Consider the following 144,179-nt stretch of genomic DNA (forward strand, 5'->3'; position numbering starts at 1 on the left):
ATGTTCAGGAGAAGACAGTGTTAATTTCTGTCCATCTTCCCCAGACCCAGTAGGAATATGCAGTTGGGCTCTGATACCTCATCTGTCCCTGTCCTTTGGGAATGCCCTGCAATGTGTGACCTTGAAGACATAATCTGGGTATTTCTGTTGTGTCCAAGAAGAGGTATTCCAACAGATATGTTTCTCTTTGATAGTAGTCTGAAGCCCAGGTCCATTGGCTCAAGGGTCTTCATCTCACTTCCTCCTTATCTGAGACACTGTGAGGAATGAAAGCTGCCCCCACAGCCATGATCTGTAGCCCAGTGAGAGTCAGTCTCATCCTCATGATTCAGCCCAGAGATGAGCAGAAGCCCTGCATGGGCCAAGGTATCCTTGGATCCAGAGAAGTGGCTGAAGATCCCAGAGACCTGTTGAGTCTGAGTAGCACCTCAGCAGAAGCTCAGGAGGGCTTCCGGGCAGCTACTGGAACAAGGATAAGGCAGAAGTCCCCACACTGAAGACACTTCTCGGGGTGCATGTGAGTCCTGCTGATCAACCCAGAGATGCAGAGAGTGAAGGTAGCTGACTCAGCATTGGCTTGGACAACGAATTGACAAACACATTTATGGGTGTTGGAACAGGGGCCAGATTAAATGTCCACAAACCACCAAGGTAGAGTGGCTGACATAGTCTGACAGGTTGCTCTGTGTCCCTGGAGCTAGTCCTTCCTTGTGCAATGAGAGAGTGTGACAAAGATTTAAAAATCCAGGCCATGGTAACATAGCCTCGAATCCCCCAAAGGAGTTAGGCTGCTTGAGGCTTCCTTTTCTCACCCACCCTCTGTCACAGGAGGGGCTGTCCATACACCTGGGGTCCATCCAGTGACTGTCCAGCCCCTCCTAGACCCCTGGTGCTGGAGCTCAACTCGGGACACAGAGGATTATACAAGTTGGCTCCAGCCCTTGGGAGAACCCTGAGAGAAAACACCTGTTGAGACCACACACAGGTCCCTACTCAGAGGAGTCTGCCAGATCTGAGAGGACACAGATGCTGAGTCCCCATCAGGGAGTCTAGAACCCATCCTCCAATCCCAGGCTCCTTTGCTTGAATTGTCCTACTGAGCAGCTTGGTAAAGACTTCAGAACCATTCCACAGCGTCCCCTTCTGGACATGGGAAAACACTTCATCATGGCCTAAAGCCCTGAGAGCTCCAGTGGAATTCTGTCTGCTTCATGTGTGGGAGGAAGCCTTGATCTCCATGCTCTCAGACCCTCCTAAACCAAATCCCCACTGCCTCATACCCCTCCTATGCAAACTCTGGGCTCATGTCATGTTCTTCAGTGGGTCCCAGTAACTTCCCAGAGCCATAGATGGCCTTATCTGGGCTTTGTATTAGCCAAGATGGGGAGGATTTTTACCTGGGTCCAATTCACCAGAAAATGAAGGGTCACAACATGCCCACCTCTTATGGAAGCTGCACGCCCTCACAAGCCTTCATGTGCTCTGCGGCTTCCAGTCAGTGAACGGGAGAAGAATTAGACACAAACAAGTCAGCTGGAAGAGAAAGGGATCAGGGGACAACAGTCGAAAAGACTGCTGCCCCAAGCAACTCCTCAGTCTCGCTTTTATTAGATAGAAACAGTAACCCACAGAAGAGTCCATGAAGGTCAAATATTAGTCATATGCCTTGTAGATAAACAAGGAGGACAAAATATGTCTGTACAAGCAGTATAAAGTTTATAGTTGAACAAGCACATTCAAAGGACTTATCAAGTAGCCACAGGTGCTCTTCAGAGGGGAAAGGGGAGATAACAGAAAAATGAAGCAGGCAGTGTTCCGCCCTGAGCGAGCTGGGCATTCCCAGCTGCTCAGCTTCAAGGCCACATACCTTCCTCTCCCCCAGAGGCCTGTTGCAGTATCTGTTTTTCTTAAGACTGTATCTAAATGTGCTTGGTAACTAGTAAAATTTCCCGGGGGTTATATTTTAAGTAATACATTGTTCTGAGGGGCAGTTGCAGTGCTCAGGTGTCTTACATGTTCATATGGATGAGAAGCCCACCTTGGAATAATGCTGGTCAAGCAGGCAGAAGAGACTAAATGGCATATTATGGGCTCTGACTTCTTGTCAGAAAGCAGTATGTGCTTCCTCTGAGGAGATTTTGTGGTCAGAGAAAGACAATGGGTGATGGACAAGAGTTTGAAATCTGTCAGAAAAAGCAAGGTCATCATGAGAAAGATCTATGCTGTCTCCACACACTGCTGGCACAGACCTTATCTGTGTCATGGACTTTGTCCATGCCAACATAGGACAGAAATGAGTGCATTTATTAACAATAACTAATTGATCAACATCCCCATGATTGATAACAAGCCTAATTTTCAGAGTCAGGTTTGTGGGTAATTCAGGACACCCCTACAAAACAAATGCTTGTTGAGGACAGTATTCTATACCTGAGGATGCTCTCCGGGACAGGATTTAAGGCACCTCCATGTGGCTCTCACCCATGGGCCATAGAGGCCCAGGGCAAACACCACTGTCTCCCCTATATTTGGTGGCCAAGGAGTGTGACCTCTCGACATCACCAGTTTTCTCTTCTAGCTGACCAGCTCAAGCTCATGGACCATCTGCCTTCAGGTTTTCCATGATCCTAACCATTGATCTCCTGACATTCTTAACCTCTGTAAGTGTCCCTGGAGCTCACTGTGTGACTTTCAGAATGAGAGGTGCCACCTCACAGGGAATGAGACAATCAGAGAATTTTGTCAGTGTACTAAAAGGTTCATAATGTCTTAACTATAGCAGACTTGACCTTTTGTCCCAGAGTGACGTCCCCAGTTAGGACCCAATCTGAGTGCTCCATATTTCCATTGCAGTCCTCCTGAGTAGGCATTGGTGTCACTCAGGGAGACAGAAGATTTACCACATGTGTCCACAACCCTGCTGAGGACTCAGCTGACAAGAGGGGCTGTGTCATGACGAGAACTGGCCAGGCCATGGAGCTGCCACCACCACTGTCCCCAGCATGGTTCTTGGATTCAGGATCGTTGCATTCATATTAGGTATAGAAGGAGGTATGAAGAGGAACCCAGGAGGCTGAGCGCTGGTAGATCAGGGACATGGCATGTGCATGTGTCTGCTTCAGATATATCCCATGAGGAGATACCTTAGCATATGAGGAGAGAGAAGGTTAGTCTCCTGCTGCATGATGGCTTTCTCCTGTGCAGAATCTGGGCAGCATGGGGAAGGGACAGGTCCAGGCCAAGATGCAATCAACTCTAAGCTATTCACTCTGAGATCTACAGATCTGCTGGGACCTATCTCAGTCTCTCTGATTGGCACCCCCATCCCTGAGCAGTGTCTCCTCATGCACATCCAGCCCCCCAAACCTGGAGTAGCCCAAAAGCTCAAAGGCCATCAGAAGGGGCTTGCAGGTGGACCTGTCTGAGGGTTACTCTCCTCCTGCCCTCCACAGAGTGGGGAATGGCTAGGGAAAAGGATGCAGAGGAAGAAGCACATGAACATGTTAGGATTAACATAGAATCTAATCTTAGCCCAGTTCTGAGTCTGCAAAGACCCTTGGGTGTCCCTAAAGAAGGGCTCACTTCCAGAGGAACTCCGTCTCAGACCTTGATTGTCTGCATGAAGTGCCAGTGGGTCTGGAGCCTGGGGACGAGACCCATGCACAGCACCTGCAAATGTCCTCAGATGTGTGCAGACGTGCATATACAGACACCTAGGCTGACAGACCTGGTAAATGGATGGCAGAGACACCTCTTGTTACATGTGAAGCACACAACTCAATGCCTTTCACAAGGGGCTCAGGGCACAAACTAAGAAGGGAAAATAATTATTCTGGAACATGATGGCTGCAGGTCCAGAAAACAGGTGTCATTGACATACCTGGCTCCTGCTGATGACATTCTTCATGGTAGGAGCCTGCTGGTCAACCACAGTACATTTTGAAATGCATAACAGGCAGGTGGAGAATAATAAAGTATTTAATTACTTTGACTGTGATAAGAAAGATTATGTGTACTTCACTCTTTTCTGAAATATTTGCTAGAATATAGCATAAAGACATGTTGAAAGTCCAATTTTAGATTGCATAAATGACTATTTTAGATCTATTATCCATTAAAATCTTATTTCATTGATGAGCATTATTTTGTTCCACACATACAAGTTTAACATTTCATTTTAATTACTTCTTCAGGAATCAGGATGATTAATTATCTAAAATAATTTACTTTTTTTAAGAAAAAACAATATGGGGGTCCCTGGGTGGCTCAGGGAGTTAAAGCCTCTGTCTTCAGCTCAGGTCATGATCCCAGGACACTGGGATCCAGCCCCACATTAGGATTTCTGCTCAGCAGGGAGCCTGCTTCTCTTCCTCTCTTTCTCTGCCCACCTCTCTGCCTACTTACAATCTCTGTCAAATAAATAAATAAATAAAATCTTTAAAAAAAACGTGAAAATAATATATGGAGTTTAAATTGCCTAGGCACTGAATCACCTGATGATACAAATGGACCAATTACATGAAAAACTGCTAAAGTCATTGTCCAATTGTGTGGGCTTCTAGATGTAATGAAATAAGTACTAGTTGAACTTTACAGATTTAGAAAGAATGTGTTGTCTCCATAATGGCCTCGTAAATCTAAGAGAATGTACCTTGTGAGCACCATCACCACCATAAAATATAAAAATAAAACATATCTACATTCTCACAAATCATTGTCTATTGATAGCTTGGCTTTACTCTAAAATTCAGCGGCTATGGAGGAGGCTTGAAATATCATTTTAAATTCTCTACCTCCTTTAAATGAAACAGGCCTGTGGGATAGCAGACATAGTCCTTCACATGAAAAGAGTACCATGTGACAGTGGCCCCGAGGGTCTTTGGGGTGCAGAGGACCATGGGGAAGACCCCTTAGCAAATCATTATCCATGGGGCAGTGGAGATACGATAAGGGAAATGAGATGCATTATACTGTGTGTATGACCAGACATCTTATGAATACATAGAAGCACATCAGACAAGAGGAGAATAGGTGCGCATGAGAAATCCATGGCAGGACAATAAATGGGAAAATAAAGAAAGAACATATCAGACATGCTTAGGAGGGGATCCAACAGGACTCATGTCCTCCTGTATCTTCCAGTAGAAGGAAAGAGGGACTAAAATGAGTCTTAACTGTGAGGTTTAGAGACTGTGAGGAAGAAGGGGGCACACTTGTGTGAGGATGGGATGACATAAACAGCAGGTAGAGGTGATAATCAGTGAAATGTGTGTGGATGACATCGGGCAGTGCCATTATGCCAGGGAATCCCTGTGGTCACAGCTGAGAATCCAGCTCCTCCCAGGAAGTAAGGCTTCCATAAATGCTCATCCTCTGCAGGGTCCTTAGAAGAGATTTCCTTGTACCCAGAAAAATCCCAGGAGACCCTGATATGTGCACAAGATCCCTGTGGCTGGATCCTCTACAGAGAGGGAAAATGGAAAGGAGAGGTCCGACAGGGTGCTCTGGGACCCACACAGAGATGAACTGTTGTAGCATTTATTCTCGCCAGTTCTGTGGATCCAGGAGTTCTGACCCAACACACCCACCTGACAGCTCCTCCCCTCCCCTTCTTTCCTCCAGGCTTGGAGATCTGATAGTGGCAGTCAAGGTCAGCCCAGGGGTCATGGGGCACAGAAGCAGGGACTTCATGGTGGTCTTGGGAAAGAACGGCATAGGGCCCCTGGAGAGGTATCTCCAAGTCAGGAATGTAACCTCAATGAACAGAATCTGGAAAGACAGATGATATTGTGTGAGTTGTTGATTAGGGAAATTCTTTCTTTCTTTCCTCCCTCCCTCCCTTCCTCCCTCTCTCCCTTCAACCCTTTGTTCCTCCCTTCCTTCCTTCCCTCCAGTTTCCTTCTGTTGCCTGCAAGAACTGGGCAATGCATGTCCCCTTGCATATTTCCTTCTTCTTAATGAGAATTTCATTCTCCAGTTTCATGGATTGATATCTGAGTCCTAAGGCATGGTAATTTCCCAGTGATTATTTCTTGTCTTAAGTCCAAGCTTTAATTTCCCTTTAATTAAAAATCAACAGGACAAGGGTGTCTTTGCACCAACATGAATTTTGGCAACACTGGTTCTCTTCTATCATATGACTGTGAACAATTGGAGTAGCAGATAGAAGGAATATTACTTTAATTCTCTCTCTTTTTTTTAATTTAATCTCAATAGGAACACAGAATATATAAAGGACTCTAAAATGTTAAAAATCAGAACAAAAACAATCTACTTCTCTTTTTCAATCCAAGCAATATTACTAAAGAAGATTCATGGGTTATACAGAGTTGCATGAAAGATGTTAAGTAGAGAATGAAACATTCCTATATGTATATTAAAATGGAAACAAAAATGACCAAAAAATATAAAGACTGCCAGCAATTTTCCCATGATGGAATGGACATAGAACATAAACATGAAATCCATCTGTCCACTGGAAATACACAAAAATATGATTTTTTTAATTTTATGTATTTATTTATTTATTTGATATTATTCACCCTACAGTACTTCATTCGCTTTTGAAGTAGTGTTCCATGACTCATTGTTTGGGTATAACACCCAGTGTTCATTGCAATATGTACACTTCTTTTTTTAATTAATTTTTTATTTATTTTCAGCATAAAAGTATTCATTATTTTTGCACCACACCGATTGCTCCATGCAATCCATGCCCTCTATAATACCCAATATTTGGTACCACGACCTCCCACCCCCAGCCCCTTCAAACCCTTTCAGATTGTTTTTCAGAGTCCATAGTGTCTCATGGTTCACTTCCCCTTCCAATTTCCCCCAATTCCCTTTTCATCTCTATCTCCCCATGTCATCCATGCTATTACAATTCTTAACACTCCTCACTAAAGTGTTGTTTTTTGTTTGTTTGTTTTTTCAGCATAACAGTATTAATTATTTTTCACCACACCCAGTGCTCCATGCAATCTGTGCCCTCTTTAATACCCACCAACTAGCACACCAACCTCCCACCCCCCCAAAACTTCAAACCCCTCAGATTGTTTTTCAGAGTCCATAGTCTCTCATGGTTCACCTCCCTTTCTAATTTCCCTCAACTCCCTTCTCCTCTTTAACTCCCCTTGTCCTCCATGCTATTTGTTATGCTCCACAAATAAATGAAACCATATGATACTTGACTCTCTCTGCTTGACTTATTTCACTCAGCATAATCTCTTCCAGTCCCGTCCATGTTGCTACAAAAGTTGGGTATTCATCCTTTCTGATGGAGGCATAATACTCCATAGTATATATGCACCACAATTTCTTTATCCATTCGTCCATTGAAGGGCATCTTGGTTCATTCCACAGTTTAGCGACCATGGCCAATGCTACTATAAACATTGGGGTACAGATGGCCCTTCTTTTCAAAACATCCGTATCTTTGGGGTAAATACCCAGGAGTGCAATGGCAGGGTCATAGGGAAGTTCTATTTTTAATTTTATGAGGAATCTCCACACTGTTCTCCAAAGAGACTGCACCAACTTGCATTCCCACCAGCAGTGGGAGAGAGTTCCCCTTTTTCCACATTCCCTCCAACACATGTTGTTTCCTGTCTTGTTAATTTTGGCCATTCTAACTTGTGTAAGGTGATATCTCAATGTGGTTTTAATTTGAATCTCCCTGATGGCTACTGATGATGAACATTTTTTCATGTGTCTCATAGCCATTTGTATATCTTCTTTGGAGAAGTGTCTCTGCCCATTTTATGATAGGATTGTCTGTTTTGTGTGTGTTGAGTTTGAGGAGTTCATTATAAATCCTAGATATCAACCTTTTGTCTGTACTGTCATTTGCAAATATCTTCTCCCATTCCATGGGTTGCCTCTTTATTTTTGTTTGTTTGCTTGTTTGACTGTTTCCTTTGCTGTCCAGAAGCTTTTTATCTTGATGAAGTCCCAAAGTTTATTTTCGCTTTTGTTTCCTTTGCCTTTGGAGACATATCTTGAAAGAAGTTGCTGTGGCTGATATGGAGGAGATTACAGCCTATGTTCTCCTCTAGGATTCTGATGGATTCCTGTCTCACGTTGAGGTCCTTTATCCATTTTGAGTTTATCTTTGTGTACGGTGTAAGAGAATGGTCGAGTTTCATTCTTCTACATATAGCTGCCAGTTTTCCCAGCACCATTTATTGAAGAGACTGTCTTTTTTCCACTATATATTTTTTCATGTTTTGTCCAAGATTTTTAGCCCATAGAGTTGAAGGTCCATATCTGGGCTCTCTAATCTGTTCTAGTGGTCTATGTGTCCGTTTTTATGCCAGTACCATGCAGTCTTGGTGACCACAGCTTTGTAATAAAACTTGAAATCAGGTAACGTGATGCCCTTCGTTTTATTTTGTTTTTCAAAATTTCCTTAGCAATTCGGCGTCTCTTGTGATTCCATACAAATTTTAAGATTATTTGCTCCAGCTTTTTGAAAAATACCGGTGGAATTTTGGTCGGAATAGCTTTAAAAGTATAAATTGCTATAGTCAGTATAGATATTTTAACAATGTTTATTCTTCTGATCCAAGAGCATGGAATGGTCTTCCATCTTTTTGTGTCTTCTTTAATTTCTTTCATGAATGTTCTGTAGTTCCTTGAGTAGAGATCCTTTACCTCTTTGGTTAGGTTTCTTCCCAGGTATCTTATGATAGTTCTTGGTGTTATAGTAAATGGAATTGATTCTCTAATTTCCCTTTCTGTATTTTCATTGTTAGTGCATAAGAAAGCCACTGATTTTTGTACATTGACTTTTTATCCTGCCATGTTGCTGAATTGCTGTATGAGTTCTAGTAGTTTGGGGGTGGAGTCTTTTGGGTTTTCCATACAAAGAATCATGTCATCTGCGAAGAGAGAGAGTTTGACTTCTTCATTGCCAATTTGGACACCTTTTATTTCTCTTTGTTGTCTGATTGCTGTTGCTAGGACTTCTAATACTATGTTGAACAAGAGTGGTGAAAGTGGGCATCCTTGTCTTGTTCCTGATCTCAATGGGAAGGCTGCAAGCTTTTTCCCATTGAGGATGATATTTGCTATGTGTCTTTCATAGATAGATTTGATGAAGTTCAGGAATGTTCCCTCTATCCCTATACTTTGAAGCGTTTCAATCAGGAACGGATGCTGGATTTTATCAAATAATTTTTCTGCATCAATTGAGAGGACCATGTGGTCCATCTCTTTTCCTATATTAATTTGTTGTATCACATTGATTGATTTGCGAATGTTGAACCATTCTTGTAGCCCAGGGATGAATCCCACCTGGTCATGGTGGATAATCTTTTTAATGTGCCGTTGGATCTGTTTTCTAGGAATTTTTTGAGAATCTTAGCATCCATATTCATCAGTGATATTGGTCAGAAATTCTTCTTTTTGGTACGGTCTTTGTCACGTTTGGGAATCAAGGTAATGCTGGCTTCATAGAAAGAGTATAGAAGATTTCCTTCTGCTTCAATTTTTTGAAATAGCTTCAGAAGAATAGTTTTTTTGTTTGTTGTTTTGTTTGTTTGTTTGTTTGTTTTTTCTGTCTTTGAAAGTTTAGTAGAATTCCCCAGGAAATCCGTCAGGTCTTGGGCTCTTGTTTTTGGGAGGTTTTTTATCACTGCTTCAATCTCGTTACTAGATATAGGTCTATTCAGGTTGCCGACTTCTTCCTGGTTCAATTTTGTGAGTTTATAGTTTTCCAGGAATGCATCCATTTCATCTAGGTTGCTAAGCTTATTGGCATATAACTGTTGATAATAACTTCTGATGATGGTTTCTACTTCCTTCGTGTTAGTTGTGATCTCTCCCTTTTCATTCCTAATTTTATGAATTTGGGCTTTCTCTCTTTTCTTTTGGATTAGTGTGGCCATTGGCTTATCGATCTTACTGATTCTTTCAAAAAAAACAGCTTCTATTTTCATTCATACTTTTTTACTCTCTCTGGTTTCTACCTCATTGATCTCAGTTCTAATCTTGATGATTTCCATTCTGATGTGTGGAGTTGGTTTGATTTGTTGTTGATTCTCCAGTTCTTTAAGGTGTAGAAACAGCTGCTGTGTTCTGGATTTTTCAATTTTTTTGAGGGAGTCATGGATATCTATGTATTCCCCCCTTAGGACCGCCTTTGCTGTATCCCATAGGTTTTGGACCTAAGTGTCTTCATTGTCATTGTTTTCCATGAATTGTTTCAGTTCTTCTTTGATCTCCTGTTTGATCCATGCATTCTTTTTTTTTTTTTTTTAAAGATTTTATTTATTTATTTGACAGAGAGAAATCACAAGTGGGCAGAGAGGCAGAGAGAGAGAGGAGGAAGCAGGCTCCCTGCTGAGCAGAGAGAGCCCGATGCGGGACTCGATCCCAGGACCCCGAGATCATGACCTGAGCCGAAGGCAGCGGCTTAACCCACTGAGCCACCCAGGCGCCCCTGATCCATGCATTCTTAAGTAAGGTGGCCTTTAGCTTCCAGGTGTTTGAGTTCCTTTGGAAGTGTTCCTTGTGATTGAGCTCCAGTTTCAAAGCATTGTGATCTGAGAATATGCAGGGAATCATCTCAGTCTTTTAGTGTCAGTTGAGTCCTGATTTGTGACCCAGTATGTGGTCTATTCTTGAGAATGTTTCATGTGCACTTGAGAAGAATGAGTATTCTGTTGTTTTAGGGTGGAATGTTCTGTATATATCTATGAGGTCCAGCTGGTCCAATGTGTCATTCAATGCTCTTGTTTCTTTATTGATTTTCTGCTTCGATGATTTGTCTATTCTGAGAGACACGTGTTAAGATCTCCTACAATTAGTGTATCCATATCAATATTATTCTTTATCTTGATTAACAGTCTTCTTATGTAATTGGCTGCTCCCATATTAGGGGCATAGGTATTTACAATTGTTAGATCTTCTTGGTGGATAGTCCCTTGAAGGATGATGTAGTGTCCTTCTGTATCTCTGATTACAGTCTTTAGTTTAAAATCTAATTTATCTAATATGAGAATCGCTACCTCAGCCTTCATTTGAGGCCAATTGTCATGAAAGATGCTTCTCCATCCCTTAACTTTCAGTCAGGGTGTATCTTTAGGTTCAAAATGGGTCTCCTGTAGACAACATATGGATGGGTCCTGTCGTTTTATCCAATCTGCAACCTTGTGCCATTTTATGGGCACATTTAGGCCATTCACATTGAGAGTGATTATTGATAGATACGTTTTTGTTGACATTGTGTTAACTTTGAAGTCTTTCCTTCTGTTTATTGTCTCTATATTTCTGTTCAATGCTATTCTTAGGATTTTTCCTCTTTTATAGAACACCCTTAATTTTCCTGCAGTGTCAGCTTGGTGGTTGCATAGTCTTTTAAGCCTTGCCGGTCTTAGAAACTCTGTATCACTCCATTCATTTTGAATGTCAGTCTTGCTGGATAAAGTATTCTTGGCTGCATGTTCTTCTCATTTAGTGCCCTGAATATATCTTGCCAGCCCTTTCTGGCTTGCCAGGTCTCTGTGGACAGGTCTGGCGTTATTCTGATGGGCTTTCATCTGTAAGTAAGGAGCCTCTTTGTCCTAGCGGCTTTCAAGAGATTATACCTTCAATTATGATTCCTCAATTTGACTATCAGGTGTCGTGATGGTTTGGTTTTGTTTTTTTTTTGTTTTTTTTTTTTTTTGTTTTTGTTTTTTTTGGAATGTATAATCTTGGGTAAAGACCGTTCAGTCTCTTGTACATGAGCACTGGTTCCATTCATGAGATTGGGAACATTTTCATGAAGAACTTGTTCCACTATATCTTCTAGACTTCTTTCTTCTCCTCTCCTTCAGGGATTCCAATAATTCTGATGTTCGAACTCTTCATGTCATTTCTCTGATTCATTTATTTTCCTGATTCAGTTTTATTGGTTTCTAAGCTTTTTATTCCAGGCTTCCTCCTGATCCTTTCTCTCTATCTGTTTGTCCTCTAGATCACTAATTCTATCTTCTGTCTCAGTTACCCTAGCTTTGATAGAATTTAGATTAGATTGCAACTCATTGAGAGCATTGTAAACCTCATCCCTGGTAGCTTTAAGCTCTTCCCTAACATTGAAAACATGTTCTCTGGAGGTTTTCAGTTCAGCCCTAATAATTTCCATTTGGTCATCCATGGATTTCTCCAACCTAGGTATTGCCTGCATAATTGTTAGCCTGAATTCTCTTTCTGACGTATTGTCTATGTTGATAGCCATTATCTCTGTTGCAGAAGGTCCATCCTCTGTATTTTTCTTCTGTTGGGCATTCCTCCTCCTAGTCATTTTGGTGAGAGATGACTGAACAGATATAGCTGGATGTATTGACCATGGTGCAGTCAAGGTTCACCCTGCAACACTTCTGAGCAATCAGGATTCCCCACCCAAATGAGAGAAAAAAGAAAAGAAAAAGAAAAACATAAAAAGAGAGAGAGAGAGAGATACAGGAAAGAAAGGGAAGATGAAAGAGAAGGTTCAGCCCAAATGGGCCCCAAGGTAGGATTTATGAAGTACACAAACAAAAACAGACAAACACAAATACTGTTAAAAGTATATGACAAGAGAAAAAATATATATATATGCAAATAAAGGAAGAACCTTGTCAAAAATAACCCCAAGTGTAAGATTTATATACTATCAGGACAAACATATGAACAGAGAAACACTGGTGGAAGAGAAAGATGGGAGAGTGGTTATAAATTCTCAGTGTGGGTGAGGAAGTTTTTGTATCTTGATATCTTTGTTAAAGGACTCAAATTTCCTAACATAAAGGGGGATTAAAAATTGGTTTACCATAGGGGTAGTATTGATTGGGGAAAGGGGATTACTTTGAAGTTTAACTCTACATGAATATTAGAAAATAAAAATAAAAAGGAATAAACTAGACTAAACTAAACTAAACTTTAAAAAAAAAAGAAATTTAAGAAATAGAAATGCAAAAGAAAAACATAGGTGTATGTATCAAAAAGTTTAGGTTAGAAGGTTATTATGGTATTTAATATACTGGACAGCTCACTGTGATGGTAAATAGGTTAAAAAATTATATATATTAAAAAAAAATGAACCAGAATAGTGGGAACAGGTAAAAAGTAAAAGTTTTCCTATGAAGTAGTGGTGTTTGTTCTCTTGTCATCCTTTTTTTTTTCTTTCTTGTTTTTTTTTTTTTTTTTTTTTTTTTTTTTTTTTTTTCTGGGGGAGAGGCCTGCCACGTGGGTTTTCAGTGAATGATGTTCCCTGAGTTAAGTCCTCCCGCCCCCTTCAAGGGGATGAACACTGAGGAAACTTTTTTTTTCAGGCTTTTGTTCTCTGGCAGTTTTTATGTTTGTTCACTTTTTATTTCTTTCACCTTGACTGCTTTTTTTGGTTTTTGTAGTTTTAGAGGAAAACAAAGTGCACCCTGATCTCCCTCTCAGAGGGAAGCTCAGTTTGGCTGCAGAGCCCAAATAAGTTCCCCTTTGGCTGCTGGCAGAGCAAGTTCAGAGCCGTGGTCCCTGGGGACGCAGGATCTTTTGCTTGTACACAAAGCCACGGCAGTGGCAGCTGTCTGGGCAGCTCCAGACCACCAGAGAGGTTCCAAGCAGCAGTCTCACACTGAGATTTTCCCACTGGCCTGGGCTGGGAGTGCCTGGTCTTTCTGGGTCTAAGAGTGCTTGGCTTGTGCGCACCTCTTTCAAGGGAGGCTGTGGGTCGCGCGGGTCTCAGGCTCTGAGAATGGGGCGCAGGTCTAAAACAGAAGGCTGGGTCTTCGCAGACCTCTCTGGGGGGATAGTTTGGTGCACGTGTCTTAGGCTCTGAAACAATGGCCTGTATCCAACGGAGCTGGATGGGCCTTTGTAGCTCTCTCAGGGGAGGATGATGGGCGTGCGCATCTCAGGCTCTATAGCAGGGCTCGCACATTCTGCCATCTGGTGTGGCTCCCATCCCCTCACAGGAGCCAGATCCCACGCATCATCAGGCGTGCTGGTGGCTTAGGGACCAAAACCTGGTTTCTCCACCACACTCTCTCTGGCTCAGCACCATGGGAAGCTGTCTTGGGACCAGGGATTTAAGGCCCTGTCCCTAGCTGCCCTGATTCCCTCAATTCCCCCCCACACACCCACAATCCTTTGCTCTTTTGGAGTGCTTTCAACCAGTCTCCAAGTGAATGCTGGTCCCCAGACGCAGGGCACTCTCACCTGTATTGGGGGTATTACTTTCCAACCAGTCACCGCTGGTGGCTCCCTCCCCCTTTTGTTTATTTTCTGATATCAGTCCACTGTTCCCACTCTGCTTTACCTGCCCACTAGCTTCTTTTGCCCCTGTAGAGATCCAGACGTGTATGATTCTGACCTCAGGCTGATTTCATGGGTGATCAGAGTTCTTTGGTAGATAATCAGCTCACTTTAGGGTATAGGTTGAAAAGGCGCCTCCTCCCATTTCCCCGCCATCTTGTCCTCACTAAAGTGTTTTTAAAGAAAATACAAGCTGCATGTTGAAATAATGAAGATTGACTTGGTACACACTGAAAGCTAGTGTCCTTTGGAGAATGACGTAAACCTGCGCTGTTGATATCCACATCCAGATTTTCGTCTATGGGTTATTGATGGATGAATATTTAAAACATATCCCCCTGACTTTATCATGGTGGCAGCTTCTAGCATTACCAAACTGAACTTGGAAATTTCAAAGGAAGACGCATCTTCTAGCCTTATGTAAATTTGCCACTAAATTAAAATGAATCATTTCTCTTTATCACAGTAAAGGCTCTGCTTTGTTTTCATTTAAAATTAAGAGCCTGCTTTAAGAAGACCTCCTATGAGGCCAAACATTATATATATATATATATATATATATAGAGAGAGAGAGAGAGAGAGAGAGAGAGAGACAGAGAGAGAGAAAGAGAGAGAGTGCACGCACACTTTTATTTTACAGGAAATTCATTACTGCCCATCAGAGAGACCCTGGGAATTCTGGGATGGTGTGTTTGACTCTAAAGTGAAATGGAAACACACAGACGCACACACACACATATTAAGAAACAACAACAACAACCACTCAAATTGTGAGCATCCTTGAGCTGAGCTGCCAGGGCTTCATACATAATAGACCCAGAGACAGAATTTTAGGTCAAAAGCAGTGCATTAGACAATGAGGGTTCTGAACTTTAGGGTCACTGTTAGTTCCCAGGAGCAAACAAACACTGCTTTGGGGTGAAATCTCTGTTAGGGAAGGGAGGCTCTCCAGAAAGTTAATCTATTTAATTGGTTTCTCATTTGGAGGCAAACGGCACAGGCTGGGGCCTGGGATAAGACTTAGGTGACACTCTGTCCTGATAATATGCATATAGAGGTGTCTTGGCTGGCTCAGGCACTGAATCTTGATCTCAGAGTTGTAATTTTGGGCTCCACACTTGGTGTAGAGATTATTTAAAAATAAAACAAATTTAAAATTTGTTTTAAATTTAAAACAAATAAAAGGAGTGGCACCTCAGTCATTAAGTGTCTGCCTTTGGCTCAGGTCATGATCTTGGGGTCCTGGGATGCAGCCTCACATCCAGGCTTCCTGCTCTGCGGAAATCCTGCTTCTCCTCTCCCACTATCCCTACTTGTACTACCTCTCTTGCTGTGTCTTTCTCTGTCAAAAAAATAAATAAGAAATAAAAAGAAATTATCCATATATGTGTAATGATATATAGTATGAAGTGTGCTGCCTTCTGGATGGTTATCATCTTCTCTTCAACACATTTAACAAGGGAGATGGTATTAGTGCTGTTAATATTTATAGTATTAATACACATTTTGTTCAACATTTAAGAGGCTCTATGTGGTCTGTGTGTAAGGAAAGGACAGCATTCCAGCAGGGCCCCATTTCCTCCTGAATCCCTGGAGAACGTGGTCTACTGCTAGCACCAGTGAAGGAATTAACCACCTCAAAACACCTGTCACCGCTTGGAACCTAAGGCCCCAGGTCTTTGTCCCACCCCCTCATCTGTCTCTGTCACTGTACTTAGTGCCACAGGCATATACCTGACAGGAAACCCCAAGAAATTTCTCAATAAAAGAGGCTCAGAGACAAGCTTTGTGTGTACAGGGGTTTTTTGTCTCACTTCCTTGTTGTCTGAGACACTGTGGGTAATGAAAACTGCTCCCACTTCCATGAGCTGTAGCACAGTAATAGTCAGCCTCATCCTCAGGCTGAAGCCCAGAGATGAGCATAATTGCCGTATTGGTGGAGGTATCTTTGGATCCGGAGACACGACTGGGGACCCCAGGTCCCAGCTGCTTATCTGAGTCTGAGTAGTAGTACAGGAAATAACGGGGAGGGCTTCCGGGCTTCTGCTGGTACCAGAACATGTTTTTACCACCAACATTGATGTCCCTGCTCAGGGTGCAGGTGAGTCTGGCTGATGATCCCAGGGAAGCAGAGAGGGAGGGAGGTTGGGTCAGCACAGGCTGGGACAGGGAACCTGCAAACACAAACACATCAGAATGAAGAAAAGGGATAGGGTTTGTGCGGTTAAAAAGCTGAGCCAGAAGGATCTAACTCAGGCTAGGGGGCCACCCTCTTGTGATGGGGACTTTCCCTACCTGTGCAGTGACAGAGGAGCATGAGGAGGACCGTGGCCCAGGCCATGGTGACAGAGCCTTTTACGCCACAGAGCTGAGACTGGTCTGACCCTAGCATGTCTTATCCCCTGTCCAAGGTCCTCAGAGAGGAGGGGCTACTCATGCAAATATAACCCACCCCTGCTTCTCCTTCTTGTGCACTTCCAGGTCTATAACCCTTTCGTAGGGAGAATTCCTGTCACACTAGTTTCCCTCTGGTGGGCCTGGGTGAAGCAGACTTATCCATCTTCAAAGAGGCTACAGCTTCCCTGTCCCCACTGAAGCCTGGGCACTCAGCATACCATGCTAGGAGACCCTGTCCTGCAGAAACCCCCAGACACAGTCTTACAGAGCCCCCTGTTGATCTCTGGGAGAATCTCTCCTTCATTCCCATAGATGGCAAGACTCTGCTTCACCTGCCTCTGTGAAACCTGTGTTCCCACCATGCAACAATGACCCTCCAGGAAAGACAGAGGTCCTGGTGTGCTGACTCTGATCAGTCTTCCTCTGTGAACTCATGTCTAAAGGAAAATACATGAGAAGACCTAACTTGGGAGATCCTGGGAACCTCTGTGTTGCTGAGGACAAGACACAGGGAATAGAGAAAAGAAGGAATCTGTTACCACAAGAGGACCTCAGAGGACATGAGCTGGTTCTGGTTACTGTGCGTGAAAAGGAGCTTGTAAAGGGGACAAACACCTTCATAGAGGAGGACACTGGGTGTGAGAATGCTGGGCCCTTCCTGAGCAGGACTGACCGGACACACAGGGGCTGTGGGGAGACTGCAGGGTTTGGGTTTCCAACAGGAACAACAGATGCGCCATCCTGTGACCTCCCCTCCATTTGCTGTGAGACCAGAAGCTGTGCTTCTAGTCAGTATTGCTCATTAAGGATTTATCTCTAAGACAGAACTTGGGACAGGGTGACTTGGAAGGTAACATGAGGAGGGCAGCTGGAGGAAGCAGAGAGCAGAGGAAACAGGGAAGGGAGAAATGTCATGTGTCCCCTGGTGTGACACAGGAAGGTGACCAGCTAGACCCTGGGCTGAGAGAGGGAGGGATGGGTGAAAGTGTCAGGTGGATGGAGAGTGATTCCCACAATGATGGGGATGCCCAGAAGGCACAGATAAGGTCAGGTGGGAGAGCAGATTGGGGTCTGCTGATAGTCTGTTGTCCCTCTGTCACATGGCGACCATATGTGACCTGTGGAGAGGTGTGGAAACACATGAACAGGGCTGGGAGACATCTTCCCTTCCTCTTAAGGAAGGAGGAAACAAACTAATACAGTAACTGCCAATGTGAGCACTTAGTGTGCCTCGTTCGTTCATTCATTCATTCATTCCCATCTACGTTCTTTATTTTTAAAATATTTTATTTATTTATTAGAGAAAGAGTGCATGTACTAGCTGTGGTGTGGGAATAGAAGGAGAGGGAGAGGCAGACTCCCTGGTGAGCCAGACACAGAGCTTGATCCCAGGACCCTGAGGTCATGACTGGAACCTAAGGCAGATGCTTCACCACCTGACCCACCCAGGTCTACCTCCCCTACATTCTTGAAATATACATTTAAGGAATGTCCACCTGTGTCAAAACAGTGTTCATTATAATATCAATAAAGTATGCTTTCTTATTCATTTCAGAACTGCTAGTACTTTGTCTGGTTCATACAATTATGCCTAGATGCTATTTGCTGTCCTCAATGCCTGTGTTTTAGAGACTAACTTATATCACAAAAAGGTTCCTACCCCATCACTTTGTTTGTTTAACAAAAGTTCCTTTGATACACTGGAGAAAAGTATGCAGTTTTATGGGCAACAAATTTGAAGATAAAGAGGACTCAAGCTTAAAAGAAAAACAAAAAAAATTATAATGGCTAATAGATATATCTGAAAAAAATTCTCAGCTTCTGTAAGTCAACACAAAATACAGAATTAAATGACCAATATCATATTTCTATGAAATGACAACAAAACTATAAGTTTGAGAACTACTGAAATATATTTCATTATGAATAAATTGGGGAGTCACAGTAATCATCTGGGATCCCTGACCTTGAAGGGAGCCCTGAGAAACTGTCACACACATTCTCCAGGCATTCTACCATGGATCAGAAGATCCTTTGTTACTGTGAATTTCTAGCGACAGTGGTGAGCACAGGTGTTGGGAAACTGGGTGTTGGAGAAAAACCCAGGGCCCAGGATCCCCTCACAAAGTTAGAAAGAACAGGCAGTCTCCCCCCACCAAACCCTGTTGACTCTAAGGTGATGGTGGTTGTCCCAGGGGAGAGCTGTCTTTGGGCTGTGCTTTTCATCTCTGAAGGACCATGTTGATGAACACTGTCCACAAAGGGCTATAGTACCAAGCAGTCCCATCAATGGGTCCATGTATGGGCATAAAAACTTAGGGGTCTCCAGGACAGAAGCAAAACCAAACAAACAAACAAACAAAAAAGGTGGGATACAGCTTTCCTGATACAAGAGAAGTCAATTAACCCCCCACCCCAGCTATCTCCTATGATCTCTGTCAGAGCAGCTCTACTTCCCCAGCACACATATTATCTTCCTCAGAGGTGTAAGAGTTAAGAAGAAATGGAAGGGGAAAAACAAAGCAAAACAAAACACCTCACTAGTTAAGGATTTTAAGGGAACAAATGGAATATGAAAATTGACAGCCTCTATCAGGCCAGGAGACAGTCTAACCACATCAGAAATAGCAAATCAGTGAAATTCCCAATGTCATTTCAAAGGAAAACCAGACCCCACAATCCTTACCCCAGACAAGGAGCTCAGACCCTGCCAGTGCATCCTGGCTCTGGGGGCAGGACCCTAGCCCCTTTCCCTTGTGGGACAGCTACCTCTTCTTCCTTGTAATGTGAGAGTCTCTGCACGAGGAGGAGCCCAGCCTACAGTAACATAGCAGAGGATGTCTGAAGAGGCCAGTGTTCTCAGTCCTCCTGACCCATCCTATGACCACCTTGACATGAGATGACAAAGCTCCCCTTCTGAATATTCATCCCAAATACTAAATAAAAAGAACCTACTCTTTCCTACTCCCATAGTCAAGGCTTTGCAAGTTATTCCCTGTGATCTCCTTATTCACTGCAAATACAGATTCCTTTGTGTGACTACACACATGACTCTGTCTTTAAATTTAATTCAGAATGGAGCAAACTCACATTTGTTCCCACACAGAGTAACTTTGCATTCCTCTCCCTCCCTCTATATGTAACTTATAGTACTTAAATGTATAATTTAGAATATATGAAACATATGCAACAAGTAACATGTGCCATACATATGATAAAATATTTATATAGAATCTACAGTATTTTATATCATGCCTGATATCTATATTTACTAGATTACATATAATAAAATATGTGTAATAATTCAATATAACATATTGTACACATTCTATATAGGCTTATATGCTTATATAGTTTATATAATTTTATAATATGCAATATTTGCTTTTAATTTATAATAAATACCATATATATTTTTATTTCCTTTTCCCTTAACAAGGACTCAGATGCCCTGGATAGCACAGTCTGACAGGGCCCTGTAAGGAAAGCTGGAGGTTCTAAGGTGACAGAAAAAAATGGGGCTGCATTTGGGAATTAAACAGGGCAAATGACTCTTGCATCCCAGCACATTTTCTCTTCAGACTTAAAGGGGACTCCTTGTCCATTGGGGGAGGGGACGGTGATAGAGGAATCAGGACAAGACAGAGAAGTCCAGAATTCTGCTGGCTGAGGCTACAGTGCTGGAATTCTCCCCTTCCTTTCCCCAGGGGTCTCTTGCCCTAGACCCAGGTAGCATGGCAGGTGAGATTTTTTTTCATGATGTGAACTTTCTAAGTGTGAGTGTATCTGTCCCTGTCTAATCACCAGCCTGGACAAGTCCCCCATGGGGCGGAGGATGACCCAAGAAGTAGAGAGTGAGTCAGAGCTGAGCCCCCATGCAGCTGTGGGGACACAGGGGCTGCAGTCACACTTCAGTGAAAACACTTACTGCCAAGTGTGCAAGAATTCTTAGAGTATTTCCCTACTTGGTCTGGACCAGAAGCCATTCTCACAGGCCCAGTCCCACAGCTCCACCTGCTGGACAGACATAAAGTTCTCCAGCCCCTTGGACACCTCCCAGAGCTCCTAGAATTATGTCCAGAATTTTGCTATTAGATCTAGAATGATGTCACTGCCCAGGGCAGTAGAATAAAGGGATGCCCTCTGTGGCATTCTGTCTGACATTCCCCACCCCCAGGTCACTATTGACCTCCGAATGGTTGCATACGTGGTGTGTTGCACAATGCTTATGTTACTAACATTGGTGTTTGTCTCTTTCAGGAGCTTGGGGTCATAACCAGTCTCCCATCACCTTGAACCAAGTAAAAGCCTAAAACTTCTTAGAGTACTGAAGTGGTTCACAACTCATAGTAATTATACATGGACCCATCTTCCTGTTTGACCATTGTTATTGTTGTTTTGGGTTTAGATTCTCCTCTTAGGTCTCCTGAGCCCACATTGCAAGGACTTATGATGCCAGTCTTTGTCATGAGAAAAGAATGCTGCCAGTGAAGTGATTCTTCCACTCCTACTGCCTTTTCTGTGTTCAAAGTCTACTTGAACTTTAACCTGAAAGATGCTATTTAACACACACACACACACACACACACACACACACACACATCAGTAGGATATGACGTGTGTGTGTATATCCATTTTTATGATTTGAATTAGAATGAAGATTGGTATACGCAGATCATTATTATAAATGGAGCCCTCCTCTATTGAGGCGTTCTTCCTTCTCTCCTACATTGAAAACCCTCATGTCCCAATGTTGATCTCAAGGGGGATGACTGTCTAAAATCTGGGTCCAAAGTACAGACATTTATCCAAAACCCTCCAACAGGCAGGGGGGTGAGCTATAGACATTGTGGTTTTAAACCAGGGCCAATAAATTCATGGCAATACAGCTCTGAATGTGGACACGGATTTGGGAGTTGTTGGTTGTACGTTCACCATTTTAAGTCATCCAACTGATGGATGTGGGCTCCTCTCACTTATTTAAATCCTCTTAATATTTTTTAACAATCCTTTGTACTTTTCAATTTACAAGTTTTTTGCCTATGTGGTTAAAGTTACTCCTAAAATTTATCTTCTTTTTGAAACTATCTTAAATGAAATTGCTTTTTTATATCCTCTTGGGCTTCTTTATTGCTGATGTAGAGAAAATCACCTAGTTGTTGTAGGGAATTTACTACATGAACTCCTGTAGGAGATGCTAAACAGATACAGCTTAGAGGAGATTTAAAAACAAATCAACCAACAAGCAACAACAACAAAAAAAGCATTCCCTATTTTGGAAGAGTAGGAACAAGTAATAAAGCAGGAGGGCCTGTGAGAGGGAAGCTCAGCATACATAAACATGAAATGAGCTATCTCACAGGGTAGGTTCTGAGCACAGGATGAGTTTAAGAACTAAACTGAATCTGCACTGCCTCCAATTCTTATGGATGAAACAGAAAAACATACAATATTTTTTTAATTGTCTAGTTTGTGAAATAACTCATTTATATGTTCTTGAACTTATGTAGTTATTTTTGAAACACGTATTTTAGAAGCACCCCCCTATTTTCTGATTGGTTCCAGTAAGGAAATAATAGGAAGGATAAGGAAGGAGCCCCCTCTGTGCTCCTGACCCAATGGTTATGTCAGTACTGAGGGGAGAGCTCTACTTCAGCTCTCTGACTCTTTATTGTGCCTTCCTTGGGAGAGAACATGGGACCTCTTCATACCCAAACTGGTTGACCAGTTCCCCACTCCCTGCTCCAACCTCTGGCATCTGACACCACCTTCCTCCTAGACCTATATTCCTCTTTCTTTAAGAAGGTCAGTGACATTCAGAGGTAACCTCTCAAACTTAGACACCCACCTTGAACTGTAGGATTATGTGATGATGGAGAAAACAATGTATTCCACCCCATTAATCAACTTTATATTTACATGGGAACTGTGCAGTTAGAAGCCTATAAAATTCTGATTATAAAATATTCACAGATAATTATATGTTTATTGATTTATATGTTCCATTACTGAGACATTTTCAGTTATGTATATAAAAATTATGCAATAGACTGGGTATTTATCCTCTATAGTAAGAGTCAGATATTCATCACTTGCATCATTTTCACATACAATATCACTATTTTAAATATCATTATCACAATTATATCACAATATTAAAAATAAATAGATACCAGTAGGATATGACACATGCATGATAATAGTTCAGGGATGCTGGCCAGTGGATAATTCATGTTGGTGAGGGAGGACATTATTTAAGTGAATCCTTAGGTGAGGAAGTTGCCAAAGATTATCAATCCTCCCCAAGATGTGTGGGTCTGGCCCACCTCTCAGCTTTCCATGTGAGTAAGGAACTTAATGAGGACAGTCAGAGAGACACATGGATCTTCACCAGAACATTGGTTCCCATGGGATGATGCATCTTCTCTGTATGGGGTAGTTGTTTATGACCAAACATCTATTCCATATGTGTGTCCCATGTCTGCTTCTGGTCATGGACAAGGGTAGATATGAGAAGGGGAAGGTGGAAACAGAAATAAAGAACAGATTCTCATAAGGGATAGAGAGGAACGTGGTCCAGGAAAAGGCTCTGCCTTGTACTGTTCACAAAACCGGAAAACAGTTCCTAAAGGAATCCCAGGTGAAGTTTGGATTTCCTCCCCATCCTGTGAGAATGCCAGGTGTAACAGAGTCAATTACTCTTTTTGGAAGGATATCAAAGTTTTGGGATGCCTTGGAGTGGGGAGAAGGTGAAGTTAAGGATGATTAGGGGTAGGGAAGATCACTTAATGCAGAGAGAAAGGATCTAAGAAAGGAGCTGTCTAATGCATTGCAGGGTCCCATCACATAGCCCCTGCCCCTCCAGAGGGGAACTGTCTGAGGAACCTGAAGAATGGGATGAAATGAATGGCTGTGGGAATGGGGATGCTGAACATGCACAGAAAACCTGTTAGAGGATTGATCCAGTCAGTCACTGGAGCACCTGAGTTTCTCAATCTGTTAGGCGTCTCACTCTTGATTTTGTCTCAGGCCTTGATTTCAGAGTTGTTAGGTCCAGTCTCTCATTGTTCTCCACATTCAGTGGGGAGTCTGCTTGATGATTCTCTCTCTCCCTCTCCCTTTGTACCCCCTTCTCACTCTTTCTCTCTCAAATAAATAAATAAATCTTAAAAGAAGAAGAGGGTGGAGGAGAAAAAGAAGGAAGAATAAGGAGAGATGGAAGTAACAAGAAGAGGAGGAAGAAGAAGATTGAACCAGCCATTGTGCAGGACGCTGTCAGCTCAGAGATGCCCTTGGGAGCTGAAAAGCCTGGCATCTGTCATCCACTTTGTGTCTTCCAATTTATGTGAGTTCCACCCCAGTTGTCCTCCCAAGACACCCCACAGCACTTACTGTCATAAGAAGAGCCTTGCTTCCAACTATATTTCCTAACATTTACTCACATGAGCAGGGACTTTAATGTGCTGACTTGGATGTTCCTGCTGATCCACACTCCAGGGAGGGAGCAGTTGACTCTTCTGGGATCCCACATGGGGTGGGGTTGGGTCTGCACCACCACCTACAGGTGAGGCAGGGACTCTTCAGTGAGCTGCACTGCTATAACTGGGAGGATCTCCTGTGGATTGTATGTTACCAATGAAAGCAGAGCCATGTAAGAAACAGAACACTACAGCCTCTTGAGAACCACTGTGGGACTGGAGACACTGAGTTTTGCTCATTATTCTCCATTGTTCTTGGAAATAGACTTTCATGCAAATATGCTGCAGCCACCCCCATGTCTAATCACTGTGTCACTCCAGGCTGGTGATGGTTCTAGTCACAGGAAGAAGGTGGAGAAGACCTATGTTCCCCAGGGGCTGAGGGAGACCAGAATCCAGTTTCTCCAGGGCTTAGGGGGTCACAGTGCAAGATGGTCACATACCTGGAGAGGTCATTTCACCCAGTCCCACTAGAGCAGACTCAAGCTCCTCACATGTGGGATGGAGGTGGGTATTAGTCTTTGTGCTCTTCTCAGGACCACAGCACCCCTGGGTATCCAGAGAATCACAAATTCTATTTAATTTTTAATTTTATTAATTTGTTTTTCCCACTAACATAAAATGTATTATTTGTTTCAGGGGTACAAATCTGTGACCCATCAGTCTTACATAATACACAGCACTCACCACAACATATACCCTCCCCCATCCACCTTCACTCCAGCAACCCTCAGTTTATTTCCTGAGATTAGGAGTCCCTTATCATTTATCTCCATCTCTGGATTTGACTTGTTTCATTTTTTTCCTCTCTTCCCCTATGATCCTCTGCCTTGTTTATCAAATTCCTCATATCAGTGAGATCATATGGTAATTGTCTTTCTCTGGTTGACATATTTGAATTAGCATAATATCTTCTAGTTCAATCCATGTTATTGCAAATTTTAAGATTTCTGTTTTTAGATGACTGCATAATATCCAATCATAGATATAGATAGATAGAGATATAGGTATATATATAGGTATATATAGGTATATATATAGGTATATATAGGTATATATATAGGTATATATCTCTATCTCTATCTATATCTATATACACACACACACACATACATATATGATGGGATATATAAACACATGTATGTTTCATACATATAAATATAAATGTGTGTATATATATATGATTGAGATTATATATATAATTCCACATCTTCTTTATCTGTAGGTGGGCACCTGAGCTCTTCCATAGTTTGGCTATTGAGGACATTGCTGCTATAAACACTTGGCTGCTGGTGCCCTTTGGTTCACTGTATGTCTATCTTTATGGTAAATACCCAGTAGTGTAATGGTTGGATCATAAGATAGGTCTATTTTCAACTTTGTAATTCATTCCTCAAAATCCTGTTTTTAGGAGACAGAATAGAACCGCAACTTACTATTTTTAAATGAAAATGAATAATATCCAAATATGTGAACTATGAAATGTCATGTGGACAAAAATTAAAAAAAAATACTCACACTGTTGACATATGTTATCATAAGACATAAGCATACTTTATTGTGAAGAAAAAAAAAATGGTTCCATTAGGAAAAAAAAAAGTGAACAAACAGACTAATTTCTGTGGAAAAAATATGAGTGCCTTCGTGGCTCAGTTGGCTAAATGTCTGCCTTCCTTTCAGGTCACGATCCCAGAGTCCTAGTATCAAGCATGTTGTGGGGGTCCCTGCTCATTGGAGAGTCATCTTGTCCTTCTGCCCCCCCATTCATGTTTGCTCTGCTCTCTATCACTCTTTCTCCCTCTTTCTAATAAATGAGTAAAATCATTTTAAGGAAAATTTTTAAAAAAGAGAATACTACTAGGAACTGCTCTACAAAAAGTCATGAGATGATGTTAGCTTCAAAGGATACATTAACAAGAATTCAGAGAGAGGAAAAATTTATGTGATTTATGTGTTAGCTTCATATATATGTTATTTCAAAATATTGAAAAACAATGGAAATTATTTAGTTAGTTAGTTAATTAGTTACTTATTTTAACTATTTTAAGTAGGCCCCATGTCCAACATCTCCTCTGAACTCATGATCCTGAGATCCAGAGTAGCATGCCCTGCTAAGCAAGCAATTCTCCCTGGAATTTTAAAATACTTATAGAAATAATTGTAAAATTGATACCTACACCTGAACAATAATATATAGAAAAAATGAATTTTCAGATCACTATTGTCATATTGTGTAAATGATCTAAATACAATATGAACAGTATGACCCTAAAATCACATTCATTTGTTCATACACCATGACTATATGTGATTTACTGAAAGTGTACAAGTTGAATTCCATATTAGTAAATTATTTTATATAAGGCATCCTATTTGGAAATAAATAGATGGAAATCACATTATCTCACTAGATCTTGAACAATTCTTTGACAAATGGAATGGAAAGTCCAAACAAAAATTGCATAAAATAGAAACAGACACGTTTTGTAAGATGGTGACACACTCTCTCCTATACACCTATAACTCACTCATCCAGACAGGAAATTAGCTATGGTGAGGGGGAGAGGACATTTCAACAAGATCATGAACAAGCATAAGTGACCTTAACTCCATTTTTATTCAGTATCTTTCTGCAAGTGTTAGACAATGAAAGTGGACAAGAGAAATCACTGGTTAAATCTCAACACTGATGGGAATAAAATGGGAGTCATCCCAAAAGACCCAAATATATGATTCCTCAATACTCTCTGTTTGTGCAGCAGGGACAGAAGAAATAAGCCAAATGAGCAGAAAGAACAATCATTCCTATGGAAGACTAGTAGGATTGCATAGTTCTGGAAACTTCTAGAAATAGGTAAATGACCAAGAATGATGATACCCAATTCCTCACAGTTCAGGAGGAGATGAGCACCCTGGACCTGCCACCCCAACACCATGAATTTCAGTGTAGAGACCCTGTGTCCCAACCGGATGAGGGAGATGATATTTCTATGTCCTTTACGACCCTTTGTCTAGGGAGAGGATGTTGTGAGTGGCTTTGGAGAAAGGAGGAAAGGAAGAGCCCTCACAACTGGGCAGGGCCCTTGCATGGACTTGGCCCCATATTGCAGCAGCAGGAGTAGCAAAAGCAGAAGCTACAGGTAGAGCCTGAGCAGCTGATGGGGCTCCCCCTCCTGGTGGATGAGAAAGAGGCTCTGGTCTCAGTTTCCACAGACTTGGAGTCTGTGTGAGCCCTGAGGTGCTGTCACAGGAGGGAAGTTGGAAGAAGAATGCCATCAGACATCAGCCCAGTGATTGATGGTCAGGGAGCTAGAGCTCTCAGACATAGAAATGAAGAAAGGATCAGGGACCCCAGAAGGTCTCACCATCACAGTAGTGGAGGTTTTCAGAACCCATACGTGGGATATGTTGGTACCAGGATGCATATTGGACACTCCTGATGTGTTGGGACTCAGACACAGCCAGATTATGTTTACTGGGTTCTTCCCTGATTCTCTGTCCATTGGACATTCTGCCCTTGCTACCCAGAAATGTTTGCTTGAGAAAGTGACAAAAAAATGATTCTTGTCAAGCACAGGGTTCAGAGTCAAATTTAAAAGAATGTGAAAATAATTTGTGGAAAACTCCCCTCAGATGGATCTCAGGACCCTGTTAATACCAAAGAAACAAAGGAAGCAGCTGACTTGGCCAGGGAGTTAGGGCCCCACAGGGAGCCTCTTTGTTGTGGAGACAACAAGTTTGTGTCACTTCCTGACAGGCCCAGAGCACTATGTGAGCTTGGAATCTACTGTCAGAGGACTGACAGGAGTAACCATTCTCATCCTCAGCATGGAGTCTAGTGATGGTCAGGGAGCTTGAGTTTTCAGGCCTGGAGCCAGAGAATTGTTTAGGAACCACCAAAGATTGATTATTATGAGCATAGATGAGGAGTTGGAGGGACCGCACCTGGGAGTTGTTGGTACCAGTTTACAGCATAACCCCTGGGATTAGAGCTGCTTTTAGTGAAGGAGGTAGTGACCCACTGGCCTAGGGCCCCAGACACGGAGGGCAACAGAGTTGGTGCAGGACCCTGCAAGGTGGAGAGACACAGAGAGGGTGATGATGGGGTCTAGAGAAAGGAGAAAGTAGTACTACTAGGTTTTTGGAAAAGGCACCTTGAAAGGAAATTTCTTTGTGGGCAATACTGGTAAAAATTAAGATATATTTATGTAAATACATGATTTTATGATGAAACGATGTGAATGCAAAACTAAAAAAAAAAAAAAAAAAATGTTGCAAATCTTGTTAGTTTCTCAAGTTGAATGTTGTATTCTAATTCATGATGACCCAGTATTGTTAACATTGTCTGTTACTGAGTCTCTTAGTCAAGATATTCAGTTTTTAGAAGAATCAAAATAAAAGCATCTCTCAACCAGGAAAAAAAAATTGTTTTAACTTGGTTAAAAAGTTGGAAATTTCCATAAATCCTCTCTTCTCAAAAAAATGGTAAACAAAAGTTCTTATTAAACTTTAAAATTAAGTGCCTACAATCATATTAAAAAATGGGCAGAAGATATGAACAGACACTTCTCCAATCAAGACATACAAATAGATATCAGACCCATGAAAAAATGTTCATCATCACTAGCCATAAGGGAGATGCAAATTAAAACCACATTGAGATATCACCTTACACCAGTTAGAATGGCCAAAATTAGCAAGACAGGAAACAAAATGTGTTGGAGGGGATGTGGAGAAAGGGGAACCCTCTTCCACTGTTGGTGGGAATGCACGTTGGTGTGGCCACTTTGGAAAACAGTGTGGAGATTCCTCAAGAAATTAAAAATAGAGATTCCTTATGACCCTGCAATTGCACTACTGGGTATTTACTCCAAAGATACAAATGTCGTGAAAAGAAGGGCCATCTGTACCCCAATGTTTATAGCAGCAATGGCCACAGTCGCCAAACTGTGGAAAGAACCAAGATGCTCTTCAACAGACGAATGGATAAGGAAATTGTGGTCCATATACACTATGGAATATTATGCCTCCATCAGAAAGCATGAATACCCAACTTTTTTAGCAATGTGGACAGGACTGGAAGAGATTATGCTGAGTGAAATAAGTCAAGCAGAGAGAGTCAATTATCATATGGTTTCACTTATGTGTGGAGCATAACAAATAGCATGGTGGACATGGCGAGTTCGAGAGGAGAAGGGAGTTTGCAGAAATTGGAAGGGGAGGTGAATCATGAGAGACTATGGATTTTGAAGGTTTTGAAGGAGCTGGGGGTGGGAGGTCGGGGTACCAGGTGTTGGGTATTATAGAGGCCATGGATTGCGTGGAGCACTGGGTGTGATGCAAAAATAATGAATACTGTTATGCTGAAAATAAATAAAAAATAAATTAAAAATTAAAAAAAAATGAGGCTACATGACCCCCGTCGCTCTTATGACTTTGAAACACTCTAAGGGATATTTCCTCATGGTGATTCTCTTTATAAAACTCCAGGGTCCTGGTCCTGCATTTAGAGGTAAGTATCTCAACGTTTTGGGGTTTTTTGTTTTGTTTTGTTTTTGTTTGTTTTTTTTGTTTTTGTTTTGTTTTGTTTTTAGTGGAGAAGGATTTACTTAGGCCAGGAGAACTCATGTAAGAGCAAGCCTGTTAAGAATTCACTGAATCGGGCGCCTGGGTGGCTCAGTGGGTTAAGCCGCTGCCTTCGGCTCAGGTCATGATCTCAGGTCCTGGGATCGAGTCCCACATCGGGCTCTCTGCTCGGCAGGGAGCCTGCTTCCTCCTCTCTCTCTGCCTGCCTCTCTGCCTACTTGTGATCTCTCTCTGTCAAATAAATAAATAAAATCTTTTAAAAAAAAAAAAAAAAAGAATTCACTGAATCAGGAGTCCTTGTCTTGTTGACTGAAAAGAAATGTCTTTTTTTGGGGGGGTTGGGGGCGCTGCAGCCACAAGACCTACAGCTGTGGGGTTTTCAGGTGTCTGGGAGCACAGGGCAGGTGGGGAGCATGCAGCTGCTTCCTTCCTGCCCCCACATCCCAGCCAGACTCACAGTCCACCATGTCCCCAGGGTCTACCAGAGAGTGAGAACAAGACAATACCAATGGTTTTGTGCCTGTATGGGAAAGACAAAAACAAAAACAAAAAAACAAAAACTACAGCCCTGAAATTTATGTATCATAGAAAAATGTTTCTATGGTGGACTCACTGTCCAGAGAATTCTTAGGAATGAGAATCTGGAGCATAAGAAAAGTAATTATGTATCTTAAAATATGCAGGGATTCTTTGTGCATTCCTCCAAATCTCCCCATGGGTGGGGACATCAGTTAATTCTGAAGTGGGTAAAATACAAGAGATCCCATATGCAAATTCCTAAATGTAGATGAATGCATCCTTTTCGGGAAATGCAATAACTTTATTTTCATATTAAAGAGACTGACTGGGGATGACTGGGGGCACTGTTTGTTGAGCTTCTGACTTGGTTTGACTTTGCTCCTAATCTCAAGGTCCTGAGGGAATCCTGGGTCATTCAGGCAGTTAAGCATCTGCCTTTGGTCATGATCTCAGGGTCCTGAGCTTTAGCACAAAATAGGCCTGCTTAAGATGCTCTCTTCCTGTCCTTGCTCTGTGCACACACTCTCCCTCTCTCTCTCTCTCTCTGAATCTCTCTCAAATAAATAAATAAACAAAAACTTCTAAAATTAAAAAAAAGAGAGACTGAATGGTAATGATGGGAACAAAAATGGAGCCTGGGATGAGAAACAGAGGAGAATATGAGGAGTTGCATGCAGCTAGCTGTATTTTCTGGTCTCTCTCCTGCCTAGAGATGGACCTTGGAGACTGGAAAGTAGAGCAAGATTATTTCCAGGTTTTTTTTTTTCTGAAATTCTGACGTGGAGACAGAGTTCAGACTGAATAGCCAGAGTAAAAAAACTAAACACAAGGGATGCAGAAGCAGAAAAGAGGAGGGAGGGTGTGTCAGGTTCTGTCAGTTTGACTCTGTAGGATCTGATCCAAGTTCTTGTGTAGCTCATTCAGAGAGAGAAGATTGTGTCTGTGACCAGGGTTATTATCAGTTTATCAGCTGTGGATACATCAGTAGTGACACAAAGTCACACTTCATGGAATAAGGTCATAGAACAAATTGTGGATGAATGTTCAATGGGAAGTATGTTCAGTTGTAGACACAGTATTTATTCCTCTTCACCTTCAGATAGAGTGGTGATGTGCAGTTGGGCTCTGATAGCTAATCTGTCTGCATTTTCCTGGAATGCCCCCATTTTATCTCACTTTATGTGCATTACATGGTTGTTCTTTCCCTGTTGAAAGATAGATCATTGTGGAGAAGAGACCACCCTACTATGTTTCTCCAGGTAGGTTTCTTTATCTTTTTCTTTTTTTTTTAAGATTTTATTTATTTATTTGACAGGGAGAGAGAGAGAGAGAGAGAGAGAGAGAGAGAGAGAGAGAGGAGATACAAGCAGGGGGAGTAGGAGTGGCAGAAGCAGGCTCCCCACCAAACAGGGAGCCCAATGCAGGACTTGATCCCAGGATCCTGGGATTGTGACCTGAGACAAAGGCAGACGCTTAATGACTGATCCACCCAGGTTTCCTTCTCCAGGTAGGTTTTTTTATTGAAAAGGGGCTCAGATAAGATCTGAGAATCCAGAGGTTTTTGACCCACTTCCTCCTTATCTGAGACACTATGTGGAATGAAAGCTGCCCCCACAGCTGGGAGCTGTAGCATAGTAATCATCAGCCTCATCTTCAGGCTGCAGCCCAGAGATGAGCAGAAGCTGCATGAGCTGAGACATCTTTGCCAGAGAAGTGACTGAGGATCTGAGAGCCCTGGTGTTTATGTGAGTCCAAGTGGTGGTATAGCAGATACTGGGGAGGGCTCCCTGGCTATTGCTGGTGCCAGCACATGTTATAGCTGCCAACACTGATGTTACTGCTCAGGGTACTGGTGAGTCCGACTGTTGTTCCTTGCGATGGAGAGAGAAGACAGCTGAGTCAGCACAGGCTGGGACACAGAACTTGCAAAAAGAGACAGTCATGGTATATTTGATAGACTCTGAACCAGAGGGGTTATATTGGCTGGTCCCTGAGGGTTTCTATGCAGTGAGAGAGGTACATAAAGAAGACAGGGATTCAGACCATAATGACACATACACTGGTCCCCACAGTGGGCTGGGCTGCCTCAGGCATCATTTTCCCCTCCAGCCTCTGCCCCAGAAGGGATTGTCTATGTAAATGAGTCCCATCCAGTCCAGGTGCTGGAGTTCAACTCACACCACACATTGAGGAAGATGGAGATTGTCTTCAGGCCTGGGGATAGCCTTGGGAGGAAGCACCTGCTGAGACCACAGACAGGTCCCCTGGGGAGACTCTGCCAGGCCAGAGGAGACACAGCTGCTGAGTCCCATCAGGGAGCTCTGTACTAGGCCCCCAAGCCCAGGCTCCTTTGAATGGTTCTCGTTCCTGAGCTGCATATGGAGCATGATGCAATCACACATCACCACTTGCTGGTCAACGAACACATGTGTCACCATGGCCCAAAGCTCTGAGTTCAGCCAGTGTCAGCACCTCACTGGGTCTGAATTCTAGATACTATAGTCCTTCAGACCTGCAGATTATATTGTTGAGTCTTACTCTCAGAAGGAGTCCTGGTCTATGGGAATGTGAAAACGTACATATATTATCTGAGAATTAATAAGAGGAAAATCTCTTTTGAGTGGCGTTCAGAGACCAGTAGGGGGAGCTTTCGTGCCCACCACTCCGCAAATGCAGACCCAGCAGAAAACAGATCTTACAAGTCTACACTACAGTACTATGTACAATAGGTACTATGTACTATGACCTTACTACTTCTGGAACAGAAAGCCTTCTTTCTCTGGCAACAGCCCAGCCAATGAAAATTGTCACCGCTCCACCAATGACCAGCCACTTAATTAGAATTTCCATTTCTCCCATGGACTTTTTGTCTCTAACAGCCCTCCCATGCTCACCCTTTGCTTAATAAAACAACTTCATTTTTCTTTGTTCTCTGGCCTTGCCTGTGGTTTTGCCATACCTTACCTGTCATGGATTTCAATTTTCTAGTGTTCTTGAATGTAACCCATTATACTGGGGGGAATAAATTGCACATTTGTTTTTAACCTTCAGAGAAACAACTGAGGTAGACTGTGACTCCCACAGGGGTGTCTATATAGACCTGAAGGACCCCTATATGTCACACTTGGTGTCACACACCAGGGGACAGTGGAATTTGTTTGCTTGTTTGATGGTTCTGCAAGGGTTCTTAAGGGAATCAGTGTAGAATGGGCATAATCAAGGAAACAAAGATGCTCACTGATATGTTCAGATGATAAGAATTAGATAAATAATCACAAGATTTGAAATAGTCATAACCTCTGTAGATTCAGTTAGATTTGGTAATATAAGAATTAGTAAATTTTATAGACCTAACCTTTACTAGTGTTATTAACATGAGAGTTTTCTCTATAGATATAGGTTTATCTAAGTGAAGTGGGTGTACTTGTGTCATATAGTTCTTGTGGGGACTTTGTCCCAGGTTTTACCATTTGCGAATAAGCAAATAATATAATAGTTTCATAAATAAGATCAATTTAAATATGATAAAATAATAAAATAAAATAATATTAATTCCCTACCTTTATTTCTTACTGGTTATTTTCTGATTCCTATTTATTCTTTTTTTTTAAATTTTATTTCTTAAATTTCTTTTCAGTGTTCCAGAATTCATTGTTTATACACTGCACCCAGTGCTCCATGTAACACATGCCCCCCACAATACCCACCATCAGGCTTACCCATCCTTCCATACTCTTCCCCTCCAAAACCCTCAGTTAGATCCTGAGAGTCCACAGTCTTTCATTGTTCGTCTTCCCCTCCAATTTCCCCCAACTCCCTTCTCCTCTCCAGCTCCCCATGTGCTCCATGTTATACCATATGCTCCACAAATAAGCAAAACCATATGGTAATTGATTCTCTCTCCTTGAATTGTTTCACTTAGCATAATCTCTTCCAGTCCTGTCCATTATTTTAAAGTCCTAATGCAGATAGGACTTCAGACCAGAGCAGAAACTCACTTGTGCTCAAGTGCCCTGCATATACACTTGTATGAACTCAGCAAATGTCCACACACTTGTTGGATCTTTCATAAATAATGCAAAATCTTCACGAAATAATACAAGATCTTTAATAAATAATGTAGTAAATAAACACCTGCTTCCAACAGGCACTGTCTCCTTATAACATTCAGACAGAGCTTTCACAGATTAAACCAATGGGTTACAACTCTTCATTCTTTCTAATTTCTTTTGCATAAACTATAACATATTAACCGCACTGAGATGTTATTCATGTTGTGGCCACGCCCACCTGAATAGGAACCAACAGACCTTGTCCATGTCCTCACTGCCCTGGCCTCATCATTCCTCTGTCCTTAGACCCCCTGAGCACCTCTCTCCTTCTGAGACCTCCACACCAGTTTCTCTGTCTTTTGAGAGCAGGTGGGCTTCAGCGCATGATGAGAGTGAAGGCACACATTTTGGCACATTAAAAAAAAAAAGAAAAATTATTGATTGGGGACAAGATGGCGGAGAAGTAGGAGGAGGTGCCTTTTCAGCCTGTACCCCAAAGTGAGCTTAATATACCAAAGAACTCCAATCAACCATGAAATCAGCCTGAGATGAGAATTATACATGTCTGGATCTCTACAGGGGCAGAAGACGCCAGTGGGCAGGTAAAGCATAGTGGGAATGGTGACTGATATTGGAAGATAAACAAAAGGGGGAGGGAGCCACCAGAAGCGACAAGTTGGGAAGTAATACCCCAATACCAGCGAGAGTGCCCTGCATCTGGGTACCAGCATTAACTTGGAGACTGGCTGAAAGCACTCCAAAAGAGCAAAGGATCACGGGGAGGAAATTATAGGAATCAGGGCGGCTAGGGACAGGGACTTAAGTTCTCAGTCCCAGGACAGCCTCCCCTGGTGCTGAGGCAGAGAGAGTGGGGCGGAGAAACCAGCTCTTGGTCCCTAAGCCACCAATGCGCACAAGAATGCGTGTGTTCTGGCTCCTGTGAGGGGATGGGAGCCACGCCAGTCAGCAGAACGCGCGAGCCCTGCTACAAAGCCTGAGATTCACGCGCACATCCCTCATACTCCCCTGAGAGAGTTACAAAGGCCCGGCTGGCGCTCTTTGACCCGCGCCATTGCTTCAGAGCCTAAGATGTGCATCCCAATCTCTCCCCTGACAGAGGTGCTCAAAAGTCCAGCCTGGTGCCTTCGAACCTGCGCCCCATTCTCAGTACTTGAGATGCATGCGCGACCCATAGCCGCCCCTGAAAGAGGTGTGCACAAGCCAGGCACTCTTAGGCCCAGAAAGACCAAGCACTCCCAGCCCAGGCCAGCGGGAAAATCTCAGTGTGCAATCAAGCTTGGAACCTCTCTGGCAGTCTGGAGCTGCCCAGACAGCCACCACTGCCTTGGCTTTGGGTACAAGCAAAAGATCCTGCATCCCCAGGGACCGCAACTTGGAACCTCCTCTGCCAGCTGCCAAAGGGGAACTTATTTAGGCTCTGCAGCCAGACTGAGGCTTCTCTCTGAGAGGGAGATCAGGGTGCGGTTTGTTTTCCTCTAAAACTATAAAAACCATCAAAAGCGGTCAAAGTGAGAGAAAAAAAAAAAGTGAACAAACATAAAAACTGCCAGAGAACAAAAGCCTGAAAAAAAAAAAAAAAAAAAAAAAAAAACAGTTTCCTCAGAGCCCACCTCCTTGAGGAGGATGGAGGGCTTAACTCAGGGAATATCATTGACTGAAAACCCACGTGGCAGGCCCCTCCCTCAGAAAACAAACCAAGAAAGAAAAAAAAAAAAAAAAAAGAGAGAGAAAAAAAAAGCACTACAAGAGAACAACCACTACTTCATAGGAAAACTTTTATTGTTCACTTGTTCCCACTATTCTGATTCATTTTTTTTTTTTTTACACATAGGTAATTTTGTTAAACTATTTACCATCACAGCGAGCTGTACAGTACATCAAATTCCATAATACTCTTCTAGGCTAAACTTTTTGATACATACACCTATGTTTTTTGTTTGCATTTCTATTTTTTGAATTCCTTTTTTTAAATTTTAGTTTAGTTTAGTCTAGTTTATTGCTTTTTATTTTTATCTTCTAATATTCATATAGAGTTAAACTTCAAAGTAATCCCCTTTCCCCAATCAATACTAACCCTATGGGTAAACCAATTTTTAATCCCCCTTTATCTTAGGAAAGTTGAGTCCTTTAACAAAGATATCAAGATACATCCAGGAAGAATCAAAACAACCTTCCTCACACACACTGAGAATTTATAAGAACTCTCCCATCTTCTTCTTCCACCACTGTTTCTGTGTTTTTGTGTTTGTCCATATAGCATATAAATCTTACACTTGGGGTTCTTTCTTTTTGACGAGGTTCTTCCTTTATTTGCATATATATATTTTTTTTTCTCTTGTCATATACTTGTATCAGTCTTTTTATTTTTCTGTTTTTGTTTGTCTACTTCATAAATCTTACCTTGGGGCCCATTTGGGCTGAACCTTCTCTTTCATCTTCCCTTTCTTTTCTGTCTCTTGCTCTCTTTTTGTTTCTTTTCTTCTTCTTCTTCTTTTTTTTTTTTCATTTTCCTTTACTTTTCTTTTGTCTCTCGTTTGGGTGGGGAATCCAGGTTGCTCAGAAGTGTTCCAGGGTACACCTTGAATGCACCACGGTTGATACATCCAGCTGCATTTGTTCAGTCATCTCCCACCAAAATGACTAGGAGGAGGAATGTCCAACAGAAAAAAAAAAAAATACAGAGGATGTACCTTCTGCAACAGAGCTAATGGCTATCAACATAGACAATACATCAGAAAGAGAATTCAGGCTAACAATTATCCAGGCAATAGCTAGGCCGGAGAAAGCCATGGATGACCAAATGGAATTGATTAGGGCCGAGCTGAAAGCGACGAGAGATGATGTTCACAATGTTAGAGCGGAGCATAAGGATACCAGGGAGGAGGTTCACAATGCTCTTAATGAGTTACAATTTAATCTAAACTCTCTCAAAGCTAGGGTAACTGAGAGAGAAGATAGAATTAGAGATCTGGAGGACAAACAGATAGAGAGAAAGGATCAGGAGGAAGCCTGGAACAAACAGCTTAGAAACCACAAAAACAGAATCAGGGAAATAAATGATGCCAAGAAGCGTTCCAACATCAAAATTTTGGAATCCCTGAAGAGGAGGAGAAAGAAAGAAGTCTAGAAACTATAGTGGAAAAACACCTTGATGAAAATTATCCCAATATCGTGAATGGAACCAGCGTTCATGTACTAGGGGCTGAACGGTCTCCACACAAGATTACACATTCCAAAAAAACATCACGACACCTGATAGTCAAATTGAGGAATCATAATTGTAGGTATAATCTCTTGAAAGCCTCTAGGACAAAGAGGCTCCTTACTCACAGAGGGAAGCCATCAAAATAACGTCAGACCTGTCCACAGAGACATGGCAAGCCAGAAAAGGGTGGCAAGATATATTCAGGGCACTGAATGAAAAGAACATGCTGCCAAGAATACTTTATCCAGCAAGACTGACATTCAAAATGGATGGAGAGATAAAAAGTTTCCAGGACCGGCAAGGCTTAAAAGACTATGCAACCACAAAGCCGACACTGCAGGAAATATTAAGGGGGGTTCTATAAAAGAGGAAAAATCCTAAGAATAGCATTGAACATAAATATAGAGACAATCAACAGAAAGAAAGACTTCAAAGGTAACTCGATGCAATAAAAACGTATCAATAATCACTCTCAATGTGAATGGCCTAAATGCGCCCATAAAACGACACAGGGTTGTAGATTGGATAAAATAACAGGAACCATCCATATGTTGTCCACAAGAGACCCATTTTGAACCTAAAGATACACCCAGACTGAAAGTGAAGGGATGGAGAAGCATTTTTCATGTCAATGGGCCTCAAAAGAAGGCCGGGATAGCGATTCTCATATCATATAAATTAGATTTTAAACTAAAGACTGTAGTCAGAGATACAGAAGGACACTACATCATCCTTAAAGGGCCTATCCACCTAGATTATCTAACAATTGTAAACATCTATGCCCCCAATATGGGAACAGAAATTACATAAGAAAACTGTTAATCAAGATAAAGAGTCATATTGATATGAATACACTAATTGTAGGAGATCTTAACATGCCTCTCTCAGAAATAGACAGATCATCGAAACAAAAAATCAATAAAGAAACAAGAGCATTGAGGGACGCCTGGGTGGCTCAGTTGGTTAAGCAGCTGCCTTCGGCTCAGGTCATGATCCCAGCGTCCTGGGATCGAGTCCCACATCGGGCTCCTTGCTCCGCAGGGAGCCTGCTTCTCCCTCTGCCTCTGCCTTCCACTCTGTCTGTGCTCGCTCTCACTCTCTCTCTCTCTGACAAATAAATAAATAAAATATTAAAAAAAAAAAAAAAGAAACAAGAGCATTGAATGACACATTGGAACAAATGGACCTCATAGATATATACAGAACATTCTACCCTAAAACAACAGAATATTCATTCTTCTCAAGTGCACATGGAACCTTCTCAAGAATAGACCACATACTGGGTCACAAATCAGGGCTCAACCTATGCCAAAAGACGGAGATGATTCCCTGCCTATTCTCAGATCACAATGCTTTGAAACTGGAGCTCAATCACAAGGAAAAGTTCAGAAGGACTCAAACACCTGGAAGCTAAAGGCCACCTTGCTTAAAAATGCTTGGATCAACCAGGAGATCAAAGAAGAACTGAAACAATTCATGGAAACCAATGAGAAAGAAGACACTTTGGTCCAAAACCTACGGGATACAGCAAAGGCGGTCCTAAGGGGGAAATACATAGCCATCCAAGCCTCCCTCAAAAAAATTGAAAAATCCAGAACACAGCAGCTGTCACTACATCTTAAAGAACTGGAGAATCAACAACAAATCAAACCAACTCCACCCATAAGAAGGGAAATAATCATGATTAGAGCTGAGATGAATAGGTAGAAACCAAAGAAACAGTAGAACGTATTAATGAAACTAGAAGTTGGTTTTTTGAAAGAATCAATAAGATCGATAAGCCACTGGCCACACTGATCCAAAAGAAAAGAGAGAAAGCCCAAATTCATAAAATTAGAATGAAAAGGGAGAGATCACAACTAACACCAAGGAAGTAGAAACAATCATCATAAGTTATTATCAACAGTTATATGCCAATGCACTTAGCAACCTTGATGAAATGGATGCATTCCTGGAAAATGATAAACTCCCAAAATGAACCAGGAAAAATCAACAACCTGAATAGACCAATATCTAGTAACGAGATTGAAGCAGTAATCAAAAACCTCCCAAAAAGCAAGAGCCCAGGACCTGACGGATTCCATGGGGAATTCTACCAAATTTCAAAGAAGAAATAAAACCTATTCTCCTGAAGCTGTTTCAAAAAATTGAAGCAGAAGGAAAACTTCCAGACTCTTTCTATGAGGCCAGCATTACCCTGATCCCCAAACCAGGCAAAGACCCTACCAAAAAGAAGAATTTCAGACCAATATCACTGATGAATATGGATGCTAAGATTCTCAACAAGATCCTAGCAAACAGGATCCAACAGCACATTCAAAAGATTATCAACCATGATCAGGTGGGATTCATCCCTGGGCTACAAGGATGATTCAACATTCACAAATCAATCAATGTGATACAAAAAATTAATATGAGAAAAGAGAAGAACCACATGGTCCTCTCAATTGATGCAGAAAAAGCATTTGACAAAATCCAGCATCCGTTCCTGATTAAAACGCTTCAAAGTATAGGGATAGAGGGAACATTCCTGAACCTCATCAAATCTATCTATGAACGATCCACAGCAAATATCATCCTCAATGGGAAAAAGCTTGCAGCCTTCCCATTGAGATCAGGAATAAGACAAGGATGCCCACTTTCACCACTCTTGTTCAACATAGTATTAGAAGTCCTAGCAACAGCAATCAGACAACAAAGAGAAATAAAAGGTATCCAAATTGGCAATGAAGAAGTCAAACCCTCTCTCTTCGCAGATGACATGATTCTTTATATGGAAAACTCAAAAGACTCCAACCCCAAACTATTAGAACTCATACGGTAATTCAGCAACGTGGCAGAATACAAAGTCAATGTGCAGAAATCAGTGGCTTTCTTATACACTAACAATGAAAACACAGAAAGGGAAATTAGAGAATCAATTCCATTTACTATAGCACCAAGAAGCATAAGATACCTGGGAATAAACCTAACCAAAGAGGTAAAGGATCTGTACTTGAGGAACTACAGAACACTCATAAAGGAAATTGAAGAGGACACCAAAGATGTTAGACCATTCCATGCTATTGGATCGGAAAAATAAACATTGTTAAAATGTCTATACTGCCTAGAGCAATCTATACTTTTAATGCCATTCCTATCAAAATTCCACCAGTATTCTTCAAAGAGCTAGAGCAAATAATCCAGAAATTTGTATGGAATCAGAAGAGACCCCGAATCGCTAAGGAAATGTAGAAAAACAAAAATAAAGCTGGGGGCATCACGTTACCTGATTTCAAGTTTTATTACAAAGCTGTGGTCACTAAGACAGCATGGTACTGGAATAAAAACAGACACATAGACCAGTGGAACAGAGTAGAGCGCCCAGATATGGACCCTCAACTCTATGGTCAATTAATCTTTGACAAAACAGGAAAAAATATACAGTGGAAAAAAGACAGTCTATTCAATAAATGGTGCTGGGAAAACTGGACAGCTATATGTAGAAGAATGAAACTCAACCATTCTCTTACACCGTACACAAAAATAAACTCAAAATGGATAAAAGACCTCAACATGAGACAGGAATCCATCAGAATCCTAGAGGAGAACATAGGCAGTAATCTCTTCGATATCAGCCACAGCAACTTCTTTCAAGATATGTCTCCAAAGGCAAAGGAAACAAAAGCAAAAATAAACTTTTGGGACTTCATCAAAATCAAAAGCTTCTGCACAGCAAAGGAAACATTCAAGAAAACAAAGAGGCAACCCACGGAATGGGAGAAGATATTTGCAAATGACAGTACAGACAAAAGGTTGATATCCAGGATCTATAATGAACTCCTCAAACTCAACGCACACAAAACAGGCAATCATATAAAAAAAAAAAAAAAATGGGCAGAAGATATGAACAAAGACTTGTCCAATGAAGACATACAAATGGCTATCAGACACATGAAAAAAATGTTCATAATCACTAGCTCTCAGGGAGATTCAAATTAAAACCACATTGAGATATCACCTTACACCAGTTAGAATGGCCAAAATTAACAAGACAGAAAACAACGTGTGTTGGAGGGGATGTGGAGAAAGGGGAACCCTCTTACACTGTTGGTGGGAATGCAGGTTGGTGCAGCCTCTTTGGAGAACAGTGTGGAGATTCCTCAAGAAATTAAAATTAGAACTTCCCTATGACCCTGCCATTGCACTCCTGGGTATTTACCCCAAAGATACAGATGTCGTGAAAAGAAGGGTCATCCGTACTGCAATGTTTATAGTAGCAATGGCCATGGTCGCCAAACTGTGGAAAGAACCAAGATGCCCTTCAACGGACAAATGGATATGGAAGATGTGGTGCATATACACTATGGAGTATTATGCCTCCATCAGAAAGGATGAATACCCAACTTTTGTAGCAATGTGGACAGGACTGGAAGAGATTATGCTGAGTGAAATAAGTCAAGCAGAGACAGTCAATTATCATATGGTTTCACTTATTTGTGGAGCATAACAAAGAGCATGGAGGACATGGGGAGATAGGAGAACGGAGTTGGGGGAGATTGGAAGGGGAGGTGAACCATGAGAGAGTATGGACTCTGAAAAATGATCTGAGGGTTTTGAAGGGGTGGGGGGGCGGGAGGTCGGGGTACCAGGTGGTGGGTATTATAGAGGGCACTGATTGCATGGAGCACTGGGTGTGGTGCAAAAATAATGAATACTTTTATGCTGAAAAAAAAAATTAATTAACATAAATAAATAAATAAATTTTTGATTAAATTGATTTTTTTAATTTTCAGCATAACAGTATTTATTATTTTTGCACCACACCCAGTGCTCCATGCAATCTGTGCCCTCTATAATACCCACCACCTGGTACACCAACCTCCTACCTCCTCAACACTTCAAACCCCTCAGATTGTTTTTCAGAGTCCATAGTCTCTCATGGTTCACCTCACCTTCCAATTTCCAGAGCTCTTAGGAGAATTCATCCAACTAAACCATTTTGTTTATTTTCTTGGCATATTCATGTGTATCCTCTCTTTTACATTTACTCCACCATGTACCTATTCATTTGGTTTCTTTTCTTGTGTCTAGAGGACATCATGTCCTTCTGTGTATGTACATACAATTATTCAGCCTTTAAGAAAGGAAATCACACCCTTTGTGACAACGTGGATGAGCCTGGAGGACAATATAAGTCAGATAAGCCAGTCTCTGAAGGACAAATACTGCCTGATTCTACACATATGAACATTCCAAATAGTAAAACTCACTGAAGCAGAGAAGAGAGGAGTTGCCAGGACTGGAGAAACGAGAATGGAAAATTGTTTCTCAGTGAGTACAATGTTTCAGTTTACATAATAAATTAGTTCCAGAGATTTGTGGTACAACACACCCTCTCTAGCTTATAATAAAATATGTGTACTTTAAAATATGTTAAGGAAATTGATTACAGGTCATGTAGTGAGGGAGAGAGGAGTAGGTGTCATCATGTAGGGAATCTGTTTTGGCTGATGAGAAGAATACAATCATGATTTCATAACATATTATTGACTTGAGTCTCTTTTCTCAAACAGTGTCAAGCATATACAAAGTTATTTGGAGATAGAAAAGTTGAGGTCATTACTTGGCCAAAGAAAGTGAAGGCCATCCTTGAATACTTGTAGCAAATCAACAAATGGGGTGGATGGGACATCAAGGGGGATGTGGAGTCACTGGTGGAGAATGAGTGGAGTTAAAAGAACTGGAGAAACCACATCAATAAAAAGCAAGTGGTAATCCCAAGAGCCTACTCTTTGGCTCCATCTCTGTAGCTGGCCTCCCTGCTCCAATACATGGAGTTCTGCTACACTCAGACACCCCCAGTCTTTCTGTGACCCTGGAGGTCTTGAGACCACACTGTCCCCATGAGGGCAAGGAAGATATCCAAATGGCCAACAGACACATGAAAACATGATCAACATCACTTGGCATTAGGGAAATACAAATCAAAACTACAATGAGATGCCACCTCACACCACTCAGAATTGCTAAAATTAAAAAGTCAGGAAATGACAGATTTTAGCCAGGATGAATAGAAAGGGAAATCCTCCTATACTGTTGGCGGGAATGCAAGCTGGTGCAGCCACTCTGGAAAACAGTTTGGAAGTTCCTCAAAACAAGACAAAGCAATCACACTACTGGGTATTTACCCTAATGATACAAATAGTAATCTGAAGGGCCACATGCACCCAAATGTTTATATCAACAATGTCCACAATATCCAAACTATGGAAAGAACCTAGATGTCCATAAACAGATGAATGGATTAAGAAGATGTAATATATTATATACAATGGAATACTATGCAGCCATCAAAAGAAAAGAAATCTTGCCATTTGCAACAATGTGGATGGAACTAGAGTGTATTATGCTAAGCAAAATAAGTCAATCAGAGAAAGAAATTATTGTATGATCTCTCTGATATGAGGGATTTGAGAGGAAGGGGGTTCTTGAGGGTTAGGGAGGAAATAAATGAAACAAGATGGGATCAGGAGGGAGGCAAATCATAAGACTTTTAATCTCATGAAACAAACTGAGGGCTGTTGGAGGGTTGGTGGGCAAGGTTAGGGTGGCTGAGTTATGGACATTGGGAGGGTATGTGATATGGCGAGTGCTGTGAAATATGTAAGCCTGATGACTCACAGACCTGTATCCCTGGGGCAAAAAATACATTATAAGGTGTGTTGTTGTTGTTGTTGTTGTTGTATTTTATTTTTACATAATTAAATATCTTTTGAATTACAGTCATGAATCTTAGAAAACATTATTTCTAATAGAAAACATTATTTCTAATAGAAACTACATTGTAGTTTCTATTATCGAAAGGTAAAATTGTATGCTAGTTGCCGACCAACTCATTTTTAGTAATTCGCTTTCTTCATTAAGTACATCAGAAAAGTCTGACTATGAAGTGGATGGTTGAGATGTAAGAAGTCTAATAAAATTTCTGTATTTACTTCATTTTTAAAAATTTTTATTTTTTATTTTTTATTTTCAGTGTTCCAGAATTCATTGCTGTGCACCACACACAGTGCTCACCCAGTGCTACCAGGCTCACCCAACCTCCCACTCCTCTCTCCTCCAAAACCCTGTTTGTTTCTCAGCGTTAATAATAATAAAAAAAGAGTAAGTGGAAGGGAATCAGACCTACCTGACAGGGTGAGGGATCCCCCCTGTCATCTGTTGTTTGAATTATTTAACTATTATCACAATTGATTTCTTTCTGCTTCTGCTTTGGTGACAAGGTGACAAGTCAGGAGTCAGGGTGGGAGAGATAACACCTCCTCCTATTCAAGTGAGGATGGGCACGAGGATATTGGTGAACATAAAATAAAGTGCATTCTTCTCTCTCCTTTTTCCCTGCTGATTATTTCATTTCTATATACTCCCTGTTCTTTCTCACTTACTTAAAATATTCGATCATCATAATCCATTCTTTCTGACTCCACCAGGGTTATTCCCACTCACCTCACAAACCAACACACCCATCAAATTTGCCATGTGGTTTCTCCACTTGAATCCTTAGCTGACTATAGTTGCAGGTGCACGTGGCCACGCTGACTGCTTCCCTGTGAAAGTTTGAGACCCCAGCCTCTAGTTTGTCACTATTAGAGCCATTCTGTGATCCTTCATTTCTCACATCCCTCACTGAAGTGCAGGCGTATGTCTTTCTTTTTCTGCAATATATGGTCAAGCTTTCCTCAGTTTTCTTGAAGTTAGAAGGTGTTTTCCATTCAGACTCCAAACTTGAAAACAGAAGTTAGAAGATGAGTTGCATGAGATCACCTATTACCTGTTGACATATATATAGTTCATATTCTAAAACATCTCTTTTTAATATTTAATTTATTTATTTGAAAGACAGAGATCACAAGTAGGCAGAGAGGCAGGCAGAGAGAGAGGAAGGGAAGCAGGCTCCCCGCTGAGTGGAGAGCCCAACTCGGGCCTCTATCCCAGGACCCTGGGATCATGACCTGAGCCGAAGGCAGAGACTTTAACCCACTGAGCCACCCAGGCACCCATATAGTTCATATTCTTATTGAAGATGAAAATGAGTTGTTCACCATATTTTCAGATGTGCTTTCATATTCTTCAGGAAATATGATCTCCTTTAATGTACAGATTGCACACATGACAGGAAGTTCCTGCTCAGTGTAACTGCATTCCTGCTTGTCTTAAGTGTGAGCTTGTTTCAAGGTTCTGCACTCCATGTTTGCTGACCTAAGTCCCTTGGTCCATAGTAGAATTACCCAAATTTCCTTGAGATTTATTGACCACTGAAAGGGATTAATTTCCTGACCACACTGGAAGCAGCTGTCCAGGATGCCAGCAAGTTTGTTCAGGGTCATGTCCACATAGGACTAATAGCCTGAGCACCTGCTTCTCCTGCACAGAACCCCCACCATTTACCATCCCATCCCCTCGAAAAAACTCAAACATCATGTGGATAGGGAAGGTGGTCTTAGAAGTTTTTGTCCACCATCTTCACCCAGTGCTTGCTCCCTGAATAAAGCAACTCCCCCCCGCCTCCATTTCTCTTTACTATTGATTTTCCAATGGAGAAAATCCCAGTGTGACTTCAGAACTGGTTATCTTTCCAGTAACATGAACCTTTTTTTTTTGTTGATAAAATTAATAGAATGATTGTCATTCATTGTAACTTATGGAAATAATTGTTATTTTATTTTATTTTATTTTATTTTATTTTTTGCAGGCTCCCTGCTGAGCAGAGAGCCCTATGCGGGACTCGATCCCAGGACTCTGAGATCATGACCTGAGCCAAAGGCAGCGGCTTAACCCACTGAGCCACCCAGGTGCCCCAATAATTGTTATTTTAATTAATAATGAAATAATGGATATTCTATTTTATATATTTCTAAAGATTTTACTGAGTTATCTTATTGGAGAAATATTTTTCAAATAAATTTCCTGAAACTTCTATAACCAGAAAAATTGGGGTCCCCTATAAAATAAAAAAGAGAGGGGGTTTGGGAGAAAGGGGTGGGATTATGGACATTGGGGAGGGTATGTGCTTTGGTGAGTGCTGTGAAGTGTGTAAACCTGGTGATTCACAGACCTGTACCCCTGGGGATAAAAATATATGTTTATAAAAAATAAAAAATTAAAAAAAAAAAAAAAAAAAAGAGAGAGACAGCTTTCCTGATCCAAAAGCACTCATCTTAGGCCCTAGTGTTCTTTCCATGATCTGTGCCGTGCAGGATCTATTTGTGCTACACACATTTTTCAGAACCTTCTAGGAAGTGTTTGAACAAAGAAATGCAACAACCACCATCAGTAAGGGCTTTAAGGGAAAAAAGGGAATGCAAAATCTAGCAATCTCTACCAGACCAGGGCTAGTGTAACCACATTAGAGACTATAACTCAGTGGTAAAATTCCCAGTCTTGTGACAGAAGTAAAGACTGACCAATGGCACATCCTTGAAATGATTTAGTAGGACAGAAATCATGCCCACAGGGTCATGAGGTTAAAACTGTCACTAAGGAGACCCACACAGACACCCCTTCTTCTTCACAGGAATGCTTACCTTACGTTTCAGAGGCAACAGCAGGAAAAGCCTGGCAGCCTAGATGGGTTTGAGCTCCTCCACCAACTCCTCCTGCACAGAAGGACCATAGAGTGACCTCCAGTGACCTCTGACCCTTACAGTGTTAAATCTTCACTCTGGAAGAGCACAAGCTTCAAGAACACACCACAGGACACACTGCAGATTGTGTCCTCAGTTCCCCTGCACAGTCGTATGCCCATCTTCACCTGGGATGACAATTTACCCCTTTTTGAACATTCATCCTAACCTGGAATAATGGAACCCAATCAGCCCCACTCAGGGAGCCACAGCTTTGAAAATTCTTCCCCCGATCTCCTTATTTGCTGCAGATCAAGTTTCCTTTGTGTGAAAATACTTTTTGTAGCCCCCCCATATACCTCATCAAGGAGAAAACTCAGGGTAGTTCCATGACAATTGTACATAATATATGCCATCCCTTAAATAGAAAAAAAATTACTTCTTTTTCCCTACTTGCTACCTGTGATTTTAGTCAGTTATTGATGTATTCATAAGAAATTGCAAAGAGCCATTAAGTAATAATTGGCATTAACAATTATCTTTGTCTGACCATCATTACCCTTTATATCAGTTAGATGTAAGTAAAAAATGAAATAAAATAATTATTTTAAAACATATCTATTTTGGGGATGCTTGGATGGCTCAATTGGTTAAGCATCTGTCTTCAGCTCAGGTCATAATCCCATGGTCCTGGGATCGAGCTCCACATAAGGCTTCTCACTCTTTATGGAGCCATCTTCTCCCTCTCATTTGCCTGCCACCACCCCACTACTTGTTCTCTGTCTGTCAGGTAAATAAATAAATTCTTTAAAAGTATATATTTTTAACATCCTAAAGAACCTCCACACTGATTTCCAGAGTAGCTGCACTAGCTTGCATTCTCACCCACAGTGCAAGAGTGTTCCCCTTTCTCCACATCCTTGCCAACACTTGTTCCCTGTCTTACTAATTTTAGCCATTCTGACTAGTGTATGGTGGTTCATGGTAGTGATGTCCAATGTCCACAATAGCCAAACTGTGGAAGGAGCCAAGATTTTCTTCAATGGATGAATGGATAAAGAAGATGTATTTCATATACATGATGAAATATTACTCAGTCATCAGAAATGACAAATATCTACCATTTACATGGACATGGATGGAATTGGAAGGTATTGAGCTAAGTGAAAAAAGTCAGTCAGAGAAACACAATTATCATATGGTGTCACTCATATGTGGAACATAAGGAATAGGTTAATAAGGGAAGGGAGGGAAAACTGAAAGGGAAGAAATCAGAGAGGGAGAAAAGTCATATGAGATTTTTGACTGTGGGAAACTGAGGGTTGCAGAAAGGGGAGTAGGTGGGGGGTGAGGTAACTAGGTGATGTGAATTAAAGATGGCACATAATATTATGTACACTGGGTGTTATATTCAGCTAATGAAACACTGAACATTTTATCAAAACCTGATTATGTAGTGTGCCTTCGATAATTGAATTTGAATAAACAAATACAAATATCTATTTTTAAAAGAGGTATCCCTTTAATTATGATTTTTTTAACTCCTAAGCCAATGTTTCATGAAAAATTCTGGGTAGCTGAGGTGATATTCATCAAGAAAATTTGAAATGCCCATTATGTATCCTAAAAACACTTTAACCATTAAAAAGACAGAGGACACCACACAAGACTCACACCTTATTAACACCAGAGACAAATTATGTACCAGCCTCACACAGTCCATGTAAAAATAAATTATTAAATAAATAAAACACTAATGACTGAATCTGGACAGACTGTTTCCCCTGTTCACATGTCAGGAACTTCAGTGGAGAGAAATGGCTTTTCCAGTAAAGTCTGTGGGACACAGAAGGGGAAGCTAGCAGATAGCCTGAACCCCCATCAGAGGAGAATGTCACCTGAGCATGAAGACACAGGACAGGGAGGCGGAGACTGAAACCTGACCACGGGATTGGCTGGATGAAGTTCCTCTGGGGGGAGACCTGCAGTGAGAATTTTGTTACAAATCTTTGGAGTCGTAGCAGCTTTCATTACTCAGTGTCTCAAATGATGAGGAAGTGAAACAAAACCCTTTCAACAACAGGTCTTGCTCACAGGATTGAGACATTAATTATCTGCCAGGAGCAGGGGAATAAGATAATGGGAGAGGAGACATGCTCACCAACCCACCCCCAGTAAAGAAAAAATGTATGAGAGGAAAAATAGAAAAATGGTCTAGTTAATATTTAAAATTATTTTCATAACATAATAAAACAAACACTGGCTAAGTCATTAAACAGAAAGGGATCATGCACAAATGTACAGAATAAAAGGTAACAAGAGAATAATAGACATTGGAAAATAAAAATTTGAAATCCTTAAATATTTGATAGACCAATATGGAAAAATAAATTATGTTCATTTCAACATCCTATGCATTAAAATTAGGGCCTTACATATATATTAGTATGGCCACCACACAAGCCTGACATGGACACACATGAAGCGATCTGTATATTTACAGATGGTGGTGATGCCCCCACAACAATGCACACACTCCTCATGCAGTGATTTGAGCATTTACAAATGTTTCGTGATTTGGTCACTGCGAAATGTGCACAGTAGGAGCTCACTACAGACAGGAGGGACTTGGGAGCCACAGAGTCTGAGTGCAGGGGAACACTGGTCTGACTACTGGTGGGTCTAGGGCTTCTCTGCAGGTGATGGAAATGTTGTTAGTTTGATCATGGTGCTGGTGGCCAAACCCCTTTATACTTAAAGTCAATGCATATATATATATTTTTTAATTTACCCAAGACCCTGGGACATGTGCTTTTGGCCTCCATCCCTCACCCCTGTGTGCTCCTGAGATACCTGCTTTGTCTCAGACAACAGCATAATCTGGGTATCACTCCTTCCTTCTCAAGGACAGGTCTTCCCACAGAAGACTTTTTCCCACAGGAGCCTCCAAAGAACTTCTCCATAAAATAGACTCAAAGACAAGGCCTGTGGGCCCAGGGATTTTTGTCTCATTTCCTCATTGTCTGAGACACTATGGATAAGTGTATCTGCTCCCACTGCCATGACCTTTAGCACAGTAATCATCAGCCTTGTCTTAAGGCTGCAGCCCAGATATGAGCAGAAGCCCTGCATTGGCTGAGGTATCTTTGGATCCAGAGAAGCAGCTGGGGACCCTGAAGCTCTGGTGCTTATTTAAGTATGAGTAGACCCTCAGAAGATGCTGAGGAGGGCTCCTTGGCTTCTTCTGGTACAAGGATGTTTGGAAGCTGCCAACACTGAAGTCACTGCTGAAGTTGCAGGTGAGTCTGGCTGTTGCTCCCAGAGATGCAGAGATGGAGGGCGGCTGGATCAATATAGGCTGGGACAGGGAATTTGCAAACACAGACAGTGTGATTAATGTGGGAAGAAACAGGGAGAAACTGATCAACATTATGACAATAGGAAGAGTGTCTTTGAGTGCTGCCTGTTTCCCTGACACCTGTCTGTACCTGTATAATAGGAGGGGACCGTAAGGAGGACAGGAATCCAGACCATGGTGACACAGACACTGGTCCCCATAGTGGGCTGGGCTCCTCCACCTTCTGCCACAGGAGGGGCTGTCCATGCAAATGGACTCCAACCAATGGCTGTCCAACCCCTCTCAGCCCTGGAGCTGGAGTTCAGTTCACACCACACACTGAGGAGGATAGAAGTTGTCTTTAGTCTTGGGAAAAGCCCTGGGAGGAAGCACCTGCTGAGTCCACACACCCCTGGCAGATCAGGGGACTCTTCCAGGCCAGAGGGGACACAGCTGCTGAGACCCCAGGAGGAGGCTCAGGGCCCAGGCCCCAGGCCCAGACTCCCTTTAGTGAAGGGTCCTCAATGAACCCCTTGTAGGGACAACAGGGAAGTCCTACAGCACCCCCTGCTGGTCATGAAGCACAGCAGTCACTGTGTTCCAAAGCCCTGACAGCCCAGCTTGTTTCCGCAGCCCATCACATCCCTGTGGATACACACATTCATGGTCCATTTCTTAGTAACTTTAGTAAGCCACGATGGCATAAGGCAAAGAAACAATTAACATTAATTTATATTCACATCTTTCACATGTTTTCAGACTCAAAAGGTAACCTTTCTTAGGCTTGTCTAATACCTAAGGACACACTTGCCATCGGATGTACAACGTAAGTGTAGATAAAGCACATGTGATGGCATGCACAGTTCAGAGCTCTGGTGGCCTCTTGACGAGCTTCTGTGTGTGATTCTCAGGGAAAGATCTGGAAAGCGCCCCTCATGTTGTATGAGTTGTGCAGTCTCTGTAGAGGTTCCCTGCAAAACTTATGCTGGGTGGTATGTTGGCACTTATTTTTTGTGAAATTCAATTTTTTCTTCATATTTGTTAGTAGCCAAAGCATGCCTTAGTGTAAATGTTTCATAAAAGCTAAGTGGTGTAAAGAGAACTTTCAACAGTTGGGGACACCTGTACTATGTTTCCAATGCTTGTGCAGGTTCCCTGTAAGTTCTCAGTCTAGGAGGAGCCCTGGTCCATGGGACATGCAAATATGTGCATATATAGTTACAGGACATTCTAGACAAAGATGAATGTCCCAAGAGTGCATGAGGTCAGGTGTGACTGAGGAGAGAACAGTGTAGCTGCTTTGAAAAAATTGCAGGGACTGTTTCTGGAAAAGGAATAGACAGGGAATTCTGTAGGGATATAACCACTCAGTACATATTCCAAATAGGACAATTCAGAAAATATTTCAAAACATTGCAGTGTTAAGTGTTGACAGAGATTACATTTCAATTAATAACTGATGAATGAATGAATGAATGAATGAGCATTGGTTTGGGCTGGCTTCAAGGTCAACGCCTAATGTTTCCCAGAGTTCACTCTTGGCTCACAATAGGTAAAAAGTGTACATCCTTACAGTAAGACTAATGTTGATGTTGCTGTATTATGAGAATCTCCTGGAATATCTCATAACCCCAGTGCACAGGGCCCAGCATTTGATGGTTTTCTTAGTTTTTTTTTTTTTACTTTTACTTTTTTATTTTTTATAAACATATATATATTTTTTTAATTTTTTATTTTTTATAAACATATATTTTTATCCCCAGGGGTACAGGTCTGTGAATCACCAGGTTTACACACTTCACAGCACTCACCAAATCACATACCCTCCCCAATGTCCATAATCCCACCCCCTTCTCCCAAACCCCCTCCCCCCGGCAACCCTCAGTTTATTTTGTGAGATTAAGAGTCACTTATGGTTTGTCTCCCTCCCAATCCCATCTTGTTTCATTTATTCTTCTCGTACCCACTATTGAAAAAGAAAGCCAACGTTGGTGGCATCACAATTCCGGACTTCAAGCTCTATTACAAAGCTGTCATCATCAAGACAGCATGGTTTTCTTAGTTTTTACTTCATGTCCTTTTACTGTTCTAAGATCCAGTTCACGATTCTTTGTGGTATTTAGCTGTGATGTCTCCTTACACTTCATCTCACTATGATACATTTTTTCTTTTGGTGACTTTGTGCACAATTCCTGAGTGGGAATTAAGCCTGACATCCTCTGGACAAAGTGTTTACACCTGATAATTGAAATCTCTGTATAGAATGTGTCTCTTCTTCTTCCACTTATCCATTTGTTCAAACTGTTAACAATGTGGACCAAGGAGAGCTATTTTAGAATTTGAATTCTAAAATATACTATTACATTTATTTGGCTGCTCAAATCTTTCCAGTTTTGCCCAATGGGAGCTTTTTAAGTTAGCTCATGAGCTCTATTTCACACCATGTCATTGTGTGTGTGTGCTGGATTATTAGTGTTTGCATGAATGTTTTTGTGTTTGCTTTGAAGGAATTTCACTTTCTGACATTACAAGGTGCTCTATGCTCTTACCTTCTAATTCCTGACCTAGATATTAAGATTCATCCAAAGAAGCCTGTGTCTCATCCCAGGAGAATGATATTAGGAAGCAATATTTGGGGCAATGCATCTCAGGGCTGTGGGATATCACTGATTGTACTTCCCCTCCACTGACAGACCAAGAATTCCTATACGAGAGTCGACTAACATAGGGACATGCACACAATGGTGACTGATACCCCATGCAATTATCTGTCCCCATCAATCTACCCATGATTCCAAGCTGCCCTCTCCAGTGTTAACCCATGACCACATGCTTCATTCACACCTCCTCACTTGGTTATACCTGTGAATTCCCATTCCTACCATGAGAAATCTCATTCCACTGGTGCCCATCCATTGACTTGATTGTTTAATTCCAGGACACAGTGCAGTCCCCTCAAAATAATCCACCTGTTCCCCATAGGAGCAAATCTTATCTACTACAGCACAGTCCTCATATGCAATCTCCTCTGACTTTCCATGGACAGGCTCTGCTCATGTTCACAGTCATAGAGCTTAGTGGTTTTCCCCTGAGACCAGCACTGAGCTGTGGTTACATTTGTTCAGCAGGTACATGGGTTTGCCACTGTCTGCATTCCATCCTGTGCTCCAAATCTCCTAAATTAATTTTTCTACCCATGTTAGGTTCACTCATGTGGCTGCACAGTGTTCATTGAACTCTGATAGTGTCATTGTGTAATTTCAGTGCCATTACAACATCACATAGAGAATCATTCTGTTACTCAGAAACATTTTTTCCTTCTTCGCATGTTCTACTCTTTTGTCTCTCTTATCCTGCTAGAAACTGTAGATTTTTTTACTCTTGTGAGTTTTGCTTCATCAAATATTCAATATAAGGTAAACCATACTATACAATATATCTCTTTTTATAAATATGCTGCCTATGGTGCACATGGGTGGCTCAGTCAGTTAAGAATCTGCCTTTAGCTCTATCATGATCCAAGGGTCCTGGACTTGAACCCCACTCTCCCTGCCCAGTAGGGAGTCTGTTTCTCCCTCTGCCCTCCCCCTCCACACTCATTCTCTTTCTCTCTCTCAAATAAATAAATAAAACCTTTAAAAAATAACTGTGCTGCCTATTTGGTGGCATCTTGGTCAGTTCCATGTTTGGGTGATTAGATATAAACCTAGAATAAATCTCTATGGACAGATTTCTGGTCACTTTCAGTTTTTTGTGATTATGAATTAAACTCTAAAAACATTCACATGTATGTTTTTTCCTATGAACAGAAAATTAAAGATTTTAAAATACTTTTTTAACTCTAAGTGATTATCTATTTCTCAAAAAATCTAGAAATAAGACAAAACTTGGCAGCAGCACCATTTATAACCAAGTAGATAATAATTTCAGGTGCAACACGACTGCGATAATCTTCAAGCACCACATGGGTAGTGCTAGGGTTCTGTGATATGTTCAGAAACAAAATAAAATATTTGATTTGTTGTTTTTTTTAATTTTTTTATTTTTTTATAAACATATATTTTTATCCTCAGGGGTACAGGTCTGTGAATCGCCAGGTTTACACAGTTCACAGCACTCACCAAAGCACATACCCTCCCCAATGTCCATAACCCCACCCCCCTTCTCCCAACCCCCCTCCCCCCAGCAACCCTCAGTTTATTTTGTGAGATTAAGAGTCACTTATGGTTTGTCTCCCTCCCAATCCCATCTTGTTTCATTGATTCTTCTCCTACCCACTTATTTGTTTTAAAATCAGAAAGAATAAAAATACTATGATACAACCTAGAAGTAAAATACCTCCAGCTGATAAGACATTTCTGTTCTTATGAAGACTCTTCACCTAGGAATGGGCTCTGAGTGACTCTAGGACAGAAGGGACAGGAGACCCTCACTCCCTGGTCATGCCCCTGAATGTACCTGGGCCCAGGACATCAGCAAAAGAATAAGCAGAATCAGAGGCTAAGCTGAGCAGGAACTGCTCGTGTGTGCTCCCATCTTCACAGTTGAGTAAATGAGTTTTTGTCTTACTTCCCCAGAGGACTGGAGCAGTGTATCAACACTAAGGCTGTTGTCCCATGTTAAGAGGTAAAACTCAGCTTCATCCTCAGCCTGGAGCATAGTGATGGTCAGGGAGGTTAAGCTGCAAGACTTGGAGCCAGAGAATCAATCTGGGACCCCTGAGGGTCTTCTGCTGTTTTCATAGATGATGGCTCTGAGAGCTGTTCCTGGGAGTTGTTGGTATCAGAACATATAAGTACCAATACTAATGTTGGTGCTGCTTCCAGTACAGGAGACGGTGACCGTCTGCCCCAGGGCCCCAGACATGGAGGGAGCTGAGTCAGCACAGACTGGACCCAGGGCCTGCAAGGGGGAGAGACACAGAGAGAGTGACACTGGGGTCTAGAGACAAAAGGAGGAAGCAGGGCCCAAATGTCCTCCCAAGGCCCCCTACCCTGACCTTGCACCCAGTCACCTATGCAGTGAGTGAGGAGGCTGAGGAGCAGATGTAAATAGGCCATGGTGGAGGTCATCACTGATCCTGCCTTCTATTGTCCCACAGCTGAGCAGACCTCCCCTAACATGTCCCTTCCCCTCTTTATGCTCTGAGAGAAGGAGGAATTATCCATGCAAATAAGACCCCTGCTCTCTGACCCCTCACTGACTCTGGGTGAGGTCCCTCTGCTTGAGGATACCAAGGAACTGGGTAGGGGAGGGGCTGTGTGGAGGCAGATTTGGGCATGTCACAGCTGTGAGCCTAAAACAGAGTACACAGGCCGTACCAGGTAGTAGCTCCCAGCTCTGATCACCCCTCTCTACTCACCCCTCAGAAATAAGCCACAAACACCATTTATTTTCCAGAAAGAGCCACATCATTGTGTGACATGGTGGGCAGTGCCCATCGGACACAGATCCTGCCTCCACACTTCATCCACTCTCCTCCTACTTTAAGAAAAGGACATGTGTCCCAACACATGACCTCCCATTACTGAAACATAGATTCTATGCTTCACTCCAGTTCCTCAGTGTGAATCTGTCCATAGTCCCCTTGGATGCTCATGGGTCATTCAGGACTAAGGTGGTGTCTCAGTCTCTCCTCTTACATCAGTGTCAAACCCAGAGTAGTGAGAGGTTCCCTTGTACCCATGGCCTGTCCTGTGCAGGATGCTGTGAATTTCCACTTTGATGATAAACACCCTCCCCAGTTTCCAGCACTCCCCTTTTCTGAGTTTCCTGAAGTACTGAAGAACCAGGGAGCACAATTCTGCCAAATGTGGTAGAAGCTCTTGTGTGCATTCCTGGAAGGTTATACACTGAACATCTGTGTCACCTGTCACTGTTTCTACCTGTTTGAAACAACAGTTATCCACACACTGGGGCAGTGATTTCCTTCTAGGATCTGTCCTCCCAACACAGACCCTAGTCTGCTGGGCCCTGCCATGTGAAGCTGTGTGTGGCCCTGACCTCAGGGCACAAAGGACAAATATTCTGGAAGTTCTAGCAGGGAAGGAGTGATAGCTGTAGATATTCTGACAAGAATCCAGGGGAAGAGTTTATGAATTGGTCACCACTTGGCCAATTAAAATGAATGAATGTTTTTTTCAAGAAAATCTTCTCAATAATACTGATTCAAAGTCAATGACAATGTCAGTGTGAAGATGCAGGTGGAACCACTAGCACATTGTTCCCAGATCTGTGCCCATTGCAGGGAGAATATAGGTAGAAATTTTGATTAAATACATCAGTGCAGAACAAAGAACAAGAATGACTTTGGTGTTCATTTGAATAGACATCTATAACCATTTTCTGAAAGCTTTTGTGTTATTTTTTTTTCCATAAGAATGTATCGTGGGCATAGTCATGCAGGTGAGAAAACCTGAAGTGGTGCCTATGACCCACCCCCCAGGAGGGACCTGTTTCTATGAACTTTAGAGCCCTCTGGGGATGGAATTCTCATAACACAGACAGAGCTTCCAGGATGAAGCAAACAAGGTTCATATTCAGATCTGGGGTGGGCACACCTGTAGTCTCATCCACATATGTCCAGAATGTTCAGGATAGAACAAGTACACATTCATCCACCCATGAGCAGAAGAATGAATTTCTACTAGCAAAGCCACCTGGACCCCAAAGTTTCTGTCAAAGATCTCATGTGAGTGATAGAGAGGTGCCAATAAAGAGGACCATGTCCCTGAGGTCATAGATCCTGTGTTTTTTGAATTGCAAGAGAAAGTCTACAGAAGTCCAGTCTGCCTATAGTGTCACTAGGGTGACTGAGAGAGTGACAACCAAGCTCCGAGAGCACAGGGGATTTGTGTCTCACATCCCATATAGACCTTGAGCTCAATGGGAGCAACACTGTGGCTGAGGTCCCAGAAAGAAATGTACTGATCAAACAGTGAAAATGGATCAATGACCCTCCTGTACCTCTTTTGTCTTCTCTGAATGGATGGTTCTCCATGAAGTTGATTATGGATTTAAAGAAAAATTGTTTCAAAGACCTTACCCAGGAAAAAAAAAGACCTTACCCCAGGAGATGAGGTACTTTAGGAAGTGAGGACTCATTTGAAAACAGACTTGTTAACAAATTTCTGACTTGGATGTCCTATTCTTCTGAAGTGACATCAGTCTGTCAATTATATTTCATCAGGACTCCATTAGCTGAGTGGCATAGCAGTATTTGTTTTATTATTATTTTAATAAAGAATAATAAATAATAAAAATAAATAAATAAATAAATAAATGACTATGTTAGTCATCATACAGTTCATCATTAGTTTTCAATGCAATGTTCCAAGATTCACTGTTTACATATAACACCCCGTGCTCCATTTAATATGTGCCCTCTTTAATACCCATCATCTGGCCAACACATCCTTCACCCTCTCCCCTCTAAAACTCTCAGTTTGTTTCCTGGTGTCTGTAGTCTTTCATGGTTTGTCTCCCACTCCAATTTCCCACTCTTCATTTTTCCCTTCCTTCTACTAATGTTCTCCATGCTACTCCTGATGTTCCACAAGTAAGTGAAAACATATGATAATTTATTTTCTCTGCTTGACTTATTTTGCTCAGCATGATCTCCTTCAGTGCCATCCATATTGATGCAAAAGTTGGGTATTCATCCTTTCTGATGGCTGAGTAATATTCCATTGCATATATGGACCACATATTCTGTATCGATTCATCTGTTGAAGGGAATCTCAGCTCTTTCCACAGTTTGGCTACTGTGGACAATCCTGCTATGAACATTGTGGTGCATATGGCCTTTCTTTTCACTACATTTCTATCTATGGGGTAAATACCAAGCAGTGCAATTGCTGGGTCATAGGGTAGCTCTATTTTTCATTCATCTTTACACTGTTTTCCAATGTAGCTCACCAACTTGCATTCCCACCAACAGTGTAAGAGAGTTCCCCTTTCTCAACAGTCTCTCCAACATTTGTTGTTTCTTGCCTTGTCAATTCTAGCCATTCTAACTGGTGTAATGTGGTATCTCCATGTGTTTTATATTTGAATTTCCCTGATGGCTAATGATGATGAACACTTTTTCATATGTGTGTTAGCCGTTTGTATGTCTTCTTTGGATAAGTGGCTGCTCATGTATTCTGCCCATTATTTGAGTTGATTATTTGTTTTTTGAGTATTGAGTTTGAGAAGCTCTTTATAGATCATGGATATCAGCCTTTTGTCTGTAGTATCATTTGCAAATATCTTGCAAATATCTTCTCCCATTCCATGGGTTTCCTCTTTGTCTTGTTGATTGTCACTTTTGCTGTACAGAAATGTTTTATCTAGTTGAAGTCCCAAAAGCTCATTTATGCTTTTGTTTCCTTTGCCTTTGGAGACATGTCTTGACAGAAGTTTCTGTGGCTGATGCAAAAGAGTCTATGTCCCATGTTCTCTTCTAGGAATTTGATGGATTCCTGTCTCACTATGATGTATTTCATCCATTTAGTTTATCTTTATATATGGTGTATAGAGAATGGTAAACTTTCATTCTTCTATACATTGCTGTCCAATGTTACCAGCACCATTGATTGAAGACATTATCTTATTTCCATTGGATAATTTTTCCTTCTTTGCTGAAGATTATTTAACCATTGAGTTGAGCGTCCATACTGGGATCTCTACTCTTTTTCATTTGTCTATTTGTCTGTTTTTGTGCCATTAACATGCTGTCTTTGGGATCACAGCTTTGTAATAAAGCTTGAAATCAGGCAGCATGATGGCCCCTGCGTCGTTTTCCTTTTTTCAACATTTCCTTGGGGTACTTTTCTGGTTCCATACATATTTTAGGATTGTTTGTTATAGCAGTTTGAAAAATGTCAATGATATTTTGATCAGGATGGTGTTGAAAGTATAGATTGCTCTGGGCAGCATAGACATTTTAACAATGTTTTTTTTTTTTTTTCTTCTGATCCATAAGCATGGAATATTTTTCCATCTTCATGTGTCTTCTTCAATTTCTTTCATGAATGTTCTGTGGTTCCCCGAGTATAGATCCTTTACCTCTTTGGTTAGGTTTATTCCAAGGTATTTTATGTTTTTTGGTGCTACTGTAAATGGAACTGGATCTCTAATTTCTCGTTCTACATTTTCATTGTTACTGTGTAAGAAAGCAACTAATTTCTGTGTGTTGATTTTGTATCCTGCTACATTACTGAATTGCTGTATGAATTCTAGTAATTTGGGGGTGGAGTGTTTTGCCTTTCCACAAAATGTATCACGCCATCTGCAAAGAGAGAAGAGTTTGACTTCTTTGCCAATTTGAATGCCTTTTATTTCTTTTTGTTGTCAAGAATTATAGTACTTTATTGAACAATACTGGTGTGAGTGGGCATCCTTGTCATGTTTCTGATCTTAAGAAAAAGGCTCTCAGATTTACCTCTTTGAGAATGTTGTTCATTGTTGGTTTTTCACAGATGGATTTTATGAAATTGAGGAATGTTCCCTCTATCCCTATACTCTGAAGAGTTTTAATAAGTTAAGGGTACTGCATTTTGTCACATGTTTTTTCCACATCAATTGGATAATTGATATCTGTTCTAATTTTAATTATTTCCCTTCTTGTGCATGGGGTATGTTTAATTCGTTGTTGATTCTCCAGTTCTTTAAGGTGTAAGGAGGATCTCTCTGAACAGAGATCACAGAAACCAGTTTCTGTGGACATGTCTGACATTATTCGGATGTTCCTCCCTCTGTACCTAAGGAGTCTCTTCCACCTAGTTTCTCTTAAGATATCTTCCCTGCTTTTTAGATTCAGAAGTTTCACTATCATGTGTATGGTGGTCTCTCTTCCCTCATTGATCTTGGGGGTGTCCTCTCTGCCTCTAGGATATGAACACTTGTTTCATTCCCCAGATTAGGGAAATTCTCAGCCAGGATTTGCTCAGCTATATCTTCTAGACTTCCCCCTCTCTTCAGGGATCCCAATAATACTGACATTGGAAAGTTTCATGGTGTCATTTATTTCTCTATTTCTGTTTTCATGGATTCTGAGTTGTTTGTTTCAGGCCGCCTCCTGATCACTCTTTCCTAACAGTTTGTCCTCTAGATCACTAATTTGAACTGCCTCATTTATTCTAGCTGTTAGATTATCTAGATTAGATTGGATCTCATTGAAAACATTTTTAAGTTCTGTCAGACCAGCTCTAACCTCTGCCCTTAGAGAATCTATGTTACCATTAATGGTTTTCTCCAACCTAGCTACTGTCTGCATAACTGTTACCCTGAATCCTATTTCTGACATCTTGCTTATGTCCATATCCATTAGTTCTGTGGCAGGGGTCACGATCTCTGAATTTTTCCTGTTAGAGATGCCTCCTCCTAGTCATTCTGGTGAGAGGTTGTTGAGGGAATGTACAGAATCCAAACAGCTGACCACAATGCAATCAAGATGTACCTGTTGTATAGGGACTTTAGTGTTGTTTTTGGCCTCTTGTTCTTTCAGCCTGACTTCTGGGGGGATGGGCCTGCCAGGATGTTATTCAGGCAACCAGTTTTGGGCAGAACTGCCTTGCCTCTTGTGGTGGGGGTGGGCTTAGTGAAAACTGGTTTTGGGGGGGCTTTTTACCCCTCTGGTTGCTTTCCCTTGTGGGCTTCTGTGTCCCTTGCATGAGTCAGAGCAGAAGTAACTATGTCCAAACTTCTGTTACAGAACAGAGATCACAGACTGTTCTCCAGAATGCCCCCCTCCCTGTCACACTGACTCCCTTTTTGTCTGGGCTGCTAAAAACAATAGTGACATTGAATGGGTGTCCCACAGCAGCACTCCAGCCCTTTCTTCCAGTTCCAGGCACATCTCTGCCCTTTGTGCTCCTAAAGCTGCCAGCTGCCCCCAGTTCATATGCATGGCCCTGCAGCTCCAGGTTTCAGTCCAAGGGGCTGCCCCAAAGTCCTTTTCTCATAGCTACCAGTATTTCAGTCTGTGCCCAGGCCTCAGTGTGTGACGCTTTGGTGCTCTTGTGTTATTTCACCTTCCCTACACCGGTGCTTATGGCAGCTCTCTTCCCCTTGTACTTATCTTCTGATATCTGTCCACAGAATCATGGTTCCCCGCTTTATATTTGGAAATTGGCCCTCAGAGATATACTGTTGGTATAGATCCTGATATATCTTCTTATCTTATCTTATCTTTCTATTCATTTTTTTTATTTTCAGCATAACAGTATTCATTATTTTTGCACCACACCCAGTACTCTATGCAACCCGTGCCCTCTATAATGCCCACCTCCTGGTACCCCGACCTCCCAACCCCCACCCTTTCAATACCCTCAGATTGTTTTTCAGAGTCCATAGTCTCTCATGGTTCACCTCCCCTTCCAATTTCCCCCAACTCCCTTCTCCTCTCTATCTCCCCATGTCCTCCAAGCTATTTGTTATGCTCCACAAATAAGTGAAACCATATGATAATTGACTCTCTCTACTTGACTTATTTCACTCAGCATAATTTCTTCCAGTCCCGTCCATGTTGCTACAAAAGGTGAGTATTCATCCTTTCTGATGGAGGCATAATACTCCATAGTGTATATGGACCACATCTTCCTTATCCATTTGTCCATTGAAGGGCATCTTGGTTCTTTCCACAGTTTGGCGACAAGTGGCCATTGCTGCTATAAATGTTGGGGTACAGATGGCCCTTCTTTTCACTACATCTGTATCTTTGGAGTAATAATGTCTATACTGCCTAGAGCAATCTATACTTTTAATGCTATTCTGATCAAAATTCCACCGGTATTCTTCAAAGAGCTGGAGCAAATAATCCTAAAATTTGTATGGAATCAGAAGAGACCCCGAATAACTATGGAAATGTTGAAAAACAAAAACAAAACGGGGGGCATCACGTTACCTGATTTCAAGTATTATTACAGAGCTGTGATCACCAAGACAGCATGGTACTGGCATAAAAACAGACACATAGACCAGTGGAACAGAGTAGAGAGCCCAGATATGGACCCTCAACTCTATGGTCAAATATATCTTCGACAAAACAGGAAAAAATATGCAGTGGAAAAAAAGACAGTCTCTTCAATAAATGGTGCTGGGAAAACGAGACAGCTATATGTAGAAGAATGAAAATCAACCATTCTCTTACACCGCACACAAAGATCAACTCAAAATGGATAAAAGACCTCAATGTGAGACAGGAATCCGTCAGACTCCTAGAGGAAAACATAGGCAGTAATCTCTTCAATATCAGCTACAGCAACTTCTTTCAAGATATGTCTCCAAAGGCAAAGGAAACAAAAGCGAAAATAAACTTTTGGGACTTCATCAAAATCAAAAGCTTCTGCACAGCAAAGGAAACAGTCAAGAAAACAAAGAGGCAACCCACAGAATGGGAGAAGATATTTGCAAATGACAGTACAGACAAAAGGTTGTTATCCAGGATCTCTAAAGAACTCCTCAAACTCAACACACACAAAACAGATAATCATATCAAAAAATGGGCAGAAGATATGAACAGACACTTCTCCAATGAAGATATACAAATGGCTATCAGACACATGAAAAAATATTCCTCATCACTAGTCCTCAGGGATATTCAAATTAAAACCACATTGATATATCACCTTACACCAGTTAGAATGGTCAAAATTAGCAAGACAGGAAACAACATGTGTTGGAGGAAATGTGGACAAAGGGGAACCCTCTTCCACTGTTGGTGGGGATGCAAGTTGGTGCAGCCTCTTTGGAGAACAGTGTGGAGATTCCTCAAGAAATTAGGAATAGAACTTCCCTATCTTATCTTACCTTATCTTATCTTATCTTATCTCAAGTTGATTTCATAGGTGTTCAGAGTTCTCTGGCAGATATCCACCTCAATTCAAGGGACAGGTTGAAATAGGGTCTCCTACTACTCTGCCATCTTACTTCTCCTCCATAAGCAGGATTTAAAGGAAAGTCTTCCTCATAGTAGAGAATAAGTTATTCGACCCCATGGAAATAACATTGGGGATGTTTTGCTTCCAAGTAGTACTTGGAAGTCTCCTGTGCAGTGAGTAAGGAGGGCGAAGAGCAAAGAAACACAAGATATGGTGCAGACACCCCAGTCTCTTATTAAACCCTATAGCAAGGCACGAACCCATTAACCTTTCCTATGTGTCTCTGATCCTCAGGGTAAGGGGTGTCTGTGCAATTCTGCTCCTTTCTGGGAACATACAAGCACCCCCTCAACCTAAGGCTAGGCTCCAGCTGAGGAAAAGAGAATGAAGTAGTCAGAAGGGCTTCACCCCAAGGATGACACCAGAGAATTTCCAAGATGCAGAGAGACAGGAGCTCTCAGGTGAGGAGGAAGGAGCACCAGAACCATCTGCTGGGTGCCAGACGCATGTCCTCCTTGAGCTGGAACTGGTGCCCAGGGCTCCTGCCCCACCATGTCCCACTGGTCATGTTCTAGCCTCTTCAGATAGGCTTCTTTCACTTAGAGATTTCACTTAGAAATATGCACAGGTGGGGATCCTGGGTGGTTCAGTGGGTTAAAGCCTCTGCCTTCAGCTCAGGTCATGATCCCAGAGTCCTGGGATCGAGCCCCACATCAGGCTCTCTGCTCAGAGGGGAGCCTGCTTCCTCCTCTTTCTCTGCCTACTTCTCTGCCTACTTGTGATCTCTGTCAGTTAAATAAATAAATAAAATCTAAAAAAATTTAAAATAAAAATAAAAACAAATAAACAAACAAAGAAATAAAGAAAGAGAAATAGTGAAGTTTTATCTACAAAATATACAGGTTTGGCAGCAATACCGGGACTTCAATATATTGTTTTTCCTAATGTTGGGGTTTTACACTCATTTGGGGACCCTGTGGTTTTTGTCCTCTCATTGTTTTGGCTTGTCTTTTGAGGGAGGGGCCTATGGCATTGCTTTTCAGTCAATCTTGCTTTGGCCAAGTTTCCCTGCCCCATCAGTTGACTAGATTCTGTGGAAACCAGTTTTTCTGTCTTTTGTTTTTTGGAGGTTTTGTTCTTTGGCATCTTTTTTGTGCCTTTTCTGAGTGTCAGAGCAAAGGAAACTGTCGGTACCCAGACCTCTGCCTCAGAGAGAATCCACAGTCTGCTTCCTTCTGAATGGTCCAGAACACACAGACTCCCCCTCTGCAAACTCTGTTTAACAACGCAATGTCCCACAGGTGGTGCATGCCTCCAACCATGGTCTCAGTGGTCACCCAAGCCTCCTGCTTTTTTCTGTACCTCTGTGCCACTAAAATCATGACCTATACTGGTCTAGAAGACCAGTGGCTTAGATCCTCACCTACAGCCACTCAATCCCAGCAATTGCCCCTTAAGTCTGTTTGTTATTTTTGAGCACTGTTAACTAGTCCCTAAGCTAATGTTAGTCCCCTACCACAGTGAAATTTCAAATTGGGGTATTACTTTCCAATGGCAGGCTTTTGGGGGCTTCCTCCCCATTCTCTTTATCCTCTGATACCAGTCTGAGCACTCCCACTCCTCAGTACTTCTCCACTGATGATCTTCTGCCCCTGTAGATATGCAGAAGTGTATAATCTTACATTGCAGGCTGATTTCATGGGAGTGCCAAGTGCTCTGGTAGATATTTAGCTTAATTAAGGGGACTGGTTAAAATAGGGTCTCCTATTCCTTTGCTATTTTAACCCTCCTCTGGTAATATGTTTTTGTTATTGGAGGTGAAAGATAGTGTAAGTCTCAAAAGAATTTGGATGCAAGGTATTCAGGACCATCAGGGGCTAGCTGTTATGAAGATAAGGCTACTTTACTCTTCAATAAAACATAAACACATTAAGGCACTAAGCCAGCCATGAGTTCCTTGAGGAAGGACACATTCTGCATATGTCAGGTATCTAACAGTGGATGGCAAGCTGTAAGGGGATTTAATTTAAGCCAGGTTTCTCCCACTTTTGTTTGCCTCATCAACAGATTCTGTTACCAGGGTAGCCAGAAATTTATCCTCAGTAGGAGAAAATCAAAACAATGTTAGGCTGGAGGGGTCTAATTTTTAAAAATTTTTAATTAATTTACTTGACAAAGAAAGAGACAGCAGGGAGAGTGGGAGTTGGAAAGCATACCTCCTGCCAACCAGGAGGCCTGATATGGGGCTTGATGCCAGGACCCTTGGTTCATGACCCAGCTGAAGGCAGATGCTTAATGACAGCCACCCAGGCATCCCAGGAGGAGCTTAATTTAAAAGAATGTGGATTATTTTATAGTCAATCTTCCTTGAGATTAGTCTCAGACTAAAGTTTAGTTCAAATAAAGCAAAAAGCAGACATGTCCAAGGAGTGGGAGCTACTAAGGGAGACCCACTACTGGGGAATACCAGGTTTGTTTCTCTCTCTCTCTCTTTTTTTTTTTTCCCTCACTTCCCCACAGTTCTGGAACACTGTCTGACCATTGATACTATTGTCATAGAACTGTCAATAATAATCAGCCTTATCCTCACCTTGGGCCCCAGTGATGGTCAGGTGGCTGAGCTGCCAGGCTTGGAGCCAGAGAATAGCTGGGGGACCCCTGAGGGTTGAATGCTATTAGCATAGATGATGGACCTGGGTGCTGTTCCTGGGAGCTGTTGGTACCAGTTCACAACATAACCATCCCAGATGTTGGAGCTGCTTCCAGCGCAGGAGATTGAGACCCTCTAGCCCAAGGCCTGGGACACAGAAATTGGCTGAGTCAGCACAGACTGGGCCCAGGACCCTGCAAAGAGGAGAGACATGGAGAGGGTGATGTTGGGGCCTCCAGACAAGAGGATAAAAAGGGCCTCACACATCCTCCCTGGCCCCTTCCCTTATCTATGCATCCACATACCTGTTCAGTGAGCAAGGACGGTAAGGAAGAGAGGGGACCACGCCATGGTGGAGGTCATCAGTGATCTTGTCTTCTGTGATCCCATAAGTGAGCAGACCTCCCCTGATCTCTCCCTTCCCCTCGTCATCCTCAGAGAGAGGTTGGGAACATCCATGCAAATGTGACCCCAGCTCCTGACCACTCACTGGAAAGTGTCTTGTCCCTCATTGCTTCATAATGTAAGGGGCTGGGCAGTGGAGGAGCTCTGTGATGTCAGGAGGGTGGGGAGGATAGAGCTGTGAGCCCTGAGCATAGGGCACAGGCAGTGCCAGGTGGCAAGTCCCAGCCCTGATCCCCCTTGACTCCTCAGAAATGGGACCAAATTGCTCCCTGATGTCCAGAGACAGACACATCATTTTGTGACAAGGTAACCAGAGCCCATAAGACACATCTCCACATCACCCCATCTGTTTTGTCCACTGTTCCTGCATTAGGGCTTGACCTGCTGTCCCTATGTCAACCCCCATTAAGTCAGGACCCATTATATTATATGCCCTACTACAAGTGTTCAGAGTGAGTTTTCCCATGGCTTCCTTCTATGTTTTTGGGTCAGTATTGAAATTCTGCCTTTACACAAACTTCTCTAGATCAGGATCCAGTCCAGAGCAGTGGCAGGTCCCCAGGAACACAGGGTCCTTTCTGTGCAGGAGGCTGGGACTTTCCTCCTATGTGCCTCTTCCCTGTTTTGCCAAGGTCTCCATCCTCTGAGGTTCCCACAACACTGAGAAGCCAGGGAGTGATTCTTTCCAGGTTGTGGGTAGAGTCTAATGTGTGTATTCCTACAGGGTTACACACTGAACATCTTTGTCACCTGTCACACTTCCCACCTACTTGAAATAACAGTTCACACACTAGTCTTCTGGAGCCCTGGCATGTGAGGCTGTGGATGGCACTGATCTCAGAGCACAAAGGGCAAATCTGCTGAAAGTTCTAGGAAGAAAGGGATTACAACTGCAGGTGCTTTGAATGGGACCTAGTGACAGAGCTTATGTTTGAGTCACCACAAAGCCAACCTCATATTCAAAATGAATGTGTGTTATTTTGCACATAATTCCACTCAGTACAATTTATTTAAACTCAGTGGCAATGTCATTGGAAAGATGCAGGTACAATCAGTAGTGTTCTTTCCACAGATCTGTGCTTATTGCATAAAGAATATGGGTGGAATGACGGTTAAACTCATGGATGGAAAACAGTGGTTCAGGAATGTCTTATGTTCTCAGGAGAATTAGGATTTTATACACTTTTTCTAAAATCCCTTATTTATACCATGTGTCTGCTCTCCAATATAGGAAAGGCCAATGTGGTGCCCAGTGAAACCCTTTGAGGACCGTGTTACTATGAACTCAGAACCATCCTGCTGACAAAATGACCAAACACAGACATACCTCCCAGGATAGAGGGATTTGGGGTCAGACTACTCTCTGGGGTAGACACATCTCCAGGCCCTGCAACTGTGTCCAGCTTGTTCAGGACGAAACAGTATTCATTCTGTCAGCCATGACTACAGGAATGACTTTTACTTACTAAGGACAACTGGAGCCAGGTTTTTCTGTCAAATACCCTAAATCTGAGTGGAAGAGAGGTGGAGATAAGGGGGACAGTGTCCCTGAGATGACAGGTACTGTGGCCCTGGGCTGGGATAGATGAATTTCCATCAGAGTGCAACCTGGTTGAAGATGTCACTGGGGTGACTGAGAGATAGAAAGCCCATGCTCAAGAGCACTGGGAGTGTTTGTCTCATGTTCCCCATGCTCCCTGAGCTCCAGAGGAGCAGTACTGACGCTTCTGTCCCAGGATCAATATACTGGTCACCCACAAGTACTGACTTGAGCCTACAGATGGTCAGAGTCTGGGCTGCCTATGGTCAAAGATCCCTCTGGGATTCCTGAGCATCAGCCTCATCCCAGAAGAGCAGTTCTTCAGAATGCATCCTGCCTGCCACAGGACCCAAGTTGCACAGGATGTATCCAGGTTTCCTGTTGAAGAGGATATTGCCTTCTGGAGATTGTGACACTGAAGATGGTGGGGGAGCACAGGGTGACCCAAACTTCTGGAAGAACAGAGAGCCTAGAAATTGCAGAGGAATCCAGACACACTATTCACTCATAAGGGGAGAGGGCTGTGTGTGTGTGTGTGTGTGTGTGTGTGACAAAAATGAGGCAATGAGACCCCTGTCCCTTTTATGCCTTTGCAACACCCTGAAGGCTGTTTCTCCATGGTGATTCTCTTTATAAAACTTATGGGTCCTGGAGGGGAGGAGTCAAGATGGCGGAGAAGTAGCAAGCTGAGACTGCTTCAGCTAGCCGGAGATCAGCTAGATAGCTTATCTAAAGATTGCAAACACCTGAAAATCCATCGGCAGATCGAAGAGAAGAAGAACAGCAATTCTGGAAACAGAAAAACAACCACTTTCTGAAAGGTAGGACCGGCGGAGAAGTGAATCCAAAGCGACGGGAAGATAGAACCCGGGGGGAGGGGCCGGCTCCCGGCAAGCGGCGGAGCAACCGCGCACAAAATCAGGACTTTTAAAAGTCTGTTCCGCTGAGGGACATCGCTCCAGAGGCTAAACCGGGGCGAAGCCCACGCGGGTTCAGCGTGGCCTCAGGTCCCGCAGGGTCACAGAAGGATCGGGGGTGTCTGAGTGTCGCAGAGCTTGCGGGTATTGGAACGGGAAAGCCGGCTACAGATACAGAGCCGACAGTAAGCTCGCAGCTCCGTGTTACCTTGAACCGGTCGCAGGCTCGGTGAGCTCGGAGCGCGGCCGGAGGTCAGGCAGACGGGAGTAACTGGGCGCAGATCTCTGAGGGCGCACTGAGGAGTGGGGCCCTGGGCTCTCGACTCCTCCGGGCCGGAGACCAGGAGGCCGCCATTTGTATTCCCGTCCTCTGGAACTCTACGGAAAGCACTCAGGGAACAAAAGCTCCTGAAAGCAAACCCGAGCGGATTACTCACCCCGGCCCCGGGTAAGGGCGGTGCAATTCCGCCTGGGGCAAAGACACTTGAGAATCACTACAACAGGCCCCTCCCCCAGAAGATCAACAAGAAATCCAGCCGAGACCAAGTTCACCTACCAAGGAGTGCGGTTTCAATACCAAGGAGAGCAGCAGAATTCCAGAGGAGGAGAAAGCCAAGCACGGAACTCATGGCTTTTTTCCTGTGATTTTTTTTAGTCTTGCAGTTAATTTAATTTTTTCTTTTTCATTTTTTTTTTTTTCTCGCCTTCGGGTAAAATTTTTTTTTTTAAACTGTTACCTTTTTCTTTTTTAACGATTTTTTACTAGTTTATCTAATATATATATATATATATATATATATTTTTTTTACATTTTTCTTAGATGTTTTCTTTTTTTTTTTTAAATATTCTTTTCTTTTCTTTTTTTTTTTTTTTCTTTTTTCTTTCTTCCTTTTTGAACCTCTTTTTATCCCCTTTCACCCCACTCACGATTTTGGATCTCTTCTAATTTGGTTAAAGCATATTTTCCTGGGGTTGTTGCCACCATTTTAGTATTTTACTTGCCCCTTCATTTACTCTTATCTGGACAAAATGACAAGACGTAAAAATTCAACACAAAAAAAAGAACAAGAGGCAGTACCGAAGGCTAGGGACCTAATCAATACAGACATCGGTAATATGTCAGATCTAGAGTTTAGAATGACAATTCTCAAGGTTCTAGCCGGGCTCGAAAAAGGCATGGAAGATATTAGAGAAACCCTCTCGAGAGATATGAAAGGCCTTTCTGGAGAAATAAAAGAACTAAAATCTAACCAAGGTGAAATCAAAAAAAGCTATTAATGAGGTGCAATCAAAAATGGAGGCTCTAACTGCTAGGATAAATGAGGCAGAAGAAAGAATTAGTGATATAGAAGACCAAATGACAGAGAATAAAGAAGCTGAGCAAAAGAGGGACAAACAGCTACTGGACCACGAGGGGAGAATTCGAGAGATAAGTGACACCATAAGACGAAACAACATTAGAATAATTGGGATTCCAGAAGAAGAAGAAAGTGAGAGGGGAGCAGAAGGTATACTGGAGAGAATTATTGGGGAGAATTTCCCCAATATGGCAAAGGGAACGAGCATCAAAATTCAGGAGGTTCAGAGAATGCCCCTCAAAATCAATAAGAATAGGCCCACACCCCGTCACCTAATAGTAAAATTTACAAGTCTCAATGACAAAGAGAAAATCCTGAAAGCAGCCCGGGAAAAGAAGTCTGTAACATACAATGGTAAAAATATTAGATTGGCAGCTGACTTATCCACAGAGACCTGGCAGGCCAGAAAGAGCTGGCATGATATTTTCAGAGCACTAAACGAGAAAAACATGCAGCCAAGAATACTATATCCAGCTAGGCTATCATTGAAAATAGAAGGAGAGATTAAAAGCTTCCAGGACAAACAACAACTGAAAGAATTTGCAAATACCAAACCAGCTCTACAGGAAATATTGAAAGGGGTCCTCTAAGCAAAGAGAGAGCCTACAAGTGGTAGATCAGAAAGGAACAGAGACCATATACAGTAACAGTCACCTTACAGGCAATACAATGGCACTAAATTCATATCTCTCAATAGTTACCCTGAATGTGAATGGGCTAAATGCCCCTGTCAAAAGACACAGGGTATCAGAATGGATAAAAAAACAAAAACCATCTATATGTTGCCTCCAAGAAACACATTTTAAGCCCGAAGACACCTCCAGATTTAAAGTGAGGGGGTGGAAAAGAATTTACCATGCTAATGGACATCAGAAGAAAGCAGGAGTGGCAATCCTTATATCAGATCAATTAGATTTTAAGCCAAAGACTGTAATAAGAGATGAGGAAGGACACTATATCATACTCAAAGGGTCTGTCCAACAAGAAGATTTAACAATTTTAAATATCTATGCCCCCAACGTGGGAGCAGCCAACTATATAAACCAATTAATAACAAAATCAAAGAAAAACATCAACAACAATATAATAATAGTAGGGGACTTTAACACTCCCCTCACTGAAATGGACATGTCATCCAAGCAAAAGATCAGCAAGGAAATAAAGGCCTTAAATGACACACTGGACCAGATGGACATCACAGATATATTCAGAATATTTCATCCCAAAGCAACAGAATACACATTCTTCTCTAGTGCACATGGAACATTCTCCAGAATAGATCACATCCTCGGTCCTAAATCAGGACTCAACCGGTATCAAAAGATTGGGATCATTCCCTGCATATTTTCAGACCACAATGCTCTAAAGCTAGAACTCAACCACAAAAGGAAGTTTGGAAAGAACCCAAATACATGGAGACTAAACAGTATCCTTCTAAAGAATGAATGGGTCAACCGGGAAATTAAAGAAGAATTGAAAAAAATCATGGAAACAAATGATAATGAAAATACAACGGTTCAAAATCTGTGGGACACAACAAAGGCAGTCCTGAGAGGAAAATATATAGCGGTACAAGCCTTTCTCAAGAAACAAGAAAGGTCTCAGGTACACAACCTAACCCTACACCTAAAGGAGCTGGAGAAAGAACAAGAAAGAAACCCTAAGCCCAGCAGGAGAAGAGAAATCATAAAGATCAGAGCAGAAATCAATGAAATAGAAACCAAAAAAACAATAGAACAAATCAACGAAAGTAGGAGCTGGTTCTTTGAAAGAATTAATAAAATTGATAAACCCCTGGCCCGACTTATCAAAAAGAAAAGAGAAAGGACCCAAATAAATAAAATCATGAATGAAAGAGGAGAGATCACAACTAACACCAAAGAAATACAAACTATTATAAGAACATACTATGAGCATCTCTACGCCAATAAATTTGACAATCTGGAAGAAATGGATGAATTCCTAGAAACATATAAACTACCACAACTGAACCAGGAAGAAATAGAAAGCCTGAACAGACCCATAACCAGTAAGGAGATTGAAACAGTCATTAAAAATCTCCAAACAAACAAAAGCCCAGGGCCAGACGGCTTCCCGGGGGAATTCTACCAAACATTTAAAGAAGAACTAATTCCTATTCTCCTGAAACTGTTCCAAAAAATAGAAATGGAAGGAAAACTTCCAAACTCATTTTATGAGGCCAGCATCACCTTGATCCCAAAACTAGACAAGGTCTAGTCTCAAAAAAGAGAGCTATAGACCAATATCCTTGATGAACACAGATGTGAAAATACTCAACAAAATACTAGCCAATAGGATTCAACAGTACATTAAAAAGATTATTCACCACGACCAAGTGGGATTTATTCCAGGGCTGCAAGGTTGGTTCAACATCCGCAAATCAGTCAATGTGATACAAAACATCAATAAAAGAAAGAACAAGAACCATATGATACTCTCAATAGATGCTGAAAAAGCATTTGACAAAGTACAACATCCCTTCCTGATCAAAACTCTTCTAAGTGTAAGGATAGAGGGCACATACCTCAATATCATCAAAGCCATCTATGAAAAACCCACCGCAAATATCATTCTCAATGGAGAAAAACTGAAAGCTTTTCCGCTAAGGTCAGGAACACGGCAGGGATGTCCATTATCACCACTGCTATTCAACATCGTACTAGAGGTCCTAGCCTCAGCAATCAGACAACAAAAGGAAATTAAAGGCATCCAAATCGGCAAAGAAGAAGTCAAATTATCACTCTTCGCAGATGATATGATACTATATGTGGAAAACCCAAAAGACTCCACTCCAAAACTGCTAGAACTTATACAGGAATTCAGTAAAGTGTCAGGATATAAAATCAATGCACAGAAATCAGTTGCATTTCTCTACACCAACAGCAAGACAGAAGAAAGAGATATTAAGGAGTCAATCCCATTTACAATTGCATCCAAAACCATAAGATACCTAGGAATAAACCTAACCAAAGAGACACAGAATCTATACTCAGAAAACTATAAAGTACTCATGAAAGAAATTGAGGAAGACACAAAGAAATGGAAAAATGTGCCATGCTCCTGGATTGGAAGAATAAATATTGTGAAAATGTCTATGCTACCTAAAGCAATCTACACATTTAATGCAATTCCTATCAAAGTACCATCCATCTTTTTCAAAGAAATGGAACAAATAATTCTAAAATTTATATGGAACCAGAAAAGACCTCGAATAGCCAAAGGGATATTGAAAAAGAAAGCCAACGTTGGTGGCATCACAATTCCGGACTTCAAGCTCTATTACAAAGCTGTCATCATCAAGACAGCATGGTACTGGCACAAAAACAGACACATAGATCAATGGAACAGAATAGAGAGCCCAGAAATAGACCCTCAAATCTATGGTCAACTAATCTTCGACAAAGCAGGAAAGAATGTCCAATGGAAAAAAGACAGCCTTTTCAATAAATGGTGCTGGGAAAATTGGACAGCCACATGCAGAAAAATGAAATTGGACCATTTCCTTACACCACACACAAAAATAGACTCAAAATGGATGAAGGATCTCAATGTACGAAAGGAATCCATCAAAATCCTTGAGGAGAACACGGGCAGCAACCTCTTCGACCTCTGCCGCAGCAACATCTTCCTAGGAACAACGCAAAAGGCAAGGGAAGCAAGGGAAAATATGAACTACTGGGATTTCATCAAGATCAAAAGCTTTTGCACAGCAAAGAAAACAGTTAACAAAATCAAAAGACAACTGACAGAATGGGAGAAGATATTTGCAAACGACATATCAGATAAAGGACTAGTGTCCAGAATCTATAAAGAACTTAGCAAACTCAACACCCAAAGAACAAATAATCCAATCAAGAAATGGGCAGAAGACATGAACAGACATTTCTGCAAAGAAGACATCCAGATGGCGAACAGACACATGAAAAAGTGCTCCATATCACTTGGCATCAGGGAAATACAAATCAAAACCACAATGAGATATCACCTCACACCAGTCAGAATGGCTAAAATCAACAAGTCAGGAAATGACAGATGCTGGCGAGGATGCGGAGAAAGGGGAACCCTCCTACACTGTTGGTGGGAATGCAAGCTGGTGCATCCACTCTGGAAAACAGCATGGAGGTTCCTCAAAATGTTGAAAATAGAACTGCCCTATGACCCAGCAATTGCACTATTGGGTATTTACCCTAAAGATACAAATGTAGTGATCCAAAGGGACACATGCACCCGAATGTTTATAGCAGCAATGTCCACAATAGCCAAACTATGGAAAGAACCTAGATGTCCATCAACAGATGAATGGATCAAGAAGATGTGGTATATATACACAATGGAATACTATGCAGCCATCAAAAGAAATGAAATCTTGCCATTTGCAACAACATGGATGGAACTAGAGCGTATCATGCTTAGCGAAATAAGTCAAGCAGAGAAAGACAACTCTCATATGATCTCCCTGATATGAAGAAGTGGTGATGCAACATGGGGGCTTAAGTGTGTAGGAGAAGAATCAATGAAACAAGATGGGATTGGGAGGGAGACAAACCATAAGTGACTCTTAATCTCACAAAACAAACTGAGGGTTGCCGGGGGGAGGGGGTTTGGGAGAAGGGGGTGGGATTATGGACATTGGGGAGGGTATGTGATTTGGTGAGTGCTGTGAAGTGTGTAAACCTGGTGATTCACAGACCTGTACCCCTGGGGATAAAAATATATGTTTATAAAAAATAAAAAAATTAAAAAAAAAAGAAATAATAAATTGAGTTACATGACAATTAAAAAAAAAAAACTTATGGGTCCTGAACATATATTTAGAGGTACATATATCCAAGAATTTTACCATAAAAGGGTTTATGGAGGCCAGGAGGACTCGTGTGAGAGCAAACCTATTAACAATTGACTGAATCAGGCATCCAAGTCTTGTTGAGTGACAAGAAATCTGTCAAATTTTATCTCTGCAGACACAAAGTCTTCAACTGTGGGGTTTTGGGGTGTATGGAAGCACAGGGCATGGGGGAGCACGAAGCTCCATCCTTTCTGCTCCCACATCCCAGCCAGACCCATTGCCCCCTGTGTCCCCAGGTAACTACAAGGGAGTGAGAATGAGATATTGCTAATGGTTTTGTGCCTGTGTGAAAATACACTACAGCATGGGACTTTATGAAGCATAGAAAAATATTTCTGTAGTGGAATTACTGTTCAGAGAGTTCCTAAGAATGAGAATGTGGAGCATAAAAAAATAGTGATATATCCTAAAATATGCATGTGATCCTTCTCTGTGGATTCCTCCATGACTCCCCATGGGTAGGGACAACAGTTAGTTCTGAAGTGAGTAAGGAACAATAGATCCCATGTACAGATACCTAAAGGTAGGTGAACACTCCTTTTCAGTAAATGTAATAACTTTATTTTCATATTAAAGAGACTGGCTTTGGGGCTCCATAGGGGCACAGTAGGTTCAAATTCCGACTCTATATTCATCTCGGGTCATGATCCCAGAGATCTGGGATGGATCTACACCTCGGGCTCCCTAATCTGCAAGAAGCCTTCATTTCCCTCTCTCACTTTCCCAGCATGTGTTCCTTCTCTCGCTGTCTCCCTCCCTGTAAATAAATAAATAAATAAATAAATAAATAAATAAATAAATAATCTTTGGAATGAAGTGAAATGAAATGGAATGAAATAAAGTAATAAAATAAAATAAAAATATTGATGGGACATGGAACTAAGACAAGAGCCAGAGGGGGAGACTGAAGCCTAAGGATGTGAGAACAGAGAGTAGAAGAGGAGGGAGGGTGTGGGGAGTGTTGTCAGTTAGAGTCTGTGGGACCTGGTCCAAATTCATATGTAGCTGGTTCAAAGAGAAGAGACTGGGTCTAGGACTAGGATTACTATCAATATATCAGCTATGGATACATCAGTAGTGACACAAGGTGACATTTTATGGAATAAGATGGTGAAATTGATGTGGAAATATTCTCTGGGCAGCATATCCATTTGTAAACACAGTATTTATTCCTCTTCATCTTCTCCAGATTGAGTGGTTATGTGCTGTTCGGCTCTGAAAGCTCACCTGTCTGTGTCTTCCTGGGATGCTCTGTTTTGCCTCACTTTATGAGTTACATGACTGTTCCTCTTTCCCTGTTGAAGGATAGATTGTAGTGCAGAAAAGACCAACCTAGTATGTCTCTACAGATAGGTTTCTTACTGAAAAGAGGCTTAGAGACAAGATCTGTGGGTCCTAAGGTTTTCAACCCACTTCCTCCTTATCTGAGACACTGAGGAATGAAAGCTGCTCCCACTGTCAGGAACTGTAGCACAGTAATCATCAGCCTTATCTTCAGGCTGCAGCTGACAGAAACGCAGAAGCCCTGGATTGGCCAAAGCATCGCTGGGGCCAGAGAAGTGGCTGGTGACCCTGGAGCACTAGTTCTTATTTGAGTCTGAGTAGAAAAATAGGAGAAACTGGGGAGGGCTCCCTGGCTTCTGTTGGAACCAGTGTATGTTGTGACCACTAACAATGAAGCCACTGTTGGGTGCAGGTGAGTCTGGCAGTTGTTCCCAGGGATACAGAGAGAGAGGACAGCTGGGTCAGCACCGGCTGGGATGGAGAAACTGCAACAAAGTCACACATTCTTAATGGAGCTGGGGCAACTGATAAGGGATTAGATTAGGGCAATCCACACAGCTTGGGGAGGGGGCTTCCCTGCTGCTCAAAAGCTTGTTCCTAACTGTGCATTGAGAGCAGACCATGAGGAGGAGTGAAGTCCAGTCCATGGTGGTCACAGTCCCAGAGGTCCTAGAGCAGCACTGGGCTGGGCAAGGCCTTTATTATCCATCCACCTTACTTCTAATAGGGAGAAGACTGTCCTTTAAATTTGTCCCCATCTTTATCTGGCTTTGTCCCTCTCTGAGATATGACAAGGAACCTGAGCAAGGTTATGTGGACAGAGAAATTGAAGGGGTAAAGATGCTCTGAGATTTCTGTGTGTGGGGAATATTGGAGGAAGAAGCGCCTTAGTGTGAGTGACGAGTACTCTCTTGTACCAGTTGGGACACAGTGGCCGAGACTTGAGCACTGTGTCAGGTACCAGTGCCAGTGCCTTCTAGAATGCTTTGGTGTCAGCAGGAGTTTCCTGAGTGGAACTCCCCCAAGTAACTCTGCAACAACCATGTCGCTCCCTGCTGGTCATGTGTCCATCTGCAGGAACCTGGGAAGCTCCAGTGGACTCTCCATCTGTCCTTGTCACTGTCCTTGTCACTGTAATTCACAAAATGGGAGGGGCATGCCTGTGTGGCAACCAACATGGTCAGGCTGAATCACTGATATTAGTCCACTCAACGTGGCATGGGGAATCTAGGGATTTCAAAGGGAACATTTATATGAAATAAATAATACTATCTGATTGTTTTTTAATATAGCATCATAAAGTTTGTGTTCATGCTGCGTCCAGTTTCCTATTGGCTGTGATGTGAGGGGTCCTGAGAGGTCTGCCTCATCACAACAACTAGACAGTACATACTTTTCAAATTATTTTCCCTGGATTGTGTGTCTCCCATATGGATTCAGCCTCCAAATTTGAAAGAATGTCAACCCAAATATGGAGTTCAAACTGGGTTCTTAATTGACCCCTAACACCATAAAGGTAGTCTGCCACATTGTGGCTGATTCTCTAGCCTGACATGGGAAACATGTGAATGAGGACATTCCCACAAAAATAAGCACCTACAGGACTTAGCATGAGAACACAAAACTCCCCACTCTAAAGACCAAACTAAAATGTCACATCACCCCAGAAGGACTGTTCCATTACTCCAGATCCCCACAACTGAGGATCAAATTCAGGATTATCTTCATGAGATGCTACCCCTGTTTCATACCCACCCATATTTCCCTGTCCAGGGGAAATGATTGTGGAGGAGGGAAGGCTCATTTAGATGAGGAAGATGTCCCTGCCAGACTGCACAGGACAGGGTCTCCACATGCTAACAGTCTGCATAAGATCTGTGGGAAGATATGAGACAAGGGAGAGCTAGAGCTCATATTTAGTGCTCAAAGAATCCCCTCAGTGAGGATGTATGAGTCTTCCTCTACCACAATGATTCCCTGAACTGCATACTGTGTGATAACAAGTAGATTCATCCACGAATATCTTGTACTTCAAGACTTACGGGAAGTCCGCAATCATGAGAATAATCAAAGAGAGCTTTCAGCCAAGTCCTGGAAACTTCCTGAGTTTGCAGAGCTTCTGTGATATGTGATATGATCCCATCAACACATGCTCAGGGGCACTTCCAACCACACAGGTTGTCCACAGTATGGGAGAGTTATTCCCCACCCTGGGAAGGGTCAACATTCCACAGTTATCAAATATTCATATTCAGGAGGAACATTTTTCTTCACTGCACAGTTGCAGAAAATGCAAACCTCAAAAAGTTCTGTGTTGTCTCCACCAATCTGCGTTTACTGGGGGATATTCTATGGTTGAACATGGCAAGGTACTCAGTTCTTCCTCCCTCTCATGAGCCTGAGAAGAAACAGAGGAGAAAGGGGCAGGACCATTGTGATGGATATGGAGCTGTGCTGCAGAAGTAATATCTCCAGAGATGCTTCAATTTTAAATACCTTCTGGGTTACAGGATTGGCAGGGATGGGACATCTGGAAGAGCCTTGAGTGCTTATGTGGGATGTACAGCCAAGACTGCAATTGGTGTCGATGAAATGTATAAATATGAATACAAATACATACATACTTATATATGTGTGTATGTAAGTGTGTATATATGTGTGTGTGTGTGTGTATCCGTATATATAGATATATCTAGATATATCTAGCTACCTCTCTCTCTCTATCTACCTATCTAGATCTATCTACCTATATCTAGATAGGTAGATAGAGAAAGGTAGCTAGATATATCTAGATATATCTATATTTATATTTTTCCATCCAGGGAGTGAGGTCATTGAGGGGAAGGACAGTAGGCAGTTTTGACTAGCCCAGGTCAGGTCCCCTGAGAAAGACTTTGGAGTCACCAAGAGACTACCTTGTTAACTCTCATTGTTACAAGAAGGTAAAGAAATCCCAGCCTTAGAGAGTATCCAAGACATATATCTCTGCATAACATAAAGTGATTGGGATTTATGCATCTAGTGTCCTGCACTGTTGATTAGGTGAACCAAGGGCTACATGGTGTTGCTAGGGTATGGAAAAGATGAACAGCCAGTGCTCCTAGGGACAACTTCCAGACACGACTTTGCCATTTACCTGTGCATAGGGAATTGGAAAAGGGAAAGGCTCAGGCTTGGTGGGGTATTCCCAGAGTCAGCTTCCTGCAACTGTGGATGGTGACACAGCTCCTCTGTATGTCCATGATCCTGTCTCCATAACTTGTCCAATTTCAACTTCTTCTCTTTTTCTGTGCATGTCCCTAGATCCTGAGTACTCTTAGCCTCACTAGCATCGTGGCATGAGCCTCAGATCACCTTGATATGAAAAAAAAACATGGCTCTACAACCACTTCAGTGATGAGGGAGTCTGATTATGGGTCCGTGTAGACAGGGAAGGAACACACATAGTCACATCTTACTTTAGAGAGGGGTTTGTTGTTAATCCCCTTGGAGCTACAGAGACCTGCTTCCTCTGGTCCTGGGGGGTGGGGATACGGGAAACAGTTCCTAGAGAAAGACTGGATCAGCAGATGCAGAAGGGAGGTGTCTGATTCTTAATACTGGTCCTGAGACATGGGCATGGGTCATGTTGAACCCAGTGACCAACCATAGGTACTCAGACAACCCAGGTCTCTGAGTCAGACTTAGACCCTGGGCTGACATGGGTAGGGTCAGTCACTTCCATCCTGTCCACAGTCTCTGTGAAGTCGTACTTTGACCTAAGACCTGATTTATTCCTATAGAGCAAGGATATCTGTGTAAGAAGATATTAGCCATGAAGCAAATGAACCCTGTAGAGTAAATGAGAGGGCATTTGCACATACAATGTTCCTAGGAAGGGAAGTTGACTGAAGACATGACAACAGATGTCACATGAGCAGGGGTGATGGCAGCATGCAGGGACAGCAATGGGGAGGTTTTAAACTCAGTTCCCCAAGATTAGGGAGGACACTGTCCATATAACAGCTGCCTTGGAAAATATCACAAAAAGAGACAGCCTCGTCCACAGGCTGCAGCCCAGAGATGAGCAGAAGCCCTACATGGGCCAAGACCTCTTTTTAGCCAGAGATGTGGCTGGGGATCCCAGAGCCCTGGAGCTACTCTGAGTCCGATTAATTGTATAGGAGCCTCCAAGAAGAGCTCCCTGGCTTCTGCTCATGTCAGATGATATAGAATCCCCCAACACTGAAGCCGCTACTCTGGGTGTAGGTGAGTCTATCCATTTTTTTCAGAAATTCAGAGAGGGAGTGCACCTGTGTCAGCACAGGCTGAGAGAGGTGACCTGCAAACACAATCATAGTTGATGGGGCAGAGACAAGTGTAATGTTTCTCAGTCTCCATGACAGAGGAGCAGGCACCAGTTGTCTTGTGTCCCTGAAGCTTGTGCCTACCTGTGCCATGAGAAAGAAAAACAGGGAGGACTGCTTTCCAGGCCATGGTGAGACAGGCTCTAGTTCCCACAGTGGTCTGGGCTGTCTGAGGTCCCCTTTTCCCACCACCCTCTGACAAAGGAGGGACTGTCCATTTCAATGGGTCCATCCAGTGGCTGCTCTGCCTCTCCCTGAACCCTGGTGCTGAAGCTCATCTCTCATCACACACAGAGAAGGATGGTCATTGGCTTCCTCCCTGGGGAGAGCTCTGGGAGAAGCACATAGGTGTCTGCTGATACACACATAGGTCCCTGCTCTGGGGGCTCTATCAGGACTGAGAGGACACAGATGCTGCATCTATTTTAGGGAACACAAAACCATGTCTCCAGTTCCAGGCTTCATTGAGTGAAAGCTCTTCCTTGAGTCTCTGAAGAGGGACCACTGTCCAGTCTCACAGCACCACTCTGCTAGTCACAGGGCACACATATCACAAGGACCAAAACTCTGAGAGCTCAGCTGGTTTCTGCAGCTCACCAGGTCCCTATCTATACATACATATCCATGGTCTGATTTCAAGTACAGGTTTCTTCTGCAAACTGACACTTGAACATCCCTATGGATCCTTTCTTATTTTTACATGGCATCATGTGAGAAAGTGTTTGCAACCAATTTATTTGATATTTTTAAAATGTTCCAAGACATAAAAAATAACCTCTCCTTGGTTTTCTGATAACTTAGGAAACATGTATCTAGGTGCAGAAAGTAAACAGAGATAAATCACAGATAATCAGAGAGTTCAAACATCTGGCAGTTTGATGTAACAATGGTGAGTGGAGTTCTTTTTTTTTTTTTTTTTTTCATTCTTCATTATGTTCAGTAAGCCAACATACAGAGCATGATAAGTTTTGTTGTAGTGTTAAGAATTCATTAGTTGCATTTAACACCCCATATTCATCCCACTATGGGACCTCACTAATAGCCCTCTCTCAATCACCCCATCCTCCCACACCCTCCCTTCTGTAAGTGAATATTTTCAGGGGAATATTAATCATTCTAATATTATATTTGAAATTTATCCAAAGAACTCACACATTAAAGATAAAGAAAAGATAGCATGTGCATCATAATCTGAAGAAAGAATAACAGTATCTGAAAACATTTGGGTGAACATTTGTATGAATACTATAAAATTCCCTTTACTTGCACAGACACTGTAGAGCATAGAGAACTAGAAATGTGGTGTGGATATGACAGTGGATTTGGGAGCAACATACAATTTCTAGAGTAATAGGTGAAAGAGAAGCCACAAATTTGGAGTTCATCCCATTATTCAATGAAAAGGTGATTGAATGTTCATTTCTGAATTCTAAGTAAGTGGTTTAATGAAGTTTTATGGCCATTTTCCCCTTTATTACATTTGTGTTCAGAACTTAAATGACATCAAACACAAATATTCATATTAAATTCATTGATATCTATTAACAAGCATTATTCCTGGAAAAGTAGCTCATGTGTAATTATACGTATGAAATATTGAGATGGAGAGGACCTAACACTTAAGGAGGAAAGGAAGAATTAGGATAATTGACCAATCTGAAGACATATATATTTGTTCTCATCCATCACTAAAAATGATGAAACAAATGAGAAGCAACAGAATAGGTATTTATGACTATGGATATTGCAACTAAAGAAGCTGCATGTATTGTCATTTGCAAATATCTTCTCCCATTCCGTGGGTTGCCTCTTTGTTTTCTTGACTATTTCCTTTGCTGTGCGGAAGCTTTTGATTTTGATAAAGTCCCAAAAGTTTATTTTTGCTTTTGTTTCCTATGACTTTGGAGACATATCTTGAAAGAATTTGCTGTGGCTGATATCGAAGAGATTACTGCCTATGTTCTCCTCTAGGATTCTGATGGATTCCTGTCTCACATTGAGGTCTTTTATCCATTTTGAGTTTATCTTTGTGTATGGTGTACGAGAATGGCCCAGTTTCATTCTTCTACATATAGCTATCCAGTTTTCCCAGCACCATTTATTGAAGAGACTGTCTTTTTTCCACTGTATACTTTTTCCTGTTTTGTTGAAGATTAATTTACCATAGAGTTGAGTCCATATCTGGGCTCTCTACTCTGTTCCACTGGTCTATGTGTCTGTTTTTATGCCAGTACCATGCTGTCTTGGTGATCAAGCTTTGTAGTAAAGCTTGAAATCAGGTAACGTGATGCCCCCCATTTTGTTTTTGTTTCTCAACATTTCCTTAGCGATTCGGGGTCTCTTCTGATTCCATACAAATTTTTGGATTATTTGTTCCAGCTATTTGAAGAATACCAGTGGAATTTTGATCGGAATAGCATTAAAAGTATATATTGCTCTAGGCAATATAGACATTTTAACAATGTTTATTCTTCCGACCCAAGAGCATGGAATGGTCTTCCATCTCTTTGTGTCTTCAATTTCTTTCATGAGCATTCTGTAGTTCCTCGAGTACAGATCCTTTACCTCTTTGGTTATATTTATTCCCAGGTATCTTATGGTTCTTGCTGCTTTAGGAAATGGAATCAATTTCTAATTTCCCTTTCTGTATTTTCATTGTTAGTGTACAAGAAAGCCACTGATTTCTGAACATTGATTTTGTATCCTGCTACGTTGCTGAATTGTACAGACAAAAGGTTGATATCCAGGATCTATAAAGAACTCCTCAAACAACACACACAAAACAGACAATCATATCAAAAAATGGACAGAAGATATGAACAGACATTTCTCCAATGAAGACATAGAAATGGCTATTAGTTACGTGAAAAAAATATTCATCATCACTAGCCCTCAGGGAGATTCAAATTAAAACCACATTCAGATATCACCTGATACCAGTTAGAATGGCCAACATTAGCAAGACAGGAAACAACATGTGTTGGAGGGGATGTGGAGAAAGGAGAACCCTCTTACACTGTTGGTGGGAATGCAGGTTGGTGCAGCCTTTTTGGAGAACAGTGTGGAGATTCCTCAAGAAATTAAAAATAGAACATCCCTATGACCCTGCCATTGCACTACTGGGTATTTACCCCAGATACAGATGTTGTGAAAAGAAGGGCCATCTGTACCCCATGTTTATAGCAGTAATGGCCACAGTTGCCAAGCTGTGGAATGAACCAAGATGCCCTTCAATGGACGAATGGATAAGGAAGATGTGATCCATATACACTATGGAGTATTACGGCTCCATCAGAAAGGATGAATACCCAACTTTTGTAGCAATATGGACGGGACTGGAAGAGATTATGCTGAGTGAAATAAGTCAAGCAGAGAGTCCATTATCATATGGTTTCACTTATTTGTGGAGCATAGCAAATAGCATGGAGGACATGGGGAGATAGAGAGGAGAAGGGAGTTGGGGTAAATTGGAAGGGGAGGTGAACCATGAAAGACTACTGACTCTGAAAAACAATCTGAGGGTTTTGACGGGGGTGGGGTGGGGAAGGTTGGGGTGCCAGGTGGTGGGTATTATAGAGGGCACAGATTGCATGGAGTACTGGGTGTGGTGCAAAAATAATGAATACTGTTATGTTGAAAATAAAAAATAAATAAATAAAAAGAAAGAAACTGCATGTATTGTGCTTTTCATCAGGAATAAGCAGAGATGCCATAGATTCCAATAGGATCCCTGACCGCTAGAGGGAGTCTTGAGACAACACTCCTGAGTATCCCAGTCATTCTCATGGTTGGGTCTGAGTTACTGAATCACTGCTTTTGAAGATTGTCTAGAGAGTAAGTAGGAAACAGCGCTGAATGGGGAAAGTGGGAAGTCGGATGAGGGAGAACCAGGAGACCCTCACAATGAGAAGCACAGGCAGCAGCTGCCCAGGTGTTCCATGCTGATGCTGCTTGATGCAGCCAAGAGCTTGCCTTGTGCTGGGCTTTCAATCCCTGAAGGACATGCCCATGCACTCCTCCTGCTCTGGGTTAAGGTAGCAGGGACTCCCAAGGAGATGTGTGCAGTGACCGCACCCCACACACACTTACTGGGGGAATGAGAGCTGAGGGCTCAGGGGCTTCCTCACTCATTGGGGCAGCTGAATTACTGTGCTTACTGCTTAACTCACATCTGCTGTCCCTGCATATTCATGACCTCAAAGTCTTTTCAAAAGTATCCTCATAGAACACCTTAACTGTGGATTGAGGTTTGTGAAGGACAGAGAAATCCTGGCTATACTGAAGATTCCAGACTCTGCTTGCAGAGGACAAGTATCTGAAAATCTGTCCCTGCCATCTGCAGGTGTCATTGACCTTATTTCCATTTGCCTTCATAGGTCTGGTATGTTCATACAAATCTGTCTCTTTGGTTGACTGTCCATCTGTCCCTGCTTGGATGTAGGCCAGGATGACAACCCATGATGATGGAGGATGAAACTTGATACAGTGGTGGGAGTCAATATTGAGTACACATGTGGTTTCTGGGGACCCAGTATGCAAAAAGTCTCACTTCACTGGGGACAATTCTCGGTCAATTATGCAACACTCAATAGAGTATTTTCCTAGTTGCCTTTGTACTGCACAGTGATTATGTTACCAGATATTCAGAACTGCCTGGCATTTGTATTTATTCAGCCCTGTACCAGGGTCATTACTAATCCATGACTAGCTTGAATTGGTCCTTAAGATTAAGGTTTTATCTTCTCCCATAGTTTCCCCATACTCATAACTGTAACTGAACGTACATGGATTCCTTTTATATGGTGTCTCATTGTGTTGTTGCTCTTGTTGGTGTAAGGGTCTGCAGTTAGGTTACCCCAGGCCACATTCTACAGGACTTGACATCTGATGCTTGTATTGGTCATGATACTATAACATTGTTGGGAAAAAGTGTCTTCTGATCATTCGTACCTCTCTTGGTTTCCATTTGACCTTTAACATATTTATTGGAGTTTTATAATATAGTGAGACAATTGGTATAAAAATATCATTTCTATAGTGGAACTTCCTCTGAATTAGAGGTCCTCCTTCTACTTCTGTACTGCAGGAAACTCATGACCTATTACCCAAAAGTACAGGCTCTGATCAAGTTTGAGAGCACCATGGATCAGCACTTAGAAAACAGGACTATCTAGAACATTCCTATAATAAAAGTTTATTTGATAATGGGATTTGGGCTTACTGAATCTAGACCTAGAATAATAGATTTATTTTACATCCTTCCAATGAAAGAACCTGAGACAGAAGTGTATGTGAACTCTGGGATTAAACAGAGAGAAGTGATGAGCATGCCTGAGGGCCCTGTCCTCAAAAGGGGAAGGATCATCTCCTACCCCAGAGCATTCCTACCATCCCTAGGGTATCATTGAAAGAGACAGAGAAACACAGTCTGGCTAGTTTCAGAGTCATGAAATGATCATCAAATCCTAGAAAAGGACTAGGGGACATATAGGGAACTTGGCAGAGGGGACTTGGGTATCTCACATCACAGTCCCATATCACTGTTTTCCTAACCACTCCCACCCAACAAGTGTGGGGGATACTTTCAGTTATTGAGACAAAATGAGTTTGTTTAGACTGGGACACAGTAAGAAGTCAGTTCTTTTCTTTTCTTTTTTTTTAAGATTTTATTTGTTTGAGAAAAAGAGAGAGAACATTGGGGTGGGGGTAAAGAAGGAGAGTGAGAAGTAAAAACTCCCTGAGCAGAGATCCTGATACTGAGTTTGATCACAGAGCTGCAGGATGATGACCTAACCCTAATGCAGATGTTAAACAAACTACCATATAGGCATCTTTTTAAAAAATATATATTTTATTTATTTATTGGACAGAGAGGTTACAAAGTAGGCAGAAAGGCATGCAGAGAGAGAGGGGGAAACTGGCTCCCCACTGAGCAAAGACCCAATGCAGGGCTTGATCCCAGGACACTTAGATCATGACCTGAGCTGAAGGAAGAGGTTTAACCCACTGAGCCACCCAGGCACGCCCCTTCTAGGCATCTTGAAAGTAAGTTATTTTCATTGAGCTCATAAGATAGAAAGAATAAAGTATGTGGAGTTTTCTGGTTTCTGAAGCACAAGTGACACCAGAGAAACAGAGCTGATGTTGGCCACAGGTAGGGATGGGTGAAGATGGGGCAGAGCATCTGATCGGGGACATATGTGGAAGGGTAGCTCTTGTTGGCAGTGGTGCTGTGCTCACCTCTATCATGGTGAGAGTCAGTCCTATCCTCAGTCTGCAGGTCAGGGGTGATCAAGGAGGTCATGTTGATAAACCAGGAGCAGGAATATTTGCCTGTGGCTCTTGAGGATATCACTGTTGGACTAGTTCACAGGCATAGGGGCTTTGCCTGGGAGACCTTGTTACCCACCATCATGGTAATCTCCAATGTTTCTGTTGTACTCTGTGTGACAAAGGTGAACTCCTCATTGGACCCTATTGAGAGCTTCAGAGGGAGTGATATTGCATATTTTAGGGTTTTTTGATACTCCACAATGCTGGCTGACACCCTGGGTGCTTAACATCTACTACAGAGTAGAAAAGGTGGAGAGGACACACATCACTTCCCATGGGCTCTGGAAACCTACCTATGAGAATTCATGTGGGTTGAGTAGTGTCACCTGTTGGAAGTCACTTTTGGCACTCAGAAGTTTCCTAGGAATGCTGGATTCTCCCACTTTCTCCATCTCCAGATCTGAATATAGGTTTGCTGGTCTCATTTAGCAGATGTCCCCCATGCCTAACATTCATCTTCTTGACATGATATCACAGCAGTAAAAGACACAGATACCACACTGGTGATACAGGTCAGCTCTGGACCTTAACCTCCCCCAGGCCTGTATTTGCCATTTTCCTGCCTCATATCAGGAGCACAGTGAACGTCAGCCAGCCCCTCAGATGGGGAAGGGAGGGAAGGTCTCTCAGTTACATTGGGAGAAGAAGCCATGTGTATAGGACTGTCCACCTGCTGGGATCAGGCCTTTTCCTGAACAAGAAAGCTAGTAGAGTTCTTTCTTTCTTTCACTGGTATAAATTCAGTTTTGCTGTGATTTTGCTTATTTCTCCTCCTTCTCCTCCTCCTCCTTTTTCTTCTTATCCCTCTTCTCTTCTTCATCTTTTTCCTCTTCTACATTTTTGCCTAAGACTAAAGATTCATTGATGGGAAACTGACAGAGGATTCTAGGGCCTTGAAGAAGCTTCTCGGCAGGATCTTATGGTTGTTTCCACAGCTACTCCCTCCACACCCTCTTGGGTCCCATTCATACCAGGTCAGTGCTTTTGTTCTACTTACCATTATGCCAGTGTCACTGTGAGAAGCACCAGTATTTCTAACAACACAGTAATAGTCAGCCTTGTCCTCAGACTGCAGACCAGAGATGATTAGAAGCCCTGCATTGGCCGAGGCATCTTTGGAGCCAGAGACACAGCTGGGGACCCAAGGATGCTGGTCTTTTTCTGAGACTGAGTAGAAGCTCAGGAGACACTGGGGAGGCCTGCCTGGCATTTGCTGGTACCAGCCTATGATCCAACACTGAAACCACTGCTCAGGGTCCATGTGAGTCTGACTGTTATTCCCAGAGATTTCAAGAAGGAGTGTGGCTGGGTCATCGAAGACTGGGACAGGGAATCTGCAAACACAAATGCTCATGGGTGATGGGTTGTTAACATTGAGAGTTTCTCAGTCTTAAGGGCTGATAACACCTGGGAATATCCCAAGACATCAGATGATTTCCCTATGTGAGCAGAGAGAAAGGGAAATGAAGAGAAGAGGGGCCCAGTCTATGGGGACACAGTCCTTGGTATCCATGGAGAAGCCAGGCTGTCTTGGGTTTGTCTTATCCTCTGTACTGTCCCCATGTAAAAGAGGATATTTTTTAAAGATTTTATTTATTTATTTGAGAGAGAAAGTGAGCATGAGAGAGGGGAGGGTCAGAGAGAGAAGCTGACTCCCTGCCAAGCAGGGAGCCTGATGTGGGACTTGATCTTGGGACTCCAGGATCATGACCTGAGCTGAAGGCAGTTACTTAACCAACTGAGCCACCCAGGCACACAGGAGGGTATTCTTCATGCAAAAGTATACCGGTTTCCAGATTCTGACAGTCCCCATCTGATCATTGATGTAGTAACTTGAGAGGGGGCCTGAGGACAGAGGAGGCTAAGGGCAGGACCTGCTCTGAATGGGACCCAGGAAGGGGGTTGGAAGGAGCAGATGTGGGAAGCACCATGTTGAGTATCATTTAAAGAATCTAGATACACTTCTGTGATTAAAGAGGCTTATAATATAGAGGGGAAAATCATGAGAAATAAACAGTCCTGTGAGAATGAGAATGCTTACAAAGCATAAATCATATGAAATATGGAGATGACCCCTCCCCTGGTAACATTTTGGGATCTTGTCCTCTGAGGGTACTTTAAAGTGTGTCTCGGAAGAGGAGTGACCATTTCTCCACATGGGCTCATAGAAGAGAAAATCAAAATAAGTTGTGTCCCATGATGGGACACAGCAATTTCACAGAGTGGGGGAAACCATCTGGTGACAGTGTGCACAGGGACCCAAGGCTGCAGCCTTGGGCCACAACTTAAGCAGACGCTGCATTCCCAGCTGCCGTGACACCATGGAGCCCAGGGACAGGCTCACAGTGTCCCTGTTGCCCCATTCCTGGGTCCCCTAACTGAGTTAAGGGGACTGGAGACCAGAATAGAACCCCCCATCCTTCCAGCCCTTTGTGTCCTCTGCCCACTCTCCATAGAGAATGTGCCACACTGGGCTTTCCTTAGGCTGGACCCTCATGGTCATACTCAAAATTTCCTAACGTGGCTCATCACTGAGGACTGTCTCCAGCTGTCTCCACTGCTCCAGTGCTTCTGTACTAACAGGCTGAGATGTGGTGAGGTGTCAGAACCCATCTTTAGTGCAAAGAGAAAATGGGCAAAGGCCCCAGTGCATCTTCCCCCAAGATTATGAGTCATATTCAAGAAAGTTGGTCTATCCCTATGTGTCTCTCCATCTCTATCTCTCATTCTCAGCTCCTCCCTGTCTGTTGAGGCTCTGCCCACACTTCTGGTACGGAGGACACAGACTCATGACCTTGGTCAGCAGCTCCGGGTATGCTATCTAATTTCCAGGTCTTATTGGTAATAAAACTGTATTTTCCAAAGATTCCTATGGTTGTGGCTGAAGGATAACTTGCAATCATATTAAGATCCACAAGAGTGGGGCCAGCCACTGCATAGGTTATGGAGTTCTGCACAGAACATGAACTTCTGTTCCTGATGGGACAACTTTGGCTCCTACTATATGTGACCATTAACTTCATTGTTCAATTCAGGCACATCTCAAGAATTATTTATCACTCACTGCAATCAGACACAAGTCCACCAACTTTAGAAAGAGGTTCAAGTAGAGTTTCTTTTATCCTTGGACATACAGTCTTCCTTCCTTTTCAAAATCCTGCAGGTCATCATTCCTTTGCCCCACCCTTTCACTGAGTAGGCTTCCTACCTTCATAGAGGAGTGAATGGGATGATGTTACATTGTTCACTCCATGATGGCTCCCAGACTTCCTAGATGAGTTTGTGTGCATGCACTAAGATGTTGTCACTGTGTTGTAGAGTTTACTGAGCTGTGACAACACAGCCGTGTGGTGTGGCCACCATAACAGAATCCTGGAAAAGAGTGACCCTGCCATGAATACTGTTCTTGCATATTCATTCTCCTGCTCCTTCCTCCACCTCCTCTCCATCATTGACCTTTTCAGCACCTCTAGATTTTTGTAAGATGTAACTTGTAAAATGTATTTCATTTATAATTATATTAAATATAGCACTTTAAAAGTTCTTCTTTTCTGAAGAAATATGTATTTAAAATTCATGTATACTACTATGACTTCATAGGTCATTTGTTTTACTTATTTCTTGTTTTGTTTTTGTGCCTGTGTTTTTTTTCTCAAGTTTTTAAAATTTAAATTCTAGTTAAAATACAAGGTAAAATTGGTTTAAGATATAGAACTTACTGATTTTTTACTTACATGAAACACCCTCTGCTCATCACAAGTGCCCTCCTTAACAACCATCACCCATTTAGCCCACACCCCACCCACCTCTTCCATCAACCCTCAGTTAATTCTCAATAGCTAAGAGACCTTTACGGTTTGCTTTTCCTCTCTATTTTTTTTCCATCCAATATGATCACCTGTTTAGTTTCTTAAATTCCACTTATGAGTGAAATCATACAGAATTTGTCTTTCTCTAACTTATTTTTCTTAGCAAATAAGCAATGCTACACCTTCCACATCATTGCAAATGGCCAGATTCCATTCTTTTTGATGACTGACTGATAATATATGTGTGTGTGTGTATATATACACACATACACACACATATATACACACACATAATAGATATATATATGTAATACATGCATATATACAAATATAACATATATACATATATAATAATAAATATACACATATATAATAGAAAATATAATACATATATAATATATGTATATACACACACACATACCACATCTTCTCTATCTATTCATCAGTTAATAGACATTTGGGCTCTTTCCATATCTGTCTATTGTTGATAATGCTGCTCTAAACACTGGAGGCACGTGCACCTTCAAATCAGTATTTGTATATCCTTTGGGTAAATGCCTTGTAGGGCAATTGCTGGACCATGAGGTACAATGCTGACTAATAGTATCCCAGTGTACAAATATATAACCAACTGGAGGATGACTTGTTATTTCAAGTTGTAGGGATTTTTAAAAACCTGTTATAAACATGCACATGCTGTTCTGATTGCTTTTCACATATGGTGATTATGAATAAATATTCTGTAAATATTCACATGCAGTAATTTCTTTGCACAGAAATTTAATTTTAGTTTCACCTTATCTAATTTGTACTTTGGCACATTTCCCATATTCCCCACAAATATCAGAATATAACCAAAATGAGTTATCTGGTTAAAGTTAAGCAAATGATGATCCTAAATGCAAAGAGAACTGACATATCCATCAAGCAGAGCAGGGACATGTTGAAGCCACATGGAGGTTTAGAGCCCCCCCTAGATACTTTCATTTATTAAAAAACAAAATAAAATAAATGAGTATAAGCCAGCTTAGAAGTAAAGAGTCATAGATAATTAACACAAGGACTTTCTAATTCCATAAATACTATATGTCTACAAATGGGCTACAATGAGTGACTTTGAGTACAGAAGGTATAAAGAAGTGAAGGAATACTTTCACTACTAGATGGTGCCCCCAGAGGGACCTAGGGCCCAACGCATCAGTGAAAGAGTAAACAGAAGTTCCAGCCTAAGTTGACTAGGCAGCTTCTGGGCTGTTTACCATCTTCTCAGGTAACTATGTTTTGTTTTACTTCCACACCAGGCCTGGAACACTGACCATTAAGACTGCTGAACTATGCTTAGCAGGAATAATGAGTCTCATCTACAGCCTAGAGCCCACTGATGGTCAGGGAGCCAAAGCTGCCAGACCTGGACCCAGAGAATAGATCAGTGACCCAAAGGTCATTGTTACTCTCATATGTCAGGAAGCTGTTTATAGGAGCTATGGGCACCAGTTCACATAATTACCACGCCTGATGTTGGAGCTGCTTTCAGGGCAAAAGATGGTGACCCTCTGGCCCAGTGCCCCAGACATGGCAGATGGCTGAGTCGGCACAGAATGGGACTAGGCCCCTGCAAGGGGGAGAGACACAGAGAGGGTCATGATGGGGACTAGACACAGAGAATGAAGCAGGTCCCAATGTGAACTCCCAGAGGCCCTTGCTGTGTCCCTACATCCAGACCCTCGTGCAGTGAGCAAGAAGGTTGAGGATGAGAAGTGACCAGGCCATGGTGGAGGTCATCACAGATCCTGTCTTCTGTGCCCCACAGCTGGGCAGAGCCTCCTCTAATCTTTCCCTTCCCCTCTTCATTTTTGGAAAGACGGAGGGCCTATGCCTACAAATGAGACCCTGGTTCTGGTCCCCTCACTGTCAGTTAGTCAGGTCCCTCAGCCAGATATGACAGGGGGAGGGCAAGGAAGGGGCTGTGTGCATCCAGGAGACAGGATGTCAGAGCTGTAAACCCTGAGCCTAGGTCCTGTGCTTCCCTTAACTCTCAAAACTGGACCCCGTATCCCCCCTGCCCCGTGCCCAGACCCAGACATGCCATTGTGTGGTATGGTGACCAGAGTCCATAAGAGACAGCTCCTGCCTCCCCACTTCTCAGATCACTGCCCACTGCATTAAGGCCATGCCAGGTGTCCCCTTATGTGTCCTCCCATTACATCTGTGCAGATTTTATGCTCTATTCTGATTCCTCAGGGTGAGTTTTTCCACAGCTCCCTTAACTGAGCATATGTCAGAACTGAGATGGTGGGTCTACACAAACTCCTTTTAGATCAGGATCAAGTCCAGAGTTTGGTGGGTCCCCATGGATACATGCTTCCTTCTCTGATGGATGCTAGGTATTCCTGTTACATGACAGATCCATGTTTCCAGACTTCTCTTTCATTCAGCTCAGGTTCCCACATCATGGAGGAGATGGGAAGCACATCTCTGCAATGTGTGTAGAAGCCTTCATGTACATTCACAGAGGGGTTACATACTGAAAATCTTTGTCATCTATCATTATTTCCAAAGGCTTGAGAAAACAGTTCTGCACACACTGTGGACAGTGATTCCCTCCTAGGACTTGTTCTGTCAGCACACAGGCTGACATTTACAGAAGCCCAGCCTCATGAGTCTCTGTGTGGCAATGACCTCAGAGCATAGAGGTCAAACATGCCAGTAGTTGTAATCAAAGTAACAATTGTATTTTTCTCTCAACTGACATTGTAAATCATTTGAGAATTAAGCCCATCCACCCTCCTGAAGCCCTGTGAACTGTAACCTGAGGTAAACTTCAGGAAAATAACCCAGGGGTTCATGTGCAGACAATCTTCCTGCATATTGCTCCATCAGCCACTCAAAAATACCACGAAGAATATCCAAACTGCAAACCAGGGCAAGCCATCACATTGCCATGTCCTGCCCTCACTCCATCTAAAGATGCTTCCAAACTCACATTCACAAATATTCTCACTGACAGTGAGACAGGGATCCTGAAGGGACCCCATGAAGGACTCCCTTTCCTGTTCATTTCCTGCTAGTATTCTTGCTAGGGACTCCACTCCAACCCTGCACAGGCCTTATAGATAAATGCATCCTCCTTGTGAAGGCCAAGGTGTTTGCAGATTCTCTGAAGTCTTTCAGTTCAATAAAGAACATCTAAGGGGTGACTGTGTGGGGTCATCATGAATGCTTTCCAGACCACTGATTCTCTGAGGCCCCTGGTTCCAGGGCATGAGTGAATTATGGAAGACACTGGAAGACTCCTTCTTGTTATAACCAGTTCCCAGATGCCTGAGAATACTTGTGCACCAGACCACAATCCTCAGTAAAATCTCCAAACCCCAAGCAAAGCTGAGACTCTTTTCTTTTCCTTTCTGAATCTCCCAGACCTTCTGCGCATGTTCGATGTCTTCCATAAAACCTGATCTCAGTCTTTTGGCTTATGTTTGATGTCTATGGTGTGTGAAGTCAAGGAACCTCTTGGCTGCTCCTGGGGGATCCTCTCTGAGTCCTCAGACCCAGCCAACCTGCATCAGTAGCACCCAAGACATGGGAACAGGGCTTATAATTTGTTCCAAACATTAGCCTATGTTTCATTTTAATTTCTATAAAAATGCAGCTTGCCAATTATCTGATTGCTTCCCCAATATGGACTTTTTGAGAGCCTATCTGCATCACACACTCCTGAAATGAGCTAGGCTGAACTGACCTGCTTTCAAACTAAGAAACTAGGTCAACAAGATGAAACAATCTTGCTGCTCAACTGTGAATGTGTGAGACTTCAGGGAAAAATCAGAAGAGAGAACTGTAAGGGACAAGGACAGGACACTCCAAAATGGGCCCCTATGGCATGAAGATTATTTTGAGTTCAAAGCTGAAACCCAGCAGTCTCAGGAAAAGACCTTTAACTCCCCCTCAATGGACTAAGGGAATTGAGGCAGAGCAGCTCCTCTGGGAACAAGACCTCCCACCACAGACGACTACACTAGGACCTGAACTAGGTGGGGCAGACAGAGAGGGGCCCAACAAGGCCTGTTTTGTTGGCGTCCTCTCTGTTCCATTATATCCCAGGGGATCCACACACATTTGTCTACCAAATATTTACTCCCCTTCCTCTGTCTGTAAATTCCATTTATTTGCACTAAATAGTCTACCCTACCTCTGGTGTAGTTCAGAAAAAAACATATATACTTCATTTTGCCTGAGTATCTTTGGGGTTTCCTTCTCTGTGTGGATCCTCATATGTACACTATTAAATTTGATTTTCTCCTATTAATCTGGCTCAAGTCAATTTGATTATTTTTTAGAAACTTCTTTTTTTAATTTATTTATTTTTCTTATTCTAGATAGAAGGATCTTGTACATGTACAGTGCATTTCTGCTTCTTGACAGTAGTAAGGAGACACAACTGGGCGGAAGGGCTGATGCTTTTCATGTATAAGTGTTTAGCATTGATCAAGTTCTCCAGAACCTGGGGAATGAGCAGCTGGTCTCAATCCCCTCACCTGGGTGTGCTTCTGGGACTACCCTCCTGCCCTGTCTCAGGTAACAGCATAATCTGGGCTTCACTCCTTCCTCCTCAAGGACACATCTCCCACAGAGGAATCTCACCTCCAAGAGCTTCAAGAGAAGCTTCTCAGTTAAAGAGGCTCAAAGGTAAAGCCTATGGGCTGATGGTTTTTTTTTTACCTCACTTCCTCTGTGTCTGAGACACTGTGAGTAATGGCTGCTGCTTCTACCGCTATGTTCTGTAGCACAGGAGTAGCCAGCCTTGTCCTCCGACTGCATCCAGAGATAAGCAGAACTCCTGCATTGGCCAAGACATCACTGGATCCAGAGAATCAGCTTGGGACCCCAGATCCCAGCTCTGTAATTGAGTCTGGGTAGAAGTACAGGAGGTACCAGGGAAGGCTTCATGGATGCTACTGGCACCAGAATATGATACAGTTGCCAACACCGAATCCACTGCTCAGGGTGCAGTTGAGTCTGGCTTTTGTTTCCTAGATACAGAGAGGGAGGTCAGCTGGGTCAACACAGGCTGGGACAGGGAACCTGCAAACAAAGACACTCAAGAGTGGTGGCATTGGAATGGGAAAAAATAATTCTCAAATGCTGAGCATGGAAACATTCCTTTGGAGCCACCCAGTAACTTTGAGGTCTGCCCTTACCTGTCTGGTGAGACAGGAACACAAGTAGGACAGGTATCCAGACCATGGTGATACAAACCCTGATCCCCAAAGTGGGTTGTGCTGGCCGAAACACCCTTTTGTCCTCCAACCTCTGTCACAGGAAGGGCTGTCCATACAAATGGTGTCCATCTGGTGACTACACAGCTTTTCCCTGAGCCTTGGTGCTGGATCTCAGCTCACACCACCCATTGAAGAGTATTTAGTTTGCTGATCACAGCACACCCACCTCACCATGGACTAAAGCCCTGAGAGCCCAGTGGCTTTCAGCAGCTCACCAGGTCACTGTCTTTTCTCATTCCCATGTCTGATCTCTAGATCCTATGATTCGTTTACACTGTGTACGATCACTATGATTTCTCACTCCCTGGAAATGGCAAAAATGTACAAAAATCAACAAATAGTGTTCACAATCCTCTGAGAAGTTACTGTAAAAGGTGAATGCATCATGTCAAACATCACTGATCAGAGGACAGTAGAGCTGGTTGGAGGGGCATGTACGGGATCTTCAGGGAATGCTCAGACTGGACATTTTCCAGGAAGTAAGCTCAGTGACATATTCCTGAGGCAGTGACTCAGCAAATATTTCAAATATCATTTGATGCTGTTACAATTTGGTCAGGATCAGATGCAAAGGATTGGTTTCTGAAAATTTAACAACTTTGCCTGACTGAATATTTAATGGTGAATAGTAGACGTATCTCCTTAAGTTTGGAAGTGATATGTATCTCCTAAATTCATTGGTTTCTGAGTATTTCTGCTTTGAAATTCTTGCCAGGATTCTGCCTCTGTTGCCTCACCAACTGCTTATATTGTAGCTAAATTTATATTCCACTTGCAGTTTTTGTACCCACTGCTTTCTTTCAGCGGGAAGTTTAATGTGATGCTTTATTATTATTTCTGCATGCCTGGGAAAAGGGATGCAGAAATCATGTTCTCACTGGGCCCCAAAAACAAATAGGCTATATGTGCAAATATTCACCAAATCTCTAGACTCACAGGAACCTTAAGTAATAGGCCTATGACCACAATCACATATTGCCCTCAGAAACCCTCTCCTCAAGGCACTCAGATGGGTCCTTTACCTATATCTCAGGCATGTCACCCCATGGCTTCAAACCCTTCAATGTCTCTTCACTGTTGTTTGCTAAACACCTAAGCCCCTCCCACATCTAAGGGTCCTCCCTGCTATGTCATTCACACTTCCCCATCCACCTGGCAGGCTCTGCCCCTTGTCCCCTGCTCCAGTCACATCACTCCTCTGATCCTGACTTCAATCCTTCCCATGTTCTCCACACAAGGCTCTCTTGGAAGGAGATGGATTTCACCTGGGGATCATGGTAGACACACATTTTGGCAACATTGAGCATCTGTTGAATGCAGGGCGGACATCGAGTGTACATACTGTGATCTACATTTCTCTCCTCATCTTCTATTGATCTTGAATGCTATAGCTTTTTTAAAAAATAAGATTTTATTTATTCATTTGACAGACAGAGATCACAAGTAGGAAGAGAGACAGGCAGAGATAGAGGAAGGGAAACAGGTTCTCTGCTGAGCAGAGAGCACTACTCAGGGCTCGATACCAGGACCCAGATATCATGACCCGAGCCTAAGGCAGAGGTTTAAGCCACTGAGCCATCCAGGCACCCCTTGAATACTATAGCTTTATAAAAGGTCTTCAAGTTCAAGAGTCAGTCTTGTAAGTTTGTTCTTCCCCTGCAATATTATGTTGCTAATTAGGATCTCTTCCCTCTCTGTGTAAACTTTTGAATCAGTTCTTCAGGTTTTATAGGATAACTTTCTAGGATTTAAGGGTTAAATGGAATCTATACATCTAATTCAGAAGAACCAGCATCTTGAAAGTAATGAGCATTCTTACATGAACATAGACTATCTCTCAATTTATTTAGTTTATCTTTGATTTCATTCATCAGAATTATGTTATTTTCCTTATATAGATCTTACACATATTATGTTTAATTTTTGACCTAAGAATTTCCCCTTTTTCGGGGCTAATATAAATTGAGTGTATTTCACACTCCACTTGTTTAATGCTAGTTAATGGGTAAGCACTTGATTTTTCTATATTAAGTGTGCATTTGAAAATGCTGCAATTGCTTATTAGGTTTTTTAAATTTATTTATTTTCAGAAAAACAGTATTCATTATTTTTTCACCACACCCAGTGCTCCATGCAATCCGTGCTCTCTATAATACCCACCACCTGGTACCCCAACCTCCCACACCCCCGCCACTTCAAACCCCTCAGATTGTTTTTCAGAGTCCATATTTCAGAGTTTTGAGATTTTTCTTTTCATGTCAATTCTCTTTTATTTTGTACATAGATGATCATATCACCTAAGAATAATACAATTTTTTTTCCCCTTCTTGAATGGTTTCACTCTAGATGAATGGCTTCAGGGGAATATTGGTGCATTTATTGAGATGATTTTATTTTTAATTTATTCTCTTATAGAGTGAATTACCTTGACTGACTTTCAAATGTTTCAAACCTTAAATGTCTTAAATGACCATCTTTGATGCATTGGGGATCTCTTAAAGATGTATTCATTTAACTTGAGAGAGAGAGAGAAAGGTGGCACAGAGGGAGATAATCTTCAAACAGGCTGAAATGTGAACCAAAAGGGGCACAATCCCATGATCCATGAGATCATGACCTGAGCCAAAACCAAGAGTGAGACCCTTATCCATCTGAGCAACTCAGGTGCCCATTTGATATATTGCTGACTGAATATGCAAATATTTTGTTATATTTTGGTCCTTAAGTCTATGAACCATATTGATTATTTTTTTAATTATATTGATTCTTAACTTCTATTTTAAACATTTTATCTGGTTATGATATCAGAGAAAAACTGGATTTATAATATATATTCAAGTTTCTTTCTTCCTCTCCATTTTCTCTAGTACTCTCATTATTTCCCCTTTAAATGCATGGTAGAATTCTCTAGTGAAGTCTTCTGGCCTGAAATTTTCTTCAAGGGAAGGCTATCAACTAAATCAATGAACAATTTCAATGCAGTTACTGGCAGGATGAGTTAGACAATGTGACTCCTCATTCCTGGAACAAAATCTACAGTGCTTAAGTTATGCCTGGGATGTATTTAACTTTGTTGTAACTTTCCCTAGAAGTTAATATCATTGTGGATATAAAATAAACTGATATATTAAATTTCTGTATTGTTTAGTGATTTTTATGCTTATTTTATTTTGCTAAGATTTCATTTATTTATTTGAGAGTGTATAGACACACACATACACATACACACACACACACACACACACACACACACACACACACACAGACTACAAGCAGAGGTACAAGCAGATAGAGAAGGACACATCCCCTGAGCTGGATGTCTGATGTGGGGCTGCATCTTGAGACCTGGAGATCATGACCTGAACCAAGGCAGACAATCAATGAGCCACCCAGGCTCCCCTGTTCAGTAATTTTCAATGCAGATGATATATTCTGAAACAAAAATAGTAGAAACCATCCAAATATAATGCCAAGTATTGCACAACCTCATTTAGTGGCAGGGGGTTGAAACAAAATGTACAATGTTATGCCATCCTGTGTCTCTCGTTATTTCCCTGGGAGCCTTTTATAGTCAAAAACCAGAATGCTCAGATCATCCAGGCTCCAGGCCAAATTATACAACTACATCCACTGGATACATATTCTCCCTCACTTCTGTATCTCCCAGCATTCATTGTGCCATAGCCAACTCTTATAACCATCAGTAGCCTGAGATTTTGAATCTGTTTCTCAGTGTTCTTTGGTCTTCAGTGGGATTTGAGGAATGATTGTGTCAGAAGATGTTGCAACTGTCTTCTAAAGAGACATTTTCAGAAATAACTTCATAATAATAAAAGAACACATGCTTTGCAAACATTAACAGTCATACAAATCTCCTGGAGGAATTGTTAAATGTAAATCTATGAACATCAACAGATGCTTCAGATTTAAAAGGTCTAGGATGGAGAATTGCGTCTTTATCAAGATTCCAATTAAAATAAATTGTTAACATGTCTCTAATGATCAAATTAATGAATATAATCATAACTTCCAATGCTCTCTGGATAATAGTCTTTATTGGAAGCAGCAGAAGATTGACTCTTAGTACTGATTTATATAAAATGGAACTGAGTCCCCACTCAACACATCAGGCAGGTGAGAGAGGAAGCACAGTCTGAAAATGTCACAGTGGAGAGATGGACACATTCTGGAATAACCAGGATGGGGTACACATGGCCTTGAACCAAGGAAGAGGAGGATGAGGCCAGGGAGCTTCCCTTCCCATGGTGGTGGTGACCATTACCACAACCAACTTCTCTCTTGTCTCTAAGGCTAAGCCATTCATAACCCTTCAGGAGGTTCCAGTTACACTTCCTCATAGATTTAAATCACTGTGTAAGGACCACCACCCACAGACAGCAAACAGTGATAGTCGACCTCATCCTCAGCCTCGACCATCATGATAGTGAGAATGGCTTTGTTCCCAGAGCTGGATCCAGAGAAGCAAACAGGGACCCCAAAAGGGAGGCTGCTTGTGCTGTGGATGAGCATGTGGGGAGCCTGGCCTGGGGTCTGCGGGAATCAGTGAAGGGAGATAGTTGCAGAGACTGAGCCAGAGCTGAGGCCACAAGTTAGGGTGACTGTCCCTTCTGGAGACACTAACAGTGATGGCTTCTGGTTCACCACACTCTGAGAGTCTGCTCTGATTACCAACAGGAGAGAAAGCTGCTGTTATGGGGGGAAAAAAAGAAGCCCTTGAGTCCCTGATTTTAAATGTTTCCCATGGACAGATTCCCTACCCATGACCTGAGCCATATGCAATGAGCCCAAGGAGAAATAACACCTAGGTCATGTTGGGGACTCCTGCAGTATGTGTCCCTCACAGACTCTAGGCTGGAGTGGGGGTGTTCTGGACATTTTCATATCTCCAGACCTGTTATGAGGAGAAGGCGCTTCATGCAAATCAACCTCCTCTTTCTCACTGCCCTAGGGTTTCTCACATGTCCCCTGGGAGATCTTGAAAGGAGCAGATGCTGGGAACTCACACACAACAATGTCTGCAGGGTGACCTGAGACACTGTGTCAGGGGGGTGTCTTTCACCAGATCACATCCCCAGTGACCTTGGTGACTTCTGTTCCAAGGTTTGGTCTATTTCAAATGTGTTTCTGTTATCTGATCATCCTGTCCATCTCTCTTCCCATGAATATCAGGTCTAGACAATTTAGTCTGATTCCATAGAGGATGAAGTATGAGGCATGCACGAATCTGAGCTGAAGGATCTTGCGGCCCTGAAGGCCCAGGTGCAGGAAAGTCTCAGTGAGGATCCTGCTTGCCCTAGTGGCAAATGTCACTGTTAGATTTTCCTAGTCTTTCTGGCTCAGACCCTGAGCTCTCAGGAGAAGCCCACCTGTGCCCCTACTGACCTCTGACATATTCCCCCACAGAATATGGAACACTCTCCAGCACCACAGGAAGGATTTTGTGACCTTTGCAGGTGGATCTTTCTAATGTCACCATCCAGGGGGTAGAATGAGTAGGTCAGCTATGTGGGCTTTGGGTTTGATCCATCCATTTTTCCAGAGAATCAATGCCCTCGGGTACACAGCTAACTGAAACATTTACATTAGGAGAGTTTTCAGGATTATGTGATATTTGAGTCTGCATCTGCCTTGTGCCTGGCTTTGCTACTCGGACATAATGTAGTTGAACCAAGTTCAAGGCTTCTAGTTCCCCAGAGAAGCCTATTGTAGTAATTCTGCTTGGATTACCCTTTTTTTTAAAAGATTATTTATTTATTTATTTGACAGAGAGAGATCACAAGTAGGCAGAGAGGCAGGCAGAGAGAGAGAGAGAGAGAGGAGGAAGCAGGCTCCCTGCTGAGCAGAGAGCCTGATGTGGGACTTGATCCCAGGACCCTGAGATCATGACCTGAGCCGAAGGCAGTGACTTAACCTACTGAGCCACCCAGGCACCCCTTGTTTGGATTACCCTTACAGGTTGACTTATTTGGTTATTGTTGTTGTTGCCAGGGTCTCCTGTTAGGGTAACGAGGTCCCATGGCATATATCTTGCCTTTATCATAAGTCTTTGCCATGAGAATATCATGCTGTCAGATACAACATATCTTTTGTCCTTGATTAATTTGGTGGATTCTCACTTATTCGTCTTTTTAAACGATTATTTATTTTATTTATTTATTTGACAGACAGAGATCATAAGCAGGCAGAGAGAGAGAGAGGAGGAAGCAGGCTCCCTGCTGAGCAGAGAGTCCAGTGCAGAGCTCAATCCCAGTACTCTGGGAGCATGACCAGAGCTGCAGGCAGAGGATTTAACCCACTGAGTCACCCAGACACCCCCTTATTCTTGAATATTACCCTTACAGACATTATTTTGTATTAGTTCTCTGTTCCATTTAATGTATTTTTAGTCAAATTTTATTATTTTTCATGGTAAAAGGGATGACAATAAATAATGTAACTATAAATGGTCTATAAAATTGATATGATACTGTCCATTGACAACCCACTCTTCTGTTCCACAGCCACTTACTCTCTGAGTGCATAACTGAAACCTCTCTCAAGAATGTGCTCTAGTAATTTCATACATATATTCATATATATAATATATGTGTATATGTTATATATGTAAAGTATATATATAATATATATGAAAATTTTATATACATGTATGTGTATCTGTCTTTGTGTTATATATGTGTAGTATTATATATATAAAAGATAACACAGTCTTAGTTTTTGTATAGTTCCAGCGCTCCATGACTGTCTTTACATATAAAATATAATCTGTGATATTTTTTGCATGTATAGAGATGTATCTTATTTTAATTCATATTTCATCATCTTTCAATAGGATAATTTACCATAATTTGACCACTTTTCCATGGAGAAATATCCATGTTGGTCTCAATTGTTGTTATTGTAACATCTCTGAACTGGATATGCCAGTATATTTATTGTTATGTGTATTAGTTAGGTTATGTTTTTAATAATTGATTTGCAAAAATGTAACACCGATGCAAGCCATACATATATTTAATGTTTGATAAAAATTTAAAATTTATGCTCTAAAATTTATGTACCAATTTATACTCTCACCATCATTTATAAGAGTTCCCATTTTAGCACACATATTACAGAGGATAAACTCCATCTTAATATTTACCAATTTTATAACTGAGAAGTAATTTCATTATTAAGTTGCATATCTCCACTTATTAGTAACATTTCCTATATTTATATATATTGATTTTTAGGTATATTTCTACAGTTGCCTAAGAATGTACCACAGACTAGGTGGCTTCAAACAGTAGAATTGTATTTCTGTGGTTCTCTTAATGTCCCACAGTTTGCAGGGAGTGACTGTGTCCCCTCTGAAACCTGCTGAGGAATCCTCCTTGTCTCTCTCTAACCATTGGAAGTATAAGGCCAATTTTTGGCACACCCTGATTGCAGCTCTGGGGCCACAGTCTCTGCCTCTATGTTCCCATGGTGCCCTCCTGGTCTCTATCTGGCTGTTTTGTTACACACACACACACACCAGTGATATTGGATGAGGAGGTCACCCCAACACATTATCGTCTTATCTTTCCTAATTACATCTGGGACAACCCCATTATCAAATAAGGTTACATTCTTTGGCCCTAAGGGCTATAACTTCAATATATACTCTTTGAGATGATCCATTTCATCCGTGGTATTAGGGAAGAAAATATGCTTTCTAAAAGTATTTATAATTGTGTGTATATATATATATACACATACGTATGTATGTATGTATACATACATACATATATATACAATATATATATTGTGTGTGTATGTGTGTGTGTGTGTATATATATATCCAAAATGCTTGCCCTGCACAGAAATTATATCTCTTAAAAACACCTTCACAAATTAGGAAGACAGGAAACTATACAGGACTCACACCATATGAGATAGCTCATACACCAACTTCTCCCATTCCGTAAATGAAAACAAATGAATACATAAATGCTCAAACCGACCAGAGACCTTGGTGTCCTCACTCCCATGCTAACCTCAGAAGTCATGAGCTTCAGTGGAAAGAAAAGTCAGTTTCAAAAAAGTCTGTGGGAGGCAGAGGTGGGAGCTAGTAGCAGTTCTGAACCAACATCAGAGCAGAAAGTTCTCTGAGTGTGAAGACACAGGACAGCAAGGAGACCTGGGCCCTGACCACAGATTGGGCCTCCAAGAGGGAGACAGGAGGTCTCAAATGCAGTGCTGTGGGCAGACAGGGTCAGCACCTTAGGTGGGGAGCCCTGAAAACACCACTATAATGGGAAAAGAAGGGAAAAGCGACATTTATTTTTTTAAAAAAGATTTTTTATTTATTTATTTGACAGAGAGAGATGACAAGCAGGCAGAGAGGCAGGCAGAGAGAGAGAGGAGGAAGCAGGCTCCCTGCTGAGCAGAGAGCCCAATGCGGGGCTCGATCCCAGGACCCTGGGATCATGACCTGAGCCGAAGGCAGCGGCTTCACCCACTGAGCCACCCAGGCGTCCCGGAAAAGTGACATTTAGTGTCTGCCAGGCACAGGGGAGTAGGAAAAAGGGAAAGGAGAAACAGCCCACTTCCCACTGTAAGTCAAGAAAAAAAAATGCATGAGAGAAAAACTAGAAAAAAATCTAAATAACATAATGTTACTTTTCATAACCAAATAAAAGAACCACTGAATGAATTATTTACTTCGAACAAACCTAAAAAAATAATAAGGGATATTTGATATTGGAAAATAAATATAAAAAAACACATTGAAATCCATAACTATTTTTTTTATAATTTTCCATAACTATTTTATAGACCGCTATGGAAAGGTAAATCATGAGCATTTCAGCATCCCATGCATTAAAATTAGATAGATTACAGATAGATTTCCATGCCCTCCACACAAGGTGACATGTACATAAATGAAGCAGTCTGCATATTTCCATCTGGTGGTGATGCCGCCACAACAATACACATGCTCCTGATGACAATGAACAGAACACATATAAGAGCACTGTTTCTAGGGTTCAGTCCCTATGAAATGTGCACAGTAGAGAGTTCACTGCAAACAGGAGGGAATTTCGGGCCACAGAGTGCTGAGCACAGGAGGACACTGGCATGACCACTGGTGGGTCAGGGGATTATCTGCAGGTGATGGCAATGTCAATTTAATCTTGATGGTAGTTGCTCAACTCAGTTAAATATACTACAGACCACTGAATTGTACACTTTAGAGCACTGAAATTTATGGCATGCAAATTATAATACATTTGTTTTGGTTTTAGGAAAAAAACAGCAAAAGAAGAAGCTACTGTCACTCTCCCTATAAAGAGAGAGATGGTCAACCACAGAGCCCTCCCAGGATGTAGTCAGGAACCCCCAGGCAAGAGGGGAGACACCATGTGTGAATGGGTCTCCTGGACCAGACACTAGGCTCATCTTGGTGGCACTGTACATTTGGGGACATAGGGATAGGAGTCCCAAGGACATCATTCATGATCCAGAAATTCCTAAGCCTCTGTCCTCAGTCTGAGATATATTTTAATGACTCATTTAATGACTCACAGAAATGATCCATTTCTAGTTCATCAATGTGCCAGACGTGGTTGTATTCACGCTATAAATATTAACATGATTATTTTCTCCAGTGATGTTATCTAATCCATTCTACTCTGATAAGGGCAGTGTGTGTGTGTGTGTGTGTGTGTGTGTGTGTGTGTGTTTATTTCTATCCAGTATCTCTCACTTAACATAGAACTGTATGTCTTATTCATACAAATGCTTAATGGTTCCTTCTGAACTTCTCAAAAAATATCTGATCACTGCCTTTCATAGTGAGTCAGATAAAAACTGAACATGTGCCTGTGATCTTCACAAATTTGTTTATCTTCTTGCAACACTTTTTGGAGCTTGCTGATACTTTCCTGGCATTCGAGAAATACGTTTGAATTAAACACAAATAAATCAGCAAATGAAAAAAAATACAAATATCTGCCTCTATAACTTATGCCCAAAATAGGTATCTCAAGCTTCATTAGGACTATCATCATCAACACAAATTCTGAACCACAGACATGGGTATCATCTTAAAAACATCTTTATGCCTCACACACAATCTCCAAGTAATTCTTAAATCTGGTGCTCTCCACATCAAAAATGGCATTAAAATGTCCTTGTTACCCAAAGAAATCTATACATCCAATACATTTCTTAAGAAAATTCTGGTGATATTATTCTCTGGAGAAGAGTTGACATGGATTTTGGATGGGATTCAGATAGTGATATGCATGACTCATATAGCAGATGCCCCAAATGAGATCCTCATGTTGTCTCTGGTGTTTCATGGCACACTTCGGGACACAAAGGTAGAATGACTGGGCACCCTGCAGTGGGCACATTGATACCCATGCCATGGCAGGCACAGTGCATCTATATGGTCAATCTGGGGTAGGAAGCACAGCCCAAAGAATGCTCCCACCTGGGACAGGCCATATCTGCCAAGAGCCCCCATCAATGCTGCCCTCTGCTCTCTGTTGCTTCCTGAATTGGCAAGGGATCCTGGAGCCCCGGCTCCTTGGCCGGATCCATGTTATATATTCCCCTATCGGGTACACAGTTACTGCTTGGGATGATGAAGATTCTAGAAATGGCTAGTTGTGATGGGTACACAACATTGGGAGTGTACCCAATATCTCTGAATTGCACATTAAAGAGTGACTGAAACAGTAAATTTTCTGTTATGTATATTATTTTTATAAAGATTATATGTATTTATTTGAGAGAGAGAGCAAGTAAGAGAGAGTCTGAGAGGGGAGACAGTCAGAGGGAGAAGCAGACTCCCTGCAAAGCTGGGATCCCATGCAGGAATCAATCCCAGACTCTGGGATCATGACCTATGCTGAAGGCAGTTGCTTAACCAACTGAGCGACCCAGGTGCCCTGTTATGTATATTATAATAATTATAAATTATTATTTGACAGTCCAATTATATTTAAGAAGCTGTAGGCATACAAATATCCTATTCTAAATCATCTTCACTACTAAAACTATGCAGCAGGGTTTTTCTGTTATTACTTTTTCCTGTAGATTCCACATATAAATAAGAAGAAAAAACATAATGTGTCTTTCCCTGTAGGCCTTTTTTCACTTAGGGTAATATCTTGCAAGTCTACCCTTGCTGTCACAAATAACAGGACATATTCCTGGGGAGGCTCATGGGGTGGACATCCTTGTGCACAGGTGGGGGTCATCATGTTCATGGTGCTGCATTGCCCCCATACTGTGTAGATCACTGACAAGCCCTATTGTGGCAGGAAAGAGGAGGACACAGTCAGTGCCTGTGGGCTCAGGAAATCTGCTGCATGGGTTGCTGACCCTGACAGTGTTAGCTGTGTGATCTACTGATCTACTGTGTGATCTACAGCTGACAGTGTCAGCTGTGGGATCTACTTCACCTACCTTCCGTAGAGCAGGCTCAGCATTTTATAGCACAGCTGGAGACTTCCCCTTACCCATACAAGCCCTACTGAGAGGTCAGAGAATAGACACTCAAAATTCCTCCAGGTCTAACTACCCTCTCCTGACATCACAGCTGAAATAATAGAGTCCAACAAGTCACTTGTGCCCTCAGAATGCCTCCTGTTCTGAGTCCTTACTCGGCACCAATCCTAGACCTTATTCCTGAAACACAGAGCTACTCACCCTGTCCTAAGCACAGGAGCATGGAGGGAAGGAGGATCTGTGCTCTGAGCCCTGTAGGAACAGGGTCCATGCTCTGGGGGACTGTCCACCTGCTTGGATGATCTGTATGCTCTGTTCAAGAAAATCAAGGAAAGTTCATGTGTCTTTTTTTTTTTAAGATTTTATTTATTTTCCAGAGAAAGAGACAGAGAGTACACACAAGCAGGCAGAGAGGCAGGCAGAGGCAGTGAGAGAAGCAGGCTCCCTGCTGAGCAAGGAGTCCGATGCGGGACTTGATCCCAGGACCCTGGGATCATGACCTGAGCTGAAGGCAGCGGCTTAACCAACTGAGCCACCCAGGTGCCCCAGTTCATGTGTCTTTATAAAGAGAGAAAAAATGCGAGCTCAACAGGCTCTGAATTTTTACACTTGGATCACCAGACAAAGTTTGTCCATTACCATGAGTTTTTTTGTTGTCTTTGTTTTGTTTTGTATTATTTTCTCCCTGAGAGATCACTTAGGTTGCATAAGAACCTGGGAGAAAGGATATTGTGATCTAGAAGCTATTTCCAAGTACAGTCAGTGTTTACTCTAGTTATTTTAATTTGGAAGAGAGTCAGAGTGCAAGGTTGTGAGCAGGCTGAGGTATTTGTCCCACTTCCCCATCTCTGTGTGTCACTGTGACCAGCACCACTATGCCCCACTGCACAGTAATAGTCAGCCTCGTCCTCAGGCTGCAGCCCAGAGATGAGCAGAATCCCTGCATTGGCTGAAGTGTCCTTGGAGCCAGAGAAGCGACTGGGAATCCCAGGTCCCAGCTGTGTATTTGAGTCTGAGTAGTAGTACAGGAGAACCCGGGGAGGGGTCCCTGGCTTCTGCTGGTACCAGTACATGTATTTACTACCAACACTGATGTCCCTGCTCAAGGTGCAGGTGAGTCTGGCTATTGTTCCCAGAGAGGCAGAGAGTGAGGGTGGCTGGGTCAGCACAGGCTGGGCCAAAGATCCTGCAAATAGAGACACTCATGGATGATGGAACAATAAGTGGGAAAAACAAAACAAAAACACACACACAAAAACAGAAAACAAAAAAACAAAAAGCCTCAATATCCTGAACATAGAAAATGACATATGGGGCCACCTGTGTCCCTGAGGCCTTTTCCTACCTGTGCAGTGAGACAGGAGCATGAGGAGGACAGGAATCCAGGCCATGGTGACACAGACCCTGGTCCCCACAATGGGCTGGTCTGCCCCAGGCCTCCTTTTCTCCTTCACCCTATGCAGCTGGCAGGACTGTCCATGCAAATGGGGTCCACCCAGTGTCAGCCCAGCCCCTCCCTGAGCCCTGGTGGTAGAGCTCAGTTCACACCACACATTCAGGAGGATGGTGTTTGGTTTCACCTCTTGGGAAGCACCTGCTGAGACCACATACAGCTCCCTCTCAGGGGACTCTGCCAGACCAGAGAAGAAACAGCTGCTGAGTCCCCATCAAGGACAGCAGGTCCCAGTCCCCAGGTCGTTTCCCTTGAGTGAATGTACCTCAGTAAACCACCATATAAGGATAATAGGGCAATCCTACAGCACCCCCCCCCCACCCCTGCTGGTCACAGGTTGCAGTAGTCTCTGTATCCCAAAACCCTAAGTGGCCAGCTGATTTCTGCAGTTCCTCAATTCCCTGTGTATACACGCATCCACCGTACAATTCTTAGTATGTTTCTCCTGCTCTCTGAAAGTACATCTTCCCTAAGGATCTTTAGTAAGCCACAATGGCATAAGACAAAGAAGTATTTAACATTAATTTATATGCACAAATTTCTGCATGTTTTCAGGCTCAAAAAGGCTTTCCTAGGTTTCTCTAATACCTAAGGATACATTTTGCTGTCAGATGTACAAAATAAATAGAGATAAAGTAAATATGATGACATACATAGTTCAAAGTGCTGGAGTCCTGATACTGAGAGGCTGAGTGTAGTTCACAGGGAAGGAGCTGGATGACGCCAGTCCTGCTTTCTGAGTGGTGCTTGTCTTGTAAAGTCTCCCTGAAAAATAAAACAAATGTTGAATTTTAGTATGGCCTTTCTTTCTTTTTCTCAATTAATATAAAACTGAAAATCCTCTTCAGATTTATTTTATCAGTAAAAGCAGGTACTTATGTAAGCGTTTCAAAAAATGAGAACTTAACAACAGTTGGGGACACCTGTTCTAGGATTCTGATGCTTGTGCTTGCTTCCTGTAAGTTCTCACTCCAGATGGAGCCCTCGTCCATAAGATTTTTAAATACGTGCATATATAATTAGTTAGAGGACATTCTAGATAACGCTGAGTGACCCAGATGTGTATCAGGTCAGGTGATACAGAGTGGGGGGAACACCTGAGCTGTTTTGAAGAAATTGTATGGACTATTCCTAGGAAAGGCATAAATAGAGAATTTTGTAGGAATACAAGCATTTAGTGCCATATTCCAAAGAGGACAATGCAGCAAGCATTTGAAAACATTGCCTTGAACATGTTGATGGATATTATATTTGATTTAATGGTGGGTGAAAAAAATAAATACAAATAACAGATTTTGTTGGCTTCACATTTACCAGTCAAGAGGAACTGAGTTCATAATTCCAAGTTTGTAGGCTCTACTTATCTGTGGCATATATTTCTTGGCAGGAGTTTGTCTTAGGTGTCATAAAATTTATTTATATTTTTAAAATCTTTACTTATATTTCTTAATGTTTTTTTCTTAGTTTAGTAGAAGTTAAATGTGAGATGTTATAGTTTTCCAGATGTATTCAATATCTGAGCAGTTGGTTCCATAAATTTTCCCTTCCTCAGTGCCCCAGGGATGCAGCTCAGGTTTCGCTGTGCACATGTTCTCCAAACATCCATACAAGGATTTCTAGTAAATTCCTGTGATGAGGATCACCAGATTTCCTCACATACTCTGTCTTAAAGGCAGGCATAGGGATGTTCCTCATTGAGCCCAGGCAGGCACCCCAAGTAGTGAAACTCCCATTGCTCTTGGCAGAAAACCCAAACCCTGAACTTCCCAAAAAGGCCTTCATGCTCTGGCCCCACCCTTCATGCAGCCCCAACCCTTGCTCTCTGGCACCCAACTTCCCTCTTTTCCTGTTATTTCAAAACCCTGAATTTCAGCCCCTTCCCTGGTCTATCAGCGATGTCTTCCTCATTCTTTGGTGAGATAAGTTTCCACTTGTAATAGTGGGAAAAAAAACACATAAGTTTATAAAAAATAAAAAATTATATTAAAAAAAAACAACACATATTTTGGCAACTCTGAGTGTCAGTCAGTGGTTCTTCATTACCTGATATACTCACATCACCACAGAAGGGAGAAGAGAATATATATATATATATATATATATATATATATATATATATATACATGTAAATATATACAAATATTCAAGAGATGAGAATAAATAAATTTATGTGTGTGTGTGTATATATATATATATATATATATGTCTATATTTAACTTAAGCTATAGATAAAGAACATCTTGCATCCTTATTCAATACAAGATCATAGATATAACTCATCTTGATGACTATCCCACTATCTTTGTCCCTTGTCCTGCTTTCTTCCTGAACATGAAACAATTCCAAACCCTCCATATTTGGCATATGAACCTAATGAGATTTAGCACGTTACATACATGTTCAATGTGCCAAAAAGTCTTGTACCAAAAAAGGGATTCCACCTACTCTCACATCAATGTATGTGTGTTGTCATTCCATCAAATCTCAGGATAAAGAGACAAACTGAATATCTCTAGATTTCAGATAACATGAAATTATCAGTAAAGCCCAGAATGGCAACAGGGTACATGTAGGGTGTTGGGGAGAGGGCCACCATGTTCTCCAGGGTCACACATCCTGAGCCACAGCCCTTCTTGTCATTGTCACCCAGAAATTATAAGGATCATTTTGTTTCTGGAAACAAAGTAATTCTATTGCATTGGAAGACCAATACCTATAAAATGAGATTTTTATTGACCTCATAAACATCCATAAAACCTAAAACACAAATTTCTCTGATCTCAGTAGAACACTTAATAGCAGAAACTATAACCTGAGTTGTGTTTATTCCCAGACAGGAACATGGGAATGATGAATAAAGACAGGAACAGGGTTAGAGAGTATGTCATTATATTTGCCCATGGACTGGGAGCTTTGTGTGCCATTTGGTTGTATCAGCTCTATAACAATAATAATCAGTCTCTCCTCACACTAAAGCCAAGAGATAGTAGAACAGTTGCTGATGACACAGCTGGATCTGGAGAATGAGGTTGGAAATGAGGATTGTCATTCATGCTGTCCTGAGTACAGGCATAGGGACTCAGTCTGAGCCTTGGTACCAATTTCATGAGAAATCCCATGTTTCTTCTCTCCTGTTCAAGTGATGGTGGCCTCAAGTCTGGAATCATCAAGAACTTCACAGGGGCATTAACACACGCACATATGGTTTGGGGGGGGGGGGGTCCCTGATCTGGACGTCCCACAGCCTGACCTCACAGAAGCTCTAATAAGGTATAGAGGGTGAGCAGGACACAGACTCTGACTGTGGGCTCAGAAAAATCTATTTGGGGTGCCCATGGACCCTGAGTAGTGTTGGCTATAGCAGAGCCTTATCCATGGACCCCATTCCTACAACTTCTTTGGGACATGCTCTCCCTTTTCCAGCCATTATGCAGAATCTTCCATACTCTCTTGGATCATGAGAGGATTCCTGGCCTCGAGGCCTCAAAATCTCCTTCTCCATAAGTTCCAACTGAAAGCTCAGGTACCTAACAAGTATTACAGGGCAATCCCTCAAAGGTCTGGGTTTCCACATAACATCTCACAACCCAGAGCCTTACCCATGGGGCACAGTGAACCTTCTCCAGTCCTGAGCACAGGACCCTGGGAGGGAAGAAAGCGTGTCTGCTCTGCCACCTGGAATGGTAGAGTCCATGCAGTAGAAGGCTCCACCTGCTGGGATGCTCCCTGGGTTAAGTTGAGGATAAAGGCAAAGAAAGTCTAGTTTTACTTATTTCAAGAGATAAAAAGGGCAGGTGCACAGAATCTGGTTTCAACCCAGAGGAATAACTGAAACACCATCATCATCACATTGAATTGTATTTGCTGATATTTTTGTTCTATTTTTCTTAAATCCAAGGCATCACTGAATGGATACTTGAGAGTAGACCCATCATGAACCAAGTAGTAAATACAATTACAGTTTGTGTATAAACATTTTTTTGCAAGTTTTGAATTGCCATTGAACAAGACAGCAAATGGAGGGTTCAGTTGCCTGTCTCCATCAGTCTGTGTTACTGTGAGAAGCATTGCTGTCCAATCGCACAGTAATAGTCAGCCTTGTCCTCAGGCTGCAGCCCAGAGATGAGCAGAAGCCCTGCATTTCCTGAGGCAGCTTTGGATCCAGAGAAGCAGCTGGAGACCCTGGATCACATCTTTATTCTTGAGTCTGAATTGTACCAGAGATACCATGAAGGGCTTCCAAGGATCTGCTGGAGCCAGTATACATAGTAGATCCCTACACTGAAGCCAGTGCTCTGGGTGCAGGAGAGTCTGGCCATTGTTTCCTGAGATGCAGAGAGGGAGGGAAGCTGGGTCAGCTCAGGTTGGAACAGAGACACTCATGGGTGATAGGGGAATTAAGTTGGGTATTTCTTCGTCTTGGCACTATTGTGGTGAGGAAGGGTATCAGCAGCAAACCCAGTTCAGGGAGCAAAAGAACAATGCCACACTTCACCTGCCCAGCATATGACCCAATCCCATGACCTTGGAATCACAACCCAAGACAAAACTGGTTATGGACACAAAACCAACCGACCCCTCAGTCGTCCCTAGATTTTCTTTCCTTTCCTTTTCTTCTCTTTTCTTTTTTCTTTTCTTTTCATTTCTCTTCTTTTTCGAGAATGTTTTATCATTGGAGTTATACAGAGTCCAGCCATTTCATATTGGCTCTTTCACTGAGCAATGTGGATCTAAGTGTTCTCCATGTCTTTTTATGGCTTGATGGCTCAGATTTTCTTACTGCTGATCAATATTCCATTATTCGGGCACACCCCAGTTTATTCCTCCATCACCTCCAGAAATTCATTTCAGTTGGCTGATTCCAGGTTTGGACAGTTATGAATAAAGCCACTGTCAACATCCCTCTGCAGGATTTTTGGTCACATTTTTTTTTTCTACTCCTTTAGGAAAATACCAAGTGGTGGATTGGAAAATACCAATGCTTGCTTTTAAAGAAACAGTCAACTCTGATCTTTATGATTTCTCTTCTCCTGCTGGGCTTAGGGTTTCTTTCTTGTTCTTTCTCCAGCTCCTTTAGGTGTAGGGTTAGGTTGTGTACCTGAGACCTTTCTTGTTTCTTGAGAAAGGCTTGTACCGCTATATATTTTCCTCTCAGGACTGCCTTTGTTGTGTCCCACAGATTTTGAACCGTTGTATTTTCATTATCATTTGTTTCCATGATTTTTTTTCAATTCTTCTTTAATTTCCCAGTTGACCCATTCATTCCTTAGAAGGATGCTGTTTAGTCTCCATATATTTGGGTTCTTTTCAAACTTCCTTTTGTGGTTGAGTTCTAGTGTTAGAGCATTGTGGTATGAAAATATTCAGGGAATGATCCCAATCTTTTGATACTGGTTGAGTCCTGATTATGACCGAGGATGTGATCCATTCTGGAGAATGTTCCATGTGCACAGGAAAGAATGTGTATTCTGTTGTTTTGGGATGAAATATTCCGAATATATCTGTGATGTCCATCTGGTCCAGTGTGTCTTTTAAGGCCTTTATTTCCTTGCTGATCTTTTGCTTGGATGATCTGTCCATTTCAGTGAGGGGAGTGTTAAAGTCCCCTACTATTATTGTATTATTGTTGATGTGTTTCTTTGATTTTGTTATTAATTGGTTTATATAGTTGGCTGCTCCCACGTTGGCGGCAAAGATATTTAAAATTGTTAAATCTTGTTGGACAGACCCTTTGAGTATGACATAGTGTCCTCCCTCATCTCTTATTATAGTCTTTGGCTTAGAAATCAATGAAATAGAAACCAAAAAAACAATAGAACAAATCAACGAAACTAGGAGCTGGTTCTTTGAAAGAATTAATAAAATTGATAAACCCCTGGCCCGACTTATCAAAAAGAAAAGAGAAAGGACCCAAATAAATAAAATCATGAATGAAAGAGGAGAGATCACAACTAACACCAAAGAAATACAAACTATTATAAGAACATACTATGAGCAACTCTACGGCAATAAATTTGACAATCTGGAAGAAATGGATGCATTCCTAGAAACATATAAACTACCACAACTGAGCCAGGAAGAAATAGAAAGCCTGAACAGACCCATAACCAGTAAGGAGATTGAAACAGTCATTAAAAATCTCCAAACAAACAAAAGCCCAGGGCCAGACGGCTTCCCGGGGGAATTCTACCAAACATTTAAAGAAGAACTAATTCCTATTCTCCTGAAACTGTTCCAAAAAATAGAAATGGAAGGAAAACTTCCAAACTCATTTTATGAGGCCAGCATCACCTTGATCCCAAAACCAGACAAGGATCCCACCAAAAAAGAGAGCTATAGACCGATATCCTTGATGAACACAGATGCGAAAATACTCAACAAAATACTAGCCAATAGGATTCAACAGTACATTAAAAGGATTATTCACCACGACCAAGTGGGATTTATTCCAGGGCTGCAAGGTTGGTTCAACATCCGCAAATCAGTCAATGTGATACAACACATCAATAAAAGAAAGAACAAGAACCATATGATACTCTCAATAGATGCTGAAAAAGCATTTGACAAAGTACAACATCCCTTCCTGATCAAAACACTTCAAAGTGTAGGGATAGAGGGCACATACCTCAATATCATCAAAGCCATCTATGAAAAACCCACCGCAAATATCATTCTCAATGGAGAAAAACTGAAAGCTTTTCCGCTAAGGTCAGGAACACGGCAGGGATGTCCATTATCACCACTGCTTTTCAACATCGTACTAGAGGTCCTAGCCTCAGCAATCAGACAACAAAAGGAAATTAAAGGCATCCAAATCGGCAAAGAAGAAGTCAAATTATCACTCTTCGCAGATGATATGATACTATATGTGGAAAACCCAAAAGACTCCACTCCAAAACTGCTAGAACTTATACAGGAATTCAGTAAAGTGTCAGGATATAAAATCAATGCACAGAAATCAGTTGCATTTCTCTACACCAACAGCAAGACAGAAGAAAGAGATATTAAGGAGTCAATCCCATTTACAATTGCATCCAAAACCATAAGATACCTAGGAATAAACCTAACCAAAGAGACACAGAATCTATACTCAGAAAACTATAAAGTACTCATGAAAGAAATTGAGGAAGACACCAAGAAATGGAAAAATGTTCCATGCTCCTGGATTGGAAGAATAAATATAGTGAAAATGTCTATGCTACCTAAAGCAATCTACACATTTAATGCAATTCCTATCAAAGTACCATCCATCTTTTTCAAAGAAATGGAACAAATAATGCTAAAATTTATATGGAACCAGAAAAGACCTCGAATAGCCAAAGGGATATTGAAAAAGAAAGCCAACGTTGGTGGCATCACAATTCCGGACTTCAGGCTCTATTACAAAGCTGTCATCCTCAAGACAGCATGGTACTGGCACAAAAACAGACACATAGATCAATGGAACAGAATAGAGAGCCCAGAAATAGACCCTCAAATCTATGGTCAACTAATCTTCGACAAAGCAGGAAAGAATGTCCAATGGAAAAAAGACAGCCTTTTCAATAAATGGTGCTGGGAAAATTGGACAGCCACATGCAGAAAAATGAAATTGGACCATTCCCTTACACCACACACAAAAATAGACTCAAAATGGATGAAGGACCTCAATGTACGAAAGGAATCCATCAAAATCCTTGAGGAGAACACGGGCAGCAACCTCTTCGACCTCTGCCGCAGCAACATCTTCCTAGGAACAACGCCAAAGGCAAGGGAAGCAAGGGCAAAAATGAACTACTGGGATTTCATCAAGATCAAAAGCTTTTGCACAGCAAAGGAAACAGTTAACAAAATCAAAAGACAACTGACAGAATGGGAGAAGATATTTGCAAACGACATATCAGATAAAGGACTAGTGTCCAGAATCTATAAAGAACTTAGCAAACTCAACACCCAAAGAACAAATAATCCAATCAAGAAATGGGCAGAGGACATGAACAGACATTTCTGCAAAGAAGACATCCAGATGGCGAACAGACACATGAAAAAGTGCTCCATATCACTCGGCATCAGGGAAATACAAATCAAAACCACAATGAGATATCACCTCACACCAGTCAGAATGGCTAAAATCAACAAGTCAGGAAATGACAGATGCTGGCGAGGATGCGGAGAAAGGGGAACCCTCCTCCACTGTTGGTGGGAATGCAAGCTGGTGCAGCCACTCTGGAAAACAGCATGGAGGTTCCTCAAAATGTTGAAAATAGAACTGCCCTATGACCCAGCAATTGCTCTATTGGGTATTTACCCTAAAGATACAAATGTAGTGATCCAAAGGGGCACATGCACCCGAATGTTTATAGCAGCAATGTCCACAATAGCCAAACTATGGAAAGAACCTAGATGCCCATCAACAGATGAATGGATCAAGAAGATGTGGTATATATACACAATGGAATACTATGCAGCCATCAAAAGAAATGAAATCTTGCTATTTGCAACAACATGGATGGAACTAGAGCGTATCATGCTTAGCGAAATAAGTCAAGCAGAGAAAGACAACTATCATATGATCTCCCTGATATGAGGAAGTGGTGATGCAACATGGAGGCTTAAGTGGGTAGAAGAAGAATAAATGAAACAAGATGGGATTGGGAGGGAGACAAACCATAAGTGACTCTTAATCTCACAAAACAAACTGAGGGTTGCCGGGGGGAGGGGGTTTGGGAGAAGGGGGTGGGATTATGGACATTGGGGAGGGTATGTGATTTGGTGAGTGCTGTGAAGTGTGTAAACCTGGTGATTCACAGACCTGTACCCCTGGGGATAAAAATATATGTTTATAAAAAATAAAAAATTTAAAAAAAAAAAAAAAAGTTGGGCAACAATAAAAAAAAAAAAATAAAAAATAAAATAAAGAAACAGTCAAGCCCTTTTCCAAAATGACTGTTCCAATCTGCATTCCCCTAAGGAATGAAAGAGGGTTCCTGTCACTCCATGTTCTGAACAGCCTTTGGTGTGATCTGTTTTTTGGATATCAGCCATTTTCATATGTATGTAATGATATTTCATTGCTGTATTATTTTACAATTCTCTACTGATATATGATGCTGAACATCTTTTCTCTAGTGTGTTTGCCATCTGTATGTCATCTTTGACTGTTCAGATTATTTGCATTTTTAACTCAGATTCTTTATTATTGAGAAGATTCTTTTTTATTTTTTTTTATTTTTTTTTTATGCATGAAGTATTTTATTTTTTTTTTTATTTTTTTTTCAGATGCTTTGCTGTCTATCCATTTATTCTTTTTTTTTTTTTTTTTTTATAAAGAATTAGTGACCATCAGTGATCACATACCCAAGGACAAGATCCTTAAAGGGGCCAGTAGAGACATGTTGGTGAATGATGCAGCCCCTAGGAGGCCACCACTATATAATGACAGCACTGCCCTTGCAGTGTTCAGGTCCCCTGACATCATAGCGGGAGTCCTCAGAACAGCTCTTCCTGGATGCTTTTTAATCATGTTCAGTGTAGGAAGATTACAAGGCATCATTCAGTGGTGTAAATGACAGGCCCTCCTGCTGAAGTTAATCTCAAGGATACAGTCAAGGCCAAAAGGATTGCTCCTCTACTACCCATTCCAGAGTTACCTCCAGCTTGGTTAACTGGGCTGGTCCAGGTGGCATATTTGTTAGACTTCTTCAACCACCATTCCTGAGAAGATCAAGCCACTCAACATGTCTTCTTAGAGCTGTGTTTTCGGTTCCCATGGAGGTCAACCACAACATTTCATCGACTTCCTAAAGACTGACCTAGATAACAACATCAGCACCCCGATGTGAGTAGCACAAGTGATAGTGGAAGCTAAACATGAACAGATGTGGGTCACAGCAGGTATAGGCAAGAGATGAATCATAGGGGTAGAGTAGTACAGATTAGTCTATCACATCTTATGGTGTCATAGGGTTGTATTCAACTGCGGAGATATTTGGGAGAATAACTTTTACACAAAGTTTCACTTTGAACTAATAATTTTCAAATTACTAATTTTTAATTAGTAAGTACTGATTTCTAGTTATAGCAAAATATGCATAAATGTAAAATTCAAAACTTTAATCACTTTAACTGTACAATTCAGTGGAACTCTGCATTCTCACAATGCTTTGCACCACCACCACTATCCATTCCCAGACCCTTCTCATAATTCCAAACAGGAACTGTGCACTCATTAAATAATTCCACCATTCCTCTTTATCCAGAAATGAATGGAATAATATGCAAAACAAGTATTACAGAAAAATCCAAGGATCCAGAAGCCCATGACAATGCAGAAAGGAGCAGAGAGCATCTCCCCTGGTGGCCCTTGAAAGATATGACTTGACCCAGGGAAGAGGTCTGTTTGATCTAAGAATGACCATGTTATATGCTGCCCACTACAGGCTAGAACGGCATTGTATTTTTTATCAGTGTGTTCAGCATCCCCGTATTCCTTTCCCAAAGTCCTTAAGGAATCCACGCTGAGAGCCTGAGACTCTTACTAGGACACTTAATACATGACTCATCACCTCTTGATATCTGCATCCCCCTTAGCAATCTTTGTAAACTCACCTCCAGAGAAAACACAAAGGCTGTGCTTTCAATCCACTCTTCCCTGGAGGTCAAGGTGAATTGTACTGATCAGTGTTGGATTTTTTTCACTAATATGCTCAAGTAATGTGTCCATATTAACACATGGAATTGTCCTAGAATTTTCATATCTAATACTGTTCCTGTTAGGTTGTGTATCGTAGGGGATTAGAAACAATTTTGCTCTCTATATAAAAGTTCTTGGAAGTTGTCTTGCATATTTGTTAGCATTCTCTCATGATGCTTTCTGTTTTGCTTTTTGTCTGAGTGAAGATATTTTATCATGGATTATATACCACACATTATATGTGATATATACCTACTGTATAAACATACAAATATATTGGCATACAATATTATAAATACTACATATGCTCATTCATACATATATACATGCACATGTAGTTATATTTTTACTTTGTACACAGACACCCAAACTCTGTAAATTGAAATCTCCGTTCTTTGAAATCACTGCATAGAAATGTGTCTTTTCTCCTTCCATTAATTCATTTATACAACCAGTGAACCATATGGATCACAGACATGTAGTTAAACTTGAAACAGCCCTATATGCTTACATTTATTGGGTCCTCAAATCTTTCCAGTTTTTCCCAGTGGGAACTCTTTAGGTTGACTCATGAGCTCCTTGTCACACCCTGCCTTGTGTGTGTGTGTGTGTGTGTGTGTGTGTTCGCATGCTCAACCATGTGTGTGGTGGAGTTACACTGGTGCATTTGTTTTTGTTTTGAAAGATTCTTTACTTTCTGACACTACAAGGTACTCTGTACCCATCCTGTGAAATTCCTGATCTGGATATTAAATCTTTTTTTTTCTTGGATTTTATTTATTTATTGTTTTCAGAGAAAACAAGTGAGAGAACACAAGAATGGAGAGGGACAAAGTGGGGGTGGGGGGAGAATCCGGCTTCCACTAAGCAGGGAGCCTTATGTGGCTTAATGTGTGGCTAGGTCCCAGGAAACCATGATCGACCTCCTGAGCCACCCAGGTACCCCTGTGGATTAAATCTTTCTCCAAAGAATCCTGCATCTCTTCCCAGGAGAGTGGTATTAGAAAGCAAAATATGGAGAAATGTATTTCATGGATATGGGTTGTCATTGCTAATTGTCTAAAAGACCATTTCTCTTTAAGAGGATTTATTTAGTCCCTGAAGACTTGCGTAAGAGAAGACCTGTTACCAATTTACTGAGTCACAAGTCTGGACCTTGTCCAGTGACATAAATATGTACAATTTTTTTTCTCATCTGAACTCTGTCCTTTGAAGGGCATAATGAGGACATAAAGCAAAAGCTCTAATAGCTAAGCATATAGTTTTTCACCTAGTAGATCTCAAACAGATGTTATTCGGCCCCCAAGATGTATTTGGAAATCCCCTGTGCAGTGAGCGAGAGGGGTGAGAAGCAGCGTAGCCCAGAACTTGGTAGAGACAACCCAGACTCTGCCTTCTGAGCTACACAGCCCTACCTGAGGCCACCAAAACTTCTTATGTGTCCCCCTGATCCTCAGGGTATGTGTGTGGGGGGGTTCTCTTTGCAAATCTTCGCCTTTCTTAAAGCTGTGCAAACCCTTCCTTTGACCTAAGCTTGGGAAACAGCTGAGCAAAAGAGAATAGTGGAATTTAAGAGGGCTTTATACAAAGGATGGCACAGGAGCACCTGTAAGATGAGGGAGACAGGAGCTCCTTGCTGTGTGACTGGAGAGCACTTGTGCCCTCTGGTGTATTCAGGACACATGGTGACACTGGACTGGAGCTGGTGACATCAGCCATGACTTCCGCCTCCTCACTGCTCTGATTGCTGCCCCCTCCATTAGGTCCAGGCCTTGTGTCCCCTTATGTGTCCTCCCATCACCTCAGGACAGACTTTGTGCTCTACTCAGACTCCTCAGGTTTAGTCTTTCCACAGTTCCTTTGACTGATCACAGGTGAGGACTGAGATACTGTCTCTACACAAACTTTTTCTTAGATTAGGATCAAATACAGAACAGTGCTGGATTTCCATGGACATATGATCTCTTCTATGCAAGACACCGGCTCTTTCCTTCTATGTGATTCTTCCCGGTTTCCAAAGGTCTCCTACCTATGAGGTTCATGCAGCAATGAGGAGATGGGAAGCACTTCTTTCCACATTGAGGATATAGAAAGCACTTTTTTCCATGTTGTGGGTAGAAGCCCCTCTGTACATTCCCAGAGGGGTAACACACAGTATCTTTGCCATCTGGCACTGTTTCCTCCTGTTTGAAACAACAGTTCTTCACATACTATGGGCAGTGGTTCCCTCCTAGCATCTGTCCTCAAAGCACACAAACACAAGTGTGCAAGAGCCCTGCCATGTAAAAGTGACCTCAAGGCATAGAGGGCAAACATTCCAGAGGTTCTAGAAAGGCAGACTGACAACTCTAAATGCTATTACACGTTTCCAAGGACAGAGTTCACATATTAGTTACCACCGAGCCAACCACATGCAAAAATATAGGTGCATGTTAATGTTACACAGAGTTCACGTCTTTCAAACTGATTACTTCTCAGTGCTAATGTCATTGTGAAGATGCAGCAAACTATTAGCATACTTCTCTTAGATCTGTTCTTATTGCAGAAATAATATGGATGGAAATTGAGGTTAAAAACATAGATGGGACAGGAACATCGGGTGGCTCAGATGGTTAAGTGTCTGCCTTTGGCTCACGTCATGATTTTCAGGGCCTAGGATTGAGCCCCATGTCTGGCTTCCTGCTCAGTGAGAAGACTGCTTGTCCCTCTCCCTCTGCATCTCCCTTTGCATATGCTCTCTGTCTGTGTGTCTCTGTCTCTTTCTCTCTCTCTTAATGAACAAGAAAAATCTAAAAGAAAAAAAGTAAATGGAACAACAATGACAAGGGTATGTCTACAATTATTGTTTCAATAATAGTCTATGAACTTTTATTAATATACTTTGATTTTTATTCTAATTCTTCATATATTTATATTTTAGTCATAAGTTTTTCTTATTCAGTTGTCAGTTATGCCCCCCCCCCCCAGAACTTCTGGAAGGTGGTTTGCCTTCTATGCATTATAGAGATCGTGACACTGAAGACAGTTGGGTGAGCCAGATCGAGCCTTACTTCTGGAGAGATAGAGTAGCCTGGAAACTGCAAAGCCCAGGACACTATACACTCAGAGATAGGAGGGGTGTGTGTGTGTGTGTGTGTGTGTGTGTGAGAGAGAGAGAGAGAGAGAGAGAGAATGAGAGAGAGAGAAAGAGAAACAGAGAATGAGAATGTCCCCATGTACCCTCAGGAAGACTTTCTCGTAGAGGCCAAGCATGGGGAAAAGTGTCCCCTGCCCATGTTATGTCCTCTCCACTCTGAGTGTGATCTCCCCTCAAATCCATCCCAGAGCAGGGTCTCTGTAAGACATCCCAGTGTCATGAAGCTTGGAGATAAAGATGTGGTTCGGAAGACAACTTCTCTTGCACAGGGTTAAAATTTACATAAGAAAGGGGAATTTGGTTGCAGATTCACTCTAATAGTGATTCCACTGAATCACACACTGAGTCATAAGGAGTCTGAGTAATCTGTTCCTTTTTCATCTGTGTAGACACAAGTCCCACCTTTCTGGGACTTCAGGTCTCAAAAGGAAGATAGAAAACTAGTTCTAATTCAACTAATTTTAGTGAATAGACCAATTTTGATAGGAAAATAGAAAATGTAGTTATAGAAGCACTTCAAAGAAACGCATAAGATACTGACATTTTCATAGAAGATATCTAATAAACCTTATTAGATAAGATAGTTTCAATTTCTTTGCTTCATATTCTTTTCATAACATTGAAAAGAATGAAATATTCCCTAATTCTTCTGAAAGAGTTATAACACTGATAAACACGTGTTCCAAATTACATTTCATAGAAATTAAAATTACAAACAAGTAACATTAAATATTTATACAAATTTTATATATAAAATATTAACAAAGAGACATCAGTACAATATTAATAAATTGAAACACCATTATTAGCATTACTTTTTCCGATAGCACAAGTTGTGCTCCATATTAAGAACACCTTTTATATGGGCAGAAGATATGAACAGACACTTCTCCAATGAAGACATACAAAATGGCCATCAGACACATGAAAAAATGTTCATCATCACTAGCCATCAGGGAGATGCAAATTAAAACCACATTGAGATATCACCTTACACCAGTTAGAATGGCCAAAATTAGCAAGACAGGAAACAACATGTGACAGAGGGGATGTGGAGAAAGGGGAACCCTCTTCCACTGTTGGTGGGAATGCAAGTTGGTGCAGCCTCTTTGGAGAACAGTGTGGAGATTCCTCAAGAAATTAAAAATAGAACTTCCCTATGACCCTGCCATTGCACTCCTGGGTATTTACCCCAAAGATACAGATGTCGTGAAAAGAAGGGCCATCTGTACTCCAATGTTCATAGCAGCAATGGCCACGGTCGCCAAACTGTGGAAAGAACCAAGATGCCCTTTAACAGACGAATGGATAAGGAAGATGTGGTCCATATACACTATGGAGTATTATGCCTCCATCAGAAAGAATGAATACCCAACTTTTGTAGCAACATGGACGGGACTGGAAGAGATTATGCTGAGTGAAATAAGCCAAGCAGAGAGAATCAATTATCATATGGTTTCACTTATTTATGGAGCATAACAAATAGCATGGAGGACAAGGAGAGTTAGAGAGGAGAAGGGAGTCGGGGGAAATTGTAAGGGGAGGTGAACGATGAGAGACTATGGACTCTCAAAAGCAATCTGAGGGTTTTGAAGGGGCGGGGGGTGGGAGGTTGGGGGAACCAGGTGGTGGGTATTAGGGAACCAGGTGGTGGGAGGTTGGGGGAACCAGGTGGCGGGTATTGCATGGAGTATTGGGTGTGGTGCAAAAACAATGAATACTGTTATGCTAAAAAGAAATTTAAAAACATAAAAAATAAAAGAACAACTTTTATATCACATGCCATTTTATTACATCAAGAGACATGATCATATTGCCCCAATTTCTCTTGAAAGAGCTTCTGACCAATTAAAAAACATGGAATACAAACATATATGTTTATAATAAAGTAATAAACACTCTCAGATACACTTATGATGTAGTCTAAAACCAGCATCTCAGTTCATTGCATAGCAAACGTGACCATTTTCACAAAGATCAGGAAAAGGCAAAGATGATCTTCACTTTCATTATTTTTCAACAGTATTCCTCAAGTATTGGGAAATGCAATTAAAAAACCAAAATCAATGGTTAATACTTAGCATTGATGGTAAAGATCAAGTAGTCATTCTTAAAGATGCAAATGAACATCATGACCTTAAGCAGGCCAGTGTTGATGCAGACATGACAGCAGAGATCTCCCAATGAGTAACTAGTCACTGTCTGTGATTAGTACTGGTGACACTTAGTGAGAAAAACATGATGGATGGACAAGGGTAGCAGAGAATACGTGTTGGCCTACTTGTCCAGAGTGGAGAGAACCATGTAAGGTTGAAGCAGTGACCCCATATCTGAAGTGATCAGCTTTTCTCAATCAGGCTAGATCCCAGATGACGTCAATCATTCCATTAACAGGGTTTCTGTCCCAGAACCAGCATAGCCCACACTGCTGAGGTTTCCAGTACAGAAATTGGGGACCTTTGCCAAAGTGACCAGCACTCTGAGACATGGGGTATAAGCCCAATGTCACTTCACCTTTTCTAAGCACTGAAGAAAGAGTAGGTACCAGGAGACCTCGGGAACTCCTTTCTGTAAAATTTGGCAAAATCTTCCTGCATAAGGGACTGAAGAAGAATTGCAAGACATAGTAGGGATCCTACAGAACTGTCTTCTGAGGTTCCATTGAGGACATTGTGGCCACGATTTGTCTTAGCCTCTGGGGAGACTCTCCTGAGAGCCAACTTCCTTCTTGGACATGCATTCCAGCTGCTCATTGTCTATAGCCTCAATTTTACCAGACCTGGTAGAGAAAAAAAGGAAGGAATGATTCACTTTTGAAGCAGTGTGCAGAGGGAGGCAGATCCAGGAGTTTACAGAACAATGGGCCCTCACTGGTGGAGGCAGGTCATGCATTAGTGAGTACAAAGTTTGACCAGTGCCCCTCTTTCCACCTGAGTGGTTTGCTCACACTGTGTAGGCCCTAATTCCACAACTCCCCTGCTGCTCTCAGCACCCACTTCTTCCAGTCTTGTTATACCCCTCTACACAGAAAGCAAATGGTTCTTTTTCACTGTATGTGAGAAAGATACTTCACTGATGTAGTGACCCAAGAGAGTGGAGTGAGAGGGCCCCTTGTAGGTCCATTCATGTAAAGGTGACACTCTCACATATGGAAATTTATTCCAGTGGAAAACTATGATGTTTTTCAAAATGCCAACTGTATCCCTATAGATCCCTCCATGTTTCCAGTTTCCAGATGGCACACATGGTAAGTGTAAGGACCATGAACAGAACATGCTGCTAGGACACGTGTATGGGGATCATGCCTGTGTGCGAATGTAGCATGTGCACCAGGGATTTGGGTAAAGATGTCGGCCAAGCACTCTGGTGTATAAGGCATGATCTATTGGGTGGATTAAGTGATGTCCTTGCAGGGGCAGGAGTCCTGCATCAGAGGTCAGGTAACAAGCTGAGATTAGAAACACAGAGGAGGCTGGTTGCTGGTGAACCTGGTAAGCTTCCACAGGAGTTCAACGACATGGACCACTGTGCATGTGAGTCCAGCATATCCAAATGGGACAGAAACGGCAATTTAGGAAAATATTGATCCCTTGACATGCCCCTGAAATCTGCTTTTACACCACGTGAATGTACATGAATGTACGCATATCCACGTGGTCTCCATTATAATCACAGCAAGGCTGCCCTGAGGCACTTACCGCTTCTGCAGCCCAAGCTTCTTCTCACTTTATTATTTACTATAATCCTGAATTGGCCCCACAAATGTCAGGTGGAAATCAGCCTTTGTCTCTTAATGGGGGCCAGTGGCAGGTTGCTCTGTGAGGTCTCCATGGTATTGGGTGAGGTCTGGGAGATCAGGGTTGGGGTGTCTTTTCCCCATTGGTCTGAAACACTGGACAGACTTCCCAGCGCCTGTCCCACATTGAGCAGAAATCATCAGGTTTGTCCACAGCCTGGAGCCTGGGGATGTTCACAGAAGCCAGGCTCTCTGACCTGGAGCCAGAGACTCTGTGGGAGACCACAGAGGACTAGGTGTTCCTCCTGTGGACCAGTAGCTGTGGACGTGGTCTAGGTGTCACTGTAGCCAAGCTGCTTCCTCACTGCCAACTGTATCCCTATTTCTGGTGCAGCAAGTGTGGCCCACTGTGGGGAACATGGTCACTGAGAGTGCCTGAATAAGCCCCATATGGACCACAGACACCATAAGGGGACCTAGTAGTGTGAGCAGAAGGGCAGGTACTGTGAAGAAGAGTGAAAATATGGAGCAAGAGGGTCTCCACCCACCCTGGTAAGGTCGGCAGTCACCTGTGCAGGGAATGAGGAAGGCGAGGAGGAGAGGAGCCCAGGCCCTAGGAGAGAAACAAATTCTGTCCCTAAAGATCTGTTGTGGAGACTGAGCTCCAAAAATATCTTTCTATCTCCAGAAAATTCCATGCAAGTAGAGGTGCTGCCCTCAGATAAGCCCTTGATATCTTTCTGTCACCCTTCCATGCTTACTGATGAAAGGAAACAGAGGGGGAGAGGGTGAGCTGACCCAGGGTTAGAGGTGGCCTGGGTGGTGATAACCCAAAGTCCTGGCAGGTCAGCATCATCTAGTGAGAGCACTGATGCTTGACCCCTGAGACGGCCTGAGTATTGTTGCAGCCTGCAGGGGTCATATAGGATTGTCCCAGTCTATCCCACATACCCTCAGACCCCAAACACTCCCTGTCCTTTATGACATTCCTGGCACCCCAGTTAGAGCCCCGTGAGTGATCCTGACCCTCTTTTCTAAGCTGTTCCTGATGTCAGAGAAGGATCCTGTGCAGTTGGGAATCTTGAAAATGAATGTTTCTGTTAAGGAATGCCATTGTCACTACAAAGAAACCAAAGGGAGCTGTACCTCAGCGTCATCCCCTAACACACACAGAATTTTTATTTCTATTTTTTAATTTTTATCTATTATTTATTTATTTTTTTAATTTATTTATTTTCAGCATAGCAGTATTCATTGCTTTTGCACCAAACCCAGTGCTCCATGCAATCCGTGCCCTCTCTAATACCCAACACCTTGTTCCCCCAACATCCCACCCCCTGCCCCTTCAAAACCCTCAGATTGTTTTACAGAGTCCATAGTCTATCATGGTTCACCTCTCCTTCTAATTTCCCCGAACTCCCTTCTCCTCTCTAACTCCCCTTGTCCTCCATGCTATTTGTTATGCTCCACAAATAAGTGAAACCATATGATAATTGACTCTCTCTGCTTGACTTGTCTCACTTGGCATAATCTCTTCTAGTCCCGACCATGTTGATACAAAAGTTGGGTATTCATCCGCATAATACTCCATAGTATATATGGACCACGATTTCCTTATCCATTCGCCCATTGAAGGGCATCTTGGTTCTTTCCACAGTTTGGCGACCGTGGCCATTGCTGCTATAAACATAGGGTACAGTTCTTTTCACTACATCTGTATGTTTGGGGTAAATACCCAGCAGTGCAATTGCAGGGTCATAGGGAAGCTCTATTTTTAATTTCTTAAGGAATCTACACACTGTTTTCCAAAGTGGCTCCACCAACTTGTATTCCCACCAACAATGGAAGAAGGTTCCCCTTTCTCCACATCCCCTTCAACACATGTTGTTTCCTGTCTTGCTAATTTTGGCCATTCTAACTACTGTGAGGTGATATCTCAATGTGGTTTTAATTTGCATCTCCCTGATGGCTAGTGATGATGAACATTTTTTCATGTGTCTGATGGCCATTTGTATGTCTTCATTGGAGAAGTGTCTGTTCATATCTTCTGCCCATTTTTTGATATGAGTATCTGTTTTGTGCGTGTTGATCTTGAGGAGTTCTTTATAGATCCTGGATATCAACCTTCTGTCACTAATGTCATTTGCAAATATCTTATCCCATTGCGTGGGTTGTCTCTTTGTTTTTTTTTTTTATTAATTTTTTATTTTTTATAAACATATATTTTTATCCCCAGGGGTACAGGTCTGTGAATCACCAGGTTTACACACTTCACAGCACTCAACAAAGCACATACCCATGTCTCTTTGTTTTGTTGACTATTTTTTTTTTTTTTTTGCTGTGAAGAAGCTTTTGATTTTGAAGAATAAACTTTTTTTAAATTTATTTTTTTATTTATTTTCAACATAACAGTATTCATTATTTTTGCACCACACCCAGTGCTCCATGCAATCCGTGCCTTCTATAATACCCACCACCTGTTTCCCCGACCTCCCACCCTCCGCCACTTCAAAACCCTCAGATTGTTTTTTAGAGTCCATAGTCTCTCATGGTTCACCTCCCCTTCCAATTTCCCCCAACTCCCTTCTCCTCTCTAACTCCCCATGTCTGTGTTCTCTCTTTTAATATATATTTTAAACATTTTTAATTTTTTTATATTTTAAAGGTTTTATTTATTTATTTGAGAGAGAATGAGAGAGAGAGCATGAGGAAGGAGGGTCAAAGGGAGAAGCAGTCTCCTCACTGAGGAGGAAACCTGATGCAGGACTCTAGGATCATGACCTGGGGAGAAAACAGATGCTTAACCAACCGAGCAACACAGGCACCCCTTAAATCATATTTTAAACAGATATTTAGACCCTGTGGATGGCAGAACCAGCTCCATCTGTCTCAAAACCATGGAACGAGGGTCAAAAGGAGACACAAAGAATGGGATGACAGTCACCTGTGACCAAATCATAGTAGCCAAAGACAGAGCCAGTGCCCTTCCTCACTACTCCACACTTTCACTTACCCCTAAAGGAAACTATTTAATCAGTAAGCAAGTGAAGAGAATAAACCAGGTCATGTTGGAGAAGCCCTTAAACTCTACTTGTCAAGGCTTGATTGTTGGCATGGAGACCGTCCCTCCCCTGCTGAGTCCTACCATTTTTGCAGGGACCATTGCAGCTCAAGTCCAGGAACTCAATTTATTTTTGTTGTAGAATTGTCCTATTCACCTATCTTTCCATGAAAATCAGGTCAGGACAGTTTACTCCATGAAACAGTGGAGGATGGAATATGAAGCATGTGTGATTCAGAACTAAGGGCTGTTGTGTTTCCTGGGAGCCCATGTGCAGGAAAGTCACACACAGTTGAGGACTCCACTTGCCAAAGTTTTCAGGGGTCCAGTGATAGATTTTCCTGGTCTACATAACCAAATCCCTGAGCTCTCAGAAGCAGACTACCAGTGCCCCTTGCTGGCCTAAGACACCAAGCCTCCCACCCCCAGCCCATGTCACACTCCAACGAAGCCCTCCTGGAAGGACTTTTTGACCTTTCAGGTCAACCATTCTGATGTCAACACCCAGGACAGTAGAATGAGCAGGTCAGTTCTCTCGGGTTCAGCTATTTATTTTTCCAGGTCATCAACACCCTCAGATAGACAGCTAAGTGAAATATTTATGTTAAATGGTATTTCAGAATTATCTGATTACCTGACTTTGCTTCTTCCTTGTCCCTGGTTTAATTACTGGAACTTAATTTACTTGATTTAAGCTCAAGGCTTGAAGTTTTCCAGAGAAGTTCATTCATGCCTTCTTGATAATAACCCTATCTGGGCTACCCTTACAGATGGACTTACTTGGTTATTGTTCTTGTTGTCAGGGTCTCCTCTTATGTTCACCAGGCCCCACAATATGTGTCTTGTATTCATATCTGTCTTTGCCAAAAGAATGTTTTGCTCTGGGGGACAGCTTTATTTTGTCCTTGATAACTGCTGTGGATACTCATTTACCCTTTAATAATTGTTTTATCCTTATAATAATTATTTTGTAATAACTCTGTGATGTATTTAAGATTTTGGAAATCTAATTTTGTAAATCATCTCAGTACAAGGATTGGTATTTAGTACCATTTGTCTAAGTGTTCTATAAAATTAATATGATGTCATCCACTGAAAACCCACTCTTCTGTTCCACTGCCACTGGCTAACTATTCATACTTTAAAGGATGTGCTGTAGAATCTCTCTCTCTCTCTCTCTCTCTCTCTCTATATATATATATATATATACTAAATACAATATAACCAAATCCCTGAGCTCTCAGAAGCAGCCTAAAATACACTAAAATAATATATATTATTACTAAAATACACTAAAATAATATATATTATTACTAAATTACTGCATTATGAGGTCTTGATTTTGTGTTGCATTGGACCATGACAAGAATATCCACATAAAATATAATTGGTGATCTTTGTTCAAAGGTACATGTAGTTTTCTATGATTTGGATTTGTAGTTCATCTTTATTCCATAAGACGATTTATTATAATTTGGTTACTTTTCCCATGATAACCATTCATGTCAGTTTCAGTTATTTGTCATGATCAATGACTCTGACAGGATGGACTTGTGTATTCATTCTTAAGCATCTCAGTTCTGTAATTTTCTTTAATAATTGTTTTTTGTATATAATTATTCAAACCATGTATTTAAATAATATTTTAATTAAAATTTTTGAAAATTAAGTTCCTGAATTGATTCACCAATTTGTCATTTCACCATCAATGTGTAAGATTTTCTATTAGCCCATATATGATAACAGATAATACATCAGTCTGAAACAATATTGGCCAATTTTATAAATGAGAAATAATTTAATTTTCAATCTGCATTTCTTCATTTATTATGGACACTTCCATATTTGTATACATTGACATTGGGTGTATTGCTGTCCTAGTACTACCATAAAAAAACACACAAACTAGGTGTCTTAACAGCAGAAATGTATCATCTTCCTCTTCTAGAGGCTAGAAGTCCAAATTCCAAAAGTTAGGGATTTGTCCCCTCTGAAACTAATAGGGGAATCCTTCCTTGTCTCTTCATGCTTTCAGTGGTTTGAGGACAAATTTTTGCCTTCCCTGGCTTTCACGTCAAACTTCAATCTCTGACTCCTTCTACTCATAAAGACTTCTCATCTCCATATGGATGAATAGTTATAAGGACAAAAGTTGCATAGGATTATCAGTCCAGCATCTTAACTAATTATATCTATAGCAATCCCTTTTTCAAATAAAGTCATATTATTGGGTTCAATATTTTAGAACTTCAATATACCTTCTTTGGGTTGACAATTTTCATGTAGAATTTTAGAGAATAACCATTTCCAAAAACGTTTGTATTTGTTCATAGTCTTACAAATTATGTGATATACTTGCTTTGCATTGAAATGGAAACTAATTAAAAAAAACTTTAACAACACACAAAATAATGGTTTCCTTCATTTGTTCTGAGCTGGCAAAAAAATATCGCAGGTTTTTCTGATGGAAATGTATTTGGCTTAAATTCTTAGTTCTGATTTAGCAGATAGTGTTGCTTCTCCAATACAAAATAAATGAATTCTGCTTTTGTGCAGCAGTTCCTGCCAAGACGTTCATATTTTTTTCTCCACTCAAACATAAATATTAATCAGTTCAGATCTATCTCAACCTCATCTCTGCATTGACGGTTAACATTTAGTTTATCCTGATAAGTCAAGTGTCTGGTAATGGGATGCCAATGTCACATTATCACACTTGCACCCACACTTGGTGAAATAAGTTTTTGTGTTTTTTTTGGCTTGTCTTTATTCCTTCCTCACTGGGTCTGTCACTGCACCAAGCACCACTCTGAGAGTAGCCACCAGTGGTGTTCAGCCTTGTCCTTAGGCTAAAGCACATAGAACAGTCAGGGGAGCTTTGCTGCAAAAGAGGGAACCTGAAAACTTGGTGGGGGTCCAGGACTGTTTATTGCTTATATTTTAAACCAATGTCCTGGGGACTTGAGCAAGCTTCTGCTGGCAGTATGGATAGTGAGCATTGGTAACTGCTCCAGTGCTGGAGAAACAGATCACAGTCACTGTCCCTCTGGGGAACATCGTCAGTGAGGACCCCCAAGCTGTGGTTACAGCCTGAGGAAATGTCCCTATTATAAAAATAGATACATGTTAAGAATGGAGAATAAAGACAGAGGGATCCCTCCAAAGGCTGACCTCTGAAATCTCCATGAAACTGGGCAATGGGTGAGGAGGGGAGGTGGAAGAGAAGAGTCCAGGTCATGGTATGGATTTTCCACAGATCCCCTGTCCATAGAGCTGTTGCTGGTCTCTGGGATGTGTCCTTTATCTCCTCCTGAGCTTTTCGGGTAAAGGGTGTGTTTGGCAGTGCATTATGTAAATATGAGTCCATAATGCCCTTTGATTCTAGGTCCTCAGTACAGCTAATAGCTTCCCCTCCGCCCCCAAGAGGATGTCTGGGTGGTCGAGAGCTCTGAGTTTGTCCCCTGTGAGGAAGCAGCTGCTGTCACCTCTCACTCAGGCAATTAGCAGGTGCGCAGGCACCAGTCAGGTGGAACCATTTCAGTGGATTTCAGGGCTTGCCAGCACTGAGCAGGTGCATAGCGCCCCCTGGCGACATCCTCAGGAGACTATCCATGATGTTGAGAATTACATAGAAAGGTGTAGATTATTTGTGCTTTCAATAAACAAAGAAATAATAAATAAGTGTTACCTACTTTTAAGATTGTTCAGAGAGTTTCCTTTATTAATTTCGCCTATTATATTTTTCATTTCTGTATTTGCATTTTTTGATTAGTTATATCCAATACTACATTTCTTCTCCATTTGTTCCAAGAGTGTAGCTGCTTATCATATAGATTTTATGATTGTTGCCAAAAAATATATATCCTGTAATTTCAGCAACTGAGTAACCCTAGTGTTAATGACAGCAAATTCTTCTTTCTCTTTCAAGGATTTATTTTCCTGATTCTTTGTTATTTTAAATCAAACAAACCTATAGTGCATTAATAGTTTCAGAGGCTGAGTTCAGTGATTCATTGGTGCATATAAAACCCAGTGCTCATTACATTAAGCACTCTCCTTAATGCCCAGTACCCAGTTGCCTATCCTCCTACTCCCTCCCCTGCAGCAACCTTCAGGGTTTTTCGTTGTTGTTGTTGTTGTTGTTTCCTATCGTTAAGAACCCCCTATGGTTTTTCTCCCTAATTGATTTCATCTTGTTTAATTTTTCCTTGACTTCCCCCATGATTCTTAAATTCCACATATAAGTGAAGTCATATGATACTCGTCTTTCTCTATTTTACTTATTTAGTTTCCTTTAGTTCTATCCACATTGTTGCAAATGGTAAAATTTACACCATATATATATATATATATATATATATATATATATATATATACACACACACACATGCATATAGTTTATCACTTCTTCTTAGTCCATTCATCTGTCAATGGACATCTACACTCTCCATATTTTAGTATTAGTGGACATTGCTGCTATGAACACTTTGGTTCAGGTGCCCTTTCGGATCACTATGTTTGTAACCTTTGTGTAAAAACCTAGAATTGCAATTGTTGGCTTCTAGAGTACCTGCATTTTTAACATTTTGTTGAACCTCCTTACTATTTTTCCAATTGGCTGTAACATGTTGCTATACCTCCCGCAGTATAAGAGAGTTCCCCTTTTTCTGTATCCTTTCCAACATTTGTTATTTCCTAACCTGTTAGTTTCAGCCATTCTGACTGTTGTGAGGTGATATCACACTGTGGTTTTTATTTGTATTTCCCTGATGCTCAGTAATGTTGGGTTTTTTTTTTTTATATGCCTGTTAGCCAATTCTAGGTTTTCTTTGGGTAAATGTCTGTTCATATCCTCTGCCCATTTATCGACTGGATTCTTTGTTTTATAGGGTGGTGAGTTTGGTAAGTTCTCTATAGATTTTGGATTCAAGCCCTTTATCTGATAAGACATTTACAAATATCTTCTCCTGTTTTGTAGGCTGTCTTTTTGTTTTGTCTACTGTTTCCTATGCTGGGCAAAACCTTTTATCTTAATCAAGTCCCAATAGTTCAGTTTTGCAATTGTTCCCCTTGTCTTTGAAGTCTTTCCTGTGGCCAAGGTCAAAGAGGTTGTAGCCAGAATTTTCCTCAAGGATTTAAATGGATTCCTGTCTCCCATTGAGGTCTTTCATCCATTTTGAGTATGGTGTAAGAAAATCTTTGTGTATGGTGTAAGAAAATGCTCCAATATTGTTCTTCCCTGTGACTGACCAACTTTCCCAACACCACTTGAGGAAGCTCCCCCCACCATTGGACTATCTTTCTTGCTTTAACAAAGATTAGTGGTCCTTAGAGTTGAGGTTCCATTTCCAGGTTCATTATTCTGTTCCTTTGATCTATGTATCTGTTTTTGTGCCAGTAATATACTATTTGATGATTACAGCATTTTAATATACCTTAATTCCTGAAAAACTGATGACACCATCTTCAGTTTTCTTTTTCAGCACTCCTTTGGCTATCCAGGCTCTTTTTTGTTCCATACAAGTTTTAGGGTTACTTGTTCCAGCTGTGTCTAAAATGTTGATGATATATTGATAGAGATTTTGTTGAATATGTAGATTCTATGTGTAGCACACATAATTTGGCAATCCATTTCTTTGTGTCTTCTGCAATTACTTTCATATTTGTTCGTTTGCTTTTGCTTTTGTTTTTATGTTTTATATTATTATTATTATTATTTTATTTTATTTTATTTTTCACAGTACAGAACATTTTCCTCTTTGGTTAGATTGTTCCTGGTTATCTTATGGATTTTGGTGCAATTGAAAATGGGATCAGTTACTTAATTTCTCTTTTTTCTGTCTCATTACTATTCTATAGAAATGCAACTGATTTCTATGTATTGATTTTATACCCTGCTATGTTGCTGAAAGAAGAAAGAGGAAGAAATCAGAGAGGGATAAAAACCATGAGAGATTCTTAACTATGGAAAAGATACTGAGGTTTGCTGGAGAGGAGTGGGGAGGGGGAGGGGGCACCTGGGTGATGGGTATTAAGTTAGACATGTGATGTGATAAACACTGGGTATGATATCCAACTGTTAAATTACTTAATTTTAAATCTGAAACTAATGATGCACTACATCTGAAACTAATGAAACTAATGGTGGTGAACAGAACATAATTAAAATATAAAATATAAAATATAAAATGAATTTCTGGTGGTGGGTATTGAGGAGGGCACATATTGCATGGAGCACTGGGTGTGGTGCATAAACAATGAATCTTGGAACACTGAAAAAGTAAAATAGAATATTATAGAATATAATAATGAAATAAATGAATTCATGTAGGAGTTCCAGCAATTTTAGGATGGAATCTTTTGGTTTTCCTAACAGAGTATAGTGTCATTTGCAATGAATTAAAGTTTGGCTTCTTCCTTGCTGATTTGGATGGCTTTTATTTATATTTATTGTCAATTGATGAGGCTAGGATTTCCAGTTCTGTGTTGAATAACAGTGGTAAGAGTGGATATCCCTGCTGTGTTTCTGACCTGAGGGGAAAATCTCTGTTTTTCCCCACTGAGATGATAATCACTGTGGGCTTTTCATAGTTGCATTTTATGATATTGAGGTATGTTCCTTCTATCCTTACATTATGGAGAGTTTTGTAAAAAAAAAAAAAAAAAAAAAAAAAAAAACTGCTGTATTTTGTCAAATGTTTCTTCTGCATCAACTGAGAAGATCATATGGTTTATGTCCTTTATATTATTAATGAGGTGTATCATATTGATTTCAAGATATTGATCCATTCTAGAAGCCAAGGAATAAGTCAAACTTACCCGTGGTGAATTATTCTTTTAATGTACTGTTGGATCCTATTACCCAATATCTTGTTTAGAATACTTGCACCCATGTTCATGAGGGATATTGGTCTGTATTCTCTTTTTTCATGGGGCCTTTGTCTTGGTTTGGGGATAAAGGAAATTCTGGATTAATAAAATGGATTTGGATGTTTTCATTCCATTTATAATTTACAGAACATTTTCCAAAGAATAGGTGTTAATTCTTCAAGTGTTTGGTAGAATTCCCCTGGGAAGACATGCAGCCCTGGACTGTTGTTTGTTGGGAGATTTTTGGTTACTAATCCAAATCCCTTGCTAGATATGGGTCTTTTCAGATTTTCTATTTCTTCCTGTTTCAGTTTTGGTAGCTTATGCTTCTAGGAATGCATCCATGTCATCCAGATTACCCAATTTCTTGGCATATAATTGCCATACTATTTTTAAAATTAAATTTATATATTTTCAGCATAACAGTATTCATTATTTTTTCACCACACCCAGTGCTCCATGCAATCCGTGCCCTCTATACTACCCACCACCTAGTACCCCAACATCCCAACACCCCCGCCACTTCAAACTCCTCAGATTGTTTTGTTATAATTATTTGTATTTCTAAAGTGCTCAGTGCTTTCTCTTTCTTTCATTCATGATTTTATATATTAGGGTATTTTCCCTATAGTTTTTTGTTTGTTTCAATATATCTGACTAGGGGTTTAACAATGTTATTAATTCTTTGAGAGAATTAATCCTTATTTTGTTAAACTGCTCTGTAGTATTTTTATTTTAATTCTATATCATTGATTTTGTTTTTTATTTTTTTTATTTATATTCAGTGTAACAGTATTCATTGTATTTGCACCACACGCAGGGCTCTATGCAATCTGTGCCCTCTCTAATATCCACCACCTGCTTCCCCAAATCTCCCACCCCCTGCCCCTTCAAAACCCTCAGATTGTTTTTCAGAGTCCACAGTCTCTCATGGTTCACCTCCCCTTCCAATTTCCCTCAACTCCCTTCTCCTCTACATCTCCTCATGTCCTCCATGCTATTTGTTATGCTCCACAAATAAGTGAAACCATATGATAATTGACTCTCTCTGCTTGACTTATTTCACTTAGCATGATATCTTCCAGTCCCGTCAAAAGTTGGGTATTCATCTTTTCTGATGGAGGCATAATACTCCATAGTGTATATGGACCACATCTTCCTTATCCATTCATCTGTTAAAGGGCATCTTGGTTCTTTCCACAGTTTGGCGACCATGGTCATTACGGCTATAAACATTGCGGTATGGATAGCCCTTCTTTTCACTACATCTGTATCTTTGGGGTAAATACTCAGTAGTACCATTGCAGGGTCATAGGGAAGCTCTATTTTTAATTTCTTGAGGAATCTCCACACTGTTCTCCAAAGTAGCTGCACCAACATGCATTCCCACCAACAGTGTAAGGGGGTTCCCCTTTCTCCACATCCCCTCCAAAACATGTTGTTTCCTGTCTTGCTGATTTTGGCCATTCTAAATGGTGTAAGGTGGTATCTCAATGTGGTTTTAATTTGAATCTCCCTGATGGCTAGTGATGATGAACATTTTTTCATGTGCCTGATAGCCATTTGTATGTCTTGATTGGAGAAGTGTCTGTTCATATCTTCTGCCCATTTTTAATATGATTGTCTGTTTTGTGTGTGTTGAGTTTGAAGAGATCTTTATAGATCCTGGCTATCAACCTTTTGTCTGTACTGTCATGTGCAAATATCTTCTCCCATTCCGTGGGTTGCCTCTTTGTTTTGTGGACTGTTTCCTTTGCTGTGCAAAAGCTTTTGATCTTGATGAAGTCCCAAAAGTTCATCTTCGCTTTTGTTTCCTTTGCCTTTGGAGACATATCTTGAAAGAAGTTGCTGTGGCTGATATTGAAGAGGTTACTGCCTATGTTCTTCTTTAGGATTCTGATGGATTCCTGTCTCACGTTGAGGTCTTTTATCCATTTTGAGTTGATCTTTGTGTACGGTGTAAGAGAATGGTCGAGTTTCATTCTTATACATATAGCTGTCCAGTTTTACTAGCACTATTTATTGAAGAGACTGTTTTTTTTTTTTCCCCACTGCATATTTTTTCCTGTTTTGTTGAAGATTATTTTCCCATAGAGTTGAGGGTCCATATCTGGGCTCTCTACTCTGTTCCACTGATCTATGTGTCTGTTTTTATGCCAGTACCATGCTGTCTTGGTGATCACAGATTTGTATAAAGCTTGAAATAGTGTAACAATGTAACTTGAGGGTGTCTTGGTTCTTTCCACAGTTTGACAACCATGGCCATTGCTGCTATAAACATTGGGGTACAGATGGCCCTTCCTTTCATTACTTCTGTATCTTTGGAGTAAATACACAGTAGTGCAATGGCAGAGCCATAGGGAAGCTCTATTTTTAATTTCTTGAGGAATCTCCACACTGTTTTCCAAAGTGGCTGCACCAACTTGCATTCCCACCAATAGTGCAAGAGGGTTCCCCTTTCTCCACATCCTCTCCAACACATGTTGTTTCCTGTCTTGCTAGTTTTGGGCATTCTAACTAGTGTAAGGTGGTATTACAATGTGGTTTTAATTTGTATCTCCCTGGTGGCTAGTGATGGTGAGAATTGATTCCATTTACTATAGCAACAAGAGCCATAAGATACCTGGGAATAAACCCAACTAAAGAGGTAAAGGAACTGTACTCGAGGAACTACAGAACAGTCATGAAAGAAATTGAGGAAGACACAAAAAGATGGAAGACCATTCCATGCTCTTGGATCAGAAGAATAAACATTGTTAAAATGTCTATACTGCCTAAAGAAATATATACTTTTAATATCATTCTGATCAAAATTCCACTGGTATTTTTAAAAGAGCTGGAGCAAATAATCCAAAAATTTGTATGGAATCAAAAGAGACCCCGAATCGCTAAGGAAGTGTTGAAAAAGAAAAATAAATCTGGGGGCATCACATTACCTGATTTCAAGCTTTACTACAAATCTGTGATCACCAAGACGGCATGGTACTGGCATAAAAACAGACACATAGACCACTGGAACAGAGTAGAGAGCCCAGATATGGACACTCAACTCTATGGGAGAATAATCTTTGACAAAACAGGAAAAAATATACAGTGGAAAAAACACAGTCTTTTCAATAAATGGTGCTGGGAAAACTGGACAGCTATATGTAGAAGAATGAAACTTGACCATTCTCTTACACCGTACACAAAGATCAACTCAAAATGGATAAAAGACCTTAACGTGAGACAGGAATCCATCAGAATCCTAAAGAAGAACATAGGCAGCCACAGCAACTTCTTTCAAGATATGTCTCCAAAGGCAAAGGAAACAAAAGTGAAGTTGAACTTTTGGGACTTCATCAAGATCAAAAGCTTCTGCACAGCAAAGGAAACAGTCCACAAAACAAAGAGGCAACCCACGGAATGGGAGAAGATATTTGCACATGACAGTACAGACAAAAGGTTGATAGCCAGGATCTATAAAGATCTCTTCAAACTCAACACACACAAAACAGACAATCACATCCAAAAAATGGGCAGAAGATATGAACAGACATTTCTCTAATGACAACATGCAAATTGCTATATCTGATTTCTGTTCTAATCTTTCTTTCCATTCCTATGCTGGATTTAGGCCTTACTTGCTATTCTTTTTCTAGCTTCTTTAGGTGTACAGTTATATTGTATATCTGAGACCCTTCTTACTTCTTGAGGTGAAATGTGATATACTTCAGAGGGCTTATTTGTTGATGCATTTGAATCAGAAATATCTCACAATGAGCAGTGAAGTCACTGAGTCTCATCGTGTTTCAGTCCCCTTCCCATCAATCTAGGCAGATAGGAAGAGAGGGATCCTGGTATTGAAGGGTCACACTGGAGAGAGGAACACGCCCTGGGAGAAATCGGATGGAGCACATGCCCATGAACCACTCACTGGGCAGGATAATTGGACCAGCGATCCTCACTTCCCATGGTGGTAAATTTCCCCCAAACACTTCCTCTCCTGCTTTTATTAGCTGAGTCATTCTGACCACATGAGAGGTTCTGGATGCACTTTCCCATATATTTAAACCACTGTGTAAATACCACCACCCACATAGAGCATACAGAGATAGTCAGCTTCATCCTCAGGCTGAGCCCCAATGATGTTAAGGGTGGTTTTATTCCCAGGGATGGATCCATAGAAGTGATCAGGGACCTCAGGGATGGCCTTTTGTCTGGAAGATAATGGGGGCTTGGTCTGGGCTCTTTTAGTATCAGCCAGGTTAGTAACTGGTAGGGACTTGTCCAGATGTAGGACCAAAAATGAGTATGACTGTTTATCTTAGAGACACTGATAGTGATGGCTCTTTGGTCACCACAAGCTGATAATCTTTTCCTAAAATCAAGAGAGATAGCTCCTGTTATGGGAGACAAGAATCACCCTGAGAATTTACTTTTATGTGACCCCCACATCTAGAATCTCTTGCTCTACTGTAAACCATTAGGGAGGACACAAAAATGCATAAGACTAGCCATCATGAGGACCCTCACTGTACATGTCCCTTTTGGACTTCTAAGCTGGTGTAGGGTGTCCCTGGGGTCTTTTCATGTATTTCATAGAAAACAACATCCTCTTTCTCCAAAATCCAGTGTCACCATGATGTCCCCTTGGGGAGATCATGAAAGAGGCTGATCCTGGGAACTCACATAAACCAGTGCCTTTAGGGTGACTGGGATACTGAACGACAGGGTATGGTCCTTCACCAAAGGGGCTCCCCAGAACTCTTGTCAACTCAGAATCAAGCTTCTTTGCTGGAAATCCTGAAAACAGCATGAGGATATGGGTGTGTTCTCCACCTCCTGTTCTTGGTTCTAGTTCAACCCAAATCTAACCCCATGCCTGGAACTTTTCCCTTCCCACTGAAATCCCTAATTCTGTCCTTTGTGAGAGATTAGTGGGCCCTTTTTTCTCCAGTCATAAACCCAGCGGAAAAACACAGAGCTTTATGTGGCTGTGTGAAGGGAAATGGTCCACTACTGACACAGACCTTGAAACTGTCTCCAATAGTAGCAGTGGGGGACCAGTGATGGAGTTCACATGCAGAGCTGCATGGTCAGGCTCAGAATACCAGCTGTCTTCTGCTCTAAGAAGCCGTCAATAATATGGGTCACTTCAAAGTACCTGCAGTGTTTTAGAATAAAAGTAATAATCTCACCAATAAATTAGGGCATTTCTCTGATCATTAGATGATAAATTAGGAAAACATGAGACTCATAATCAGGAATAGAAATGACATAGTGTCTGAATCAGTTGGTGTGATCATCATGGAACATCTAAATCCCCTTTGTTGAACAGTATCCTATGGAGCAGAAGGAATGGAGAGAGAAAATGAGGGTATTAGGACTGAGGAGAAGGAGAAAGATAACATTTCTCCAGTTATCTTTTAAGTTCAGCAACAAAATCAGTGTTCATCAAAATGGGAAATAAAATATTATTTTATATTAATTTAAGAATCACTGACACATATTTGGAGCATGGAAATAACACAGAAGTCATGGGGAGATGGAGGGGAGAAGGGAGTAGAGGGAAATTGGAGGGGCAGATGAACCCAGAGAGACTATGGACTCTGACAAACAATCTGAGGGCTTTGAAGGGGCAGGGGGTGGGAAGTTGGGTCAGCCTCGTGGTGGGCATTATGGAGGGGATATATTGCATAGAGCACTGGATGTGTGCATGAACAATGAATTCTGGCACACTGAAAAGAAATTAAAAAAAAAAAAAAAGAATCGCTGGCACATTGTGTGCTTCATGTAATCCATGAGTGTACTATTTGCATTTCTGATTGTGTTTGAGAGCTGAATTCATATTACACAAAGATTCCCCATCAAATATTTTAAGCCTTCAAAGAAAAGATTCATGATATAGGGTAGAAGAGTGTGTAATATATTTTACATCAAATTTGAAAATAAGGACAATTTGAAAATATAGAGAAAAAGAATGAATTGCAGAAAATATTTGAAATATCTGAATAACACAATAACATCTTCTGTACTTTCTATAAAATATAGAAGTAAATTACCAATAACATATTATTTAGAAATAACAACTAAAATCCTGACAGTGTGAGAGCTAAAGCATTTACTATATATTCCATCATGAATAAATTGGGAGATCACAGTAATCAGCAAGGCTCCCTGACATTTATAAGGATCCCTGAGCCAGCCTTAGAGAGGATCGCCCCCCTAGTGGCCCTTGGATTGGTCTCCTGGACCCGGGGAAAAGCTTTCTCTGGGCTGTGTTCTTCATTGCTGAGGGCTGGGCTGATTCACATGTTCACCAGGCTCTAGAGTATCAGTGAATCCTGGTCCACTTGGTCCATAACTTCACGTTCTTGTCACACGGTGTGTCAGGGAAGCACCTCTGGAAACTCACAAGCTCTCTCTCTTCTCAAGGCTTCTGATATGACTCAGTGGGTCTTATTTGCTTTCCCCAAGGTCTGCGTGCACATGATCAAGAGATTTTAGTCACCTCCTCACAGGTCCAGTCCTCCCTGGGTTTAGGTGAATGTCTCTCTGTATACCATGGATTTACTTGTACTTATCAGCTGTGTTCATAGGATGCTGTGCATGCTGGTTTACGTTTCACTGTTTTCCTAGTGTCAGAATATGTATTTGGGCTACATTATCCCTCCCATTCTTTTAAATAAGTAAAAGACATACATATAACATATATACTATATAATCTGTGACATATATAAGACTCAATACCTATCATAATATAGTGCATATGTTTATATATAATATAAAATATTTTATATTATATGTGATACATATTATTGCAGGATCTACAATTTATGAATTGTAATTTATGAATCAAAATATAATATAATGCACAATATACTTAACATATATGTTTGTATAGTGTTTATATATTTTATGTACTAAGGTTTTATAATGTACAACATTTATAAATAATGATTAGTAGTTAAGTAAGTTTTATTTTTCTCTAACATAGACTCAGTTCTTATGAGGGATAGAGTAGCATAGTCGAACTTAGGGCTCTACAGGAGAGCTAAAGACTACAAGGAGACAGAAACAATAAGGTGTTGACCATCCTGTGTGATGATGGGAGCCAAGCAGTGCATATGACCCCCATCTACATTTTTCTCTCAGCCCTAAAGGGAACTTCCTGTCTATGAGGGAGTAGGTGAAGGAGGAATCAGGACAGGAGAGAGAAGCCCCAGAGCTCTGCTCCTCGTGGACATTAACATCTTCCCCTACCAGGGCTCTCTTGTCCTATACCCAGGTAACATTGCAGGTGATTTTTTCAATAGGCAAATTCATCCAGGTGTAGCATTTTCTGTCCCTGTCTGAACACCATCCTGAACACTGACTTCATCAGAATGGATGATGAAAGGTGATGTGACAAAATGAGCCAGAGGTGATCACTCATGTGGCTCCAGAGGCCCCTGTGTTGCAGAATCACAATTCAGTGAGGACGCTGCATGCTAAGTGTGCAAGAATTAGTATATTTTCCTAGTTGACCTGGCCCAGAACACAATTCTCAGAGCACCTATGCCAAGTGCCCTCTGCTGGACTCAGATGCTTAGTCCACCAACCCCTCTGACACCACCCAGTACTCCTGGAAATGTGTCCAGAC

General features: G+C 41.6%; 1 long non-coding RNA gene and 1 gene segment (V, D, J or C); both read right to left on the reverse strand.

Moving 5' to 3' along the window:
• Positions 1–16,044: 16,044 nt before the first annotated feature.
• LOC131810984 (probable non-functional immunoglobulin lambda variable 11-55) lies at positions 16,045–109,301 on the reverse strand. The segment is given in 2 exon segments: positions 16,045–16,445; positions 108,973–109,301. Coding segments are annotated over 2 exon segments (447 nt in total).
• LOC131811175 (uncharacterized) lies at positions 49,616–66,452 on the reverse strand. 2 transcript variants are annotated; one of them, XR_009345838.1, is made up of 3 exons: positions 66,290–66,452; positions 65,925–66,178; positions 49,616–50,492 (listed from the first exon to the last, which is right to left on the reverse strand). It is a non-coding gene; the product is annotated as an uncharacterized LOC131811175 (long non-coding RNA). The 2 variants fall into 2 exon arrangements; XR_009345837.1 differs by lacking the exon at positions 49,616–50,492 and adding an exon at positions 54,858–55,373.
• Positions 109,302–144,179: the final 34,878 nt, after the last annotated feature.

This window comes from Mustela lutreola, chromosome 11 (genome assembly GCF_030435805.1).
Source record: "Mustela lutreola isolate mMusLut2 chromosome 11, mMusLut2.pri, whole genome shotgun sequence".
In the NCBI taxonomy this organism is placed as follows: Eukaryota; Metazoa; Chordata; class Mammalia; order Carnivora; family Mustelidae; genus Mustela; species Mustela lutreola.